General features: G+C 40.8%; 3 protein-coding genes across 6 annotated transcripts; 2 read left to right on the top strand and 1 right to left on the bottom strand.

Moving 5' to 3' along the window:
* The first annotated feature begins 8,337 nt into the window (after window positions 1-8,337).
* On the top strand, window positions 8,338-10,445 carry adi1 (acireductone dioxygenase 1). Its single transcript, XM_026354100.1, has 4 exons — window positions 8,338-8,519; window positions 8,805-8,924; window positions 9,154-9,333; window positions 9,777-10,445. The coding sequence occupies exons 1-4, from the start codon at window positions 8,397-8,399 to the stop codon at window positions 9,891-9,893; spliced, it is 540 nt and encodes a 179-aa protein (XP_026209885.1). The 5' UTR covers window positions 8,338-8,396; the 3' UTR covers window positions 9,894-10,445.
* A 1,012-nt stretch (window positions 10,446-11,457) lies between these two features.
* Window positions 11,458-42,026, bottom strand: trappc12 (trafficking protein particle complex 12). 3 transcript variants are annotated; one of them, XM_026354095.1, is made up of 12 exons: window positions 41,971-42,026; window positions 40,223-41,528; window positions 38,034-38,150; window positions 23,429-23,542; window positions 21,460-21,598; window positions 19,078-19,190; window positions 18,687-18,759; window positions 17,459-17,532; window positions 15,550-15,648; window positions 14,690-14,793; window positions 13,100-13,187; window positions 12,490-12,732 (listed from the first exon to the last, which is right to left on the bottom strand). In XM_026354095.1, exons 2-12 carry the CDS (start codon window positions 41,522-41,524, stop codon window positions 12,490-12,492), a joined length of 2,466 nt encoding a protein of 821 aa, XP_026209880.1. In that variant the 5' UTR covers window positions 41,525-41,528; window positions 41,971-42,026. The 3 variants fall into 3 exon arrangements, with proteins under 3 accessions (XP_026209882.1, XP_026209880.1, XP_026209879.1); XM_026354094.1 differs by having other exon boundaries at window positions 40,223-41,531; window positions 41,971-42,011; XM_026354097.1 differs by lacking the exon at window positions 41,971-42,026 and having other exon boundaries at window positions 11,458-12,732; window positions 40,223-41,524.
* Window positions 41,556-86,562, top strand: eipr1 (EARP complex and GARP complex interacting protein 1). 2 transcript variants are annotated; one of them, XM_026354099.1, is made up of 10 exons: window positions 41,556-41,653; window positions 42,273-42,351; window positions 42,584-42,667; window positions 50,428-50,560; window positions 52,570-52,726; window positions 60,970-61,069; window positions 68,036-68,172; window positions 80,107-80,274; window positions 83,217-83,384; window positions 86,096-86,562. In XM_026354099.1, exons 2-10 carry the CDS (start codon window positions 42,310-42,312, stop codon window positions 86,268-86,270), a joined length of 1,164 nt encoding a protein of 387 aa, XP_026209884.1. In that variant the 5' UTR covers window positions 41,556-41,653; window positions 42,273-42,309; the 3' UTR covers window positions 86,271-86,562. The 2 variants fall into 2 exon arrangements, with proteins under 2 accessions (XP_026209884.1, XP_026209883.1); XM_026354098.1 differs by lacking the exon at window positions 41,556-41,653 and having other exon boundaries at window positions 42,190-42,351.
* The last annotated feature ends 30,841 nt before the right edge of the window (window positions 86,563-117,403 follow it).

Genomic DNA, 117,403 nt, shown 5'->3' with positions numbered 1-117,403 from the left:
CTTTTGCTGTTCATGTAAACGCTGGTCACTGTTAAAGCTTAGTGGTGATTAAGAATTTAGACCCAAGAGGAATCCTTAGTGGAAAAGATGATTTATGTGAAACCTTATTGTGTGCTGTATTCCCAAGCCTTGCTGAAATGCATTAATGTACAAATAAAGACTAAACTTGATGGTGGACTGTGACTCACTTTGCCCTGTTTGTTGTCTGTCTTGTACTTTGCTGAACCTTGTGTGCTATAAACATGTATATTAGATATATTGCATCTAATTGTTTTAATTAGAAAATGTATAATTCTATTTTTTATTTATTATTATTCCTTATATATTTCTAGTCATGTTGCAAAATTGTATTCAGATTTTGCTGATATCAAAGTCAAGTTAGAGACTCGTATTTATGGACTTTTAGAGATATATCACTGTAATTCATCACTGATAGAAAACCTACTTGCCATGGTTACAAGAAATATGTTACTTCAGGTTCTTTATTCATGATTACAAGTACACACACACACACACACACATACAGTACACATGCACACAGCCTACGGTGCCATCTGTGTATTAGTGCTGTATGAGGAGTGGTGTCAGTAATGTAGGTCTGTCCATCTATTTAAGGCTGATTAATTAGAGCACTTTGAATAAGGCCAGAGAAAAGGAGAAAGAGAGCGAGAGAGAGAGACTATCATCATGAATACTTAATCTATGTGCCAGTTCCAAGGCCACCCCCAGGGACTGTGGTTTATTGGGCCAGATGACACAATCTGTTTGTCTGTAAAAAAATATATATACAGCTAGGTTTACATTAATCTCTGAACTCATTTGAAACTAACTTTTCCAGCTGAATTCACTCTGTGAAAGACGGTTCTAGTTAAAACTAATGCATGGTATATGCTGTTTACTGTTTCCACTGTCTTCATCCTGAGGCAGAATAAAGTCTAGAAAACAGGATGAAGTTAGTGGAGGTTATATTGTAAGTCATAAAATACCATGAAGTGAACTCTCAACTGATGCTTACGAGCTGTATCAGCTCTTGTTCCAAGAGGAGTGTGCTTCCACTAGAATTATGAATTTTGATCTTTGTGTTTCTTTGGGGGGAAAGTTTGTGATGGATGTTTACTCAGCTGTGTTTTCCTTTCTTAAGCCTCCCATGAGAGGCTTCTTGACAAGCTCCACTGAGTCCCTCTGGCACATCCCTATGACGTTATAGTGAAGTTCTATTGTCATAAATATGGACGGGCTGAATGCAAACCAAAATCTGCTGCAGGTTCATTTGTGGTTATGGCAACATGCATGTTCTTCCCCTGAAACCATTGTCTTTATAATGTTTTTTAAAGTTTGGTGCAGTGTATATATAAATACATATAATAAGACATTTTTCTTTATTCTCTAGTGTTTAAGTAATACATTTTACTGGAATATATGTAGATGGAGTAGGGTGTGGCTTGTTTTCATGTCTGTTGCTAGGTTTCACATGCTGCTGTACCTCTACATGAGTGGAGCCGCTGCTGCTGATGTGACTGATTTTGTGATGATGTCATGTGAGAGCATTAAAGCATTGTCTTTAAAAGCAGTGTTCACATTTTCCAAAACAATAAGTTATGGAAATTAAATGTGTATTTTCTATTATCGCTGTAGAGAGGAGGAAATATTGCGTGCTAATAAGAATGTATAGAGCGAGTGATATGTTTAGGGCCTGTTGTTAGCCCTACATCAGAATGATATTGTTGAGGCACCTGGTTCTAGTGCTCTTTATGAGATGATATTAAAAAGAAAGACCAGGCGTGGCTGACACCTTGTTTATAATAACTATATTGCAGAATTCACACGCACACACACAAACACACACACACACACACACTAGACTGTCCCACAGTGTAGTGGTCTAATGAAACAAAGATTGAACTAACCTACAGTATATGTCAAGTGTCTCTTCTGGAGTAACCTGGGCACCACTCACCACCTGGCCAATACCATCCCTACAGTGAAGCATGGTGGTGGCAGCATCAAGCTGTGGGGATGTTTTACAGAGACAGGACCTGGGAGACTAGTAAGGACTGAGGGAAAGATGAGTGCAGCAATGTACAGAGACGTCCTTGACAACAGTACAACGGCCCTAAGAACACAGCCAAGATAACAAAAAAGTGGCAAGTGTATGTGAACACGTCATGTTTGATTTGCTTTATGTTGTTAATATGTCTGAATCCACTGTGGAATCTTCCTTCTCCAGCAAACAGGAGAATGGATCAATGTGAAGGAGGTGTTAAATCAGTTCATTTCATTTCTATTATGCTGCTCAAAGGCAGATTTTGTCACTTCTCTCAAATGTTGCAACCCTAGTTGGTAACTCAGGCTTTCTGTTAAACATTTGTGGTCTCAGAGTTTAGATCCTTCCTCTTTTAAACTCATATTGCCCAATTTACAACTTAGACTTTCGGTTTTGATTCAGCTCTTCATGATGATTATCCTAGGTGACAAAGCTTATTCACAAGTCAGAAAGAATGTGCAACTCTATTAACACTATTAACAACAACAAAACACAGGGCTGCGATGAAGTCACATCACTCCAATCTTCAGATCTCTGTACTGGCTTCCTGTAGCTGACTGCATCAGGTTCAAAGCTGTGCCTCCTGCCTAGAGAGTGGTCAACTCAACAGCACCTGCCAACCTAACCTCTTGCATCCAGGTCTACAATCCCTCCCACTAGCTGCACTCTGACAACAAACAGGCGTCTGTTGGTCCCTTCACCACACAGCAAAAGCTCCCAAGCAAAACAGAACTGAACTTCCTATGCTCTTAAACCTAAACTAAAAAAATCTCAAAGTCTCATCTTACACTTACAAACAAGTGTAAGACGAACTGTTTTTGTAAATAAAAAGGTTAATTTATGCTGTTCTAACGCTGACAGCAGTTATTCCTGCCATGAGGGAACTCACTGAACTAGTCGTAGGGGGACGTGTTCATATTCTTTTCACGAAACCAGTACAGAACACCACTTGGCTTTTCACCAGGAACTTCTTGACCTGGTCTGAGCAGGTGGGTGGCTGCACTACGCTGCCTGACAGACCACAGTACAGCAAGTCTGCCGAACACCGTGGTCCTTTAGTTCAATATTCATGTTGCGTCACCAATATTTGAAACAGGAACGGGGAGAATCAAAAGGGTTATATGCCAAATGAAAATGCCACAACAAAATCACGCCGCGTCATAAGGACTCTTTATCTTCCCACTGAAATGCTGATGGCCTTTTGTGCCTGCTGTGACCATTAACACAATGTCCACATTTCAACTGGCCCACTGCTGGGACACCCAGCAAATAATTGCATTTAGCCCAATGCTGCTCATTTAACTGTAGCCTAATGTCCTCGCTCGCTCAGTGATGATCAAACATACACATTAATGTAACTGTCCATCAGCAGCTCCCTCTGCCTCTCTCTCTCTCTCCCTGTTAGGTGCCGTTCTCTTTGTGCTTTTGCTGTTGTGTGTTGGACTGTGTGGGTGTGTGCGTGTGCGTAGGTGCCTGCTGGCTTTTGTATTGTCTACATGTGTGTGTTGTTGTGCTGTGTGGGTGCTAGCTGTTTGTATGCACCGCATGTGTGAAGAGAGGAGGACGAAAAGGAGCTGCTGAATCTCAGCAGAATCTAACACACACACACACACACACACACACACACACACACACACACACACACACACGGCAACACAAGCATGCAAGAATATAAAGTGGAAGGCATCAGGATTCAAGGTTGTATCACAGGCTGTACAACAAAGAGCCGTGCATGCTGTGAGCTCCTAATCGTTATTATTCTCTCTCAAATCCCATTATTAATATTCTTATTATTGATCGTGAATCCATCTGCCTGCAGTTTTCAGTAACGTTTTCATTTAGATGGTGTCCACAGATGCTGAAGGCTAACTGGATCCATTACACTATATCATCTGATCGCAGTTGATTGCTTGACACCCTGTAATGGGTGGATTACTAATCAGGTCCACTGGGCTCGCGAGGTCAGAGACCAAAACCACCATCAAATACACACGAAATAGTTCTAAATACAAATCTTTTCACAATTGTCTTTTTTTCCATTTTTGCTAATGAAGTCACGTTAAACTTTTTGCAAACTGCCACAGTAGAAAGAAAAAGATGTCTCGCTGTCATCCGAGTTGCACGCTCCGGCTTCCCCTGCAGTTGGATTTGCCTTGCATGTTTGTTTGATGAGCATCGCCAGTGTTTCTTTGCACATTTTTCTTCCAGTATGATATTAAAACTACATTGTTTCGTGTCCACTTAGGGGCAGCGGCACAAGCTGTCAATACAACATTGATGCAGCAGCTATATTATCACATCCCACAGTTGTTTTCCCATTCAGCACACACGGAGTGCCATCAGCATTCATCTGGAGGTATGTGTCTCTGACTGATCACTGTTGGTCCAACATTTATTGCATTGTGACATCCACCCCTTGGAATACCAAGTGTGCTGCGGTATCTAATGTTTACTAGTCTTTTCAGGTTTGGCCCATGAGAAGCCACAGATTGTGATGAAAGCAGATGTTTTCACAGCTAAATCTTTCCTAACACACCTGCCGCGGACCCTGAGTGCTGCAGCTTGTAGGAAATGGGTTAGCAGCTGGCCAGAAATGGAGAGAAATGGAGGCTCTTGAATCAAATCCAGGAGCATTAGCATATTGACATCCTTCATGTTGGAGCCATTTAGACCTCAGGTATTATATGAACCCATCACAAACGGCCAGTCTCACTGGTTACTCTGTGGTTTCACTATTAAATTACTGCCAGGTTTTTTTTTTTTCTTATTTTCTTTGTCAAAGCAACTGAAGACAGAGTGAACGAGAGATGGCCATAGACAGAGGCAGAATAGAATACTAGCACCAGGATGAAGAGGAGGAGAACATCAGGAGGTGCGGATTACACAAGATCACCACAAACATGATGGTGAAGACTCGAGAGGGAGCGAAGCTATTTTAAACCTGGGCTAGAGCTCAGAGAAAGAAGCAATGTGGGCTGATATGTTGGCCACCACAGCAAACGCTGCGTGTTCGTGTGTGTGTGTGTCTGTGTGTGTGTGTGTGTGTGTGTGTGTGTGTGTGTGTGTGTGTGCGCAAAGTGTGCGTGTCCCTCCCTGCAGATACCTGGCAGATAGCGGACTGGGACTTTAAAGACAGATTACATAATGTGGACTGGGGCTTTTATCACAGAGAAGCGCCTCCAAATTTGTGTCCTGGTCAAATCCTTCCCAAAAATCCTGACTGTTGTTTCAGGGTTTTGCAGAAACTGTGCAGAGCTCAACAGTTCCTGATATTTCCTACATATATATATATATATATATATATATATGTGTGTGTGTGTGTGTGTGTGTGTGTCTGTGATGTCTTGAAGGATGAAGCATCTAATGAAATTGTCTTCTGCAGGGAGGTGAATATGGAAACAGCTCATAGACAAAACTGTTTATCTTTGTTGATGGGTACCAATTTGTTGCATTACAATATATCATTAATTGTTATTTATTATCATTAATTATGCACATATTATCAGTTTTAGGAATTATGAATATGTTAGGAGACAAATGCTCATTTACAAAGAAGTGCCAGGTTACCTCTTTACAAGTTGAACTAATATGTCTAAGTACTCCACTAAGAATTCCTCCAGTCTGGCTCAAAACTGAAGTATAAAAAAAACAGATGTTGGAGGCTGCACAACTGTAAAACAGCTTCTTTTCTTTTCTTTTAAAAAGAGCAAATATGTACATTCATGCTGTCAACTGTAAACCACTTTATGTACAGTCAGGTGGTTAAGCCATAATAATACATCAGAATTTATTAGTTAATTACTTTATCTGTATCTGAGGAGTAAATAGTGAGTACAACTGTCATATACATGTAGCAAAGATATCTTACATTTAAGTTTTGAATAGTCAAATTTCCTTTTAACATGTCTAAAAAGACAATATAGATAGAAATATAAAGGTATTTACAGACACTGTTCTAACATAAAATGGTTAGATTAACAATAAGTAATTGCATTTTAGATATAAAAAATAACATTTAAACAAGTGACTAATGTGTCATAATTCTAATTCACGATATCCACCTCTGTATTCTGACCAGCAAGAATTACTGTTTAAGATGTCTACAATTACATTTTCACTAGTCACATCAAAGACGTCAGTCTAATAACTAAATTAATTGAAGATATTGAATTAACTAATTCAATATCTTGAATTTGTTTTCCCAGTCAAGCCAATGAACAATTGTGACTAGTCCAAATAAAATGACAGATATGTTTAATAGGAGAAACTATTACCAAACATCTTTTCATCTTTCAATGATGATATTTTTTGACAATAGCCGACCATGAACAGCTGACTTACTGTTCCCATATGCTGGAGGATGTATGGAACATATTACCACACATCATCAAAAGAGGTCATGATTTGAAGTCAGTTGAAGGCCGTGTCATATTACATATTCTGGGTCATTTCTTTGATGTCAGGGAGTTTGAAATGCTGCGCCTACAGGGAAGCTGTCAGAACATCTCTGACTGGACTGAGAAAAAAAGAGTAAGCTGTGTGAGGGTGTGGAAATTCAGTTAAAGTCATCCTCTCCAGCAGCAACATGTCCTCCTTCATAAATGATCACGTTGTTCATCAGACACGATCACAGGAGTGTGTGTCGGGTCGTGTGTTTGACTTCACTGGTCCGTTCTGTGCCCACTTTTCACACAGGGATCTGTTCACGTCTGTAAACCAGTGAGTAGTGCCAGCTGCTATGACACATCCACACGGTGTCCGGTCCTGCCGAGGTGTTGGAGTTCACCTTGACATAAAGGGCAGAGAGCCTCTGTGGGTTGTTTCGCACAACAAGCTGCATTTTCCGACCAGAACATAATACTGCGTGTGAGAGTTCACTTTTGTTCGCTTGATTAAAGGAGTCGAGGTGGAGCACCGGGGAGCCGGCTCTCTAATCCTGCTTGATGAAACTGCCTCCAGATGAAGTCAGCAGGTGTGGGGTCTGTCTAATGGTGACGTGTGGCGCCCTCTGGTGGCTGCGCTGCATTTACAGCCTGACAATACTTGATCAAAGCTACAGTAAAGTGGTGATACCAACAATGCACAACAGTACCAACAGTGACCTATTGTTAGAGTTTAGCCTGTGTGCTGCAGTAGATCCCTGCTGGCTGTGTCCACAGAGAGTGGGTTCAGCCTCAGCAGCAAGTATCACTGGAACTCAGAGAGATGGAGACAGTCAGTTAACAGAGGATATAAGCAGCAGTGCTGAGGCTGATGGAAACAAACTATAACTGGGATTGTATTTGCTCAGTGTGAATAAACACTATATGAAGCACTCGGTAGAGTTGACACAGTGGCAGATCTCCTGCAGCTTCAGTTAATAAGGTACAGAGCTGGAGCGGATCCCAGTCGTCTCAGGGTGAAAGTGGTGTACAGGCTGCAGCTCAGTGTGGGTCTCAGATCTCAAACCCTCATAAACATCTATATGCAGAGGTATGTATCCTATTAGAGCTCTTTAATTAGCATTAAATGCATCTCCTAACATGTCATCATGTCTGTGTTCTTCTCTAATATACAGTATCCATTGTTGTATAACAGGAAAATAAATCAGGAACATAAATATGATGAAAATAAACATGACGTCTGCACTGACCTTAAAACCAGCACACTGAAGACCAGCCATCATCAATAAGTCAAGTCAGCACTGCAATAATACAACAGACACTTCCGCTGTCATTATCTAACACAGTATTTATAGTAGTATTAGAGTATTTCTACTAGTAGTTGAGAAGTAGTAGCCTAATAAATAATGATTGATCCTTAAAAGCTGTGCATTGGTAGTTCCTGAATGTGACCACCGGGGGGCAGTATTCATTGAAGACTCTCAGCACTTCACTGACTCCATCCGAGAGTGGATCACACATAAAGTAGAACAACACTTCAGAAACGACACCATGATCACAGAAAAATGTTCATGAGAGGGAAGAGTGAATGCTAAAATAACTGTCAATATTATTACAGCGTTTCACCTTTTTCCTTCTTTGTTTCAGGACGTATTGCAAATCTATCTAAAAAAAAAAAAGCCTTTAATTCTCCTCTTCTAAATGATTATGACGTAAAATGAGGTGTTAAAGAATGCAGAACACATTTCATTATTATATTATTACCCAAGAGAAAAGATCACTCTTTATTTTATTTGAAGAAAAAAAAAGAAAGACTTGCTGAACATAGTTATAAACCTTTAGTTGAAGCTCTACCACAAGGAGCTGGTTGTCATCTGACCAGCGTCCGTGAAGGCAACACGCGTCATCGTTGTTTACCGGAAGTGTGAGTTGGTGTGCTCAGTGCAGGAGAACAGCTGAGCAGCGTCGGGATGGGAATAACAGCCTGGTACATGGACAGCTCTGATGAGGACCAGAGGACACCTCACAGGCTGAACCCGAACCAGCCCGTGTCCCTGGACCAGCTAAAGAAGCTCGGGGTGTTTTACTGGAAGGTAACGTTAACGTCCCAGCTGCTGTCAGACTGAGAACAAACACGAACTCTGACTTGATCTGCTTGAACTCTTGGTTTATGAGGGATCTGTGTTCACTTTATTCACCCACACAGCCTCTGTAAGACCAGACTGAAGTTAGATAACACGATCACCCTCAGCAGGGACTAACATGTGGACATTTTATTTTGAAATACATGTAGAAGGTATAAGACTGTATGTACAGGACAAAGTGGTTTTTGTAGCCGTTGCTTTCCACAGATGAAGTTATTGGATGTGTTTCTGCAGCTGAATGCTGATATCTATGAGACAGACCCGGAGCTGGAACAGATCCGCAGAGAACAAGGCTACTCCTACATGGACATTATCACTATTCACAAGGACACACTGCCCAACTACGAGGAGAAGGTAACCAGAGGCCCTAAATGAGCCGTGTCCTCCAACAAATGATCACTTCTGAGATTTTGCAGCTTCATTAGAAAAACATGCCTCAAAGTGTTGAACGTGAAGTGAAGTGTCCTCACACATTAGGAGACTTTATGAACTATGGAGCATTACTGTGATCTCATGACCTCTGTATGACTGTGGTCTGCAGTCACTGGCCTCGCTGTCTAAATGTGTCTCACTGTCCTCTTAGCTGAAGATGTTCTTTGAGGAGCACCTGCACCTGGACGATGAGATCCGCTACATCCTGGACGGACAGGCCTACTTTGACGTCCGGGACAAGGACGACCGATGGATCAGAATTGCTATGAGCAAAGGAGACCTGATCACCCTGCCGGCGGGCATCTACCACCGCTTCACCCTGGATGAGACCGTATGTCTGACTGCATCTGCTAAACAACTTTAAATGATTATTATTATTATTATTATTAACAAATATAACAATTGTAAGACCAGTTCAGGGGGTAAAGTAAGCAATGAAAGCTGAGGTTTCAACCAGTTGTGCTGCAGCTGTGAAGGTTGCTTTGAACTGAAGTGATGCCTGAGGATCAACTGGTCCACTGCTGTAGAAAAGTGTATTTGCACAAGACTAGAACAAATACCAGGAGCTCAAACTGACAAAGCAGGAGCACATGTGCGTTGTCAAATAGTATTTATTTCACTGAACAAATATAATGTAACTGTGTGTTAAAAGAATGCACAGACAACGCTGTGTGTGGCAGCTGTGGGACATGTTGTCACTGCTGCTGCTGTTCTGACTCCACAGTAGTGAAGTCACAGTCCGTTATCCGACCTTTACGCCGCTTGTGTCCACAGAACTACACTAAAGCCATGAGGCTGTTCGTTGGGGAGCCCGTGTGGAAGGCGTACAACCGCCCAGCCGATGACTTCGACATCCGTCAGAAGTACGTCACCTCTCTGCAGGGATGCTGAGAACGAGCCGCATCGCACACGTTTGAGCTGCAGAGCGTGGGTCGTGTCTGGCCAATAAGAGCAGGTTTGAAAGTCACCAAGGATGATAAAAGATGACTGATCGTGATCAGGTCACGCACAGAGTTAAATGCTGTTGCATATAAGATGGTGTCAGTAGCAGTAATGTCCACCAATACTCCACTACGAATCAGAGGAAAATCTTTTCACTTTGTTGCCATTGACAACTACAGTTAGCACTAGACAGACTCAGTATAAAGTAGTTATGATGAGCTCCACCTCTTGCATTTACACTAAAATGCTGCTTATACATCTGTCAGAACACTTTCCACTTCTACGTTTGATACATTAATATCATGTGCTGTTATTACCCACCACTGGACAACCTTTAGTGCCTTATTACCTCCACTTCTTCACTACGTTCGGTCTCTTCAAAGTGAAATGAGTGTAAAGTGTAGGGCAGTATTTTCTTTTGTCTTTTGTAGCGATGACGTGTGAAGGTGATGTTCCCTGATAGTGTGTATGTTGGTCAACTGACAATAAAACTGCTGCTAATTCTGATGTGTGTGTGTCTTCATACACTTTAAATATCTGTGACATTTTCATTTAAACCTAGAAGAGAACAGAAAGTTTGAGGATATAGAAACATGAGAATTTCTGCCATGTGACACGATTAAGGAATGTTTCTGATTCAAGATTCAAGAATTAAGTCTTGATAATATCTGATGTCAGAGCCACTGGTCTGTAGTCAGACTACGTGGGGTCTTTTTCAATAGAACCAGGCACGACTTTTTCCACCCAAGAGGAACTCTCTCCAGGTGCAGAATGAGGTTGAAGATGTGTTGGAGAACACCACATCACTGGGGAACACAGGCTTTCAGCAGCCTGGCCCTGCAGCCTTTGTAGGGTGAAGCCTGTTCCGCTCTCTCCTCACCTGATCTGCTGAGATGAACATCATGTGAGTGGTGGCTGAGTCGTGTGGGGGAGGTGTTGACGAGCCTGTAGTGAAGTACAGGCTCTGCCTGCAATGGAGATCTGACTTTCTCAGAGGGGGGAGGGCAGCGGAGCTGTAGGCATCTTTAACATTGGTATAGAACAGGTTCAGTGTGTTCTCCCCCCAGGGAACAGTGCTGAAAACATCTAAACACTGGATTCTGGAAAACCGTCCTGCAGACTCAGCACTGTTCCTACATCACAAATCCAACTAGAGCAAATTAGCGGCACCGACCGCGCTAACTCGTCTGTAGAAAAGCTCAGAGCTCCTCGAGTTGTATCCAGTGAAGCTCACGTTCAGATCACACCAGACTCAAAGCTGGTTCACCGGTTCTAAATATTGCCGTGTGTCAGGAATCCAGCAGAGAACAGCTGATTAAGTAGCACTGTGACAGAAGTGTCATTTCACAGGGAATCACTGAACAAAGAAAACCACATCACAAGAAGATACTGGAACATTGTCAGGTCATGCTGGGATAACACAGACCGTGACTTTATGATGTCATCAAAGCAAAAGGGGTTATAATAAAAAAACAAAAGCATTAAAGTTCAACAAATACAAAATACAAGTATCATCATTAGTGGTCTGATTCAGACACATGATTCAGAAGAACAGTTTTATTTCAGGTAAAACAATATGCCTTGTTTAATATACATAAATATGATCAACACAATATGTAAACTGTGATAACTGATTAATCATCTAAACCAAGACAAATCAATAAAAGATTTTCCAAGGCAAATATTGTTCTATAATCATTTCAAGAAACATCTGCCTACTCTGATATGTACAGTTTTCAATTTGTAATATTACCCATGATTTAGTTTTCACTTTGAAGACACAATTCAATGCAATCTGAAGGGCTTCTATATTCTCTCTGCACGAGTTAATAAACCTGGCAGTGGAAATGGAGTATGAGTGGTCTTTGACTGTTAATCCAGTATTACAGGTGTCTGCTGAGGAAGAAGTGCTGACAGGACCTCGGTGGACATTTATTAGTCTTTAAGCTCACTGCCAGCTAAGGATAATGCCCGTGTCAAGCATCACATTATTATGAGCCTGCAAGTCCCTTAAAATCACTGCTGCTGCAGCGCATTGAACACGCGCGTGGCCAGCTCTCGTTTTCAGATTCCAAATAACAAGTCCGATGACTCCTCTGTGGTGGACTGGACTTTCTTAAATAAAAATAATCAGGATTAAAATAACAGTTTGACAATTTGGGAAAGATGTTTGTTAGCGTTCTTACTTGGAGTCAGATGAGTGTAGAGTGTTTACTTCTTTAAAGGTGCTGGTGGACAAAGCGACAGTGTTTTCAATCTTCCCATCTGACTCAACAAGAAAGCTCATTTTCTCAAAATGTTCCCAAAACTGTTCTTTTAATCTGTAAAATAAAATGAACATCATCTCCTGCACACACAGGAGTTTTACAGGTAATGATCCTCACAATGTGAGGATCATTACTGGGTCACCCTCCAGAGGGACTGAAGCAACCCCCCACAGACAGGCATGAAAGGATGTGTGCTCTAAGGGGCAAATGGAGAAGGAAGTAGTGGTGTGTGTGTGTGTACGTGTGTGTGTCCTCTCCCAGTCGAGCCTCCTCCACTCTCAGACTAGTTTGAGGCACTGTGTGTTGAAGCTGTCCCCCTCCCGGCAGGCCACGGCCTCCAGCAGAGCCTGCTTCTTCTGGGTGCTGCGGGACGACTCCAGCTCGTACATAGTGGTCAGGTTGAAGAGGACACTCTCATGGAGGTAGAGCGCGGGGTCCTGCTGCACCAGACCCTCTAGCTGGCCCAGGGACTCCTTCAAGCGGCCCAGGTACAGCAGGCACACTGCTGCATTGTTGTTAGCCTGGGAACGTACGGAAGGAGGGAGGAACAGACAAGGACATCACACAGCATCAAATGATGCTGAACGCACTGTTGTATCCGGCAGAGTACCAAACCATGTCACACAACTGTCTGGATGAATCTGTTTTACTGAATAATAAAACTAGATGAACAATCACTTCAAGGCTTTTTATGATGGCACCTACTAATCCTTTAAACTACAATACTTTGTTTATTGTTTATTTTCAATCAGCTTCAATCCCTGAAATTAGATTTAAAAAAAGAATTCTGATATATTTTGATTTGTAACCCCTGAACTGGGAATACTTATCATATCCCCAGATTCTTGCCAATACAAAATGACAGCGTAGTGGTTGTGTTGTACTTACAACAGGGTTTTTTGGGTCAATTTTTAACACTTCAATGAAAGATGCATGTGCTTCAGCATAGTTGTTCTGGCTGAGGTAGACGAACGCCCTGGAACACACACACACACACGTCATATACAAACAGTAGCGATGACAGTAATAGGTGAATATGTTCAGGTCTTACACAGCAGGAAACAATGGAACACATATAAAACAAGGTATAATATCTCATAAATAATATTGAACACTTATAACTTAGGATTTTGCTGTTGCCATGGTGTACCAACATAATTAGTTATCAAAACATGTAAGAAGATATGTTCCTTTCTAGCTACTGATATTCTTCTCATGATGTCTGTGTAATATTTCAGGGTGAGTGTGGGTGTCCTCCCCACAGTCTCTCCAGATACCAGGGGAAGGGTGAGTGTTACTGTAGCAACCAAAAGCATGCATATTAATAAAACAGCTACATCAGAATGACAATGTTTCATATGATTTAATAATTATGTGAGGTTTTGAATCTTTCCAAGGCAGTGACTATTAGCCCAAACTATATTTTTACTCACACTGACATTTTCAGCCTCACATGTGGCTGAATGGAAATGATGATAGACATAATTCAAATGTGCTTGTGGTTAAAGACGTTTTTCCTTCTCTCCTCTCGCAAAAGCAGATTCAAATTGAAAATATTTGCATCTGAATGAATCAAGTTCATGGTTTGATTTAGCAGTCAGACCTTTGGTTGCTTTATTTCTAACTAGATGATGAAACAGAACAAAAACAAATACAATCTGAAACTTGACATGAATATCCCTGAGCTGGTTCTGTTATTTATCAACTTATGAAGCTGTGGTGACTCAGGTACGGATGGTCTGCGTGTCCTCGCTCTGGCTTAGAGGTAGAAATAAAAGCTACAGGGCGAACTAAAGATGAATGACTTGTACGACTTCTGGGTCAAGTGAGGAGAGAGAAACCATTAAACATGGGAAGACCTTCACACAGACTCTTACTTTCTGCACTGCACTAATCGACCACTAGATGGCACTCAACAATGCACAACTGGGTTCCAAGCATAGACTGTATATAACTAAATGCTGATATGGTTGATGATATAAATGTATCCAGGAGTAGACAAATGACATAGTGGGGGCTGTAAAGGTTCATTTAAGTGACTGATTTAATTAGGTCTGTTTTATTATTCTGGTGATTTTTGTTGTTCACGAGTGTTGCCTCTTTCTGCATTTAGTTGTTTTTAAAATAAAACTACCGGTATTAAACTGAATAAACAACAACTAAATGCTACAAATAACGACTACATGACTACATTATATCAGTCATCTGCCATGAAGTGAGCTCAGTGTGAGTGAGATGGGTTCTGCCACCTGTGCTTTGCCTCATACTCTACGTCTCCTCAGGCCAGAGCCATCGAGGTGTGACCCCCCTATGCTAAAATCTCATAACAGGAGGAAACACAGACCTGCGAAAAGCTCTAAAGGAAGCCCCGCATCCCTAGGGCAAGAATGATCCTGAACAGCAGTAAGACACACACACACACACACACACACACACACACACTGTATGGAAGTGCCAAGTGCACGACACCCACGTTACCTGTTCATCAGCACGCATATGGTGTGACTGGGCTGGCTCCCTTTCATCTGGCAGGCTTTCTCCACATCCTGGAAGTACCTCTCTGCTGTTTTAACATCTCCAATCTGGCCAAGAACAAAGCAGCGGCAACACATTAACCACTCGCGGTGTGTACTAATGTGTGTGTCTTATTGTGAAAGGGTTGAATGCAAATGAATTCGATTCGCTTTCGTGATCTCCCAGGGACAACGGACCCATTGCATCATCAAAGAACACACGCAGGAGCATTACAAAAGAGAATAATGATGACTAAATAAATACATCTCTGATACTACGAGACAGTGGAGTAGCAAAGAGAGATTTTCTTCAGTCAGGCTTCCAGAATTGAACTCTTCATTTTCTGCATGGACAATATTAAAAGCACCCTGGTGAGTTTTCAGCCTCATACATTTTTTTTTTAATAAAAAATTGTTATGTACATGTATAACATGTGCAATGCATGTAACATACAGTTCTGGCTGTGGTTTCACAATGTCCACTGATCTACAGGGGGTTTAAATGTAGGAAATCTAGATGAACCAGAAAACAGGAAACAAACAAAAAAAAGTTTTATGAGGATAAAATAAGCATTCACCACATTCGACGAACCCTAAGGGTATTTTGGTGACAAACACAGTATTTACTTTAGATTTGACTACACTTCCAATATTTACTTTTCATGTTTAGAACGAAGAAACTCCACAGAGTGTCTTTAAGTGACCAGCAGTTAGAACTGAAGCTGAAGACCGGGCTTGGTAGAAACGAATCGACTGTCAGTCCCAGCTGTGTCTGTGACCAGAGAACCAGTGTCTTCTAATGAATTTATGTGGTAATGTGCAGACCTGCAAGAAGATGCGTCCGATCCCACTGAGCAGCTGAACACTCTGCTGGGGTTCATACTGTATGATGGAGTGATAGGTCTCCACGGCCACAACGTAGTCCTGAAAGAGAGAGAGTGAGAAAGAAAGATAGAGATTAAAGAGAGGAAAGTGGAGAACGGAGGGCGATGGAAGTAAAGACAGAAGTTAGTAGTGAGTGAGTTAGTAAATAGTAGGAGGCACAGACAGGTGGAGGGCAAGCAAGGTAAAGAAGAGTGAAGGGAGAGAGGGGGCATTAATCAAGCATATGGAGTATTAGCGGGGCGAGGTGACCCTCTTCCCACCTCTAGTCTGCACTGCTACACATCGTTCACATGGTGACTGGACTGCTGAGCAGGGCAATAGAGAGAGGTCAGAGAGGTGCGCGCGTGTGTGTGTGTGTGTGTAGAGGCAGGGTGTGCACCGGGCACGAAGCCTTTGGAATTTTCTCTATTTTTTCATAAACAGGACCTAAAACAGGATTAAATTCTTCAGCATGTCCTTAAATTTGATGAAGGGAACTCAATCAAGTTAGTGACTAAAATCATTACACTTCTTTATTCATGGACTAAGGACAATCTTATTGTTTGTGTGGCAAAGGTATGTGAACATCCAGTATTATTCATTCATTTGAAGGGGAAATTAGATTCGGGTGTTTCAGTCATGGGTTGATGATCAGGTGGGGGCTCACGCTCATAACTGATCTTAACAGCACAGGTTTGTGGAAGTCAGTCATGGTTTAAACACATGAGATTTCTGAAGACCTTAGAAGAAGAGTTGCTGATGCTCACCAAGATGGAAAGGCTGTCAGGAAGACATGTACAACACCACTGTTACCCTCCCCACAGGAGTGGCGGACCTCCCACACCAATACACACAAAGTGCAAGTGTGTAATTGTCCGGGAGGTCACAGGGAACCCCATGATAATATCCAGGAACTAAAGGCCTCTCTTGCAGTGATCAATATCAATGTTCATGAGTCCTCCACCGTGCCCAATGTTGAACACTATGTTGTGTGTGGCAGAGTTGCAAGGAAGCCACTACTCTCCAGAAAACACATTGCTGATCATCTACAGTTGGCTGAAAGCCATATGGTTAAGGTAGAAGGCTACTGGAATGACATTCTGTGGACAGAAGAGACCATGGCTTGAATGGCAGTATCATGATTCGAGACCAGGACAGGTTGCCATCATAGATGGAGCTATGAATTCTGACTTTTACAAGAACAAAAAAATAATTCTAATTATATATATATATATATATATATATATATATATATATATATATATATATATATATATATATATATATATATATATATATATATTAATCATAATAATTGTCCATAATACATAAATACAGAGAGTCTAATTCTTATTTAATTTATTAATATTTATTTTTTACTAAATGTACAAATTTGGGAGTTTTGTACACTAGAATGGAAAATGAACTGAAGCGTTTGAAAAAACGTGTAGTTCACCGGTAGATGGCACTGTGGTTCTCTCTACAGTGTGATCAAACATCTACGTCCCATCCTCTCTCTCCTCTCCTCTCTCATTCTCACTCGCTCTCTCTGTCGCTCTCTCTCTCACTGACCAAGAATCCAATTAGTGGTCAGTCTGGGGGGATTTCACTGTGAATCCTCCACCAGCCTGGCATCAGAGATCTCTGAGACGCTCACACACACACACACACACACACACACACACACACACACACACACACACACACACACACACACACACACACACACACACACACACACACACACACACACACACAGAAACTCTCCCTCAAGCAGACACACATCCGGGCAGACTCAGACACGCACACAAGGGCACATCCACACAACACACTGTGACACATAAACCAGCTGACAAACTCTCGCACACACCTTCATCAGCAGCAGACAGTTGGCCATGGAGTACATGACCCGGCTCAGGCGAGACCTCCAAAGCTTAAGAGATGCTAAAAACAGGGAGAGAAGACAGACAGAGACACAGGTTTATTTCTTTAAGGGTGATTTCCTATTTTTTATCCATTTTTGGGTGTCCCTCTAACGCACCCTCATTCCCTCCAGCCCCACCACCCTCCCCAGTTCTAACCAACACTGTAATTCCTCCATGCCTCTCATTACACCTCCCCTCTCCCTCTCCCCCTCCCACCCTTCCACACCAGGGTTTATTTTAAGGCGAGGTGGTGAGGAAGACACTGCGGCACACTCTGCTTTTCCTGTGTGCCCTGTGGAAGCGCTTGTGTGCAGGCCTATTAGTATTCATCGCTGCACTCATGTGTGTCTGTTCATGTGTGTGTGCGCGTTGGGGAGAAGAGCTAATCACTCAGTAGGGGTCTGATGTGTGAAGGCAAGGCCCTGCGTTATTGACTCGACTGTTGACTGTCTGCGTGGGCAGGGAGAGGAGAGACAGAGGGCACAGCTATTACACTGCTTTTAGAAAGGGGGAGAAACTTGCAGAGCTGGAGCACCCTCACACATACATTGGTACGTCCGTCACCCGGCTGTATTTTTCCAGCTATAAGCAAGAGCCTTGGTGTATTTGGCTCAACCTCACCAACCCTGATTTTGCTGATTAAATGGCTTCTAATTGTTTACAAAATTTACATAAAGCCATTTGGAAAAGTTGCTAAATTAGAGGTCACAGGACTGAGTTCACTTACATCAGGCTGTATGGGGGTGTGTCTACCTAAACCTGAATTTCAGATGAAGGTGCCTGGCAATTTCCCTAGCACAACTTGCACCAATGTGAGTGGATTGGAGAGGATTGATCTGTATTGATCTGCTTGGCGTGAAGGGTCTGGCGAGACCATTTAATATTCAGTACAAGTACCATAGCAGTGAGGTACTAAACATTTTTAGAGCACCGCATTGGTGTGTTTGTGTGCTCCAGAATGTGTGTATGTGTGGCCGAGGTATGCTGCAGTCCTGCGCCAGGTGTGCCTCTGCCTCAGTGCTTGTGTGTGTGAGTGTGTGTGTGTATTGCCCACCGGGGCCCATGACCTCACTCTCCAACCACAGTGTGATGCAGTCTGGGAGTGAGGCCAGGTCTGTGTGTGTGTGTGTCTCTGTGTGGGTCTGTGTCTGTGTGTGTGTGTGTATGGCATACCTTGCCTGTTCTCCTGTGTTAGGGTGATCATGCTGCCATCCTCAGCCAAGCCCTTCTCTAAGTTCTCCAAAATCTGTTTAAAGAGGGGGAGGGGGTGTGTTCAAACTTCAGAGAGGAGAGATGCTTTACCGGGAGTACTAAAGGTTTGTTAGTGTGTGTGTGTGTGTGTGTGTGTGTGTGCGCGTGTGTGCGTGTGTTAGAATCTGCATATTCAATAACTCTAAAATCCAGCCATATTTGGTTGTTTACACAGGTGGGCTTAAGGATTTGTATGGCTAATGTGCTTTTGTGTGGATGTGTGGTTTTATTGTGTGGATGCTACAGAGTATACACGTCTTTACGTTTATCCAGAGGCTCTGCTTGATATGTGTGTGTGTGTGCGCATACTAACGGAAAGGCAGACGGTTTTCAGACTGTGCAGGCGGTCCAGAGCCTCCTGGGGCTTGGACAGGTACTGAGGAAGCTCGGCATGCAGCAGCCGCATGGAGAACGGCACCATGGATCCTGGACAGGATGGAGGGAGGACAAGAAGAAAGCAGGAGATGTGTGAGGGAAGAAACAGGGTGGGATGAGGACATATCAGGAGAGAGAAAGAGAGAGAGAGAGAGGAAAAAAAAGGAGAGAGGAGAGGCGGAGAGAGACAGAAAGACACAGAGCGCGAGATGAGAATATAAACCCATCCACCCACACACAGACTGCACACAGCCCTGGAGGCAGGAACCTACAGATGGCATTGAGCTACGTATGGCTGCTTATTAAACCCTCTCATCTCTCTCTGTGTGTGCTGCACAGCTCCATCACTCATCTCTCTGTCTCATGCCTCTGTCTCTCTCTGCTTCTACATCATTCACACTGTCTCACAGTGACTCACACATACACGCTCACATGCACACACAGATCCCTGAGGAAGAGCCTATATTCAGGTGAGTCCCTGTGCTTTCATCAGGGTCTCTTTGATATTGTCATCAGATCTGAAACCCAGCTAGCTGGTCCATCTTTGGGTGATGCTTCTGCCAGGCTACATATCTCTACTTCTATCTCTCTTATCTATCTGCTTGTTTTCTATCTAACCCATCTATTGCACAGAATACATACTTTTCTCTATTTACCCCAGTGACCATATTACTGCCCTCTGTTACATCATTTTATCTTCATGCTGACTGGACAGTCCTCTCACCAGGCCTTAATCTTTATTTAGTTTCTCTTGGGTGTCAGCAAGTTTCATCAGCTTAAAATTAAGACTTTTTATGGTACTTTATAGTGTCCATTAGAGTTAAGCATTGGATAAACTGAGAAGCCAAACAACCCATGATCCACAACATTACACAGACATCAGTAGCTACATCTACAGTAAACACACGCTGTGACCAGACCAGAGGTTTTGTGAGTTTCTGGAGCAAAAGCAGCTGATCTGAACTGAACTGCCTCCATCAGTGGATTTACTTACTGTGACTCAAGCACACACAGGAAACTGTCATATTAGCTATGTAGCACCACCCAATTGTAGATAATCCTCCTCTGCTGGCGTTCAAAGGCAGTAATAAAGGTGTTGATGGTACACATAGTATATTTCTTGACTGTGTTCAACAACTAGCTATTAGCATTCCTAGCATATGACCAGCTTAGCGGGTAAAAATCAGGGTAAAACAAAGTTTAAATGTAAGGGATTTAGCATTCTCTTTGTTTAAAAGTGCAGGTTCCAAACTAAAAACAAAAATCGTTGCTGCAAATGATTGACGGGCATGGAAATTTGGTAAATCTGTTATGGTTTTGAGGGGAAACAATAAAAACTGATCTTCATTTATAGATCTGTACGTGAAACATTTTTAAATTCATAAATGGATTCAACTTTTCATTTGGCAAACAAATGAATAACTGACAAACATTGATTGTTTCTTGAGTGCTCAGTCGATCCTAATTCTTGGGAGAGCAACACGTAGGCAACCGTCTCTTAAGGTGGTCAAAGAGTGCAATCATGGGTAACAGGTAGTCGATACAAGCGCTTGGTCGCAGAGATGTTCGACTTCTGATGCTAGGCTACACAACTCATGCCAATTTGTCTCTGAGCACCCAGCAGTGCACAAAGAGTTTAATATTGAGCAATGGAAAGTCAATCGGTGTTCTCTTAAGAAGACTGTGCAGTGCAGCTTCAAGTTGGGTTTGTTTTGTACAAGTGTGTGCGTGCATGAAACTGTGCCTCTACTACTGCCTTCACTGTGGTAGCCCGAGGGGCGAAGTAGATCCCAAGTAATGGGAATACATTAGAGAGCAATTCATGCAGCGTAAAAAGAGGAAAAACAAAACCAAAGAACTGCTGGAGACAAGTGGAGTTGTTGGAGCCTCTCGACGATACAGTCTAATATCAAGCTCCTGGCAGAAACTTTCCTTTGAATATTTAATAGGACAGTGGTGGTATGCTTGTGTATCCTAAAAAACGTGGGTAAAATGCAAAATCCTTTCAGAGAGCAGGCTAATAACATATTCAAAACTCACAGATAAGAGTTTCAGAGCAGCTTTTCAGCACTATCATGAATATGACTATTCAACCTTCAGTCGCCTCTCCAAGAGAAAGAACAGCTTTTTTCACATGTGAATTTAAAAAGAGATATCAAACAATGCACAACTTTACAACACAATAGTTTGCATAAAAAGATTTGTGATCAATACTGAAAATGTGCCTCCTACACAAAGGTCAATAATGACCGAAAAGGACGCATGATGGCATGGTTTTATACGAGTGTGTGTGTGTGTGTGTGTGTGTGCGTGCATATACCTCTCCTCCCAGGGTAAACAGTTGGGTAGTACTCATAGTAGAGGTCTGGTTGATCCAGGTTGCCAAAGGGTTCAAACTCCAGCTCAGCATTTTGGAAGAGGTTTAGCTTGGTGAGAAGGGCCAGACGCACAAACCAGAGCTGGAACACACACAAACAAATCTCTCTGTGTTTGCAAAATGTATAAAACATTTATGAGGTTCTGGTCACAGCTGCACTACCCTCTGGCAATCCATAGACTCTATGTGTATACACTATGCATGTGTGTTTGTATGTGTTTAGACTTTAAGGTAAACAATAAAAAGATAATTTCCAAATTATTAGCACTAAGATAAAAAATCTGCAATTATTGTGCTATGAGCTTATTATGTAATAACAGGTTACAAATATGTAATAAGATTTTGCAGTGATAGCATTTATATAATTGTTTTCTCATTTATAAAATGTCTAGTCTTGCTATTTCTGACTGTTAGTAGTACATAACTTTTTGAGCCCCACTGAGGTATATAACTCTCTGAATCTGGACACTGGACAAGAGGCATATAATACAGTGAATACAGTGTACTATATACTGTAGTTATTACACAGTCATTTAGGCCCTTATTTCTTTATCTGGCAACATTTTCTTTATTACAAAGAGAAGAGGAATATCTATATGTACTGTGCATCTAATCTATAAACATAAATTCCCACTCAGTGAAAGTTCTGTATAATAGAACAGTGACCACAACAGTGGGTAGTAAAAGGTAACTTTGCCCAACAGACATGATTTAGCTAAGATGGATATACAGTACTGTTGACTTGATGGCTACAGTTCTGCCAAGTGACTGAAGAGAGAAAAGAACTAATTATTGATTGCATTAATGCTTAATAAAAAGATCAGACATAAGACATTCAAAACCTGGACTTTAAAGTGACAACATGATGAGTAAGGACATGAAAAACACCAATACATAGTAATAACCAACAACATGGCCCCTTTATACAATGTATTCATACAGTGGCAAGAATAAGTATGTGAACCTTTTGGGATTTCATGGTTTTCTAATTTGTCATAAAATGTGATCTGATCCTTCATCTAAGTCAATTGTATTAACAAATACAATGTGCCTAAAATAATAACACAAAAGAAATTATGATCTTTCTTGTCTTTATTGAGAACAACCATAAAAATCTCACAGTGCGAGTGGATAAGGTATGAGAACCCTTGAAATAATGACCTCAAAAAAGCTAATTGAGTCAGGTGTGAGCATAACTTAGGAAAGTTATTTAAAGGGTGTGGACTAGAGCTGTTTCGACTGACCAAAAACACTCTTAACTTTTTGAGTTTGCTCTGCACAAGACAATTATGCTTATGTGAACCATATCTCTGACACTCCACATCAGTATTGGCAAAATGTTTTGTGGACTTATTAAACTATATTGAACTATGTACGTCAGCTGAAACTCTGTAGAAGGTGGGTGATGCAACAGAACTATGACCCAAAACACACAACAGAACGGATTCAGAAAAACAAAACTCACATTTTATGACAAATTAATGCAGAAAACCATAAAATTCCAAAAGGTTCACATACATTTAATTGCCACTGTATATCTGTAGTACAAATAACAAAAAACACATCTGAAAATATGTTGGACTGTCCTTTCTTATACTAAAGATAGTTATGTTGGAAACATATTGTGCAAGTGTATAATGGGAGCCAACTGATTCATGAATACACTGAAACATCACACAAGACAGAGAATGCTAATAGCAGCCTATAGACCAGCCCTTAAACTCAGCAGACCAATCCATAAACAGGTTTGTTCAGAGGTAGCTGGATCAGTCCTGCAGGACTGCTTCAGACTGCATGTTCCTATGTGCACTGCACTGAATACACTTATTTATGATAAACACACTTCCTAAACCATCTCCTCAAGGGCAAACCTGACAATGGATAGATGAAGAGAAAGTCACCGGCATCCTACCTGCAGTGAGTCAGTGGTGTGGGAGGTTGGCTGACCAGCCTTTCCATATCCCTGGCCGTGGGCTGTTAGCAGCCGGCCCGTCAGATCTACTGCAGCCCGCCAATTCTTGCTGCTCTACAAGTGAGAAGAGATACAACATATGTGAAACACAGATCATGACTAATTGCTTTTTGTCTCCATTGTTCTTGCATTGCAAGATCACAACCAAAAGGTAAAATTAAATGAATAAATAAATAAAAATCAGACCATAACCTGAGCTCCCATTTTCAGGAGCTTTTTATTGTATCACACAGTCCTCAACAGCAGATTTAGTTTAGTCAGTTGCAATGTAAATGTCGATAATAGTTACACAAGTCTGAACATCTTTGGCCTTTGTCCAAAATCACAACATTTACCATCCATCATTTTATATGAGTGTCTAAATTCCCTAAATGGAAGGGAAAAATTAATGTCTGGTGCATGTGAACTACGTTCTGTTAACAATCCCGCTTTGCAATGTCATTTTATAGGTGGACAGACTACAGTGGTAACTTACCAGTGCATTTGATGATGAGGCACATTGATGGTTCATAATCAATCAACTGACAAGGTAAATGTTTAAGCAAACATAAGACCACAATTTTAAGAAGTGCTGAGAAGAATATTCCCTTTTCTTCCCCTATAAAATACATGCAGGTGATAAAATATAGGACAAACCCTGAAGCTTGAGGGTTTGTCCTATAAGCCCTTGAGCTTTATAGTATAGTCAGGGGATCGTGTGGCCATATTATGCTGTAGGGGACATTTGCTGGCATGTTTTGGGTACACTTGTCCACTTAAAGTGAAGGGGCACTGCAAATCAAGACAAAGTTCTGGGTGATCACCTGTACCATGGTGAAATAATTCTTAATGGGGGGTGTCCAGGCAATGACCCATCTATAAGGCAAAGTTTGTTCTGGTGACACGCGGTAGATGATGAGAGAAAATCTTTTCTTCTCAAAAACCATTTGACTTTGCAGCATTCCCAATTTTCTAATTACACACAATAAAATTTCAGGTCTTTTTAACATTAAAACAGGTCAAACATATCAAACTACCCTATTCCCTAATGGAAAAACAACGGTGGAAAAGTAATTTGAAAAAACAGCAGTTTTCTCAGTTGAGAAAATCTGGTCTTTAAAAAAAAAAAAAAGGAAGAACATTTTAATGGTCTTGGAATGACTGACTTTACATTTAAGGCAGCTGAGATGCAAATAATGGCAGATCTTATATGACAGTGTCAACAACAAGCTGGTGCTAATTTTACAACAGAAAATTCATTACATACTGTAGGAAGGCAGGTGGGTGTTTACACCATTGTGTAGTGGTGGACAAAGTGCTCTCTCTCTCTCTCTCTCTCTCACACACACACGCACACACACACACACAGCACAGATATTAGCAGCATCTGCTTCCACAGGAGGTGGTACAATAGGTAAGAGAGGGACAGAGGTGGGAGGGGGGTGTAGAGTCAACCCAACCCCATCAACACACATGACAAGGTCGGCTCGCTGATTGGGTCCTAAGTGCTGTGCCATTCATCACAGCCAGGGAGCTAATTAGGAGAGAGAGGGAGAGAGAAAGAGAGAAGGCTATTTTCTTTCTAGTCATCTTTATCTCAATACTCATCACCCTTTCCTCTTCTTTTATGTGGTATCTGTCCTCTCTTGTCTATCCATCCCCACTCCTTTCTTCCTCCTCTTCTCCTTCTCTTTTTTCTTCTGCCATACTTTCCTCTCCCTGCATCTCGACACTTCCTCTTCTCTTTCCCTCCATCTTCTCCCTCTGATTCTCCTTTCTCCCTCTCTTCTCTTTCCACCCTCCTTACGTCCTCCTCTATTGTTTCTTCCTCATCAATCCCCTCCTCTCCTTTCCTCTCCCGCTCTGTGCCAGTAGCTGCGTTGCCTCTGAATCTTCATTAGGGGGGGAAATGAAGCTGAAAACGAGGAGGCAGCCTGGATGGCCAAAAGCAGCTGCAGTCACTCACACACACACATATTCTACAGTATGTTACAGTACACCACTGCCCTGCCACAAGGCATAGGAGGACAGGTGTGAGAGTGTGTTTTTCCAGGTCTTTGTGAGAGATTGAGATGCAGAGTACGTGGGGAGATGAGAACTACCAGCAATGGTGTACAGTAGCTGCATTACTGTGCACACATGCACACAAATACACAGTGTTGAGATAGGCCACAAAGGGATAAGCAGTTCCAACAGAGGATAAGCAGGATAGGGATGGAAGAAATCTGCAGTAAAAGAGTGCACAAGTTAAAGTTGGACATAGTGAAAGAAAGAAAAAAGGAAGTGGGAACTCTGAGCCAAAAGAGTTGGACAAGTAGACAAAGGCGTACTGTGGTAGCAGAGTGGAGATCAGGAGATGAGGAGAAGAGAGCTGAAGGCCAAGGAAACTGCGGAGAGGCACTGCAAGAAGCCACAGTGATAATAAGCCTACAAAGCTCTAGAAGTGAACTTCGGCCCAGGCTTTACGTAACAATGCAGCACTGCTGCTACGCCTCTCTTTCTGGTCTAACATTATTTTACACCAGGCTTTAATTTTCTGTCTTGAGCCAAATCAATGCAAACTAAAGATTACAGGCATAAATTAGTACAGGAGCAATGATTTGAGCAGACAGCAGGCAGTGATGTGATGACCATCTGTGAGCAGAGGGTCAGGGGGTCCATCTTTATTAAAAAAGGTACAGTGATTGTGACTGCTCTTGGGTAAGATAATAACAGATGTCTCTGCTCAATTGTCATCTTAAACCAAAGGTCTGACCCTGCTGATGAAAAAGTGGAAGAACAATCACAGGCTGGACTGTATTTAAGATGCTAATTTAATATTTAGGGTGTAAAGGGTCTTGTCTACCAGCTGTCAGCATAAAATTCACATTTCTTTTCAATTTCTAATCACATTTTCCACAAGCCCGCTATAACCTGTTTTAGCCACGACCTGTGCACTGGCCACCAGCTTTTCAAATACAGCCACACAGTGGGGTGTAAACCACGTTGATCTGTGCCGAGGTAGTCCATCTTGATGACAGGGTAACTGTCAACTTTCTCAATAATCACACACTTTAAATAAAAGCACAGCTTCCCTATCTTGGAACAGAGATTCTTCCTCCCTCTTTCTTTTAGTCTTGTACGTGATGTGTGTCATTCCATCTCTATCTCTAATTACAGCACGCTCACAAAAAGTAAACCTGCAGTGCATAACAGAAAAAATATTTTAAATCAACTGTGAGTAATTAAAGTACAAGCATTAACTGTAAATATATTCATAAGTAATTTTCAGGCTTCTGCTAGAGACACGAGCAGGTCCAGCAGAATTAAACCCAGCACTTAGAGATAGTAAAACAGAGAAAAGAGTCACTTATGAACATGATGGACACATCCACACTCCAGCTAGAATCAGGCAGCTGTAGCTGGCATATGGTGAATTGAAATATGGGGTTCTGTCACACTTGTCAGGATTGGCAGGTGGAAGCACAGATTTAAATAAAAGAGCAGAGTCTTGGGCTTCAGCTGATTCATGGTGATTGCCAATTTGAAGAAGAAAAAAAAATAAATCAGAATTTGTTTCTCCGAAACAAAATGAAAATACAATGTAAAAGAACCAAACATTGGAGAGATGAAGCACTAGCCACAGCTAAATGCAAAGTATGGCTGACATACACAAAGGTTTTGGATATAGCAAAATTTCAACCTGTTGTTTGCACTAGATGTAACCAGAATCACCAAAGATAAGAGAAGACCTTTGCAACCTTTGCATCACTGTAGATGTTGAGTTATTTCACTGGCTAGGAAAAAACTTTGACAGGCTACAGGGGTCATCAAAGTAATGAGCATTATATTGGTGGACATTATAGCAACTTGAAACTTGAAACCTTAAATGCTGACCACATGGTGGCGCCATGGGAAAGGTCGGAGGACCAGGTAAGTCAGCAGGTACTATCCTCTGGTGACCATAAATGCCTAGACTAAATATCATGCCAATCCATGTGACAGTTGTTGACATTTCAGTGTAAACCAAACTGGTGAGCGTACAGTAAGCATTGCTAGAGTGTTGCTGCTGAATGGGCTAAAAAGTTCAGCTGAATTTAACATACAGGTGCTCTATGATAGCCTGCAGTGAATCCCATAATGCATACAAACCATGCTGTCACTCTCCAGGGTTGAATGATTTCAATTAACACAAAATGGGTGGTGGGAGGTGGGGAAAAAATAGAAAAACAATAGGCTCATGGTGATTAATAATTTAGCTCAGCTCAAATGACTCCGCAATAAGGCATAATCAGATACCCCCCAAATCAAATGAGGAGATATTACTGCAGTGATTTATTGCTGGCAATATTAAATGAGGAATTGACTACAGGCACTGTGGTGAAATAACTGTTCTGGCATTGTTGGTATGTCTCCACAGTGATAGGATGGAAGGACCATTTTCTTTTGTTCACTGTTGCATATTTTTGAGGGCGGGTTGTACACCTGCCTTTGTTCCTGACAGAACAAAGACAGCATGCAAAAAGGAGAAAGACAGGAAAGGAGGAAAAAAATTAAGGGAGAAATTGGGTGGCAAAGCTGTATTCAAGACAGTTCCAAAATAAAGTACTGAAAATTAAAGTATCCCTGAGGTAGGTCAAACTTTTCTGTGAGAGGAAAAATGAACACCTTCAACTTTAAAAGAGACACCTATGAGATATATATTTTAATGGATATTTACCTACTGTATCACCTACTGAGCAAACACCTTAAGTATGTTCAACACTAGACAAAACGACTTTAGTGACTTCAATTTACAAGTCTGACTTCAGCAGTGTTGCTTAACACAGCCTCCTACAAACTTACACCCAGCCAGACAAACGTGTGCAAGAAAAACATGCACACACTACACTCTCTCTCTACCTCTCTCTCTCTCTCACACACACACACACACACACACACAAACACACACAAACACACACACAATTAGTCTCGTTGTGAGTTTAAAAGGGGTGAGGCTTCTTAATTGTGTTGAAGATCTTAAGTTCAATGCGCTTTTCCTTTGGTGAGTTAAAAAAAAAAAAACCCTGTATAACAAAGCTTGATGAACAAATGAACGCCCACTTGTTCTCTTCCAAGACCAGAAGCCTCCAGGCAAATCATACTTAAAAAGGCTTCCTCACACCAGCTTTGGTTAACACAAGGAGCTACCGTGCTACTTCAATTAAATCCCAGCGTTTTGGATTACACAGAGGGTTGATGGGGAAAAAAACCTTTACAAAAAGTGAATGCCAGTTTTTGCAACGCCGGCTAACTTTACTTTGATGCCTCTGTAGTTGGTCTACAGACACTTCAACCAGGGGATAGAATATTGCCCTCAAGCTGGAAGATGGCCTGCTTCACTACTGCACTGATATTAACTTCACACAGCAGCCATTTTCTCTCCCACAGGAAATCGCTGGACTCTTCAAACAGTACCATCGAGAGACGTCGAGACACAAACTGACATAATATATTATGTGAAGTCATTGTGCTAGCTCATGGGTTGTAAGAGAACTCCACATAACACTCCCTAAGATGGTTCAACATAGCATCCAAGTTTTAAGTGATTCTCCTCTGGGTAAAATCAACCACTGATTGACTAGCTACTGGACTCGCTGGCTGTCAACAATCATAGCGTGTCCCATTTCCCTTTTGATCGTGCTGAAGACCACATATAAGAGATGGTAAGTTTCAAGCCTGATTTACAACCAGGGACTACCAAAGTACAGCACAAACCCACAGTTTGCACAGTGCGGAATGAATTAAACTGATTGAACTGAGAAGGAAACTGCTCTGCTGCAATTTCTATCATTTATGGCGACATTGTACAAACAAAGTATTTTCTCACCTTTAGGGACACAGTAAAATGTGAGCTACCAGAAGATGTGTTGTCAAAAATATCTTACTGCAGAAGTGTTTATACTTGTTTAGAATATCAACTTATTACGTTAGTCACTTTGACATTTCCCTTTGCTTTATCTTTCCGGCTCATAAAATCAGATTTCAGTTTAACACAGTATCTATTGCAACATCAGTAGGTCGCTCAGTCAATCACCTTGGTTCCGACTGAAATACAGCAACCACCTACTGCGAGGGCAGCTGTGAAAATTTGTAGACATTCATGGTACCAAGATGACGAAGTCAAGTAACTTTGCTCATGCCAGCACTTTAACTCTTTTGGTCTCCAACAGCTAGGAAGCTAGCTACTACACTACCTTGGCTGTAGAGTTGTAGACTGTTATCAGTCAGCTGAAGTAGTTATGTCACATCTGTGCTGGCCATCACTGCATAAGCATCAGCAACTCAATGCAATCACCCATCACACTACTCTTTCATTCTTTTTGGAAAAAGAGAAGCATGTCCCTGGGAATTTCTTTCCATATTCCAACTACCATACAACCAATTACAAGTTGAAACCATTGTGATTTTGAAAGCTAGAGGAAGCTAGCTCCATGGTACAATTCACAAATCCATAGCTTAAAGCAGACATCACATAACCTGCAAACAAGGTAGTGCTCCACTAATTTAGATTAATCTTGCCTAGCCTGGAAAGAATAAAAGAAAGAATAAAAAAGCCTTCCAAATAAGAACAACCCCAGGTTTCCTTTCAGCACTGTAGCCAGGCTGACAAAGAGTCATAACTCTGTTGAGCATAGTATCCCCTTAACTCAAACTTAAATCAACAACGATTTCATGAATTTCTGTTAGAGAAAAAACTGATCAGATCCTCCCTGCATATGGCACGGATGGTCTCGTATGCACAATAGCTCTAGATTTATTTGTAAGACCACACCCGTACTTAGACTGCTTCCTCCCCGTAGATAATTCTGAATTAATTTCAGTAATTTATTTATCTAAACCGTCAACATGTGTCTTAGAACCCATCCCGACTAGACTGCTTCTAGATGTGTTACCTTTGATCAGCACGTCCATATTAGAACAGCTCAATCTATCTTTACAAACAGGATACATACCACAGGCTTTTAAGGTTGCTGTAATCAAACCTCTGCTCAAAAAGCCTCATTTGGACTCATGGGTTTTAGCAAATTATAGACCAATAACCTGCCCTTTATCTCTAAAATTTTTGAAAAGATTTCTAAGTTTCTAAGCAATTATGTAACCACCTGCACAGGAATAACTTGAATGAAAATTTCTAGTCAGGATTTAGAGTACATCATAGTACAGAATTGCACTGGTAAGGGTCACTAACGATGTTCTGGCATCAGACAATGTACTTCTCTCTATACTAATTTTGTTAGATCTTAGTGCTGCATTCAACACTGTAGATCGCAACATTCTATTACACAGACTGGAACATGTCATTGGGGTTAAAGAAACAGCACTGGGCTGGTTTAAATCATATCTATCAGATAGATTCCAGTTTGTACATGTTAATGATGAATCTTCCATGCACACAAAAGTTAGTTACGGAGTTCCACAGGGTTCTGTGCTTGGACCGATTTTTTTCACTCTATGTATGTCCCTCTTAGGCAATATTATTAGGAAATTTTCTATGCGGATGAAATCCATCTATATTTATCTAAGAAAGCAGAAGAAACTAATCAATGAATCAAACTTCAAGCATGCTTAAAAGACATTAAGGCCTGGTTGTCCTCCAATTTCCTTCTCCTAAATTCAGAGACACTATGTCTAATCTCATTATTACCCTGGATGACTTAGTATTGGCCTCAAGTAACACTATGAGAAATCTCAGAGTTCTCTTTAACCAGGATATCTCCTTTACTTCATATATAAAAGAAATCTCAAGAACTGTTACTTCCAGATTGGACTATTGTAATTTACTACAGATAGGATAATATTTGACTAGTTTTATTTTATTGTTTTTTTTTTCTAGATGAACACTTAAATCTAACTTTTGACAGGTCTGCAGCTACGCAGCTGCACACAGCAAACTGTGATGCACTGTGATATTCATTCTGACACACGTCGATCATTGCATAACAGCATTACGGGTTTCCCATGCTGAGCCCTGTCCACCACAACATTAAATCACCAGGTAGTTTAAATGTTTTGGCTGATTGGTGTATGTACAATTATGGTAGAAATATTTTGAGTACAATTATGTTGAATAACACAAATAATGAAACAAATAACAAAATAAAATAATAATTAACTGCAATTATTCTTTTTACTGGCAGACTAGCCAACTATACCCCACCTGCACTTTTACAACAGGTCTGATATAGCTGCAGCCAACATAAATAAAGCAAGGTGAGAACAACTACCACTATGGTTTAAACATGCCCTTCAGCACTATAAAAGCTGACGGTGCATTACCCAGACCTCAGCTTGCGTGTAACTGGTGGTGGAAATGACAGCTATGTAAAAAGGTTATGATAATGACACGTAAAGGTTACAGCAATGATATCAAAGTGTGATGCAGCAGCTGGGTGGTTGCAATGATTATGGAGGTGTGTCTGTCTGACCCAGCCAAGGCGGGCTTTCTCTTTTTTTGCACTCACACACAGACACACATGCTGGCCTCAGGCCCAGACGGCTTCACACTGTGGGAGAAAAGAGAAGTTAGATTCTCTGGTGAGTAGTACAGAGGGAAGGGAGAGAGATAGAGATGAAGGAGAAGGAGGAAAAGAGGGAGAGAGGACGAGAGAAGGCGGGGGATTGCTAATGAGAGAGACAGATGAGGCCAGCCCAAGGTGGTGCTGAGCCAGAGATTAGCCCACTGCTGACCACACTACAGCAGGGACAGGAAAGGAGACAGAGGTCACTGGGAAGACAAAAGAAGAAGTGGAGGGCTCTAAAGAAGCCAACATCTCAGACAGTTTATCTGAAGCGATTTCACTGGACAAAATTGAAACTAAGTGCATCTCTGTGTGTGAATCCCAATGGGATTTTTTTAAGCAACAGAGTTTTACATGTCACAGTAGGAAAAGTGCAGGTGTAAATAAATCCAGCCCTTTGAGAGGCTGTTTCTCTTGGGGCAGAGCAGAATAGATTAATTAAGAGTCTTATGCTATGACTGGGTTGATTTCCAAATGTTGCATATTGTAGACTGATTTAGTCTTATATTGTCTGTGGTCTGAACCATGTGGTAAATATATACAATTAGCAAAATCGCAACCACATACTATGTTAAACATCATACTTCCAATACCAGGATGACTGCAGCTGTGCAGAAAAACCACCTTAGTAGCTATATACTGGGATCTCTCCCAACACTTCTGTGCTCTACCTGCTGTAAGGCTTCAAATTGTCTTGTTCTGTGCTAAAGGGCATTTAGTCAAACTAGACATGTTAGGATAAACCTTTTGATGCTGCATGTAGAAGAGTGCTAAAGTTTGAAAAGTTACATTTTTTTAAATATTTAGCATGTCAACATCTCACTCTTCTGCACTGTGTTTTCTCTGAATTTTCTTACAGTACTACTTACAGTGGATATTTCTACAAATCCTTCTGAGCAGTGTGTTGTGGTGCAACAATATGTGAAGTCTAACTCTACACGAAGATTCATCAGGGAGTGTTTAATAGAAGCTCTAGTACAGTGATGAGTGAGTGATATCCACATTCATTAGTGAAGGGAAATGCAAGACACATGAAGAGTTAAAGAAAGAGAGAGAGGAAGTGTTGGAAGTGTATTCAGTGTGCATGAGTGTGTATATACAGTATGCATGAACAGAGGGAGTATGTGCGGTGGCAGTGGGTGAAGTCACACTCTGGCTCTGCAGCATGACTCATTCTGCCAGCACATAACAGAGCTTTACAACACACACACACACACACACACACACACACACTTTTGTATGGCAGTCAGTGCGAAGACACTCATTGACATAATGCATTCACTAGTCCCCTACTGTCGAGTAGGCCATGTTAATCTACTCCGAATCAATTTTAAATTTATCACATGAACTGCCTTACCCTAACTCGAACGATCACAACTAACTGCCTCACCCTAAACTAAACCCTAATTAAAATCGATTATAACCCTAACCTTAAAACCTAGTCTTAACCCGAAATTGCTCTTTAAACACCCTACTCATTGCGATGACCAGTTAAAATGTCCACATGCACATACTTGTGCTAAGTGTGTAATATAATGGATCAGCTGACAAAAATCAAGCTTCAGTAGGCTACACTTTTAATGCCCACCAGCTTACTGATATTTCCACTTTCCAGCATGTGTAGGAGTAACTGTGTGGATGTGTGTGTTTTCTGCTTGTGCACATCCTCTCATTTTCTCAATTTCAACCTCTCCTCCCAGCTCAGTGAGCTACATCACGGTCGACACCTTTGATCTATGAGTTTGTTTGATCTTAGAAGTTTGGAAATGTCATAATTTATTGGTGAGTAAATCATTTGAATGCGGGGTACATGGTACTAGATGGAAAAGGCAGATGGCGCCTGATCCATTCATCAGTGGGAGTGACTTAGTCAATGATTATTATGTCAGCACAGCCGTCACATGGGGGCCGCTCTGATCAAGACCAAACTCCTTATTAGGAAGCAGAGTTTGTTGGCTCCATGGCAGGTTGTGTAGTGATTAAAGATGTTTTCCATCAGCTGGAGGCCCTAGGTTCAAGTCTCTGTGTTAGCAGTGATCTACCTTATTAACGTGTTGTTGAACAAGGAGAAGCAAGAGAGCTGCTCTTTAGCTTGGTCTGACCACTGGACTCCTTGTGAAAAAGAGGCAGGTGTAAAGGGAGATTCCTTTAAAGCATTATATGTATTAGAGTATATGTTAGTATATGACAGTTTGTCCATGTCTGTGGCATTGGGACAGTCAGAGATTTGTCCTATAAGGAGTTTTCATTGCCTTGGTGTTGTGCTTCCGGTGATTGTCATCTGTTCCCTCAGTTCTTAACAGTCACCTTGTTCTTGCCCAGTCAGTGCAACTGGACTTCCTTCTTGTTATGCCTCTTCAGTCTTCTTCAGTCTACCACCATTTGGTCTGCTACCAATTCAACATGCAGAATCAGTTGAAAAGCCGCTGACAATGGTCTGACCAGTGCCACCAAAATCAGGCTGACAGGTACTGACTGATACCCTAACATTAATGTGTCACAATCCTTAGCCAAATGATAAAGCCTACCTGATGTTCGCTAGACAGTGCTTGGAGTTCGACCCTAAAACTTTAATTATTATCTCATCAGAATTGCTTTTTAATGCTGTTGGAGTCTTTTAAATGTAGTTTAACACACACAATCCAGCTTTATTTTGCAGGATTAGGGAAAAAACTTAATTTTAAATGCAACGATCAATGAAGGATTTGATTTGTTTTTCTCTGCCATATATAACAGCCAATAATAGAGAATATTATTTGGCCATAAGACAAGCAAATTTAAGACAGCGCTGCAGGCACCATGAAACTGTAAATGGCAAATTCCCTATTAACATTTCGACTAGACAGTCTACTGATGAATTGAGAAAAACAAAATATTAAACAAGTTGTTATTTGCAGTCCTACTTAGAACCCCTTTCTGGTTATTCTGCATTACAGTAGAAAACATATTCCAAACTTGTTTCATCCCTTCATTCATGACTCATAATACTAAAGTGAAAAACAAGTTTTGGTGAGAATGTTGAAGAACAAAAGAGGAATAATGCCTTATATGACCTAATGGTATTTAGTGATGAATTATAAGTAAAAATATAGATAAGCATATAGTAAACAGAAAAACACAGAAGTGAAAACCAAACCAAATGTTTTTACCTGGAGGAAAAAAAAAACAGCAGGTTGCAGTTGCCAAGTAGAGGACCGTTGGGCAAATGTCAAGCAACTTTGAAAAGCAAATCGCATTGCAGTTTCATATTTAGTTTGACTGCCAAAGATCAGTGATGAAATAAACAGTCATTAAATGAAATAATGGATTCAGTAGGGAAAGCAGGTAGAGTAGCAATAAGTTTCCTTGCATGTGATGTTTGTGTCATTAGGTTTATTAGTAACTGACTCCCAATGAAATGTCAGGATAATTTGCTAGAAATAAATAACTTGTAATTGTGATTCAAATGTTATTAGCATTAATTTCCTCTTCATAATATAACTAAATATATAACCAAAATACATGTCTGTGTGTGTGTGTGTGTATGTGCTTAGAGCCAGGTGAAGCCTTTGCCCGCCTCAGTTTCTCTCACTCAACACTGGTTTCTGTTTCCTTCTTTGCTTGTCATTCCTTGACATCTCTCCTGTAGGCCTATGTTACTTTTCTGGCTTACTATCTCTCTCCTTTCTTGTGCCTCTTGCTCCAGGGAACCACCCACACCAATTGGCAGACGGTGTATGACCCTCTTAAACAAACAAACACAAACACAAACACAAACACACACACGCACACACACACACACACGCACACGCACGCACTCACTAACTCATCTACACCATATATTGTATAGTTAGCTGCAAAGCTGAAAGTACCATCTTGTGTGTGCATGTATACACCAAGTCCAGAAGGCCCTTGAAATTTTCACAGCAGTCCCATGCATAATACATGGGCGCAGCAGGAGAAAAGAACTTGTGAGCCTAGTGAATCTCTACCTCTCCATCTCTCCTCTTTCCGCTGTCTCCATCACGCTGTCTGCTGCTGCTACTGCTACTACTGCTGCTGCGCATATGTTTTAAATAACAACTGTCTCTCAGGGTCATTTGTGGGTCAGAAATTATGATGGAGGCAAAGCATGAGGGCTGCAGAGATGGATAGATAGCAGGCAACAGGGAAAGGGAACGGAATGGCACTGCACGGTCACAAAGAAAGACTTTTTGGCCCTGATTCCAAAAGATCCCAAATAGCAAGTAGCATATTGTGCAAGCTTGAAAATTGTGTTTTGTTTGTGGACATTTTACAGGTGATCTCCTAAGAAAATTAACAGCGTAAATGAATGACATTACATTCACAAGAATTAAAACGGTTCAGTACAACAGGTAGAAATGCTTTATACAAAGATCATTCCTGTAACTCACAGGAAACCTGGCCTTATTCAGTGCGTCCTAGGTGTGCAGAAAGCAGAATTGGCACATCACATCAGGGGCATCACGCGCACACAAATGTACACATCCTCTCTTGCATTGTAAAAAAAACATTGCTTAATTTTATAAGAGATGCAGGCAAAACCTCCAAAAATCGGTTCCCCTTTAACTCATTTGTGTGTTGGTTCTTGCATGAGGTTGGTTCTTGAATTAGGGACTCTTCAAGTACCCCTAGCTCACCCAAAACCTCATTAAATAGATTGTATATTTGTATTTTTTCCTAATAATTACAAATATATTAGCACCAGTGGCAAACACATGTTTGGGGCACATTTGCACATAATTTCTCCTTTGCATCCTACTCCCCCAAAATAACACCAGCCTCCCGTGTGAAAGGCACCTGCCTTTCAACAGTACCCACTTCAGACACAATCACAGCCCCCGCAAAACAGTTTCAGATTTCTTTATAAATCACATTGTGTGATTTTGCATTTTCTTCTTCCTGTATTTTGTGCACTTGGGCAAAACACATCACATTGTACATTTATGAATGCAAACGAGCAAAATCCACAATATGCACCATTTGGCTTATTTCATAAACCCATTGCGCACCCTTAGTAGCCAGCTTGTGCTATTTTTTGCGGGTGTTATCAAGTTTACACAAGATTTAGTACACCAAATCTTTAGTACATTGGGGCTTTTATATTTGGCAGAAGAACAAATATTATATAAATAGAAAGGAGATCAATGATTTGCTGTGTTTGGTGAACTAAAGCATAACTACCCACTAGTTATAGTGGAATCACTGACTTTACATGCTAACTGTCTGAGAGTCAGACAAGCTGAAGAAATCCAAGCTGTGGTAACCTAGCAAAGAATGTTTCATTTATCTAGTGAAAATGAGGTACTATTACTCCGCTTAGTGGTCAGATTGTCTGCCACGGTAACAGAAAAAGTAAATACAGGAAGAAGGTAAAGTTTTGTACGGTACGGTTCGGTAAGCATTCTTACCAGGAGGACCGCACCAGAGTTCGTTCAGTGATTCCGATCAAGACCACCTCTCTTAGGGGGTATTGGTGTGTTGTTTTGGTGCGCACTCGAGTGCGATTACTGTGTTCACACCATATTAATCGAACTAAAGGCTGTAGGTGTGAAAGCACACCTAAAGTCCTGCATTGGATGCCTATAAACAGTTTCACAGGTACACAAAAAAACACTTGCTTGTGCTGGGTACTGATAAAAGTCACTGAAAAGCAAAGTAAAAAACATCAGGATTTGTTCTGGTTTTGCTCTTCATGTTGTACCAGTCCAGGTAAAGAAACGTTTGTAGCCGTTTATATATTTGCACACCTTGTGCAGAGCTATGAAGAAATGGGATTCATTACAGCAATAGATCAAAAAACTATTTCATCAACAGCAATTTCCAAGTTAAAAAATTAACTGTCATGAAAAGACAAAAGAAAAAGTATCAAAGGTAAAATAATGACTCTGCTGCAACATTAAAATTCACCATTTGCCTTTTCTCTCGTTTTTATGTCAGGTGTTCACATCAATGAATAATGTTCTGAAACTCAAAGTGAAAATTTACAAATTAGTCATGCACAAAAAGTACAGTGAGTGACTTACGATAAGCTGTTTAAGACCTGTGAAGGACTGCTCCACAGAGTTGGCAGTGAGGACCTGGCGCTTCATGGCTGCCTGCTCTCCCAGAAAACGAAGCATTAGGTCTTTCACAGCGTCACCCTGCATGAAAACATACATATATTCAAGAGCAGGAAAAACAAAACAACAAAACTATAAGAATTATATAACAAGAAAAGGACTTGAGAACTGACATGCTCATGTTAAACAGTTAAGACTTTACACTCATGTAAATACTTTACACTCATGTAAATACATAGACATACTACTATCTAGGATGCTATATAGTTGCACTCAAAATGATTTAACCCCAATTGGAAATTAGGTGTGTTGGTAAAATATACAAACAGCTTTTTGAAATGAACAAATCAAATAAAACAAATGAAAAAGCTCAACACAACTACTGTTTCAAGTGTTTAATGCTGTTTGTGGGGAGGCTGACTGTCAATGACAATGATCCCAAAAAGCTGGTGTCTATGGCGGCTATGAATCATGTGTGTAGCAGGTAATATCATCAAAAGATTGCTCTACTAAGCCATGTAGTCACTTGCCATGGATGGGTTGTCTCATTTTGAGACTGCAGTATTCATTAAAAGTTGCATTATGTGCTGAAATTGAAGGAACCACATGAAGCTTTAGTTGTGTTGAGCTATTTAAATAGTTTGTGTTTGATTTGTTCATTGCAAGATGTTGAAAGTTTGCAAATTTTGCAATATACCTAATATACTGTGGGGGTTGAGTAATAAGTGCAACTGTATCTTGATAGTTCCACTGTACATAGTACATTTCACATTATGGTGTTAGCATTGGCTAGTCTATACTTTGGCAAGAGATGGATGTGGCAATAGCATTTGCATAACTGATAAACCATTTCAGGTGCAGCTGCTGGCACAGAATAAAATAGAAACAACCACAATCACTGTAACCTCATCACTATAACATTGATTAGCTTCAAATAATGCAATAAATGTCACAAACGCCCAGTAGCTGATTTATGCTGTTTCCTGTTAAATCCAAATCTCTCCATTCCTCCACGTCTCCTGTATTCCTCCTTGCAAATCAAGATGTTTGATCATCGTGCTTCTGGCTGTGCAGCTAGCCCTGCAAGATCCTCTTAAGCAAATGCAGAGCGTTCTCTCATTCTCACGCGTCCAAATTCCTAATTATACTGTAAATTAATTCAACAAATGAAAAATTATAAAACTGAAAACTGTATTCCATTTTCCGATTGTTCACTTTTTATATAAAAAATCTAACTGATACGCATTACATGGACCAAAACTATTGTTATGATTTGAAAATCTTTGATTCATATTCATTAATTCAAGCAGGCGTTCAAACACATTCTGTGGGAATAATCAACACAATCGAGCTGGGAGGTGGATGCACACCATTATATTTACCTGAATAAATAGAATAATTGTTTTTTTATATATGACTTGTTATTACAGATAAATATTGCTGTTGAACGAATTCAGATAATCTTTGAGAAAAAAAAAAACATTGTTATGGCCACTGAGGAGCATGGGAGAGTGTATGGATTGTTCAAATTAGTCAATTGAATCAAGATCATTGTGGAGCTTTGATTTTCTGTATAAAATGTCAGCAAAAGTGGGAAAAAATTGAAAACGATGAGAAAAAGATTAACAAGCAACAAATCAGATAATTTATCTGGTTTATTATTATATAATTAATAATATTCCCAGGTTCCAGCTTGTCATTTGTGATAAGCTACTTTTCTGTATTTTCTGTAGTACTTTACTACATATTTTCAGTACTGAAAATATAAACTTTCTACAGCCCTAACACCACCAAAATAAAAACTATTTCTGTTTCAAACCTCAATTTGGCATAGATTGTAAGTAACATTCACACTACCCTTTATTCTCCATCACCCACAGTGCAACTTAAGGATTTTTTTTTAGACTGATTTGCATGGTCTGTCTGTAAATGTCTTTCAAACGTTTTTAAAGTTCCTTCCAGAGTAACAGAGAAATGTTAACAACTACACTGTAGTACTATTACCTATGATAAGTAAAGTGAACTTTAAGTTTGAAAGTGATGAAATGGTCCTTAAAACATTGTGCATAAGCAGAATTTTTATGTGGGTTTTTCTAAAGACACTTGTTGTATAATATATATATAGTGTTTTACTGTCCAAGTTTATACCCTACCTGCAAGTTGTCAAACTTGAGTCCAGGCATGGTGAGTCTGCTGGTCTCTACATAGGCTAGGCTGTACTGCTGGGTGGCCACAGAGATCAAGACTTTCCTGGTTTCCTCAGAAGGCAACCAAGCATCATGACGCCTGTCCACCTCACTGAGGCTCAGTGCTGTCGCAAATGGGTCGTCGCTGCCTGAGAACACAGCCTGCAGCTGGTTGAAGAGCTGCGGCTGAGTGACTGGGGCTTGAGTTGGAGCTGGGGCTGTTTGGGATAATGGAGGTTGGGGCTTTGTGGTGGATTCCGCGGGGGCAAAGACAGAGCTAGGGGTGGGAGCACCAGAGTCCAAAGGCCCACCAGGGGTGGAGATGGAGGAGGGAGTGGAAGATAGTTGGCGTTCAGGGACAGGGGCTATGGCTGTAGGGCTTGAGCCAGGAGGAATCTCTGCATTGGGGTTGGAAACAGAGATGAAGGAGGAGGGGACAGTAAAGGAATCAAAGAAGTCAGAGGCTGGATTAGTCTGTCCATTGTCGGTGAAGAATTTACTGAGGCTGGGACTGGGCTGGCACACGAGGGGAGCCGGGATCTTGCTAGGGGTCACTGCATCATTGCTCGCCCCGCCGCTCGCCATGCTAAAGCTGGGGGACTTTATGAGGGTGGGCTGGAACCCGTCAGGCACCAGAGACTTCGGCTGGATGCCCTGACTGAATATGGTGCATACTGGGATGGGCTCGTCTTTTGGACTTGTCCCTTTGGCTACCTGAGGTGCTGGTTCCTCGGTTTTAAGCTCAGATGGACTCTGTGCGTCACCTTGCGGTGAAACACAGGTTGTGACTTGCTCTTGTGTGTCTGCTAGCTTCTTTGTTTCCTCTTCTACTTTCTCCTCAGAACTGTCTTTCTCCTGTTCTCCCACTGAAACTGTAATCTCAGTTGTATTCTGTCCAATTTCACTTTGTTCCTCTTTGTGTCCTGAAGTGTCTCCGGCTTTCTCCTCCTCCCCTCCATCCAGAAATGAGTCGATGGGAGCGACATCATCCTCCTCACTGTTATTGGGTGAATCTGAAATCATGACGCTCTCCATCATCTGGTCATTGAGCTTGTCTAGTAGGCTCTCTGAGGGTGTGCTGCTGCTGTCCTCCTGAGGGGTGGCAAACTCTCTACCCAGGTCGATGCTGTCTTCCTGGTGCAGAACGCTGGTGTGACTCTGATTGGACGTTGGCTCCAGAGGGTCTAGAGCCGGAGCTTCCTTGTTTACATCCTCTGCTGCAATGTCCAAGGTGACTGGCCGCTGTGCAGGAGCCTCCTCACCGTTCATCTTACTGCTTTTGACATTAAAAATACACCAAAAAACGACATCACATTTTGATTAACCGTTGTACAACATCACTTCCTGTCACTGCAAACAAATGCTATTTTGTCGAACGATCGTATCGTCAGCAGTGATGTAAGTTGAAGTAAAGTGATTGTTTTGTCCTGTATTCATGCTTATAATCCTTTCACGAAAGAGACGTTATCCGAGATAGCGGGCGTTTTCTGTTTGCTCATAGGTATCTCGCTACTGCTATATTAGCCGATGGGCTATCGTTAAGCTAACTTAGCTAAGTAGGTGGTTGCAGATATTAAAAAAACATACATTATTAACACCTGTCCACGCGTCAAAATGCACTAAACATGCAAGTGCTTTCCGCACACATACGTAATTACAGTCAAATAAACGAACAAATTAAAAAAAGGGACAAAAATACGAGTATGTTGTGTTACCTTACTGCAGAGTGACAGATGGAATCCTAGTGGGCATGCGCTAATTCACGCGGAAGCTACATGTACGGTGTTCCAGAGCGGCCAAATCCCATTCCGCCGTGTTTTATGGTATTCTTAACGTCTTTTACGCAATTTTATTAGCCTACACAACGCTGGAGTTCTGCCGTTACGTATTGCATTCTCACGCTTGTTATTTCAGTTTTTTTAAATCGCGGAAGTGAGGCTGTTTTGCTGTATATTGCACAGTACATAGCACATACAGCTAAATAGTTTTCAACGTTAAATAACCTTTTTTTTTTAAGGAAATAAAAACCGCTTACTCCTCTGGCAGACTGAAAGATGGAGGACGACGCTCCTGTTATTTATGGTCTCGAATTTCAGGTCTGTATTGACGTTACTGCTACACTGTCACGTCATTCATTCACTTCACTATTTCCCAGACTGACAACAAACGTTGGCTGTTCTAGTCTGTTCTGCTACTCCGTGTGCCTGTGGCACGCTGCTGCATACTTTGCTGGTCTCATAGAGAAATACTTAGTGAATAACTTCATTAATTAATTCGGTTATTCCAGTTCTCTTGTGCTCTAGCTATGTTTGTGTATCTGCTTTACAGGCACGAGCACTTACTGCACAGACAGCTGAGACTGATGCCATTCGTTTCCTTGTGGGCACACAGTCACTGAAATTTGACAACCAAGTAAGTACAAAATACAGTTCCTAACACACATCTCACTGGATAAAAAGCTATAGCTTTCTTTATGAGGAGGCAGGCATCCACCAGTCTTTTCATAGTTGTAGATTGTGTGCTTCACCTTTACTTCTTAGGAAATAAGTGACGCTGCATCTGCTCAGCGATTATAAAAATGGACAGGTTATGTGGAACCAAATTTACATCAAGAGTCCTTTCATAAACTGGTAGAAACCATTACCATTATATAACTGTTTGATGTGTAAATAATGAATGAACTCATTGAGCTCGATGAACTGTTTGAATGAATTGAACAGTAGTTTAAAAAGTAAAATATTGCTTTCACCATGTTGAGAATAGTTTTGTGATTTGCTTCTAACTATTTCCGAGATCAGAATCCGTCAAGTAAAAAGATGGCTCAGACATGTCCTCTCTGGCATGAACATTTTTAATCAACTGCAGGTGATTTATTGTTATATAAAATGAAATATGGACTGAGATTAATTTCAGTAATTGAGGAAAGATTAAATGGAGACAGTTTTGGAAATATATGTTTAAATGTTAAAAGCATGACCACATAACCTCCTGCAAATTAATTTAAAATTTCAAATAAAGGTCAAAGATGATCTAATTTATGTGTCTGAAAGACAGCATGAACATGAAGTTTACTGACAAGTTGAAGTGGAGGGCCCACTTTAACTTGAAGAGTGGAGAAGAACACTTAATTTTACTTAAGACATCAACCTAAGACCTGATGAAAAGCTTTGATTTTGATCTGAAGATTTTTTTTTTGTGCTCAGCTTGAAGTTTTCTTCAAGGCAGTCAGAGTTGCACTGCAGAAAAGTTTGGGTATAGTTGATAAGGTGTTGTCATAGTGATATACATTAGGTCTTAGTCCTACAATATTAGGAGTTACAACTTAATTGGGCTTTAATTAGATATATATATAGTCAAGATAGTTAATCTTACCTGTGGAGATTCTGCTATACCTATATAATGTTTGGACATGAAAAATAATATTTATGCTAAATACAAATTCCACTTCCTCAAGTGTCTTGATTAATTGTGGTCATAAAACCAGCCCACATACCACTTTGAAGCACTATTAGGATTAATGCATTATGTGTGGGTAAAAGATACAACTATATATATATATATATATATATATATATATATATTTCAACTCGCTGATTAAGACGAGCACCACCAAATGGATGCCAACAACCCCTACTGACACCCTGACATTGGTCTCACCTTTTAGACAGATGCTGATCCATAACAACTCAGATAATTGCAAAGTAGAGTCTTTTTTTTGTTACCACTCTCTCCCACTGTGTTTTGTGTCTACCGGCACACTGTTGACATAAAAATACCACAAAAACTCTTAATAAAACGTATTAGTGGCTTCCATCCTGTAAGAATTTTCTTTTTTTCACCATTAATTGAATAGAGTCTCAGGAGAAAAGTCATGTTGGGATTTGGGAACTTGTGATGGACATTTTTTTTTATCTTTTCTGGCATTTTGTTAGACAAACAATTCAAGAATACAGGTGGTCATTTTTGTATTTTTTGGGAATGTCTACAAATCCCATAAAACTATTAAAAACACAGACATAATTGCTGATTGTATCTCTAATTTATTGTTTAGTCTACGTGTGCTGATTATGTAATACAGAATCTCATACAGTGACATTTCCTACAGCCCAAGGTGGTGTGCACAGATTTCTTCTTTTGTACAATCAAAAGTCAAGAAACCAAAAATGTTTTATATACGTGTCCACTAATGGTACCACTAATAGCTTTGGGAGAATTGTTATCAATTATGTCACTTGATAATCAATATCATCGATATAAACTAATTGTTTCAGCAGTAACTGCACTTACAGTAAGATAGCGCCATCCAAATGAATAGATAGATCTGCTGCATGGGAATCCATGCTGTGTGTCCATCTATAGTTCCTCTGCAATAGTCTGTGTGCATGTCTGGATGTCAGCGAGGGTTGTGTGTGTGGAGGAGAAGGAGTGAAAGAGTGCGCATGCATGCATGCACATCTTGCAGGGGTCATTACAGAGACAGATGACAGAAACAGTTGGCTCTAAACAGGGGGAGAAATAATTAGCTCTGTGAGAGGAAGACAGAGAGAGTTAGAGAGAGAGATTTTTGCCTTCAAAAAAAACCCCAAGCCTATTTTCTGGCAGAATTCAGGCAGTGTGAAAATGGTCTGGCATTGAATGCAGACGTAGTTCAATCCAAGTCTTGTGTAGCGGGTTTAATACAGAGCTTGTTGGGAATGGTGACAATGCATCTCAGTCGATCTGTGTGATTTCTTATTACACACTGTCAGTAGCTTAATATTCTCCTAACACTTTCCCCCACTCTGGCATGAGCACAGAGCTGAAACGCAAGAAAAACAAAGAGGTGAATTCTTAATTGTCATGTTAATCTAATTGAAAGTGCTTATTGCTCATTTATTCAGTGGTTTGTTTGCTTTAAGGCCACTATAAACTATTTTAAGCCACCTCATTTGAAGTAGTGAGAGAAATGTGGTGAAATCTTTGGTCAGCAATCCAGAATAGTAGTATTAGCCTGAACTTTGAATTGCGATTCACCAAACCAACTTTTGGTGTCTTGTATTCTCATCCTGACACAGATTTAAGCTAGAATTAGGTCATGTCAATCAATAGGTTACACAGCTTTTTAGAATTGTGACTGTGTTGCACTAAGGCAATGTACTTTTAACACAACTATGAGGCTACATCTACCCTAAGGTGGATCAATGTGCACATTCCTTTTGGCCAAGGTCCAGATTAAAACAGCAGTTTTCTCTCTGAGAGTCCAAAGTGGCCTCTGGAGTGGGAAAATCTGAGAATGCTGGCTCGGCGTAGTAAGAGGAAAACACAGTAGAAACACTGTTATATTGGTGATCAAGCACATGGTACAGTAGTTGCATGGCATTTCATTCTTAAATGCTATAATCCAAATCCTTAAATGCTATTGTCCATCCAGACAGAAGAACGCAGATTTGTTTTGTTTGTTGTAATCATAAAATAACTGTGCTGTGATGAGATTTTTTCAAATGAATATGTCAATTTTCAGTCATATGAATCAATAAAGTAAGTCATCTATTAACAGAAGGTGAGGTAGTGGTTGCATTGATGGAGGAAGGAACAAGCAAGCAAGACTGACAAACTGCAGACCTAAGTTTGAGTCCAGAGTCTTGTGTGAGGTTGGGTTTAGGCAAGAAAAGGCAGATGGCCGCCCACCCTGAGCCTGGTTCTGCTGGAGGTTTCTTCTGGAGTTTTTTCCTCTCCACTGTCACCTAGTGCTGCTCAAGTGGGGTTGTTGGATTTTCTATCTTTGTTATATTTTGTAAGGTCTTAAACCTTGAAAGCCTTGAGATGACATCTGTTGTGGCGCTATACAAATAAAATTGAATTGAGTGTAATTTAGTTGGATATAAATGTTATTTTTTGAAGCCAAAGTTGTCTCAGCTTGCTCTGTGATGGAGCCCTAACATTAAACGGTGGCTAAAATTCTTGTTTGCTTGTTATGAACAATAGGTGAAGCAGAAATGGAAATGGAATACCATTTCTTTTTTGCTCCTTTACTATTTAATTGCAGAAAGGAGCTGAAAACTCCATCAGAGGGCAAGTGATAGCCATGAACCGGATTTGTAAAGGCACTCAGTGTTTCTGTGCACTTGCATGAAGTGTGTTTTGGGGCTAAGGCCAATTCATAGTAGCTGTTTGCAGGCAGGCAGGCACGCACGCACACACACACTCTGGTCACAGTAAAATGGAGATACATACACATTCCTCATGCTCAGTACAAAACATGATGGCAACTCTAGATGGCAGTAACAGTGAGACAAAGTTGTATGTTGTGGAGAAATCAGAAAATACAACAGCATGTGTAACTGCTTCACAACAACAGTGCCGGTGGTTGAAATAAATATTACATACCTTCAACGTATGAAACGAGCAGCTTCCATTTCTGGCACATGTGCAGTCAGTGCAGTAGGGCTGTGCATGGTCTGTCAATGATACAAATGTTTGGGCTGTGCATGCCAATCCATAGAGTCCATCCTGACTGGGGTGGTGGCAAAATGTACATGTATTTACATAGATGCAGATGTGGAAAGTGTGAATTCCCAGTATTCTCTGATGAAGATGAGATAATAAGAATTCAGGGAACTCAGAGTAAAATCAGCTCCTGTATTGTTTTTCCCAAAGTAGTTTCTGTTGTTGCCATGGTCACACTCCATGCCACAGTGGCAGGGGGAAATAGTTAAGCCATCATGACCTGTTTTTTCATGAGAGTGGCAGCTGCCCTTCCTACCTTTTCTGCTGTTGGCCACCATGTTTACACAGAAGATGGTGGAGGCGGCAGCAGCAACCTCTCACTGTTTTGTGAGCAAGACAATACTGATCGTCTTTGTAACTTTCTGAAAAAGACAACTGGACAGTCCCACCTGCAAATCAATTGGCTAGGGCATGAGGTCTAACAGTAGTCAGCTTTTGAACATCTTTTTCTAACTCTTTTTTCTTACCTTCATAAATGTACTTCCTCTACTTCGTGTGTAGAGCTGAGATCAACATGAGTTCCTTCAAGAAGAGACTGTCCCAGAGTTTTTATCTTCTAGGTCACATACTGTGCAGTGAGCCTACATTTGAATCATGGGTTCCGCCAGTACAGTGCTTTTTATTGGTGAAACACATTGTCTTTTCCCCTCGGCAGAACTTTGCTAGCCAACATTGGCTCAGTTCGTTTTAGTGAACTTGCAATATGAAAAATGTTTTTTCGATTGGCATTTCAGCCCTGATAGCTTCTGCTGTATCCATAAGCCTGCTGGCCTCTCCACCTCCCATTAAGCATAATGCAGGGTGGAAATGTCTCTCTTAACTCGCTGAGCACCTCTCAAATCCCTCAGAGACCAATAGCTGCAATGACAGATCGGAGGGAGCGTCGGCATGGCATTTAAGGCTGCTAACGAGATAAAGCGCCCAAGCTTGGCACCTCTCACCCGCTCGCTACTCCTCCGCCCTGCTTACTGTCATCTGTGCGGCTAAAGAGCTTTAGTGGAGAGGTCCCTGAAGTGGGGGCCACGAGCCAGCTTGGCTTTATCCCTCCCTTACCCTGTCTTCTCATTCTCCCTCCTCTCCTCCTCCTTTCCTTGATTCCTCCCACCATCGCCACATAATTAAAAGCTCTGGGCCGGGTGCCCACATGTCTGAAGGCTATGAGTCACTCCCCAGGCTGGGAAGAATGAGGGATAAATCACCTGGGGGAGGAGAGCTGGAACTTCTCTCTCCTCTTACACCTGGGTTCATTCGGGGGGACCATATTACTAGCCCCTCCAATTACCCTGTCCCGCCGGCCTGAATTTATTTGTACCGCTTCCCCACCACCATAAAATTATAACTTTGCGTAATAATTTTTTGCTCGATGCAGTCCAACCCAAGGTTAATAGCTGCCTAGCTGACTTTGAGGAGGCTGAAGGATGCTGCCGCTCCGATGCTCTTTTCCTCCTTCTCCTCACACCCCCTCCTTTCATCCTCTTGTTCAGCCTGTAAAAGTAGTAGAGGCAAGGGAAGTGCAACTGCCTAGGGGGAGTTATTGTCCAGTGCAACCCCATTAACAGTCCCCAAAGGTGCTGTAAGTGTCTCTCTTATGGGAGAAACCGCCATTAATTGTCTGATCAAACCTTGACACCCTCACTGTTTTACTGCATTGTGGGCCCTGAACTGCATTTAACTGAGGGCCTTCATAGAATAGATTTCCATCTAATGAAAAGAGGTTGGTAAGTAGGAGTTTCTATTAACTTCTTATGGATAAAAGTTTAGCTTGTTTTTTGAACTTGCATGATGTAAAGTTTGCAGCTGTTAATTGTATTTTCAAGAGCAGCCACAATTTCAAGGAAAAATGGAGCCTAGCATAAGAATTAGTAGTTAAGGATCCTATAGTGGTTCAGCTGTAAATGTTAAAAACCTCATCAAAACCAGCAGTAATCAAGCTGTGGTGTACAGTGTATTAGTGACTCTAGTCCTGATGACTTTTGGTACTTTACGGGGTGGCTGTGGCTCAATTGGTAGAGCAGTTGTCTGCCAATCATAGGATTGGTGGTTTGATTCCTGGCTGCCATGTCAAGTGCCAAAGTGCCCTTGGGCAAGATTCTGAACCCCAAGTTTCCCCCGGTGAGTCAGATCAGCGGTGTGTGAGTGTGTATGTGCTTGTGTGTGCGAATGGGTGAATGAGATGCAGTGTAAAGCGCTTTGAGTACCAGTTAGGTAGAAAAGCGCTATATAAGTGCAGAACGTTTAACATTTACTAATACCAAAACAAAACTGTTTTTTTTTTTGTTTTTTTTTTGCATTAGTAAAAGGTCCGTATGAGTTTCAGCAAGCGTTTAAATTTTGCTGAGATGAATGTTTTTGAGTTTTAACTTTTTAGTGTTGCACACAAATTTTAGTCTGTTCTATTAAAGCACCGGGTATTGATACTAGTATTCTTGTGCATCCCAAATGGTGCTGGTGCTTGAAAGAAACAATCCTACCTCAAAGTAATTTGCCTATAAGTATTTTTCAATGCGACAGCAGCATGACTTTTTCCAAGTTAGCACTCATTTGCAGAATAGCTTGGCTCACTTGTAGTGGAAATAAATAGAAGCCAAATAATAAATACCTAAGGTACTGTGTTGTGCTCATAGAGCTTTTCTGAATTACATTTAAAGGACAACAATTTTGATATTGAGAATTGTCCTGGGTTAACATCAATTTTAAAATGTATCTTAAAGAAATTGTTTAATATTTGGGGATATAAGCTTTTTCATTGACACATAGCTAACTATTTCCCTCTGCATCCAGTCTTAATGCTAAGCTAGGTTAATTGCCTCCGAGCTCCATCTTATTCACAGTCATCCACTATGCACCATCAGGAACACCGTGTTCTCCACTGAGACATAACATCAAAGCTTGTAAAGCATTTGCACAACATGTTTTCTGCACTTTGACTATTGTTTTTTCCCACCTACAGCACATTAACATGACAGTGAAGACAGCATTTAGGTTATCCAGTAGATAATAGATTTTGCCCCTGAATGGTCCATTAGGACTGCTAAGAATACTGAAAGAAAGTCTTGTCTGTATTGTTGCTATCCCACACATGAGTGTACTGTACTTGACTAATAGGTTACAGACTGTGCTGATCACAACTAGATGTGTGAAATTAAAATATGCTTAGGTATAGCTAAATTGACATCTGCTGCCAAATGACTGTTGACAAGAAATGTATTTTTAAACAACACAATGGAAGGCCTTTCACTGAAAAGCTCTCTTGGGTAATGCACCCAGTCCTCTGCCCCTTTTAGCAGGGCCATTTGTCTAAAAAACATGGAATGAGCTTTTATTGATTTCCTTTTTGATGTACTTTTTCCTTTGACTTCCCCAACATGTCATATGCAGAACTCCCATGAATTCAACATGACTTTAAAAGTGTCTTAATCGTCGCTTGAAAGGCCAAATCAAGATGAAAAGTCTTCAGCTGTATGAAGTTGATGGGGAGGGGGGATGCCTGCTTTGAAATTTCATTTACTGTCATATTAAAAGTGGAACCTTCTCCTTTTTCGGGGAAATCAGAGGAATGAGTGGAGCTTTGAACTACAGCTTGTGTGAGCAGGGAGGTGCACGCAGTGTTTTTTTTTTTTTTTTTTTTTTAAACTCTCGCTTCATCCTCAACACATCTCTTCTCTGTGTCTCTGCTTTTCTTCCAGATCCACATCATTGACTTTGATGATGAGAATAACATCATTAATAAGAATGTCCTTCTGCACCAAGCTGGGGAGATATGGCACATTGGCGCCAGTCCTGCAGATAAGGCTGTGCTTACCACCTGCTATAACAAAAGTGAGTCCCACTGTTTCCTTCTGTCTCTGGCTCCATTCACTGCCTCTTTATTCATCATGTTTCTCTCTCGTTTTTCCTTCTGTTCTTATTTCCTTTCCTCTTTTATGCATGTACTTCATCTTCTTTGTCATTATCCTCTGCATGTCTTCTATGTAATGCATTTTAATTAAGAATGATAACATGTAATTGGACTTTAACAGGTGATCAATAACAGTCAGTAGCAGCTGTGTTGGAACTCATGTTCAGACTCTGATAAAATCAATACTAATGTGTGGACATGATGACCCACATGAGGCATAATAGCAGGAGCTGCAAAGTTGCTGTTTAGCAGGAAAAACCATATGCACATCATGTACAAGGTTTTCAACTAATTGTACAAATCCACACATTATTTATAATTGGAAGTAAAGTTTTGCAGGCTTTAAAGTAGTGAGTGTTACAAAAGAATAATACAAGGCAGGGAAACCAGTTAGGTTTTTTTCATTAATCTCTGTTCAGAAAATTTTGTGACTTATCTTTGGATTTTCTTGTGGCCTTAAACTTTGCTTTCCAATTCTTACTCGTGAGGGGGGATTTGCATTTTTTGCTATATCCTCTGTATTTCTGCACATGAAAAGTGGATTGTGATGCCTTCACCTGTGCTCTGTGGAGCATGTTGGTGATGTCACTGTTACTTTGGGTCTTTCTTCACAGTTCACAACCCTTTCACTAGCGTGTTTCGTGTATTTTGCTCAGTACACCAGTGGTTTAATTCTTTTGCAGTACATATAACATGGCGTAACAGATTTATCACCATACCCCCATTTGTGAATATATTTAAATTTCCAGTTCTAATCTTGCATGTATAATAAAAAACAGAGCCAGTCTGATACTTCTCAAGATGGCTACTGGTGTCAATTTGTAAGAGTTTAAACATTCTCTGTATGCATTCATCTGTTAGCTATAACCCTTGCAGAGGTTCTGGAGCCAATATTCACTGACATTGGATGAGAGGCTGGATGCATCCAGAACGGCCTGCTAGCCTGTCAGAGACATGACACAAAGAGACTAAAAACCATTCACACTCACATTCACACATACAGATGGTTATAAGCAAACTCAAAGAATTTATTCTCAGTTATTCAGCTTCATCACGACTGTGTGACAGTGACCTGACAACAAATTAAAAAAAAAGCCCAAGGATGTCATCAGAGGCAAATATAGGTAAATTCTGATTGGTGCACATCAATATGTCAATATGCAGTTTTTTCCCCACGGATTTCCACCCCCTTCAGTGAGAAAGGTACAGCTGTTAAAAATCAAACATTAATAACTACCATGTACCCCATCACTCATTTTGTTTTAGGACCATTAAATGAATTGTTTAATTTGAATATTAAAGAATAGTGTTGTTGTGCTCTGTGATGAATAAATCCTCTTCCTTTTGCTCAGTCTTTTTTCCTTCTGTCTCTCACTCTCTGTCAGCTGAGCTCTACATGCTTGAATGCATTCATATAGCGATTCCATACCACCTCCCATCAGAATATGTGAACAAGAAAAGCCTTTTGTTCAATATGATTGCTTGCCCACTTACTCCAAGTGCAAGGTCGTCTAAAACCACTCAAGAGCCTGTGGACTGGCGCCACGTTGCTTTTTAATTTGACAAATAGGCCCAACGCCAGTGTTTCATAGCCCAAGTCTGCCCACACACTGTCAATATCTACACCAAAAAGAAATTAGGCTCTTTTGCTTTTGCTGTTTTCTCTCTCTCTCTCTCTCTCTGATTGGTAATGCCCTCCAGCTTCAAACTTTTAGTCCAATTACTGTATCAATTCTACATTTACTCCACTGGTTCCAATTAGCAGCTTGTGCTCTGGTGTGGAAGTGGCAAAAAAAACTTATTTCTGACATCACTGCATTAGCCTGTCCAGCACAACTATAAAAAGATGTGTACAGACACAGATACACATTTGTGCACTGTACACTTACAATCTGTGAATGACATTTGTGTATATGTTGTTACCTTCCAGCCAGTGACAGCAGGGTGGTGTCCTGTGCGGCAGTTTGGAGGATGCCCTCAGACTGGGAGACAGGGAGCCATGAGTCACCTGATGACTCCGCCCACAACCCCCAAGCCCTAGAGCTGCTCTGTCGGCTTGACGACAGCACCCATGGCAACGCTGCTTGGTAGGTGTTGCTGGGCATCGTAGCATTTGGGCAAACAACTGTAGCAACTATTGTACAAGACATTTTATCAAAATTCTTCTGATGTATAGTTTTACAGCATGTGTATTTGTAGGAATTAATATTGTTCCCCAGTATGTAATTTTTAACTTCAAAGTTGGAGTCAAACTACTAACAGCTGTTTCAACACCTTGAAAAGAATGATTATACTTAAGTGAAATCATTGTAGTGATTCATATAAATATGCCTTAATTATTATCATTGACATGATTTATGTTAATATTATAATTGGTTGTTCTAAAGATTTGGCAATTTGTGCCAAATTAAAATACAAAGATAATATATGAAAAATAACTTGGTGAACTTAAGGTACACTGTTTTCTGGAAATATAAACTGGTTTTCATCAGTGGTATAAATCATTATCTCACACATGAAAAAATTAAGTAGGCATTGGTTTGAAATTGTAGTTTAAAAAAAAGTTAGATTTAGTTTGTTCAACTATACTACTAACTACTAAATAGATTTGGTAAAATGTGAATCTATTCTTTAAAACGGTTACACTTTTAGACATGGTACATCTCATTTCCTGCAATTAGAAATTCTAACACTAAGGGACAGATGGACATGTTGTATGCTTACTGAAAGAAAATATTCTACACTCTCACACACCATAGGGCTCTCCTCTCCTCTCCTCTCCTCTCCTCTCCTCTCCTCTCCTCTCCTCTCCTCTCCTCTCCTCTCCTCTCCTCTCCTCTCCTCTCGGCTCAGACTATTGACTGGCCCACATTTCATATGGCCCAATCCTTTTGTCTAACATTCTGGGCTTCTGTGCACAATGGCTCACCATAACCCACCGCCTAAGAGAATGAAAATCAATGGTCATTCCTTTTTAAGTCCACTAATCATCAGATGCCTCATGATTGCTATCATTTTTTGAGGTGCCATTTGTTGAGTTAGCATGATGCATGCTGTAGCAAGTGTCTGCCGAGGAGAGATAAAGACGAAGAACAAGTGAAAAAGACGGAGAGAGAAGGATCGAGAGCTTGTAGAGAAGAGCAAGAGAGAGGAGAAAAAAAGATTTTGTGCAAGAATTTGTGCAACTTGGTGTGTGTTTTTGTGCTTGTGTGTGTGTAAGCAGGAGAGCTTTGTGCACCCATGTACATGTGCTGTATGTGTGTGTCACAGGGCAGGTCAAGCAAGGCTGCTAGATAAAGATTGATGGCTCTGGGCTCCACCATCTTAACACCCTGAGAGTTGTAACCCTCACAAGGGCATCACTTTATGTGTGTGTGTGGGTGTGCATGCATCTGCGTGCGTATGTGTGTGTGTGTGTGTGTGCGTTTGTGCGTGGTGGGAGTGTACATTGGGTGCTGTGAAGCCTCTAGCCGATGCTGTGCACTATTGGCTTCCTTAGATGGATGGCTTTGGTCTGCTGCCCACCTCCTCCATCTCTCTATGCCACACACACACAAACGCACACACACGCTCACTTATCCCTACTGACTCCGATAAAACTAGCAGCTTGCACCAGACTGTGTATGTGTGCATGTTTGTGTGTGCAAGCAGACAAAGAGCAAAGAGATTGGAGTTTGTATTCTTACGAGGCTTTTGTGTGTTTCACGGGCGTGTGTGTTTATTCACCTGCTTGTGTGTGTTTGCGCCCACTGTAGCGTGTCTGCCCATGTGCAGCCCGCATCCTTCATGTGTGTGTTTTCCGGTTGCTGGTGTCCCTCCACTCTCACTAACAATAGCACTTTCTGCTTCCTCCAAATCCCCTCATTGTTTGGGTGGGCAAACATTTCAGCCTCTGACCTGTCGTGAAGCGTGCTCTGAATGGTAATATCTGCAAAATACACCCCAATAAAGGAGACTAAACAAAGGCAAAGGGAAAAATCATGTTTTTTGGTGCTTATGTGTGAACCTTATTTTTTCCCCCTCTTCTTCTCGCACTTGGTTTCGATTGGGAGCCATGCCAGTTGAGCGAATCGATTCCCGTGGAGCCATTTCAGCCAATCACGGCCCTAGGAGGGAACAGTAAAGCGCAAAAGGCAACAAGGTTGATTTTCTAAAGTGGGGTGTGACAGGAGGGGGTGGGTGGTGTTTGTGGGTGTGATTGTGTGTGTTTGTGCACGAATGTAATCACGTGTACTATTTGTGATCATTTCAAGTGAATGGCTTTTAGTGTTTTTAGGCTATCCACTCACAAGAATAGCTGTATACATTTGGATAAATGATATATTTAGTTGATTTTTAAAGTTAAAAGAAAAAAATATAACCACAGCAGCAAACATATTTTTCAGGCAAACTTTTCCTCAACTGTTAATGCACTGTTACCTTGTATTTCATGAACTTAAAACCTACTACATTGAGAAACTGAAAGGTGGAGCAACACTCATATGACTGCAAAGGACTTTCAGGAAGGTTTGACTCACAGTGTACAATGTACAGTATTGAAGTACAAATACGATCTAGATGGAGTCAGATAGAAACCTTACCTTCAACATCTTGACAGAATTATCTTACTAACTCCAAGTGAGGCATCCTGGAATGAATGGAAAGTGGAAAAATTGGTTATGTTTCCTGGGGGTTAGGATTAGGGTTGTACATTTTTGTTTATATATCAATGGCCTCATCCTTCTTATAGTGCTAATGTGCCTGGTCATGTGAGTAGTTATGTATGTGAATGCGCAATCCAATTTCTTAGTGATCATTAAAAGTGATTTTCATTGTGAGGGTCCCCCTGTCCCAATCAATTGTACCACAGTAGTGTGTAATCGGACTTGTGTGTGTGTGTGTGTGTGTGTGTGTGACCACATTTGCAACCACATTAAACCCAGGCATTGCACTGTTTGCAGGATCTGTTTCTGATGCATTAGATCATTGGGTTGGATTTAGTCTTTAACATTTGCAAGTCACTGCAAAGAAAAGACTGACCGTTTTATTTCTTTTTTTTTTTCTGTATTTTCAACAGTTCCCAAACAGAGACTCAATGAAACAATGAATTGCGTCTACTCACCATAATGTCTGTCAATCTACAACCTGATTTACAGTAGTTTGTTTGTCTCTGCCATAGATGTCATTGTTTTTTTTTTTCTTTTTTTTTTGTTATTTCTCTGATGAGCTGAATGATTAGTGTTTAACTATATTTTAAGCTGAATAAACCCGTTAAAACCTCATTTCATTAAAAATGAAAAATGCACTGTGCACATACTGTACATTTTAATAACTCATGAAATATTTATGCTTTTAGAGGGATAAAAACAATTTTGAGTGGTAGTCTGAAAATGTAGCTATAACAGGAAAATGAGATAAGTAGCTGGGATAAAATAGGCCACACTGTAATATCAGCCAGTCTTCTTACTTTGACTGACTTCCTTCAAATAATGAAGGTTGCAATTCAAAATGATGAAGCTGATGAGCTTTAAATGTTAACATTCTATCTAAATGATGAGACACAATCAACAAAATAGGTTTTTCCAGAGTCCACCACTAAGTGCACGTGCAGTCGTAGAAACACATGATGTTTCTTATTGATCACAGCACATTAACCAGGCAACAAAAGTTTAGTTTGAGCCATTATTTAATTAGGGCTATTAGCCACAGTCGATGACATGATGTGCTTCTCCACTTTAACAGCAAAGATGCCAATCATTGCTAATGTTTTTGATGTTTGCTAATATAAAAGGAGCAAAGAGTGTTTAACATTTTGTTAGTGGTAGATCTTATAAAGGGGTACTCTGTCACGTAAGTATGTGACACAAAGGAAAAGAAACTATCTCTGATTAGTTAGAAGGGGGCGTCTCGCTTAAAAACCTTTACAAGGGAATATCTCTGCACTACTACAGGTGAGTCTGTATCACAAGAGGCTTGGACAGCATCTCAAAAAAATATTTAGAAACCATTACATAGTGGAAAACAGAATTTCACACATCACGAGAACACCAGACAGAGTAGGAGTGTGTGTGCACAGTTGTCTTTTGCAGTTGCACACACTTGGTTTGACCTTCAGGTAAAGTGGGTTCTAGTAACCAGGCTAAACTGTCTCTGATCCTGTGATAACTTGTGTTACCCCGTCTAACTTTGTTATAGTGGTGTAAAATATTGATACAGTTGATATCATGATATTGTGTTGTGTAATACGGTATTGATTCTCAAAAACACAGCATCAATTTTAAATGAATAATTTACATGATTCATGTCAGACAGTGATGCATTTTGTGTTGTGTTAAACCCCAGATTGCTGCATGACGGTGTTGTGTATGTTTAAAAAATTTGGTAGTGTGGTGTTTTTTATCTATGACATTCTTTTAAATTAGTAGAAAACGTTCAGAAGAAAATTCAAAATATTGCCTTGCTTACAGCATGATATGTATCATATGACCACAATAAACGGGCCTATTCTGTTATTGCAATGTTGCCACAATACCTGATCTCTGCAATTACTGTGAGCACATTATAACCATTACAGTTTATGGCCAAAATATGTCAGTAAGATTCACATTGTATTATATACAGATAATCATTTCACCCCAACCACAACTACAGCTAGGTCAGATGCAACTTCACAAAAAAGTGCTCATTTTAAACAACTAAAAGAAAAAAAAAAGTCCTTAGTGTCCTTGTATCTTTGGTAAAATATCATCCAGGAAGGAGGGAAAAACATGGACGTACACATGCTGTGTTTTTCTGAGCTCTTGGCTTTATATATGAGGAGGGGATTAAATTCGTATGAATGCAAAGCACAGCAGAGCGGGGGAACAATCTGATGAGCCGGAGACACAGAGAGACAAAAGTAGAGAGCGAGAAAGAGAAGTGCATCTGTGTCCCTGACTTGGATATATGGGGCAGTAAAACGTCCACAGCTCTCTCTGACAGTATTTACATACCATTCCAGTAGCCAGTGTGCCAGCTTGTTGCAGAGCTCAAGGTCAAATGCACATAACTTATTTTCTTTAATATGAGAGGAAGGCAATACTGTCTCTGCCTCTCTTTCTCCTTGCTGCTATTGCATGAATTAATTGATGCTATAGGGAAAGCATACAGTGTGTAAATCCCAGAGTGGTAAGTATATTTTAATTGGTCCTATGGTGTGCTGATTTGTGTGTTTGAGAACGCGTGTGTGTGTGTGTGTGGTTTCTGACATGCTGCTGTCTCTAGCTATAGTCTAAACATAAGCTTGTGTGTGCACTCATACAGTATTAGTATGTATTATAGTGCTGTATATAGAATATACAGTATATTGTCACTGTGGTGAATGAAAAGGGCTCAAATCAGTTTGTTTAGAGCCAACTGTCTAAAGAGCCAAGTGGCTCTTTAGACAGTAAAAGTTGCTGAACATTGCTCTATGGAGAAAAGTAGATCCAGACCAAAGCCGTGGTAAATAAAAAGGACATTGCATGTGTGCCAGTCATTCATGTGACAGGCGAAATCAGACTCACAAACCAGGGAGAACTGTCTGAATTTCTCATGTTCTTTTATTTATTTATTTATTTATTTATATTTGAACAGGACCTGAGAATACACTCTATATCACTAAGTGCTCCATATTTTACTTCATATTAACAATTGAAAGGTGGGGTCCCTTGCTTCACGTGGTTGTGGGGCTATACTTCCCAGGCCCTAATTACATCTATCCATAACTCTGCTAACATGGATATGGTCATGCAAGTATTGTGTTAAGTTCGACTTCTAAATCTAATTGATGCAAATGACAAAAACAAGTGTGTGCAGCGGGTTTATGTGTGTCTGTACAGTCCATGCCCATGACTTCCTGCTCCTCAGGAGGGCAGTAAAAGCTGTCCCTCAGCAGCAATGAATTTCCAGCTCTCATGAACACTGCTTCTTTGCTCTTCCTCTGCTCCCTCCCTCCTCCCTCTCTCTACACCACTCTACCTTTCTAATAGGACTGTGCATAGTTTAAAGTTGGATTAAATCCAAAAGCAAACTTCAACTCCGTCTTCCCTCCCTTCGTCTGTCATTTCCTTTATCTCTCGCTAACACTCCTTCTGTAACACACACTCTCTCGAGCACTGGCATTGTTACTGCTGCTTCAAATTGACAAATTAGTCCAAGACAATGGAGTTGTCTCATTGAAGAACTGTTTAAATAAATTGCATCATTCTGTAAACTTCTACTGACAGCAGCTTTAGAGTTGTAACCGGCTCTGACATCCAAACCTTCAGCCAGTCCATTTATGCACCTATCTGACACTTTACAGTCTTTACCCCAGATTATATTAAAGGATGTTTTTTTTCCTATACTATTAAAGCCACAATAGATAAAAACCTTAACAAGCATATTTACAAACCAAGTATATGTTTGGCTTATTGTTGGGTCTCTGGCTTCACTGACATATTGTTTTATAGTCGATTTAGTAATTTCGCTCTCAGGCTCAGAGTTAAAAGCATTGCTTTCTCACTTGGGTTGTGTCCTCCTTCTCATACCATGTAGTTGTTCCTCTGCCTACATTTAGCTGCTAAACCTATCCCAACTCAAAAGAACAAACAACAAAAGCATACAAGTGATCCAATCAACACCAAGGGAATTATAAAGCAAAAGTTTGGGCTCTGGCGTGTCAGGTCTGGTTAGGTCCCTGCGGCTTGCACACAGAATACATACTTTTAAGTAGAGCAAAGTGGAGAATCACATCTCCAAGAACCATGCAGCGAGGAATCAATACTCTGCAGAAAGTAGTATGCAGGGAGGAATCAAAGCTAAATATGCAGTAAAAGCTACCACTTTTTTAGCACCAGTGAGGCAACCCTGGATCCCACTGCTGTGTATGAACACTAGATTGACAGAATTGGGCTGCTGGATTTGCCAATAAATAGTGAGCTATAAATAAATAGTATATTGTCACTTTCCTGGCCCATTAATGATCCTGCAGCATAATTAGTGTAAATGAAACCTGCCCAATAGGCAATGTGACACTACTGTTTTTAAAGACTTTATTATGCTGGTACTGTAGAGTGAACCCAGTTTTGTCTTTAGGGCTGCATTAATTCTTCATGACGTAGATTCAACAAGTCCTCCTGTCCTCCAACTCCTGTTCCAGTACATCCCAAAGGTGCATTTGAGTTTAATAAAGTCATCGTGTTCAGGAAACTAGTTTGAGATTCTAGCTTTGTGATATGGTGTGTTATCCAGTTGGAAGTAGCAATAGGAAAATGGGTACACTGTGGTTACCAAGGTATAGACATTGTTACTAACAATACTCAGGTGGGCTGTACCATTCAAACAATGCTCAGTTTGGTAGTAAGGGAAAAAAGAAGAAAATCCTCTACAGCTCCACAAACCACTCAGAAAAGGCAGGATGGATCCACGCTTTTATGTTGCTTACAACAAATTCTGACACTACCATCTGGATGTCACAGCAGAAATCCAGACTCATCAGACCAGTCTTCTATTGAGGCCATGCAAATTGTAGCTTCAATTTCCTGTTTTTAACTGACAAGAGTGGCACCCAGTGTGGTCTTCTGTAGCCCATACAAGTGGTTATTTGAATAACTCTTGCCTTGCCATCAACTTGAACAAGTCGGGCCATTCTCTTCTGACCTCTGGCAAAACCAAGGCATTTTTCTCTCTTTCTCTCTTTCTGGGCAAACATAGTTGTTTGTAGAGCTGCACTCATCTGGCACCAATAGCCACGACACATTCAAAGTGACTTGATGCTCAGTTTGAACTTGAGTTGGCGGTATGCGTTTAGCTGGTTAGATATTTGCTTTAGATGTTGTGTTACCAGGTAAACATATTGTCATATATTATAGAGTGACTGGTGAGTGTATATTTTAGTCATACGAACAATTAAACATTTTGACAAGTACACTGACAAGAAAAAGTATGTGATGGAATTTTCTACATTAATTTGTTATACAATTTGATCTGTTCTAGTCAAGAGTAATAACATATAATATATAATATAATATAATGTGCCAAAAATAATAACACAAAACATTATGTCTTTACTGCGAACAACTATAAAACCTCACAGTGCTATTAAAAAAAGTATATGGATCCTTTAAACAATGACCTCCAAAAAGCTGATCACATGACATCCATGCAGCAAGAATGCTTTAAAAAAATGCATGTAAATGTTCTAAATATGAAATCTAACCCAACAAACTCTGTCTCCACTTGTTTACAGCTCTGTGGATCATTGTATGTTTGACCAACATCATTTTTCTAATTGATTGCAACTTTATGGTTTTGTGTGTGTGTGTGTGTGTGTGTGTGTGTGTGTTTACAGTGTGCTGTGGGAGCCCATGGGGGATGGAAAGCGTGTGATTTCATTGGCTGATAACCATGCACTACTCTGGGACCTGCAGGAGAGCTCTACACAAGCCACGGTAAGATACACACACACATACACAACCCAACTGTAAACCACAGTACACAGACACACACACCATATCAAACAAAAGCTAACTCATTATTTGATAACCACCATATCGTTTTTGGTGTTATCAGACACGCCACGTACTCTCTCTGCAACAACAGCAGTGTCCACTTTTCATTTTATCTCACACAGTCACACACCTATGCACACATAAACACAAATACACAGTACGTGGCCTCTCCCACTGTGATACTAAATGGTCTTGTTTAATGAGTAAGAGAAAAATCATTCAGTGTATCTATTCACTGAAGTAGTTCTGCTGGTGTTATACACTGGACTTCACATTAAAAACACCACATAAAAGTGTATGTGCTCCTGGAACATTATATTTGGATGTAATTCTTGAATATGTCATTCTTAAACCAAGGGCGTTAATTTACTGCTGGTACTCATTACCACTACAACACCTTTCCCTGTGGACCCATGACTTTTTTTTATTGTACATTCTTTATCAAAGGAACCATGGACTGAAATTGGTTCCTGTATGGTAATACTAATAATAGTTTGAACATAGCAGCAGATGAGTTGAGTGAACAGACATTTCTCGTTTATTTAAGCTAAGAGCAAAAATGTGTTGCTGGCTTTACATGACCATCCCCCCAAATCACATTAGAATGGATATACAGTAAATACACTAGAGGTGTAACAGTACTAAACCCAACCAAGACTGTGAAACAAACATCCATGGTCTTGGTCACATCCCAACTCTCTCAGTTCTAGGAGTCTCTCTCATATTAATCAAGTTGGCAAATGTGATACAGAATCCCAAAAATCTGATATTTCCTCTGTTTTCATTGTAAGGCGAGAGTAATACTGTGTTACTTTCATAACACATACCCCATTATTCATGGGAAAGTGCAGAAATGTCAGCTTTGTTTAGTTTACAATGTCCATCAGTCAGACAACTGCCTTCCAGTATCCACATAGGGGTACTGCACCAAGCAGGGTTACTCCGTTAACCAGGTAGCTTCTGGGGTCAGAGATTTGGGGAAGCATGTCAGATTCCACCAAATAAAGCTGGGGAATCATTTCTCTATGGACTTGACTTTGTGCACAAGGTTACTGATATGTCGAAACAGGAAACGGACAACATTGATACTGGCAACAAAGTTATCAGACAGACAAACTTTTCTTTACATTAATTGTTCTGGTCTGTCTTATACTTGGGCTGCAGAAATGCACTATAATGGCTTTTAATAGACTAAAAATAAATGTATGACCAGGTGACTCATTTGTGTGTAAGTACATTTGGTCAGTGTGTTTGTAGTTGTGTCCTTTCTGATGCTCTAATAGTAAAAGGTGAAGAGCCTCTTCACTGCAAATTCCCTGTCTCCAACCCGCCGGCTTTGCAATTAAAATGTCCATTATGTATTTAAAGACTCGAGATAATGGTGTGCTGGTGTGCTGGTATGCTGTAATAGAGTGGTGTGTGTGTGTGAGTCTGTGTGTGTCTGTGTTGTTCCATTAGAAGCCATGAGCGATGAAGAATATAGATAGGTCATTAGTAATTCATGCGTTCGTTGAGGGATTCACATAAAGGGCAGCCAGGTCACACCTAATAGATACAAGTGTGTGTGTATGCATGTGTGTTCATTTGAACTCGGTAATCTGACCTTTTGAAAAGTCTCTAGTCACAGTTTGGATAAATGCATGCACGTACCAGTCTCACTCTTCTTTAGCCCCTGACCCTGTCGTTGTCTTGACTGGCAATTTGCACAATTGATTATTGATAAATATTTATTCATATTCACAGCAATTAAGGTTTAAATCAAAAGGAAAAGTTATCTTTTAGGTTATTTAATGATGTCTCATCTTTAAATAAAATGCAGCCATTCAGTTATTCAACAGATGGAGCTGTTTGTAGTGTATATATTGCTGTATTTAGGAAAAATATGCACTGAAAAATATCGCAGTTTGAAGGTTTGTCATGATACTGGATGATTTTCATTTCTATCAGAAAAAAACACTCACTCATATTCAAGGTAATTTCCGAATCCTCACAGACGTCTTTATAATTATAACTTCAGTCTGTTTCTCTGGGATTACAGTTGTTTCTCCACAAAAAGAGAGATGGCAACATGAAATGACACTGTTATTCAAAAGAAAAAGACCAAACCGACCCCACAGAGTTTGAAATAGTCAGTATTTACTGTTGTACAGGAATTCCTGGAAGTTAGGACTGTGACTCGAATGTACAAGAAGTGCAGGCAGGAGCTTGTCTTACTCCAGCATTTGTTCCCCTCATTTCAAGCATGGCACAGTTTTCAACTCTTCAAAGCTTGAAAATGTGGCTATTAATTCATCACAAACAATCTGTGGTTGATTGACATTTAATTATCAAATTATCATCAGCAAAGCTAACATTTGCCTGGCTTGGTTGGTATTAATTTAATTGGTGGACTGTTTGCCAGAAGTAAGTTGCCTACTCCTGCATGTGGGCAGAGTGCACCTTTTCTGTGATTGTGTGGCATAGAGCCTTTATAGGATAGGTGTTTCGTTGTCCCTCAAGCTGAAAGATTTGTGTGGATGTGGTGTCACCTGGATTTGTGCCACATGCCATATCTTTGACTTGCGCTTATATGCCTATAACTTTGCTGCTTCTAAAATCTACTCAAATCTACTGACATGCTAAACTTGGCAGTGCTGCTAGAAACATAGCTAACTGCACAAATTGTCTCCATCCGGTGAAAAGTTTTAACCAGAAATAAAGGTGTGTATTTTGATTCAACAGCATGACAGCATGAATGTGAGGGGCACATACACAAACAATAATGAATTTATACTGTACATTCCTTGTGTATGTGCTCTTATGATCAGTTCATTGCATGTGTGAGTCTGTAGGTGTGTGTGCGTTTGTCCCCTGTGCAGTGACCCCAGAGTGACGTGGAGCAGGACCTGTGTGGTGTGTGGGTTGTTGATCCTATCCTTTGGTACAGACACTGGACAACACAGTTATTAAATCCTCTATCGAGGGAGAAGGAGAGAGGTAGTCATGAAGAGAATATAATGAGAACGGGAAGATGGACGGAGGACAGAAAGACCGGGAGGGATGAAGGGCCCTGCTGATTGGAAAGATGGAGATTAGGAGAGAGATAAAGGAGAGATATGGATAAGGAAAGAAAGTGGGCTTGATGAGGAGAAAAAGAATGGAAAAAGAGGAGAAAGTGCTTGGCAGCCAAGACAAATTCCTCCAGTGCTGATGAGAATGCTAATCTTCTTCCCTCCCGCCTCCCTGCTTTCATCCCACTCTCCTCTCTTCCGTTCCCTCTATCTGTCGGAGGGTGATGTGTTCATCTCAAGCCGTGTCCAGCTGCAGCGTGGATGTGTGTATGTCTCTCTCTCTCTATCTCTCTCTCTCTCTCTCTCTCTCTCTCTCTCTCTCTCTCTCGAGGACCTGGCCTAGTTTGTTTGTGTGTTTGTGTGAGTGTTTAGTGTGGGTGTTTGCATGAGTGTGTGTATGCATGTAAAAGAGAGGATCATGTGTACCAGTGTGCATTGTTTGACTGAAGATTTCTGTGTGTGTGTGTGTGTGTGTGTGTGTGTGTGTGTGTGTGTGTGTGTGTGTGTGAGTGTGTGTGTGTGAGACTGCAAGTGCATGGCTCATCAATTAGAATCGCTAGTGGAACATCTCTGCTGGCTCACAGCGCACCCACACACCCTGTCCTGCACATCTGCTAACACACACGCACATACACAGTCTCTCTTCCAGAGTCTGGAGAAAGTTTAAATGCATGGCGATTTGACAGATAGCTTTGCATTAGTGCCGCTTGTGTCCTAAATGAATGCGTCCCCTAGTGTTGTGTGTACTGCCTTGTTAGGGCCCCTAATTTGGTTAGTGCTCTAATAAAGCTGGGAACCTGGGAGGCACGAAGCTCAGGCTTTGCTGTTATACCACTGGCATAGCCGCAGATATAGAGACTCCTACTCTAGGCTTCCCACTGATCATGGACCTCACTGAGCTTCTGTTCTGTGTATTGAAAGAAAGGAGACTTAATGAATTCTCACTATTTGTGATAGTTCACAGGCCATCTTCAATTTTTCCAAATAAGTCTCTTTGCAGGATAAGACTAGACTGTGTTAGACAGCTTATTACCTTCTTGTTTGAATATGCTTTGCAATATATTGAATTAGTCTTTTCCACAGAAGCTCAGTTAAAATGGAAATCAACTTCATCTGACATGACAAAAATATTTAAAACATTTAGCTGAATGTATAAAAATATTTTTTTATGTAAATAAATATTTTTATCTCTTGGTATATAATATTTAATATTTTTATTTCCAAATGCTTTTCTTTCCTCTTGGTTTAAATTACTTGGTGTACGCATAATGTAACTAATCAAATGTGATTTGGGATGACAGCTGTGCTGATTTGATTGTAACTGGTAGCAGAAATACAATTATAATGACGAAGACAGTATTTATGGTGAATGTTCATTAATATTAATTAGTGCATCTCTAAAATTACACATTTGGGTTTGACTGCATCTGCTATTGTTGTACACTGTACAAGATAAGGTAAGATAATGTAAGATCAAGATAAGATAAGATAAGATAAGCTTTTAATGATCCCCAAGTGATAAATTCACTAGTTTCAGCAACATGATGACAAGCAAGGAAAAGACCATTCAAACAAGGAATCAATAAAAAATACTAGTATATAACAATAATAGTATAGTATATGTTACAAATATGTATGTACAGTGGCAAGAAAAAGTATGTGACCCTTTCATGGTTTTTTAACCCTTGTCTATAAGTTTTGATAATAAAACATTTCAGTTGAATTAGCTTCAAAAGTCTGCTCATAGCAGAAAACAAATTCAAAGGGTCAGTGCTCTCAAGACTTCATCATCATGTCGTAAGTGTCAACATTTTCTCTTGAGTGTATGCTCTAACCCAACAGTAATAATCTTTGACCGTTAAAAATCTTGTAAATGGCCACTTTAATAAATCAAGAACAAAGAATGATCTAGTTTATGGAGGCACTTAGATATAATCATAAACATTCATGGAAAAGTTGTGGAATTTTACATCAAAGCCACAGAGGAAGTCTTGCTTCTGTTCTTGTCTGATTGTATCTGTCCCCTTTCTTCTGCCACGTATCTTCAGCTCTCTTCTTTCTCTTCTTTTGCCTCCTTCGTTCTCCCTCCTTTTATTTTTTACTGTTTTTTTTCTCTCTCGACCTTCGTGCCTCCCTCTCTCTTGCTCTGCTGGCCTCTCTGTCTTTCTCTCTCTCTCTCTCTCTCTCTCTCTCTCTCTCTCTCCCCCTCTGTCCGCTCTAGCTGAAATAATGAGAGTGTACCAGGGAGCTGTGCAGTGACGGGGCGATCGATGATCCCCGCTCCAACAGGCAGAGGAGGGAGAGAGAGAAATGGGAGAAGGAGAAAGATGAGGATAAAAACCTGCAGAGAGAAGAGGAGCAGTGTATTTCTACTTCTTACAATTGTTAGCATCATAGTTTAATAGAAATATTTCCACAACCGGTCTGATAAATGAACCGGCTTCCATATTTAAAATAGCCTGATGAAGTGATTTATAATTCAAAGTCCCTGAAGTGTTATGACTTTGATTAATTTCACCTTTATTGTTATACTCTGAAAAATACATAGCAGATTTGATAAATATCCAGTGACAAGCATGTCGTCCTGTTTGAAAAGCCTTAAATGTTGCAGTTTAACCTGACTGCCTTTCAGCTAAACTGCTCTAATCTTTGTATCCTGTGACATTTTGTCAGTTGTTTTTCTGTTCAAATTCTGAAGATATTACAATACATTTAAAAGAGTTTCAGGCAGCCTGAATGGGGTGGTTTGATTCAGCTTGTAGCACTTCTTAGGCTTAAACACTCTGAGGGCTCGTCTTCGAATGCTGATCCATAAGGCGGATTGTATTGCATTGCACTTGCATTTTTTCTTCAGTTTAATTTTTATGGCCTGATGTTACTTTATCATGCACTCTCATCACAGCATACCTTCAAGGTACAATGATAATACAGGTAATTTACAGCTATAGGTCATTTAAAGGTATAGCAGTTGATAATCTGAATGTCTAAGTTGATTACACAATTGCCCATTCAGAGCCCGTTTTGTTCACTTGATATATTATATGATAATATCTACTCTCCTTAGCTCCAGTTTGCTCTCTTCTAACGGCTGAGAAAAATATCTGACTCTGTGTTCAGCTAGCTTAGCTTCAAAACCTCGGAATTGCTTCCTACACCTTAGATTTCTTCAGTGATTCATACACTAGGCCCGTCTGTCTGCCCATCGAAACCTCTTTCAATGAACAGGATGTCATCTTCCTACATACTGTAGCCAGCTCACTACCTTAAAGGAAAGTGGCAGCAGGAAAATGGCAAGAACTGTGAGTTGAGACTGGCACAGGTGTAAAGGTAGTTCATTCTAATTAATACAATTATTGGCTACTGTTGATTAGCTAGTCGCTGTTGCTGTTTGGCACAGGACAAGGCTCAATGGCCTGCTGCTGAAAAATAGCTTGATAAGAGCAAAAACAACCAAGAGAGGAACTGAACAGGAACTGAATAGTTATCTGTAGGTTTGATCATTTGATCTACTGGTAACATAAAACATATTGATGAGTGCAGCTTTAAATAAGAAATGCATCTGAAAGATAAGAGACAATCAAAATTACTTTTTGAACTAGACATTATTAGCAAGTAACAATGTATAGCAATCATGTTTCAGCATGGTGTAATACTGTAGTTGGTGTGACCAAAACATTACTACATAGTCATACTGAATGATTGCAATCTGGAATTTGGCCTGCAGAGAAAATGACTTCTAATAATGTCTTATTATTCTGATTGAATGCATGGTACCGGCTGAATCCATCGCAGATATTCGGATTAAATTCACATCCCTGCTTACAAATGTTAATAACGATTTTACTGTGCTCTGCAGGCGTCCAGCACTGCCTCTCTGGAGGGCAAAGGTCAGCTCAAGTTCACTTCGGGCAAGTGGAGCCCCCACCACAACTGCAGCCAGCTTGCCACGGCAAATGACACAGCCATACGAGGCTGGGACCTTCGCACTATGAGGTGAGCTCTGCTTGCTGGGGCTGATGGGAAAATTCAGTATTCCAGTACATTCTGCACATACTGAATATAGTTTTTCAAATGTGTGGCTTTTGTGCAAATCTTGATATTGATACCTGTAATGGCCACATTTAAGACAGAGGCAGAGTGTTTTTTTGTTTTGTTTTTTTAAAGGTTTCTCTTCTCATCTTTCACTGTATTGATCATTTTTCTGGTTATTTGAAGAAGTAAAGATTCCTCAACAGATAAAACCACATCTGCACAATAATACCGTGCCTGCCATTAAGTCACTGATAGGAAGAAGAATTTAAAAGCAGGGCATGGAGGACTGAAAGTTCAAAAACAGCAACCTAATGCATGTTGTCTGTGACATTATGCTTTGCCACTCATTATTAAGGCATGTTATAAACATTTAAAACAAGTTTCTACATGCACCTGACTTGAAACCTGTCAAAAGTTATCCAACATTTAGATCTGACAGAAGTAAGTCATACTAGAGTCATGTATGGTCAACTGTCAGAACTTAACTTTATTTCATTGTGACCGTATACATCATTACAAGATACAGTATTTTAGCTCTGTATATGAATCCAGTTTTACTGTTCATGCTAAATGAAAATCTTACAAATGAGTTTTGCCACAACTTTCCCCCTCCCCTCTGTCATATTGAGTTGGTTATTTCATATTTAGCCTTTCATATTTATAGGGCTGGGTATTAAAATTCAATGCGTTGTGGTACTGAACACATTTTTAGGTACTGGTTAAGTGTATAAGTGCATTGCATTTACAAAAGAAAAAAATCTTTATCTTGTAATTAATACTGAAAATCTCAAAAAGTCTTGTCTTCTGAATTTGCCTGAGAATCATTTGGTTTTTAATTATTATTTCACTATTGAAGTACTTTATTTCAGTGAGATTTGTCTGTTCCAAAATCTAGGTGAAAAACAAGGCAGAATGCAGTTACAATCCACACAAACTCAAATCTGCCACTGGTGACCCACTACAGGATGCACAAAAAACTAACCTTGCCTGACCACCTTAAATTTCAAGATTTCAGGGTGTTGATTATATATGCTAATTGATTATAATGCTAACATATCACAAACAGGTTTTAACAGTATAAAACAAGCAAGTTAAGTGAATCTGTCTTGGAGCACTTGTATGACATTGGTTCCTATCTGAAATGCAGGGAAGGCAGTGATAACACTGGGCTGACACATTTTGTTTTCAGTCATGTGATTGTTCATGAATGTATTGAAGTATCTGCCTCCCTAACTGTTCTTGCTTGGCATGTAGCATATGTACAATCACACATTAACCTTGTAACTGCAGGCTATCAGCAATCCACCTTAGATCCTCTTTGTCTGTGTGTGTGTGTGTGTGTGTGTGTGTGTGTGTGTGTGTGTGTGTGTGTGTGTGTGTGTGTGTGTGTGTGTGTGCGTGTGTGTGCACTGCATTTGTTCTCTATGGTCCTGAGATACGTGATGAGTGTGTTCAGTAAGTGTGTGTGTGTGTGTGTGTGTGTGTGTGGGCTGTGCTAGAGGAATAATATTCACCTTGCGATTGATCGGCATGATAACAGCAAAGTGGCGAAGAGACTGAGAGGGGTGGCGGGTGAAGGAGAGGGAGACGGAGATCGGGGGAATATATTTACAAGATGTGTATCACAGCCTGAGATAAGATAAGTTGAATCATTGATATCACTCCTGTCAGCCCCATAACAAATTAAAGAGTTCCTGCATGCTCTGTTTTGGCCATTCTCCTCCTGCTGTGCTATTTTGAAAAATGCAACAGTGCTGATTTGGCCGTTGGCATAAAGGGAAGGAGGTGGAAGCAGCACAGGGCTTGTTAGCAGAGACCACAGTTTCATCTCTAATATGACAGTGTAGTGGAAACACATCGTTATTATCTGAAGGGACACCTGCAGCCAGTAGAGGGAGCACCATGCTGTTACACGATACAAAAATATCAAAATTATCTAATATACAGTGACTGAGTTTCCTCCTTTTGTTTCTCTTTGCTTTAAGTAATTTGAAGAAGTACGATTGAACAAAAATTGTTGCAGCTTTTCAGTGAAGCTACATGATGTTTCTAGATGTCTTGGGCATCATTTTCAAAATATATCTACAAAGTTCCACCATTTGACATATTTGGAAACTTGGATCTCCTCTAGAATTGAAAAATGAAGTGCTGTGAGTTTTTACGTGCACACTGTAACTGGTCCATCAGTGGATTCATTTTAATTTAGCTTTAGTGTAATTGAGCTCAAATATCTACATCCACAGGTGCTTTAAATCTTGACTGCGCTAAATAAAATACTCCATTCCTAGTAAAAGTACTGCATCACATTTTTATGTACAATGGTTTCTGTTTTTCTATTTGTTGTTATTTTCTTCTGCTGTTCTGCTGCTGTAGTCATTTGCTCAATTAATCTCTGTGGCATCTTTTACTCATTCAATCCAAAATGCAGACAGGAACCAAGGGCACACTGTGTGAGTGTATGTGCTTTTGTGTGAGTCTATGCACAAGTGCGAAATGGTTACGAGTGGAAAGCTTGCAAGTGTGAATGAGCAGTGAGTCATGTTTGCGCGTGTGTTTGAGTTTGACTGCATGCTCGCCTGTTTGCTCTTTGCTATGTGTACCTTTCTGCTTGTGTGTGTGTGTTTGTGTGTGTGTGCTGTTGTGTGCAAATGCCTGTAGATAGATGCAGCCTTCTTATGCTTTTGTGTGCGTGTGTGTGTGTGGGTCCAGTTGGTGTGGCAGCTGTGTGATGGCAGCCTCTCGGCATGCTCCACTGCCTCCTCAGTCGACCTCTGAGCTGTCCCCTCAAACACACACACACACACACACACACACACACCAAACCCCCTCCTCTCCTCTCCTCCCCAAGCAGCAGTCCTGGGGCTCGTCACCCACTCTGCCAACCCAAACTGTCCTGCTCTGAAATAAGGACAGGAAGAACAGCCCAGCAGTAGCAGCCGCTTCTAGTTAGTTATCTAACACCCTGGAGAGGAGCATGGTATCTACAGCACCCCGTCTCTCAGACACACAGTGCTTTAGAATAAAATAATACAAAGATAACACTGTTTATAAAACATATATGGATCCTGTTCTAGTTTGTACTGATGTAATATGCAGCTTTATGTAAATTATAGAATACTCATCTTGGATATTGGGGACAGAAAGTGGTGTTTAATGGAAAATCCTGACACATTTTCACTTCTTCTCGGCCTGTCGTTTTCAGTGTACCTTTGCTTTTGCATTATTCAGAGACTAATCCCTGCTGTTGTGATTTTTAGGCAAGGTCTTTTTCATTAATATGCTTTTGAAAGGTCACCTTTTACTTATGCCATAGGTTAATCAGAAAATGCTTGTGCTGGTTTGTTCCAGTTTTACTGCTCTCTATACAGCAGACTTAATATAGAGGAGATCAATACGTTGGGAAGAATAATTGCTTGTTGGGTTTGCTGTTTCATTTGGACTTAGAAATGATTAGTTGAATTCATAAACAATACAACACACACTGGCTCAGGATCTTTTGGTGGCTCGCTCAGGTTAGCTGATGGAGCTCTTGTACTTTACCACTACCTTTTCACTGGTCACCTACTGGGGTTGTCAGTTAACTGACCATTGTGCGCGCCCCAAGTCTTTTATTGGTGGTTACATGTGATTTTGTGATATTTTAGTATCTGGCCACTTTATCTACAAACATTGATGGTACAATGGCTTTTTAACATCAATGTTGTGTGTTTAACTGAAAACAATAATAACAGACTGATGCTTTGAGCTGCTCTTTGACGTTTTAGTGCAAATGATTTGAGGTTCACAGCCCGCAGAGTTTTGTATTTCAAATTGAGTGCAGCATTAAATTCTTTGAGAGCATAGAGTATGTTTTACAGTTTTATAGTTTATAATTAAGTTCAATCAGTGACAAATCAGAAGAGGAGGAGAAAAGAGTACAGGAGAGAGCTCAGTGAGGTCTCCTGCAGACTAACCTATAGCAGCATAACTAAGAGATGGTCCACAATCACCTGAGCCATCTCTAACTAGCTTTATAAAAACTACATTTAAGTCTGGTCTTAAATGTGGAGAGAGTGTCTGCCTCCCAAAGTTGAACTCGTAGTGAGTTTGGTAGCTAAAGGCTCTGCCTCCCATTCTACATTTTGGAAACTCTAGGAACCACAAGTAAACCTGCAGTCTGATAACGGAGAGTTCTGCAGGGAAAATATGGAACTATGAGGTTTTTAAGATATGATTCTACTGACTACTACTGGAGCTGGTCATACTCCTGATCTTTTCAGTGTGTTGGTGTCTGCTGCTGCTGGAGACTGACATTTCTCTTGGTGCTCTCGATAACAGACACACTGAGCAGTCCAACTGTGCATTTTCTAATAGTCAGTATGTGCTCATTCAGACATAAAGTCGACACATACAGATGCTGTTAGAATAATGGAAAAGATTGCATGTCTGACTTTTGAGTCCCTTTACATAAGTAAGCAAGTCATGTCCATCTGTCCACTGGCACAAGGTAGGCCCAGACCAGACCAGGCAGAGCACTCTTTGCAGGTTGCAAAAAGTGAGGCACATTGCACTTCTTTTCTTTTCTTTCTTTCCTTTTTTTGTAGTTGTTGGAACCTGCATGATTTAAAAAAAAAAAAAAAAAAGCTTTCTTGGTCTTTTTATTAATATGCAACCACTGAATCGCTGTCCTTACCCTAACTGCTGAACTGAAGACTACTAAACATCTTTACACATTTATATATAAGTTCATCTTCATAAAAAATGAACAAGCAGGGGACAATTGCTCTGGCGCAGACTGAATGTGATAAGCTGTTCTTAAATGTGATGGACACAGAGAGATGGAGATCTGTGTGGGAAGCAGGAGCTTTCGCCTGGATCTTCAAGGCTTATTTTGGGATGAGTTGGGGACAATATGACAATGTGCTGTCAATTAACAGGCCTGTCGAGCATCTGATTGGACAGTGTTGAAAAAGTTGAGTTTATTCCCTCTGAGTTGACATTCTTTCAACTGGAGGCATGCAGGGCTCTTCTGCAAAAAGTGTAAGGTGCATAGAGGCAGGGTAGGCGGAAGGAGGTCTTACCTAAGGACCCCCACTGGAGGTAGGGATTCAAACCCCAGTCTCCCGCATGGAGGGTGGTGCTACTACCACTGCACGATCTAACCACTACACTATCCAGCCAAATTAGTGTCTTAAATCCATGGGGCATTTTGGATGCAACAAATTCTTTGAAAAACTCTATAAGAAAGTGACTTTTTACCAGAGAACCATGCAGCTCACATATAGTGATCACAGAGCTGAAGACGCACTTATAGTCTGTATGTGAGTGTAAATTTGTATTATAGTAACAGCTCTGACAGTAAATGTTTTTGTTGAGAAATGCTGAAAAAAATTGTGTCTTGTTAGTTTGTGTCGAACCAACTGTGTGTCATTCCTGGCACACTGGTCTGCTTTGAGCCTTTGAATAATATTTGGCTAGCTAACAGGCATGTAATACTAGCTACTAGGCATACAGCTCACCCTCTCCCCGTAGGTGTGTGTGTGTGTGTGTGTGTGTCTGTTGGTGTGTCTGTGTGTGTGCCCAAACGTGTGTGTAGGTGTACTGCATGTGCATGTGTATGTGTGTGATGCCATTGGGAATATACTTACACGACATCTCCTCTTGGACTGTCAGTCCAAAGGGGAATTCAGGGGAGATTCAGTTTTGAGGGGCTAGACACTTGCATGCCACATGCACACACACACACACACAAACAAACACACACACACACACACACACACACACTGAGCTGTGTAATAGCTGTCAGGCCTGCGGCAATACCATGCACTGCGGGGTGCATACTGAAAAGCAGTGCAGTGCTGCAGTGAAGCATGGACTCTCGCTACACCTCCCCTGTGGTGTGCGTTTGTGCATGTGTGTGTGTATGAGTGAGTGAGAGAGCATCTGACACAGAAGGGGAGAGAGAGTGAGAGAGAGGGGGAGCACAATGAACAGATATGGAAAGAAAGAGAGCGTAAAAGAAAGGAAAATGATTGATAGTGGTGCTATTTGCTCCTTCACAGTCGAGGTTAAAAGCCAGCTGTCTGTTGGTACTAAGACAAGAAATAGAATAGCATCAGAACTCCTCTTTCAGACAGACAATGTTGGCTCCTGCTCACACTTTATGCCACCTGACCAACAACAGCCTTTTCATTCCACCTGTTCAACAGATTTGGTAGTGCCTCGGTGTCATAATGATAAGGTACCCAAGGTAAACTATTATTCAGAAGCCTATTCCATCATATTTTATTCACATATTCAAATATAACACCATTATGCAAAAAGTGTTGCCTATTAGGAGTATTGTATTTCACATTCAAATGTGAACCATTATGCAAAATATGTCAACTGTTTTTGAAATACTGGTATTCCATATGCCACTGTTGATTCGAGAGTGACCTTTTGAACTCTGCTACTGTCAAATTGATCAACTGTAACCTTTTCATGTGTTCCAAGACCCTCCTCCCCTTCGATAGATGTGAACCAGACATTATGCTGGAACTCTCATAATGGCGCATTCATGACCTTACGCAGACACTGAAATTAAAGAATAAAAATGAACAAGAACACCTTTACATTTATACCAGCTCACCGCCCTTCTTACTCCCCGTCAAGCTCTCTATTCTCACACAGCACACATGCAATTTACAGTGGTAATGGTGGCAAATTTACCACTTGATATTTGTAATAATCTTCATTCCAGTTAGTTTTTTTTCCCAAGCTAAAAAAGCTAGAAAACTACAGATTTTTTTGAGTTTTTGATGTGTCCGTCTTTTTAATTGATAACACTGTAAAATGGTAGCACCATCTTGTGTAACATTAGCTGCAGTAGCTGGGAAATCGCAAACTTTCCCAAAACCAACATAGCGTTAGCAACATCGCGGCCTGACCAATGGGGTGAAAAAGGAGAGAGACAAAACAGAAATGCCTGAAAAATTAAAACAAAAAGCATTTGTGGCTCGTGTGACAACGTCCTATTAACTTTCGCTTCTTGTCTAATCTCTCGGCCCTGATTCCAAACAGTGTATGTGCTATGATTTCTTTCACCTACAACCCGACAAAGTAAGGTATTAAATTAATGAATGGCATGAATGACAGCTACACTAGCCTACTTTCAGCACTAAGCCAGTTAACCACACACTCTAACATATTATTGCTTTCTTTACAGTGTTTTGTTTTGGATATGCCAAAACAAGATGTGATATAGTAGCATGACCATTCACATATACTGAATTTAGGCATTTAATTATAAAATGAAATAGAGAGGGTGCATAATTATTTTTTTACTAGTTTTCACTTAGTTGTTATGCTATTTCTCCTCTCTTCATGCTGAACGTCTCCCCAATCATTCATGTTGCTTGATGTAATGATCCCTTACTTTTATGCATGGGCAGGCTCTCTCTCTCCCCTCTCCCCCCCCCCCTCCCTCCACCTGCCTGCTACTCTCCCTCCCATCTTTCTTTCTCTGCCAGCTCCATCTCAAAGCCAGGCTTTAATTTTGATCAGCGATGAAATGATTGCTCTCCTCTTTCGATTTTTCTTTTCTCCACCTCCCTCCCCACAGCAGTTGTCATAGAAACAGAGACGTGTGTGTGTGCTTGTGTGTTTGTGCGTGCGTGTGTGCTTGTGTGTGTGTGTGTGCGTGTTTGTGCGTGTGCGTGTGTGTGTGTGTGTGTGAGAGAGAGAGAGAGAGAGAGAGAATAAGTTTGTGTATGATTGTGAGCGTCTGTGTTCCAGTCGATCTCCTCAGCAGAGAGATTTATCACCCCCAGACTAAGCCAGGAGGGTGTGTATGTGTTTGTGCATATGCTTGTCTGGTACCTCTTGTGGCTTCCCTCTTACACACCTATATCTTCTTCTGAATTTACACACAGAACAGTATTTGAGGGAATGTGTATTCCCAGTTTTAGGTTTTTATCTATGTGCACCTAACAGAGTGTTTAATAGGTCCCCTGTCTCCTCATCAGCCTCCCATCATACACCCTCATGCTGTCAGCCTATCTGGCTGGATGACTTTAGATTGAGTATGTTTGGTGGCTTAGCCCGGCCACGGCTCTAATCCTCAGAACTCATACAAACACAAACACACACTCACATACATATAAAAAGTCCCAGGTCTCTCCACTATTAGCCTGGGCCAAGGGAGTGTGTGTGTGTGTGTGTGTGTAGAGGGGACTGCTCAGATACACCAGAAAGGGAAAGAGCGAAGCTAACCCAATTTCCTGCTCCATTTCTTTTTCACGCGACAGGCGCGCCCCATTCCACAGCGGGCCGGGTTGTACACCAGCCACCCTACAGCCCGGGGTCACGCCTTTTACCTCAGAGTCACACTCGGTAGAGGGAGGGAGTACTGTAAATAAATCATGTGCGCTGCTCAAAATTACTCACAAATTGCTATTTTGAGTGAAACTGAAGTTCACCAAAAGTTGCAAGTCAACTCAGATTAGAACTCTGCTGATTGATCAGTGCATTTTTCAGACATTTTCGATTCACTGTAGGTATTTATCCTTATCAGTATCACCCCAACCTTAATTACATTTATAACCCATAAATGAATGAATACATATATTGCATAGTATCTTATTTTATTCTGCAATAAATGTCATACTTAAAATTGTTCTGTAGTCAAACTAACCAAACAGAAATTCCTGAGTTCAGATATGATACAAAACTGACAAAACGTGATAATTCATTTATATAAAACAGTTAATAATTAAGTAAAGCCTCTCATTGCCTACAGTAGCCTAATACAAACAGCGATACAAAAATATAGTAATCACCAGGGTTAGCGTTACCCTAAGCTTCTGCTTCTCATGTATTATATAAATTTGATTTGACTATCCCATAAAGTAGTACAAGGACACCGCTTGTGATGTACTGCATTACAGAGTACAGTACAGGAGAGGCAAAAGCTGGAGCTTGATTGAGGTTTGATATCATTTTACAGAATGTGAATCCAGCATCTGAATCCTTTCAAATCCTTATTAAATGTATTTGTATTCAGCCTTCAAATTTTCAATGAAGTTTAAGAAAACTAAAAGACTGGATTAAGAAGTTCAATTGCATTCTAAATTGTTTTATATTTATTATGCATAATATTATATGTATCAACATTTTCTTGAAGTACAAGTCATCACCTTGTTGGTCTTGTTGAATTACAGCAACATGCTGGTCACTACACATAGAGTGGTAGTAAACAGTGGCACTCATAAATTAACTTTGGCCAAACACAGACATGACTCGATTTAATTAGGAACTTATCATTAATTATCTACAGGTAATATAATGTAAGATGCCCCAGTGACATTTGTTGTAATATGTAATATAGTTCCATCAAATAATGTGAATTTTAAAGAAATGTTTTGCATATTGCTTATTTAAAAAACAATAAGTTCAGACATTATGATTAGTATTAACCTGTATCCAGGCAATCGCCTATCATTGTATTTGTTATAATATATAATATATAGTATAAACATTGAATATCTGACATTTACTATCTTGCTGCCATATCATCCAGCCACTTAGGAAACCTCTCAGCAATACATTTTCATATGCAGAATGATCTGACATCAATTCTACAATAACTTTAGAGCATAACTGCCATAGGGATATTAGAGAACTTGTCAAATGGCAAAAAAAAAAACTTTATCTAGGACACTGTTCTCATATTATTTTATAGTTTTATATCAGCCAAGTATAGCTCTTGTGCTCTTGTTGTGCATTTTTAAGTGCATGGAACTTGTAGGAGAAGCTGTGGCTCTGGTAAAGCAGGTCATCCTCTAATCTGTGGGTTGGTGTTTTGATGTTGAAGTGTCCTTGAACAAGACAGGTAAACTGAGGTTACCCCAACACCTGAAAATGTTGCAGCTACACACTCATCAATATGTCCTGGATTTGGCCATTTGGATCAATAAAGTAGTAATAAAATAAATACAAAAATGTATTAAGACAGGATTAACGCCCTTAAAAGAACATCCTCACTCTGTTTTTTTTTTTTTCTTAGTGTCTTTGTGGACGGTCCAGTATGAACATGTTTAAACACACAGAAACACACACACTCACTTAGAGAGTCACACATAGTCCCCGAGTTGTCTTGACCTAATTGAAGCCCAGCGGTCTGCCCCAGGTCATTTTCTTATACCTCCCTTATTTTAATGAGATTTTTAATTAGCATGTTAATTGCCTAACGTGATCAGCAGGGTGACTAGCTTGCTGGCTAGCTGCTGTTGGCATCAAGCTGGGCCATAACACTGAGGCTTTCCACTCTGCTGAACAAAGCCGTGCCAAACTAAGCCTTGCTAGGCAAGCCTGGAGAGGAAATGGTGTTGAAAAAAACTAGTAGTGATTTTCTACACACCCATGTTGCATTTATGGAGGAGGTAGATCTCTCCATCTAATTAATTACCACTTTATTCAAATGGGTTGCCATTCTCTGACCCCCAGCTGATTCACTGCTTTCTTCTATTATATATATATATATATATTAAACCAAATATCTATGCTTTTACATACAAAAATGGCAGAGCAACACACAAAACAGCCAGCATTACATTAACTTGTAGCTGCATTCATTGATTTTTGACCACTTGGGATTAAAAACATTTGACAAATTATTGCTTTGTAAAGTCATCAAATGTTTTAGAAAACACTTGTTTAGTTACCCATCCAATTTTTGAGTACATAAAATGTTTAATTGTTGTTATGGCACGGCAAACCAGTTTCCTAAAAATTAGATTTCTATACAAATGAAATAGCAGATTGCTTTTTCCATAAACATAAATATTTATTTTTTATGATCTGCAACATCCACTTTTCTTTTCTGTCTAAATTTATCATTTTTGACTACAGTGTTATTGAAGTTTTTTATGGTTGGATTTAGGCGCTCAAAGCACTTGATTAAGGTCAATCCACCCACCAGATTATTCTAAAAGCCCTGTCTTTGAACAGTTGCCGTCAGAAACGGGAGTTCTTCTTTCCATTTCTCAGGAGGAGAAACAAACAGCGCTCGCGTGCCTGAAGGTGCAGCTGTATTGTTGTCCAGGCCCAAACTCTTATGATGCACACTAGCCTGATTGTGTTGTGATGAAGAAACAAAGGGAAAGATGTGAAGTTTAAATTAAGTAAGATGTAAAGTCGTTGTGAAGTTGTCAGCCATTAACATACCTGAATCTAGCTCTTGAAACTGTGGCACTATGTAAGAAAATGTGAAGTTCAAAAGAGAAGGCAAATGGTAAATAGTCACGACATATATATATATATATATATATATATATATATATATATATATATATATATATATATATACATGTATAATTTTTGTTTTGGTATGTATTTAAGGAGAGAACATTGGTGAGTTGAGGAGAAGGTAAAGGTGGCTGGAGAGATGGAAAGAGACACAGTGCTCACAGCGTCTCTCTTCCTCTGTCATGTCATTGTGTTAACTTCGCTCTAGCAGGAACTCAAGGCTGTGTGCTTATGAGGCTTGCCTTTATAATTTACCACTGCCGGTGTCGGCTCCTTTATTGAGCCTGGCCTTCACTGACAACACAGACACAGAGGAGGCTTTGATTTAGCCTGGGAATGTTCTCACTTGTGTGGACCCTGTAAATCATTCTCTCTCTCTTTCTCCTATTGTTGTTGTGTCATATCCCCTACTCTCTCTCTATCTCTCCCTCTCTTCCCTACTCCTCTTATCATTTCTCTTCCCACTGCTCCCTCTCATTCTTATCCCTCCATCCTAATTATTTTCTCTCTACCTCTCCTCTCATTTTTCTTCCACTCCACACCTCTTGTCTTCTTAATCACCTCTCTCTCTCTCTCTCTCTCTCTCTCTCTCTGCCTCCATTTTTCCCCCTCGCTCTTTCTCTTTTCCAGTCAGATCTACTGTATCGAGAACGCCCATGGCTTGCTGGTACGTGACCTGGACTTCAACCCCAACCGTCAGTACTACCTGGCCAGCTGTGGAGACGACTGCAAGGTCAAGTTCTGGGATGTCCGCAATGTCCAGGAACCTGTCAAGACACTGGAGGAGCATTCGCACTGGTGGGTGAATTTGTGAGGGGGTGCCAGAGAGGGTCAGAGAAGGGGTGGGAAATGGAAATAGGTACTGTCCTTGAACCAGAGGCTCAAGAGTTCAAGAGCCTGTGTCCACAAGCATCTGGCCTGCTGAAGCATCTCTGAGTGTTACACTGAATCTGCTCTCATTCTGATAAAAGTGCTGCTTCAGAGGCACTTACTCTTTGGTCAGGATGTTTTTTTTTTGTACATAGATTTCTCTGTGAAATATTATATGAATAGTCATGAAGATAGTTCTAATTTTTCTTGTCCAAGTGTCCAATACACTGTATTACCTGTGATATACTACTACCCTACCTGCCAGCAGTGCACAGATACTCAACTTCTAAGCAACTAATACCCTCACATGGCAGGTATTTGTAATACTATGGCGAAAATATGTGGTGAGACAGGAATAGCAGTACTAGCAGCAGCTCAATGTTATTAATTAGTAGTGTAATGGTTTTAAAACTGAGATCAAGAGACCATGATCTTCCTACCCACAGCCAGCCTATTGGAGACATTCCACCTCTGTCCCAATGGAGTATCCTACATATTAATGCTCCCTAAAACCCCTACATTTGAGACAGTATCCCAGAAATATGAAGGACCCCATGCCTTTAGGTGTGAGCTTTATGCTCAGAAAGTAACTTGTCCTGAACAGCATTAGCAGGCTATCAGCTGCTTATCCAGTGCACGGTGTGAACCAAACAGAGATCACCAAATTAAAAACAACAGTTAAAAAGTAATATATTTGATGTAATCAAGATTAGCACTTTGAGCACCTAATGCCAGGTAATGCAGCCTATTTAATATGTAAATTTGACATACGCTGGTCAGTCACCACTCTTTTTATACAGTTATATACAGAGACAGGTCACCAATAATAACTAGTTAGCTGTAGTAGCAGTGCTTAACATAACTTTCCTTATACTTAGCTACGTGTTGATTATATATAAAGGTGGTGGGGAAAGGGTGAAAGGCCATTAACAATAGTAGAAGAAGTCAGGTTATTAGTTGCATTTGAAGCAGGACCTTTTTCTGACCTGAGAAAAAGTGGTCTTCAAAATGGTACAACCTTCATTGTTGAAAAATCTATAAATTTAAACTAAAAACTCAAACAGGAGAAACATTACCAAAACCAGGTGAGATGTATTTTGTCTCTTTCCTGAATTTGATTTGTGAGAAAGTCATTTTCAGCTTTTAATAGATGTGCATGTTTCATATACAACATATTTCTATTGCATTATGAACCAGAATTCTCTTATGTAGCATTAGAGGATAATTCCAGCTTGTTCAGGAAAACACTAATGATAAACATTATGATAACTCCTTTGCTCCATTGTTGATTGGTTTCTAGTTTTGTTAATGGCTTTATGTCCTAACTAATGAAATGTCCTGACTGCTGCTGGTGCAATAAAAGGTAGTACTACACTGATTACTAATTAAAAAGGCAGCTTCTTATTCTGTCAGTAAGGACTGAGTCACTGTGCATCGAACGCAGCCCAGTCCTGCTCTGGGTTGTCTTCTGTGAAGCTTCAGGCAGTGCTAGGAGCTGAACATACTGTACTGCAGAAAGGTGTGTGTGTGTGTGTCTGTGTGTGTTTGTGTATGAGTGTGCGCACTCGTGTGCACGTACATGTGCATGGGAGACACACTCTCTCTCCTGTGTGAGTTGAATAGATGATTAGTGTGTCTGCAAGCCTAACTGGGCTACTGCTGCAGCACACAATCCTCACCTGATAAAGGCAGAAACACACACACACACACACACACACACACACAAGGGTATATACACAAGCATATGAACACACACTAGAGTGACTGTTATCTCCAAGAGTAAGATAGACTGGGCAAACATATCCATAACTATAGATAGCTGCAGATGGGATCTCTTCAGATAGTAGATAGGTGTGTGTGGTTGTGTATGTGTGTGCCACGGTCTAATCTGTGATTTTGTGAGGACTCTCGCTTTATCTGTATGTGTGACTGCATGCATTTGTGTGTATTCAAGCATTCCTACAATGCATATGTACGTTTATATCTGTCCTTATCTTTTGTGTGATGCATATATGTGTGGGTGCTTCCCTTAGAGTGTGCGTGTGTGTGTGTGTGTGTGTGTGTGTGTGTGTGTGTGTGTGTGTGTGTTGTATGTGCTCATTTTTCAGAGCGCAGCCAGGATATGGCCTCAGGGCTGCTGGGGGTATTAGGGACTATTTTTTAGCAGGGAAGCGGATTAGGAGAGCGCAGGGAATGGCGTGGCTGAGGCTGATTTTCTGTCAACAGCCTCAGTTATCCCTCAATCCCTCCCTGTGAGGGAACTGGGACCACACTCTGAGCTGTGCCCCCGGCTCGCACAGGGAGAGGGAGAGACACACCGACAAACACAAAGAGAGGAAATAAGAGGTGAAAGAGGATGCAAAAGAGCAAGAGAGGGAGCCAGTGTTGACAGACAGGGAAATAAAAAAAGGGCAAAATGGACAGAGGAAGAGAGAGAATTTTTCTGGAGAAAAAGTGAAACTGAGTGACAAATCACACCGGGAAGAGGGAGTTTATGATAATGATCATCAACTCATGAGAACTAAGCTCAAATGAATGCTGCAAGGTACCAAATCCCCATTATTGACATCTGAACACACACACCCAGAGAGACATATTTTGCTGTGAATCCCACTGTGCGAGCGCTGCATTTTCTGCATGATTTGAGTGGGCATGAGTGTGTGAAAGACAGATAGACGCAGGCGGTTTCTGTGCACACGCGCGCCTCTGTTTGTGTGTGTGATTTGTACAAGAGTCGTATGTGTGTCATATACGTATGCGTGTGTTGTTGGGGTTTTTTTTATACACTCACTGTAGTTAATATAACTTCCTCACATTGCTGCACTGTTTAATTATGAATGCATGTCTGGCATTGCGTGTTTTTATCTCAGGGTGTGGAGTGTTCGATACAACCACAGCCACGACCAGCTGGTGTTGACAGCCAGCAGTGACAGCCGCCTCATCCTCTCCAATATGGTGTCCATCTCCTCTGAGCCATTCGGACACTTGGTGGACGACGAGGAGCTCAGTGAGGGGGAAGACAACCACCAGGATGACAAGTAGGACTTAAAAATTAAAAAATGAAATGCTTTACAGGCTAAATCGAAAAATAGGTACGTCAGTGAAAGACTGGTGGAGTCCAAACTCAACACTCTCAACACAATGAATATTTTTGAGCAATTGAAAACCTAAAGAATCTCTGTCATAATCCTTGTCAGTTGGCGCTTTAGGCTCTTCTTCTGTGGTAATCAAACTGCCCAATTGTGTGATGCATTGTTGACAGAATAATAATCAATTTCACAAATCTCTGCACATAAGGGCGTAAAAGTAAACACAATGGGGTTTTGTTTGTTGATGAATGGTGAATAAGCCAAGAAATAAGCCAACTGAACACGCATGATGCAGCATGTTACACCTAGTGTAACAGCGTGGCCCACCGATGTGACTTCAATAGATTTCACGCAACATTGCAGTTCTCTGGCACATACAAGTTAGCTAAATCGCTTTCTTATTTCAGAGAGTTTAAAGTTATTAGAGGCAGTTCAGTGTTGATTTGTGTCTCTTTTGTTTTGTTAATAACCAAAACACTAAAGAAATCTTTGGTCTTAAATGTTTAGAGATGATCAGACAGACTTCAGATAGAAAAAACTTTTGCAGTTTCCCTTGAGTCTGGATAATACCATATGTCCTGCTAGTGGCTGCTAGTGGCTGCTATACCATGATGTTGATTAAAACCAACAATGAAGAACGTGTTGGGTGGAAAAATACAATACACAGAATTGTTGATTGATCGTTTTACCTCAAGACAGTTAATGTCCTGATGACATTTCTTATGGTCTTATTGGTCTCTCTATTAGCATTTTTGCAGTGCTAATAGGAGCCTAATAAGTGATGTACAAAACCATGCTGCATATGTTGAACTGTTAACATTAATAGAAGTCCTACAAAGATTAAAGCTGACTGCACCTTGTCAATTCACATGCTTTGACACTCTAAAAGTGGAGCGTTTCTGTGTAGCATTAAGAGTTGATTTGAAAAATTGCAGGGATATCAGCTGTAATGGTTACCATTCAGTGCTTTCCAAATCTGCCACCGTCCTCCATCCATTATGGTCCCATTCCCCCTCTCATCCATAACTACCAGCTCTTACGCTCAATGACTGACTCTCATCTACAATTATCAACTCTTCTTTCTAATAACCAGCACTCAGCTTTAGTTTTAACCCTTCCACTATAGTCATTGACCCCTCTTATATGTTCAGTATGTGTCCACTCAACATTACCTGGACAACCACGTTCGGAAGTGCTCCACTGTTTGGGATACTTTTTGGCTTAATATTGTTGCTTTTAAAATTCAACAATTCCATCAGATTTAACCATGATTAGTTTTGGGGAGCCCAAGCAAAGCAGGCTTAGAGTTGTGTTTTTCAAAGGGTTATAAAAAAAAGACAAGCAAAAGTGTCTTAGTAAGATGTTATTTTAACACAACACAAGCCTTTATCGTAACATCAGTACTTACTGGCCAAGATTCTACAACTTATGGGGAACATACCAAAATATGTTTCATCTTTTGGTGTGCTGGCACTACGTCTTGTACATCCTTCTTTACAAAGGTGATCTGGTGGTCTGTTTTTGCTTAAGCTGGTTAAGAGAGGTCCTGATTTGGAGCATGGAGTTTGTTAAGAGTTGTTAAGCTATCCAGTGATAACACCTAACAACCTCTCAGTCCCTTTGGCTAACTAAGGGAGAGTCCAGTATTTAGTAGTATAAGTGCTCAGACATAGGTAGGCAATCTGTACGAACAGAGCTTAACAGTGTTATTTTAAGCTCCATCTCAGACACTGCAGCAGCTATTGTTTTTGTGAAATAGTAATTGTGTAAAACAAATCCAAATACAAGTACAATACTGTTTTCCCTAAGGACTCTTTACAACAGTCCATTTTCATTAGCAATTACGTTAGATCATAATTCTAACATTTTATTTATCATCACACTTCTGTTTTGTATGCAGACACAGTGAATAAACACTGTCAGTAATCTTTAGTCCTCAGCCGGTACTGAAGCCTGTAGTGAGCAACTTTAACTAGTCTGGTTTACTTGAGGTTATCTAGCTTCAGTGAGAGTGTCATTGTCTGTCCCGAATAACTGGTACCTCTCTGTTGGCTATCTGGCAGTGAGTGTGAAGTATGTATTTGGGATGAAATGTTAATAACTACGGGTAAACTTGTTTATAGGGCATCAAAAGGTGACCTGTAACATAACTCAAACATCCAACCTGTTAGGGGTCATGGGGGTGCTTGAGGAAATCCCAGCTGTCATTGGTGGAGAGGCAGGGGACACCCTGGACAAGTCACCAGTCTATAACTGGGCTGACATACAGAGACAGACAAACATTTACTCAGTGGTTCAATTTAGAGTCACCAGTGAACCTAACTGCATGTCTTTGGACTGTGGGAGAAGCTGCAGTGCCTGGAGAAAGTCCACACAGATATGGGGAGACCTAGAAGAGAACAGACACATACAACGTCTGGAACAGCAAAAGAGTTTGATGGATTTATAAAACTACATAGATGAGCCATAATACATGTATGTACACACATATACTGTATGTTCTGGTGTTCATTGCCAGCATTAATGCCATGGCCCATTGATGGATGTCACTTTATGATGATTATGATGATTACCATCATCAAATGATTAATATTATTATTATCATTATTATTATTATATACTCCCACAACTCACCTCTCTGTGTTGTTTATGTAATTCAGGAGTAAGGAACCACTAAAGGACAGTGTGGTGTCCACCTACGAGGAACACGAGGACAGTGTTTACGCAGCAGAGTGGTCATCAGCTGACCCTTGGCTTTTTGCTTCACTCAGCTATGATGGACGCCTCGTCATCAACAGAGTTCCCCGCGCTCTCAAATACCGCATCCTGCTCTGAGAGGGAGGGGAGGTGACCTTTGTGCGTGTGTGTGTATGAGTGTTTGTGTATGTGTGCGTGTGTGCGTGTGTGCGTGTGTGTGTGTGTGTGTTTGTGGAGTAAGAGTCTAGAAGAAGGCACGACAACACTGCACGTTCTTTGCTATCTGCAATGCAAATTCTGTATGAAGGCAGCAATGACAAAGACGTTTGTGCTTGTCAGTTTGTGATGTAAATACACTAGAACACATGTTCCACTAATATCTGTAAACAGGAATCTGTGCTAAATATCCCAAATAAAGAACAAAAAACTATCTTGGCTAATTATTGTGTATTTCTTAAATGTTAGCTGAGAATGTAACAACAGACACTGTCAGCTGTCCAGTGTCACTCCTGGCAAGTCAGTAACCCAGGAGAGAAGCTACATATCTCTGCATGTTCATTTGGATGAATTATTTTGCCTTTTTAAATTTTTCTACTTCTCTTTTTTTTTTTTTTAATTTTTTTTTTACGTCATCCATTGTGTGCCATTGTCTAGACACAGCGTAATACATAGTTTGCTTTTCACTTTCCGGCAGAGGTGCTTCTTCTTCAGAACTAGTTTTTCTTCCATTAGTAGTTTGGTGCTCCACTTGACATTGTATTTTTTAGAACCCTACTTAAGAACAAATTTAAGAAAGAACTTCACCATGTGCATGTTATGGGCTTTCTTGTTCTTTCAAATACCAGTGTCAGGAGTAATGTGTTCTTTTGTAGCTGCAGTGTTGGTATCAAGTTTTCTCTGTCACAGCAATTGTAACAAACTGTTCACCAGTGCATCTGTTGATTATTTTTTCATTGCTTAGGATAGATAGAACATGCTGGTAAATGGAAATGCAGCTTTAACTCTTCTTTTAACTCTATTTTTTTTCCTCTAATGTGAATATCTTTAGCTGTTACGGTAGGTGCTGCTTCTCTTTAATGATGATAATTGATGTTTCTTTGTCCTCACAAGCTGTTTGATAACTTTATTTGCAAGTTGGTTCTGGACAGGTTGCACAATTTCATCCCAGGCCATCAAACAGTTTGTACATGTTTTGCCGTCTCATACCGAAACTAAAGGTACCCTTTGGCGCCGTGGGAACAACAATGCTTGATGTCATGGGAATGATGGTGTCATGAAAAGAATCATGACTGCTTACAGTTTTGGACGTCACGTGTTGCAGTAATTTCAGGAAAAACAAGTTGCAGTTGTTTTTAGTACACTGTTTTTTTAGTAAAAAAACAAAGACCCTCGCAATGCACACAGACACGACGGCACACATGGAAAATGCTCACAGTGACGTAGGCCACACGAGTTGCCTGCTGCGAAGGCATAATTTCAAAGCAGAAGTATGAATCAAGCTTTAATACAGCACATTATTGCTCTAGGCATCCAAAATTGACAATATTTGCAGGCTGAGAAAAATGGGAATTTGAGCAGATTAAAGTCTATAATATATCCAGAGGTTCTTTTTTTTTTAAATGTTCAGTGCAGTTTTCCAAAGTATTTTCTTCCAGTTTCTAGTTGAGTTCAACCAATGGTCAAAACCCAGACAGTCCTTCATTAGAGGGTCATGAATCAGTGAATGTCTGGTATCTATGATCAATAAAAAGCTTTTAATAAATCACAACTGAACAAAATGGTTATTGATTGATTTGTTGATTATTTGACTGTTAGGGTGATTTTACTCTACAATACAGTGTTAAAGACCAGAGCTGGAAAAGACAAGACTGATAGTGTGCCTAAAAATGCTGTTTTCAATCTACTGTATTCAGAATGCCAAGTGCAGTGCGTGTTTTTTTTTTAAACCCTTTATGATTTTGTTTTCATGTAGCCTTTATAGGCATTATAGACTACATTGACCAGATGGAATAACAAAATAGCTACCTACTTTCTGAGGGTTTTTCTGCTTTCATCCTCGCATCCTGTTTTCTTCTTGTCGTTTTTTTCTTCTCCTGTGTACCTCAATCATCTTCTGTCTCTTCTTGTCCGTATGCCCACTACCTCCCTCCCCCTCTCGCTCCATACAGCGTGTGTTGAGGCTGGTCGATAGTGACAGTCCGAGCCTTTGTTATGGCAGACACCATTGACAGGCCTTTTAATTGCAGCCTGACTCTATGGATCACAAATTCACACGCTAACACACACACACATTCGCGCACCGGAGCCAAGGGAGGGGCACAGGCACTTCATTAGCTATGCCAGTCAGGGCAAGCAGTGCTGTGGATGAATACAGAGTATATTCGGCTATCTAATCAAAGAAACTGCTCACACACACACACACACACAAAGAGGCACACACGCATAGGGCCCTTGTTACCCTGCAGTCAATTATTGAGAGGAGCGATCAGGCTGGAGATACAGAGGGATGGTGAGCACTGAAAAGGTAATCGCCGAATCTCGCCCCATCTGGAAACTTGTGATGCTTGTCACAGATGCAAACATGCACCAGTCATTGTCATGTTTGCACTGTTTCTGGGCACCAGGGTGTGAAGAGATGTCACGGCACATGTGCCAGGGTCTTCTGAGTATACGTTTATGACCTATACGATATGCAAATATATGTATAAATATCATAGACAGTTGATAATAAACAGCAGATACAGCAGGTATTTGCCCATCTCACAGAAAATATCCAGTAGCTGATATAAATGCAGCTTTTTGACTAACCATTTAATCCAGCCGAATATTTGCATTAGAATCAATGAAGGCACATGTTGGGTGTTCTTGGAAGGCTTGACTGAGACTAATAACACTATGTATGATGTACTAATTGCAGATGCAGACTTTTGGATAGATACGAGAAGAATTTCACTTTGATGCGTTGGAAACATGGGAAAGAAAGCACTTGTTATACTGACAATGACTACTCTTTTTTGAAACCCAAATGTCTTCAGTTTACAGTATAAACAAATTAACAATTCATTTATTGTTAATTAACAAATTAACAAACTGGCAATATTTGTCTCAAAAAACAAGTCCAAATTCACATTCACAAACAGGCACCTAACAATTTCCCACCGATGCACCTACACCGATTAAGCCAGAAAGGAGCCATCAAGCCACTAAACACCAGAGGAGCTGGGTTATATAGGCATTTGTGGATGAGTTTACACTATAAAATTATCCAGTTGGTAGGAAACATTATGACCACCTTTCCTGAATATGCTGTTGGATGGTCCCTGTAGTTTCACGTACCAACATGTAATAAATCTACCAGATCTAAGTCCTGTCAGTTACAAATTGCAGGATCACACTTGTTCCATCACACAACCTGTCAAATGAAGGCTTTCTGCCTCCTCTGAATGGTGACTTGTGATCTGTAAGTGGTCACAAAAGTTTGGCTCATGGTTGGACATTTGCTACACAAGATACCCTTGAGGTGCTCATGAGGGGTTTGTGGTCACAAATACAAATAATTTGCTCCTTTCTTGAAGTACTCAAACATCTACAGCAACCAAACGTTGCTGCGTCATAAGAAATCCAGGGTGGCAGGTCACATGACTGGAGGAGCCATATGTGGCCAGCGGGCCAGGCTTCCTCAGGTCACGAAACTGTTGACCTGGAATAAGAGATGACAGTGTTGCTGTAGCTGCCTGCAGCTTCACACGAGTTAGTGCACTCTTGCAAGTGCCTTCCCAAGAGGCTGGGAAATACAAAGCAAAACAGAAACGTATTACTGGGCAGTAGTTTTTCACTATGTGGATGCACTATGGAGGCCTTCGTATCTCATGTTCTAGACTAAAATCAACTTTATGAGGAAAACTCTACAGAGACGTATAAATTTCATGGGTTCAGAGATCAGTAGGTACGACCATCAATATTGTATCTCTCTGTAAATGCCACTGATGCTGCCGGTTGTTTAAAATATTTCTTTATTTCTCTATCACCAAACATGAGACATATGTCTTACAGAAGAAATGCAGTGCACTTTGATAATATAAAGTGTTTGTGGAACGTCTTGAAAAGCAGTAATTGTACCTGAGGGTCACCCGGGTGTCGTTCTCAAAGGGTGGAGGCGGAATTGGATTCAGCTGCTGCGGAAATGAAATAAAAAAATTAGATTTCATTTAATTATTTATTCATGTCGGAGATGCAATATGGAGCCACCTGGGGTGTTTGTCTGTGTGTTTGTGTGTGTGTGTGTGTGTGCATGAGTGTGTGAGTGCTGGTTTCAGGTGATTATTACCTCAGAGAGTTTGACTCATTTGCATGGAAGAGAATTTATATGACCCCTTGAAATAAAAATTATGCACAAACACGTTTCTCTCTGAAGAAGAGGAGAAAGACAAAGGAAAGAAAGAGTGACTGATGGCAGGAGAAAGGGGGACGTTAGAGGTCTGTAGAAGGCACCCATGGGAGAGGAGACAGTGACATGAGCAAGGAGGTATTTTGAGGAGTACGTGTGTGTGTGCGAGGAGGAAAAAGGGAAGCCTGGCCAGGCGTGCGTGTGGTCCTCGAGGGGGATGATCATGCAGGTCCAGCTTTTTTTTTTGCATGTATCTTTCAGTGCACATGTTCAAAACATGCTGGTCACTTTACAGCGAATGACTCGTGAGCTGGAAGGTAATCAGGACTCAATCACTTTGTTAAAGCAGGACGTTGCCAACGTGTGCCAGAGGACTGGTCTAACTATTCTACCCTTTCTACAAGATTTGCAGTGCAAAAATCCTGTGGAGGATTATAAAAAACAAACCATTTGAAATGTGCAGAATGGATTTATTGTACAGGAGAGTCAGCCTGGCGAACAATCTGTTAATGTTAACCCACTTGCACTCACTCCTTGTTAGTGAATTTCTCAGGCTCTTAGCTTCATTGTGGTGGAACCCCCGATGAAACGCGGCTCCATAACTTCTGATGTTAGCTTGGAGCAGGCAAGAGTAGCTACTTAACACTGATATCAACCCTCTAGTCTGGGAAAAGTTCCTGTGTGCTGTGTGTTACTCGTTTACCATCTAATCGCTTCCGGAGAACATAAACTTCTTTGGAAAGGGACGCACGAACGATTAAGTCATCGCTGAAATTACAGGAGGGGGTCTGAATTTGGGGTATGCTTAAAGAAGCAGTATTATCAAATGTCTACAAAAGCCACATTAAAAGTCAAACAGACTCCCCACCACCTCCTTTATACTCACCACTATGCTATTAGAGAGGCTCATTTGTGAAGTTGTTGCCTTGGTGTTTGAGTTCATTCAGCTTTGTCTGGCTGACCGACCTTCCTTTCTTCTGGGGTGAAAGGGACCACAATGGGAAGAGGTGCTGTCGTGATGCGGCATGCCCCAAGCTCCTTTCTTCCACCTTATTGTTCTTCAATTACCGAACAAGCACGCAGGGTGGATCCAGCATTATTTATGGGTCCTTGCCACCACAACGTGCACATAATTACCTCTCAAAAGCTGTAATTGCGCTCATTTCTCATGTCCACTGTTGGACATCCACTCCCGTGCCCTTGCTGCGTCTCCATGGAGATTGAGAGCCGCTGAAGGACATCACAGGTCTTAGGTCGCACACTTGATTGTGGTAGGTGTTTGTGTATGTGCACTGACTGGACAATAGGATTTGGACTGAGCAGATTGTACAGTAGATACCATAAGATGTCACAACAGTGGTATAAGGCTGATAGTATTGATAACTCTCTGTAGATCTGATTAAACTACTGTCTTTTGTGTCACTTATTATTCAGTCATCTCATTAGTTCAACATTAGGCTTTTTTCTACCTGAACCAAATAAAAACCCAAGTGGCATCATCTTCCCACTCCAGTTTGTGACTTCAGTTTTCGGATGTGAGGCTGATTGACTAATGATTGAAGTGGCTGGTGAGTTCGTCACCAGCGTCCCAGCAATACAGAGTGACAGTTTGTATGTGTTTGATCAATGGTGCATAGCCCAGGGACAGAGCGGGAGCAGGGGGCTGTGGCAACTCTCAAACCTCTTTGTCAATCAAAAGGCCCACGAACGGCGCCCCGTGAAATCCATTAAAACCAATTTAGCCACAGCCGTGCGGCTTTGAGCTCCACGAACGTGCAGCCCATGGTGAATTAATGATGGATTTTCAAAACTTTGGTGGTTTGAGTTGATTGCAGAGTATTATTTCTAGAACCTGGCTTGTCATTCATTATTAGGTGGTGAAAGGGGCCCTCAGTGAGAGGACTATTCATTGCACATTCTATCCAGCTCAATCTCATATGAAAAGCATTGTATTTTAAGGTTTTTTTTTCCCCCTGGCTCTTTCAAATTGTTCCTGTTTTGCTACAGTTGTTGAGGGACGCGGCTGATTGGCAGTTGCATGAAGGACTGATTGTCCTATGGTTTTTTCCCCCTATGGTTCTTTTGCCTCTAAAGGATGGATACACCTGAGTTTTTGGACTGTAATCAAACCTTATGAATTTAATAATAATAAAAAAACGGACAAAAACAAAGCAACTTTTACCTCACTCAGAACTCTGACCACTATTTTAAAAGTAGAGGTTGTTATGGATCTCTGGACTCTGATCCAACCAGTGGCATGTGCTGTACATACTTGTACATTCAGTTCCACTTGCCTCAAGAGCGGCAACCATACAAGTGGGCATTACCCAACTTGATCATTCATATGATTAGAAATCAGTCTTGGATATTGGGAACTGAGGATTTAGGGCTTTTGATCCTAAATACAGGTCCAAAAGTATATATATTATTAGTATATTTCAGTAGTGATACCATTTTGGATGTGATTGCTATGTCAATGGATTTGAAATGAAACGATCCATTAAAGTGTGGACTGTCAGCTTTAATTTAAGGTTAGGTGGAGTAATTACCATTATTATTCATAGCCCTCTAAGTGTGCCAAATCTTTTGCAGTCAAGTTGGGAAACCTTAGACATCACTAGATGCTACGTTTCCTACATGGTGATGCTCGGTTAGGCCTTCAAAGCAGCTACATTCAGTTCCTGTTTGCTTTTGGGCTGCTTTGCCTTCAGCAAGCTGAATTAAGGTCACATGATTGATTTTAAGCAGTCATTGAGTGCAAGGGATGTGACAGTTTAATTTCTGATTATGCTAGCTTGTCCAATATTGAGCCCCTACAGTTGGAGGACTATGAAAAAAGGGTTGCCTACATTGATGCAGTATTGAAACAAAAATTAAACCTGACAGTCAACACTTTAGGCACATGTTGATTGTTTCAAATAAACTCCATACTAGTGATATGCAGAACCGAAATAATGAAAAGTGGGTCACAGTTCTGAATTTATGTTCCTCCTCATTTTCTGGTTTGTTCATGGTTGTACATATAAAACGTTTTAGGAGTGTCCAGAAAAAGTCTCCGACAGAGACGTGAGACTTTGCCTGATTTTTTCCACATACTATTACCTATTGTATGTTTGTCATTGTTTTATATGGACACCCATCATCTCAACAGTGAAGATACATCTGAAAAGATGAAAGCCCACAATATGACATCTTTAAGTTGGTACGGTGAGTGTTATTTTAATGTTACTTGTAAAATGTTCTCCTTGATCTGTTTCTGGTTAATACTAATTTCTCACTGCTAATGTGCATGCAGTTTTATCCTGAGCATTATGTTGCAATACCTACTTTAAGATCAGACAGTGGCACTGACCCTCCTCTTCTTCTGTGGTGGGAGATGAGCAGTGATAAATACATAAACACATGCATAATCTGATAATCTGATCTGAATGTATGTTGTTTTTTCCATGTTAGACATTTCTACTACATGTATAGCCATGTAACGTGTGTGCAAGGCTACAGGAGTGTGTGTGTGTTATGCAGTGGCTTTGTCATCCCCTGACCCGTGGCTGTTCTACTGTCTGGCTGCACTCTCTCTCTCTCTCTCTCCCCCTAGCTCGCTCGCTCACATCAGACATGTCATCTGCCATGGAGTGCTTGAACACACTCATGGGAACTGCCTGACCCAGATCTGTCTTCTTCTCTGCCCAGTTGACCACACATACGAACACACACACACTCAGGCCCAGATGCACTTGACATTTGGGTCACTGACAAGACATCAGGTGAGGACAGAGGAACCCAGGTGACAAGGAGAAGCAGTGAACCTTTGCTGTGATTGTGGCCCTTTGAGCCCAAGAAGTCTCTCTCTCTCACACTAACACACACACACACACACACACACACACACACTTTATGCTGTGTTTGCCTGTCAAGCAAACAGCAATAACAGTGCCCATTTCTTTTCTCTGAAAGCCACTGAAGGTCTCACTATTCAGATGCTGGTCTTCCAGTGCTTTCTTCACAGTGCTCGACTCAAATGTGTGCTGTGTGATATCAGTGGCACTCAATACACCCACAGGAAATCATATGAATGCAGTGATGATCTCCAATAGAAATTTCAAAATTTGACTTGTCAGACCACTGGTGGCAGCGTTTCTGGATCTCGTTTATGTATGTTTTTTCTTTTTCTTTGAAACATGTTCCCCATAGTTACTGCCAGTGGTTTTCAGAGCCCACGCAGGGACTTCTATTACAGAACTATGTCAGTGTTTAATGCAGTGCCAAATAAGGGTCCAAAGATATTTATGTTTTACTCAGCATCCCAACGTTTTTGGAAACAGGGTTGTAATTCCTTCAAATCCGGTAGTAAACTGCTTCAGTTTTCACTGGAGTGAAGATGGCTACTATTAGCTCTCGCCTGGCTGGACTACATCAGATGATATTTGCAACTTTCCTCAACTTATCCATGTAGTGTAGCCGTGTGCATGTTGTATCCATTGTTTCTGTTTGCAGGTGTAGATGAGACTACACAAGGCAAGGCATAAACTGTTTTTAGATAGGTACTGTATGTGATAAATCTCTCTGTCCAAAGGTACAATGTACAGTGCTTTGCCCCCTTTCAAAATGCTGTATTTATATTTTGCATACATTGCATAATGTCACTCCAGATGTAACGACATATACACCTTCCAAAAGTTAGGCTTCAGTCCGCAGAATATTTACCCAAAGGTTTTGGGGATGATCAAGATGTTTTTTAACAAATGTGAGATGAACTTTTGTGTTCTATTTGGTCAGTGGTTTTAACTGAACTCTCCCATGGATCCCATTTTTCTTACCGTCAAATCATGAATATTGATCTTAACTGAGGCAAGTGAGACCTGCAGTTTTTTGAGTTACTCTTGGTTCTTTTATGACCTCTTGGATGAGTCGACGTTGTGCCGGCCACTCCTAGGAAAGTTCACCTGTTCCAAGTTCTCTCAGTTTGTGCATAAAGACTCTTATTGTGGTTTGCTGGAGTCCTTAAGCCTCAGAATATCTTTGTAGCCATTTTCAGACTGATACAAATTCTTGAATTTCTTTGAAAAACGAACATATAATGAGATAACACTGGCAATAAAATGTAAGGTTTTGGATACTTACTACCCCAGGTGAGGGTGTTCATTTGTACACATCCACCACAGGATTCTTATGATCAGATCTAAAGCTTGTAGATAATAGGTCTATAACATTTGTAAGTGAATGTAAACAGTACACAATATCTGTCTAAGCAGCAGATAGTGTGACCGTAATATGCTAATTGTAAAGACTGTGTTACAATGACAGCAGAAATTAAGCACTGGATCAAGGCAACTGGAAGTGCTAATGCTCACTAATTTCTAGATTTCGGGATTCACTGTTACAGCACTATATGGTTTTATTTAATAATTATTTAACAGGAAGTGACAGAGGGGTCCTAAAAGATTAGCTGACTAATCCTAATTTTTAGAAATAATTAACAGCATTGACAAAATGCGACAGACAGACAGAGATGATGAGTCAACAGAGTCATCCAAAGAAGACAGAAAAAAGCTGTGTATCATCTGCATAGCGATGATAGGAAAAACTGTGTAAGCAGATGATAGAACCCAGGAATGTGGTATAGACAGAAAACAGAAGAGGGCTGGGAACAGAGCCCTGGAGCACTCCAGTGGAGCAAGGGATACTTGCCCCTGCCAAGACACCTTGAAGGCTAACCCACTTAAGTTGGACCGGAGCCAGCTGAGAGCTGTAGCAGAGATGCTCATCTCAGAATGCGCAGACAAGAGGGTCTGGTGGTTTACAGTGTCAAAGGCTGCAGACAGATCAGGCAGGATCAGAATGGTGAGGCCTGGGTTATGGCTTTAGCAGTCCACAGGGACTCCGCAATGGCGAGGAGGGCTTTTTCTGTACAATGTACAGCCACAAGTAGATCATCCAGGTCTAGACACTACAGTACATGTGTAGATTGTACTGTTATTTATTACCTATTGTGTGTGATTACTTGAGACTACAGTACAGTGTATGAGGGCACTAACGGACATTTCTTGTTTCAATACATATGTTTCCAAACACTAAACTACAACATCATGTTATAAAGATGAATGTAATGTTTTTTAAATAACCTGATTTTTTTATGACGTGACAACATAAAGTAATATGTCAATAAAGTTTGACACATGAGCAGGAGATGGGTCACAAACTACCATTGACTCTAGGGTCAATGGGCAAAATATATGTAAATGTCTATTTCCTGTTTGTTTTCATATGTTCAGCACACATATGTCGATACTGGCCTTTATATCTCCCCCCATACATACAAAACACTGTATCCTTGGTTTTCTCAACAATGAATTAGTATTACCTTCTGGCAGAAGCCACTTTGAGCTTCATTCATAGCTGTTACAATCTACTCTCTGAGGTGTTTGCTCCTTTATCTGCTTGGGCCTCTGTATTTCTGTTTATGTGTGTGTGTGTGTGTGTGTGTGTATCTGCCTGCTCGCTATAATAAGCCTCGCTCTCTGTCTCCCTCCCGCCTCCCAGTTCCACTTTCTGAGCGATGCGGGTGGAGGAGGAAGTGACCTATATAGGCTGCATCTCTCTCTCTCTCTCTCTCTCTCTCTCTCTCTCTCTCTCTCTCTCTCTCTCTCTCTCTCATCTGCTTCAGCTTCCTGCATTTCAAGGATGTGTGGTATACATGTGTGTATGAGTGAGAGAGAGAGAGAAAGAGAGGGAGAGAGTGCAGTGGAAGGCGAGTATGAATTATTCAGCAGATGCCTCAACCCGACCGCCTTCAATAAAACCATCCCTCTTAATGAGTCTTAATGACAGCCACGGCGTGGAGACAATCAAAGGGTGCATGTGCACGCGTGTGTGCAAGTAGTGCGTGGGTGGGTAGGAAGAGGGAACATTGGTGCTAGGTTGCCAGTGTGTGCTTGAATAATCATGTGCGTGTATTGCTGTGAACGTACCTGCCACGCGCTCTCGTGTGTGCGCCTGTGCAGGTACAGAGCTGAGCGCTGCCTTTGCCCCGGGCTCTGTCAAGGTTGCCCTGGGTAATACTACCTGAGACTTTGAAAAGAACATGAAAGCTGACTTCTCAGCAGGGGAGGTGAGAGGAGAAGCTTGCTGGGGTGGAGCAGCTGAGGAGAGGAGCAGCATCATTCCCTCCCATTGACTCTTTGGGCTTGTTTGTGGGTTTGAACTCTGAAATGACTTTATCCTTCCTCTTCCTCCTTTTAGTCTTCATAGTGTGTCTATTTGACCGCTTTATCATGATGACTAGAGTATCCTCCTTGATTTATTGTTTACCTCTAGTTTCTGGATTTCACAGCTGATATCAGCTAAGGCTTCTTCCAGTTGTGTTAAATGAACATTTGCAGTGTGACAGTTGAGAATAGACGGATGGAAATGGAGGATTTCAATCTGACAAAAGTTTGAGTCTCTTTTGTTAAACATTTTAGAAGTGTGGACGATTCAACTCATGTCTCATTTATTACACTTGTATAACTGCAAATCTAATAAATGATACAATATGTTTAGTTAGGTAGATAGCTGAAAGCTGTAGCTTATTAACTAACTGTGCACTAAAGCACCAGCTCAGAACCAGCACCTCGTTTGTATAGGTCGAAGTCGAAGGGCATCAGTCCAAGTCGCTGTCAGGAAGCAGTTATGTGAGGAAGACTGGTCCAGTGTTCCTGTGGATGTTGTGCAGGTGTAATCCACAACTACAAGAGGTGCTTGCTTGAGGTTATTGCAGCCAAAGGTAGTTCAACCAGTTACAAAGTACAAAGTTGCACTGTTTCACTTACTTTTCCCACAATCACAAACACATAAAAGCTCATGACTGTTTTATGAACTTATAGTCTTTGTTGATATTTCTGTCTTTGGTAAAGATCAGATAACCTTTTGTGACCAATTTAAGCAGAAGACACAAAATTCAAATAGTTCAGGTACATTTTTATGCCACTGTACATAATAATTATTAATTTCCTCTGTGTTTCTAGCATAATCTGCAAACAGGTAAGCTGTCCAGCACCCGCCCTCTCCACATTAGAGGAATTCAATTAACAGAGTGAACAGTCCTTTTAAGAACATCTGGTATGGAAATAATTTCTTCCAGGTAAAGTAAGTAGAGAAGGAGACTGACGTGAAATCAACTTCATCTCAAACTTATTTTCACCCGAATTATCACTTCAGCCCTCTGGCCCTGTGTTTTGTGTCTCTCAGACCATCGACTGGGGACAGTGCCATGCTGACTGTTGTGTTCCACAAATCCACAGATGACCCTGTCAACACTAGCACAGCAGCAGATGTAGGGGCCACGTCTGGCATGGCGGTGTCACTGCCCAAACAGCTGTGCCAGCAGAGGTGGGTAGCCCCGCTGGCAATGACGGATGGCCTGGACAAGTTTAGCCACCCTCACCAGCCCACACAACTTCTGGACTCAGGAACTTTACAACAAGGCTGATGTATATGGATAAATGACACAAATGTTTCCTCTCAACTAATTTAAAGATGTCTGTTTAAATGTTTTTTTCTTGTTTGAGCAGAACATTTGAAAGTTGACTGTAAATATTTTATAGTCTATATGGCTTTGAGTAAGTATAATGTGTTTTAACCATAGAATTCCTTTTGAGTGACAAGGATTTATCTAGTGTTCAGTTTTGCTACTTAACAGCTAATTTGAAAGTATAACTTTCACCTTTTTAACAACCTCCTCCAAAATGGTTGCAATTGAGATGCACCTTGTGCTTACAATCATCATTAAGTGCGCAGTCCAGGAAACATTTTAACAACAGGTGCAACTCAAAGTACAAATCACCTGTTTCCTTTTGTAACTTATTGCACACAGGAAGTTATTATTTAATGTCCATAGTGTATATTGAAAGGCTCCTCCTGAAAATCCAGTAGGACCTGGTAACATTTATGGAAAAGCTGTAAACCACTACCAGGTTATGTATTTTTTATTACCTTACATATACTTATAACTTACTCATAACAGCATATCTTTATAAATAATACCCTTTACCTATCATCCTATTTCCATATTTCCCCCAGTTCCACCTAATGCTTTACTCTGTATAGTTCTTTTTAATTATTTATTGAGTTATTATATTTTCCCTTTTCTCTACATGCATATTAATTGTGCTTGCTTGTGTTCACTGCTGTATAGCCTACATATCCCAGGAATTCATAGTAGTGCTAGCATGAAAGAGCATAACTGTATCCCCCATAACTGTATTTGTCAATTTCTGCTTCCAAACCACAGATAGAGATCTTAATCCATGTGTTAATATTGGACTATTTTAAATAGGAAAAATCTAAATCAGATTTTTTTGGTTTGCAGTTCTGGAAATAGCACAACCTCTCAAACTAGTGAGGGGACTTTGGGACCTGACAGCTTAATAAAATGATTATTCCAATCTGGTTAATACTGGAAATTGGAAGTGCAAAGGGCTGCCGAGGTTTCCACTACAACAGTTCTCTGTGGGCAGAAAGCAGGAAGCATTGTTTCTACAGTACATGCGGTGTGTCAACAAGATGCAAATGGACCCAAAATGGAGGTCAGATGTATTTTTGTGGATCTGTAATAGAGAATGGAGTCAATACACATCTTTCATTTATCCGGTGATAGATGCAGCCTCAAAGGAGGCCCATTTGAAAAAAATCTCATTCAGCCATTCGCCATCTCTTCTATGCAAATGTCTACTATGCAAATTGCATCGTCATAGCAGCACCGTGGCAATTAGGCAACGGGCAGCGATGGTTGTGTTTCTGAAAGCTTATTGCACATACAGTTCCCTGACCAGCCCCAGAGACCCTACAGCCTTGTAGGTAATATATGACATGAGTCAAAGGAGAGTGCGGGAAATTCCCTCTTTATATGTGGATGAATATTTTGTATGCACGGCACCCAAAAGCCTGTTTCAGTCTTCAAAGCGTCCCTACAACAGTTGCTACCGTTGCTGTCGTTGTTGCTGTTGTGGGCCTTGTTGCTGTTATTATTGGTGTTGATGCCGTTGTTGTTATTTCTGCTGTTGTTGACTATTGTCGCTGCTCTGACCTGTTCCTCACTGCATTAACAAAAATTACTGTTCAGCTTTGCCCCTATGTGATTACCTTTCTTTTTGGTTTGCCAGATTCTCCACCTGTGTGGCTCCAAGTAAGCGAGAGATCTTTACTGTACGTGTTCTGAAGCGGTGTTTATTCCCCTCCTGACAATAAAGATTGGCTGTAAGGGTAGATTTTTTATTCTGGCAGCTATAGTTCAATCATCAACACTGTCAAAAAGTTGTAACCTGGCTCCAAATGTGAAATGATTTAGTGCAAAACTCGTATATAGAGAAGCTATTGATCTACAGCACTAAAGGAGCCCATCTTAAAAATTCATAGGGCTAATAAACACACATAAACCTTACCTGGCAACCTTTTGTTAACAACACACTCAATGTGGCTAATGGCCAGTGATTTAGAGAATCTCATAGTCATTTATGACTTTGCTTATTAAAAGCCGGACTTGGATATAAATTATCTGTCGGCATTCATACATTTGTAGCGCATGCTGAGCTGGAAGCAGCATTGAAATTTACTGTATCTTGATGTCAGCAAGTGTGTTCCATACCTGGCAACCTGGACTATCCCTTGCTTTTAGAGCTGGTGAAGACCACGATAAGCTTTCCTAGCAGGCTGTGTCTGAGGTAGTGGCAATCTCATCTGGGCTGGAAATAAGTTTCATCTTCCACTATGAGGGAATAAATAGAAATATCAGAATTCGCCACAGCCCACAGCTCTTCCTATTGCACGAGATGATATCTCCTTCTATACACTGTATTCCCATGCTGTAGAGTTCCATTAGGCTGCTAAAATGACTTGTTCTCCTGCTGCAATAGGTGGCGTCCATTTGCAGATTATCATCAACCAGGCTCTAACCTCTGTTTCCCACACTTCCACACTCTCTCTCTCTCAGACACACACATGCACACGTTCCGTCCAGGCCAATAATGATGTGCTATGTTCGGATGTTACAGGAGTTTCTTTAGATGACCAGATGGCTGCAGAGAAGCAGCCTAATGGTCCAAACACCCTGGTGTCCATTAAATACACAGGAACTAGCCACGGTCTGTATCACAGTAATGACCTATATATACTGCTGCTACTCCTGTTGCTGTCTGTAATTGGAGTCGTCGCTGAGCAGCACACACATTCATGGTCATGAAGACTTCTAACACGCACACACACCAGGCAACACTGCAGGTCGCCATTAACACTCATCATTTGTCCTTGTCTTGATTAATCATATGCACTCTAGCTATACCTTCCTTTAAATCCATACTGTGGCTTTTTCTGCTACTCTGCAGCACCAAGGGACTCACTGCAGCCTTAACTACAACCACTGCAGGGCTTTTAATTCAATTGTCTAATTGTCCCAATCTCATGACCTCAGCATTGACTTGCAACTCATTACAAGTGAGACAAGGCTTCTATTCCAGAGAGTCATTGTGTGCCATACAAATAACACTGCCTACAGCATATACTGAATATGATATTCTGGGCATGGTGTCATTGCTGTGCAGATTATGGGATCATATGGAGCACGTTAAAACATGGAACTCTTTTCATCTTAGACAGCATTTTAACTGTATCACTATCACCTCTTTTAGTGTCCTCATAGTCTCTGTTCTCTCCTCCTCTAGTATGAACTGGGTCACATATACAGTATCTAAACCTGACCGAAGCCCGGTGCTGTGGTTCTTTTGTCTTTTTTGAGCTTGACTGAAGTGTTTTAAACCCTAACTAAGCCCGAACATGAGTACATTTCTGTCGAAACCCAACCCAAGCACTCAGGCACTGATAGATCGAGTTGTTGGACTGTCGGGTTCGGCTCAGGTATTCACCCTCTACCTCATAGTAGAGGTGGAAATTTTGACTTTAAATTATACCATATTATTTTATGATAATGATAGAAACAATTTCAAAAAGGAACCATTCTCATTCAACACCTGGTAAACAGAGCTGTGAATTGGTATCATGACTTTAGCTCAACAAAATATCACCACCTGCGTCATTTTGTTCCCATGCTTCTTTTACCATGGAGAGAATCACTGGCCAATGGGGATAGAAGGAGTTTGTTACCAATGTCACAGCATCTGCAATGATTTCATCCTCATATTTACGTTTCATGTCTGATTTGTTGGTGCACTGTTTCCAAACCATGGAGGAAACTCTGTTATTTTTTGGAATGAACTCTTCCCCAGACTCTTCCAAGGTGCATGCTCTGCCTTCCTTTACTTATTTTGTCTGTAGGAATGCAAGAGACGTAGATGTTGTGGTGTGTAAACACATCATCACTCGACTATATCATTAATACTGCAATGTCATAGATTCTAAGCCCTACCCTATCCGATTGTCTTACCTCTTTGTCCATTTACCAACAGATAGCTCATTCCTCTCCTCTTCACCCTCCAGGCTTAACAATTCCGATGGGACCGACGTTGCCTGTCTGTTTCTGGCCTCCCAGCCAGTCGTCTACAAAGGAGACCAGTGGGTTAATGCGGTCAGGCGCGCTCAGCCCTTTTTCGACGAGGCTGCCATCTGTGCACTCTCAACAGAGAGGAATCATACTGTAGACGTGCATCGTTCACCTGAATATGAATGAAGCCTATTCAGAGCGAGTCTCGCATCATGCCGATGAGTCATGACTCATGATGAGGCTGATGGAGGAGAAAGCCAATGGTGGAGAATGCAAGCAAACACACACACACACACACACACACACACACATAGAGCTGGTGTAGATTGAATATGGTCTTTTGCATATTAACAAACACATAAACACACACGCGCACACACACACACACATAAATCTAATGCTGTTGTCTGTTGCACTCACTGCGGGCCACTGCAGTAGGTAGTGCAGGGTGGGGTAGGATTTGGGATTTAATTGTTTTACGTGAGAGTGACAGGAATGGAAGAAGGTGCACCCCACACCCTCCAATCCCACCAGCACAGCACAGAGAGCCTGTGGTACTGAGCGAGACAGTCTATTATAGGGACTGGGGAGGACCCTGAGGTACACATATGGGAGGAAGATAACACATAGTGGTGGCAGTGGAGGGCTGCGCAGGCTGCCGGCAAGAGTATGTGCATGATGATGGGTGTTGATTCTCTAAGTGTGTGTGTGTGTGTAAGTGCTTGGAGGTGTTAATCCTGTGGTAATCAATGACGCTGTGCTGTGCTGTGCTGAGGATGGTGGAAGCGGTGCGTTTCATGTGCATATTTGTGTGTTTGTAACCCTCTCGCTCACTATCTGCCTGCCTCGCTCTCCCTCCCTGTCCACTCTGTGGTGGAAGGGAACAATAAGAGAGGTGTGGGAGTAGCAAGGTGAGTCTCAGATATGAAATTAAGTATGTGTTATTACTACTGGGACAGGACTCGGAGGCTGCGGGCTGCTGGCAGCCTGTCGGCGGCCCACGCTCGCTATTTTGGCTTGAGATAAAATAAAATAGCATGTGTACACCACTGCATTGTTTAAATATTTGTGTAAATAGATTGTGAAGAAGTTAAGAAAGAGCTCTGAAGTTCTTCTTGTTCTAGAGAAAATACCTGTTTACACTATAAATTGATTCTGAAATGTCTAGTAGTGTGTGGATGCAAGGTTTTTGAATGGCTTACATTGATCTTTAGTCATTTAGGAGGTTTTTCTGCTAATACAAGGCCACTTTCTTCAACCCTCTCAGCATAAGACGGCTCGTCTGGGATCCTTACCCAGTCCTCATCAACAGCATCTTTCATTACAACCTGACAGATAGAAGGAAAACTAACTGGAGCTCAGCAATTCTAGAGACAAGATGTCAGACAAAAGGTTTGCTCCAAATGAGAACGCACCAGGCCATATAGAATAGGTGCACCTCGATCGATTATCACATAATGATGGCCATAATGAGCCTTAATCAACATTCTCTTAACATCCTCCAGCACTAATGCATCCAGCCCCACCCGCCATTGCGCGCAGTTGATCAATTACAGAACCATTACGCTGAATGTCTTGCACAGCTCCCAGCAGCTCCAAACATGCGATGCAGTCCACTTCTGGGCTCGTCGGTGGCCGCAGCAAATGAACTTAGTGAACAATCTGAGGATCAATCCCATCACTTAGCCAATTAGACAATAGGGAGACAGACGCCCATTACCGTTAGAACCAATCGATAGACGGAGCCAGGGGCTGGGGCGGGCTGTCTGGTCCCGTGGAGCTGCTGGGGGTTTGTGTGCAGCTAATGGAAGGCAAACGTGGGCGGGGCCAGGTGGGTATTTTGATAGATAGCTCAGACAGGATGCTACAGGCAAGGCTGGGGGGGATGTTGACGCCGACAGCTGGGATGTTGTAAACATGACAGGGAGAGAGGTGGAGGGTTGGACAGACGGACCAGGATCAATGACAGACTGTAGCCAAGTCACCAGTTGATTTTCCTCTCAGCACTTTGACAGTCCTGCTTTCACACTTTGGACAGTTTAAGTGGCTGATTCGGTGCTGATCGACAAGATGGACCAAATTCACTGTGCGGCCATTGACTCAATATTTCTGTTTTTCCTCCCTGCTGAATATCATTTAGAAGCTGTTGTCTCTGAATTTGCATCATAAAGCACTTTATGACTCGTGTTTGTCAGTGGTCCCATTAGTGTAAAACACTGACAGCTGCTGAAATAACAGGGCCAAAAAATGCATTACGGAATAAACAATATGTTTCAGAGAAACTGTCCAAGTAGCTGCTAAAACGCATGTGATTACATACATTCAAAATGATTTCAGTGACAATAAGTTGTCCCGTCTTGGCTTGATTGACGAGGCCCATTGTATATGAGCGGCTATGTTGTTTTTCTATAGAAGCCGTCGTAACCAATGCTTTGCGAGAGCTGTGTGAAAAGTGCTACTTCGGCTGTAGCTACGGCGCTCATAGACACTCAGTCGGGATGAATGGGAGATTAATGTAAGCTGTCAGCCATCTAAATCTCTCACTTCACTAAAATAAACATTTTGGCCTCAGCGTCGGCTGCTCGCTGGGTTTGTGCAGGAGAAAGAAATGAATAGATGTCCTAACTCCTCGCCCTCCGTGTAGTTTCTCTCACTTCTCCAGGTAAATTGCTGCTGTATTGACTCAGTCAAAAAAAAAAAAAAGAAATCTGTGGATGCTGGTGGTTATTACGTGTTTAGTCTTCATAGCACTGAATAATCTTAAACTGTGTGTTCCATGCTGTAGGTAACCGCTTGTTGTTGGAGTGGATCTATTATACAGCAGAGTGAGGGTCTTTCTGTCTCCATTTTTAGCCGTGGGGCATGATGCCCTCAGGGGCCAGATATCCACTTGGGATTACTGCTGATATCTTCTCTGTGTCTCGGTTTCTCGCTGCCACCGTATGACACCCATTCTGCCCACTTTTATCCTTCATGCTCTAAACTTGCAATCTACCTGGAGAGTGATTGGCCAAATACTTGTGTGTGTCTGTGTGTGTGTGTGTGTGTGTATATATATGTGGACTAAATGCAAGGTGTATCTCTCCTCAGTCTACTGTAGATTATAATAATCATGTTACTTCACGACCTTTCCTGTACCTTTTAGATATTCTTTACTGACTGCTGTTGCAACTGGACTGCCACATGGGGAGTCCAGTGGGCTCAACAAACAATGGGGACTGTACATTACCCTCAGTGATCCATTTTAACTGGAATACAAACAATACAGCAGCAAAGGTGAACACACATATTGCATTAAAAAGACAGTATGCACATAGTGTTGGACACAGAAGCAGCCAGTCTGTTGGCAGTGGTTGACTGGTCCATGGGAGGTAATCACAGAGTCATAGATGACATACAGAGAGCTGTTAGAGAGCTAAATAAGTTGAATAACAGACTCCGGGGTTGGGGTTAGAACCAGAAGCTGGATTTTCCTTGCTCCATATGTTGCCTTGTTTTGCATTACACACTGTGGCGAACTGTAAATCTGGATGTGTTTTGTGTCATTTCCTTGTATTCCTGGCGTTCGGGGTGAATAGACTTGAAGTGTAAAAATACACTTTGGGTTATGATTACAGGCTTGTAGAGCGAGTGAAATGTGAGCCCACATGGGGATTGATTTGAATAGGAGCATATCTGTTGGGGGAGATGCGGGAGACACATATGACTAACACATGGCTGAAATGCTTTAGTTATAGACATAGCTTTAGACACACAAGAGGCTTATATTTGTGCAAATCTCCTTTGTAGGGTTTTCTGGTACAGACTTAAAATTGAAATTTTGTCAGAAGGTGACTCTGACTGGCATCTGAGCTTTACATCCACTAAACCACTACAGTGGAAGAGAGTGCGTGTATAGAAATGCATGTACAGATGTCATGAATACCAAACATGCTGTTGTCACACCAGCTCTGTACCTCATCCACCTCCTGGTGCTGATGGTGACTTAGAATTGTGTCTTTCAGTCAAGGTCAGTACATCTAAGACAGAATCACACATAGTGTGGATTAGGTCCAGTGCATCTGTGTGACAGTGTGGTCAATATTATATGTATCCAGGCTGTATTTTCTTATGTATGCATGGTTCTAATCACATTACGCAGCCAGTTTTGAATGATGCAATGTCCTTCATTAAACACTGCAATTAAATATTCTACATTGAATCCACTGCTGCTTACTTACTGTTTGTGCAATAATTACATCATCATCTTCAGTGGATTTAAAGAATAATTTTCCACCATGATCTTACACCTAGTATTCTATGGAAGGTTTTAAATGTCTACAAATTAAAACAAGTCATATTTGAAAGTAGAGTAAAATACAAAATGCACAGTGTTATTTCGATCCGATTTTTATATATAATGTGTCATGAATAAATGTAAATCATATGTAAAATTACAAATATGAACCCATTGAATTGTTTGTCTCTGGAACCTGAATATTATATTGACTTGAAAATTAAGCACAACACCGGCAAGAAAGGGAAGTCTTGCATGTGTCGTCCAGCAGAGGGAAGCATGGAGACGCAAAAACCAAACCCATATCGTTTCTGTGCGTTTTTTGTTTTTATGAAGGCGAGAGCGGGAAGCGTAGGACTGCTCACATTAGCTTAGATTAGCTTCTGCCTTATGCTGTTCGCTGTGGGCCAGTTAGCTGGAGGAAGTCTAATGTGAAGCGTTTGTTGACGTGACATTAGGAAGTTCAAGAGTTGTGTATCAACGTGCTGCAACCTGCTGCTCATGCAGATAATAAAAAAAATGAGTGCGTGATAATAAAACAAGCTATAGAGTCAAATTGTAAATTGAATTTAAAAATATAAAAAATTACATATTATTCTATATTATATATATTTGTGCAACACAACTGTTCTCAACTGACCAGACTGTTCTTTTTAATAAATGATTTGTTGATGATAAACTTTACATATTGTAACATATCGAGGCTGCTTGACAGCAAATCCTCGAGCTGCTTTTTCTTGCCGTTAAGGGCAGGACTGATGTGCAGCAGGTTGTATAAACAAGGTTGTACAAACAGAGAAGTCACGGCTGAGTTTTTGGAAAGTGTTGACAACTAATTAGTGGTCCCAGTTGCCCAAAATCTTTCCAGTATCATCTTCTTTCTGTAAACCCCAAAGTGGCAGCACTAAGTTAGTTGTTAAAAACTGATGTGTGTGTTTTTTTTAATTTTTTTACAGCAAAACAAAGATCAAAATGTCTATATAAACTTCTCGAGGCTCTGTATATGTAGTGATATTTATGTAAAAATGTTGTAGTCGGTAAAAGTGGAAGAGAACAGGTGACTTTATGCATGTTATGTCAAGTACACATACTCAGCAGCTACATTAAAGTAGCTGTTTTAAAATAATTAATGTTCCATTAACCCAATCCGATATTAAATTTGAAAAATAATTGGTTCAGACTGGTTCAAAGCCTAAAAGTAATAATTATGAAAAAGTTCATCCGGTTCTGGGTTTATTGATTTGTACAGTGAGTACTGAAATAATCATCTACACCCTTTTTCAGTGTAAAAAAATTGTCCCTGACTTCCACAGACAATGACAATCAGTCCATCTCTGAGCTTCAGTCTCGAAGTGAATCCACTTTGCACACAAACACACATACTGGTTTGCCCGCATGTGTGAGGACAGCTTCGTCCAAAAAGAAATGCATCCAGTTGGTTCAGACCCTGAGAGAATGGGAAGAAGGAGAGAGACTTCTGTGTTAACTCATACATCCAACAAGGGAGCACTGTCTATGCTTTGAGCTCTGCTGCTGACGTTTTGCTGTTTGCATAGTGAGTCTGCTGTATTGAGGAAAAACAATAGAAGGCAGGGGGTTTTAGGCTGAGATGGTCGTGGGCGGTCCTGAGACTCAAAAAGGTGTAATTTCAGGTGTGATTTTTGAAAGGATTATTAAAGACTGCCTTCCATGAAACAGGAAACTGTTAAAAAGAAACAAAAAAAACAATCAAGTCAGAGTTCAACTTAATCAAATACATTTTTCGCTTTGACAGCTGCATACATCTAATCCCCTTTTTTGTCTGTCCAGGAAAATATTTTATATACTGGTAGGTGTTTATGTATTTTGTAATTGACCATACTTTATTTATTTATATGACAGTGAACTTGTGTCCTCTTCAGCACATGCTTTTTTTACATGTAGATGCTGCCGATCCAGATGGAGTTCAGAAATCTCAGCATTCAAGGTAAAACTCAAATCATGAAGACAAATTGGTCACGCTGGGCACTCGTGATGCTGCAGCTGATTACCTTTCCACCACACCCCTTGCCCAGCCATTTCTCCCCTTTAAAGTAGCACCGCGCTCCTCCTCTTTCTCATTTCAGCTGCAGAGGGGAGGGGCAGTCGGGCCGAGGAAGGTGGGGAAACCGTCCATCAGAAGCGGGCCGAGTCAGGACACAGCCCATAAGGAGCAACACGGAGCCCCACAAGTTATTACCCCTGCTACCCAGGCCTATTTTGTCTTCATCAATTCTTAAACTCATAAGACTCCCTCCCTCTCTCCTTTTCCAAATTGTACCATCTATCAAGCCCGCTGCTACTCTTGCTACCTCTCCCATCTCCCTGTCTGTTCTTCTCTTGCTCTGTGGTTTTCTCACTCTCACTGCAGAACGAGGCGGTGTGGCGGCGGAACGTCAAATTATCCTGTGGCATGAGAGGATAAGCTCTTTTTTTTTACAGGTGGTAATGACTAGAGCAACCCTTTCACATTCCCCTTTCAGTCTCTTCCTTCCTTCCTTCCTTCCTTCCTTCCTTCCTTCCTTCCTTCCTTCCTTCCTTCCTTCCTATACTGTCCTCATCTCTTCCCTTTATAGCCTTCTTTCTCATCTCCCTAAATCTCTTCTTCCCTTGATCCAACTCTCCATCTTACTTTATCTTCCTCCTTCCACTTCATCATCTTGCGATCCCTCCTCTTCTCCTCTTCTGCTCTTCTCTTCTCTCTCCAGCCTGTCTGTGTTTTATCTTTTCCGTCTCGCTGCTGGTTTCTCATTGTGGTGGACCGGCTGGTCTTCTTTTCTTCCTCTCTCCCTCTTTGCCTCTCTTTCTCTCCATCTCTCTAATTATGTGCAGAGACAAAGGCGTTTGATTCTCCCTCCTCCCACTCGGAGCTGTCAGGCCTGGTGTAGGAGAGAGTTAATTTCACACTTACTGCATGCTTTAATTAAAAAGGGGTGAGGGTGGGGGAGGGAAAAAAGAAACAAGGAAGGATACATGCACTGCGCCACACGTCATACAAAGGGTGGACTTGAGTGTGCGCTGACAGTTGCAAACATGCATCATGTTTGTGGCGTACGCCTACAAGTTCGTATGCACACTCCTGAGCCAGGTATGTGTGTTTTTATATTTTTAGCTGTGTAGGTGTGTGCCTCAACACGTGCACAGTTCACGTCTTTGCTGCTCAGGTGGATGACACACGTACTGTCTCTTCTCCCACAACAGCAAACATCAGGCTGTATTTATAGCCAGGAGCTTTAATGAGGAATCAATAGGATTGTAATGGCTTGTTAGGGGTCTACAGCCCCCCCTTTTATGCACACACACACACACACCCACACACACACACGTACGCTGGCACCTCTGCTTAGATCCTCTACATCTGGAGTGTGATTCACACACACACACACACACATACATACATGCAAACACACAACATTTCACACATACTTGAGCACGTGCAAAGACAAACAGCACACGCACGCTCGTGAGTACGGAAATCACGGAAATGCGCGCCCGCTTGCAGCATCCCCGCTCTTCCCCCACCCGTACAATTACTCTCACCACAACAGCACATGATAACCTTTGTTGAGCTATTGAGATATGGATGATAGTAGTTACACCCACCATTGTCAAATCGGGTAATTTATCATCCTCATCCAGTGTTTGAAGCAGCGAGGCAGTGATCTGAGCAAGACATGCACTATCTCACATATCCCTCACTGCTGGCCGATCATTAAAATTCTTTGGCGATATGATATACTATATTACAAACAACACGGTCACACGATTCCTTAGTTTCTCAAATCAGCGTTGCATTATTTATGTCTCCCCACCTACAGAAGATAGTGTTATGGTTTTGTGATTGAAAAACAATCTTGTAGCTGTAGTGGAGTTGGTTGTGCATGCATAATGAAGACTTGTGTGTGTGTGTGTTTATATGTGAAGACCTGTGGATGCATTCCTACCTGTAACATTACATAACTTCCTGCATGAGGTATTCATATGAGGTCAATACACTGTGTGTGTTTGTGTGTCGGTGAGTATATGACGTACATGCCTTCCACAAGATTTTATGTGGTAGTATGTGAATAGTGCCCTAGTATAAGTTTGTGATGGACTCTGTGCATGAGCTTTGTGTGAAACTCTGCATCCTCAGAGTTGCTGTGTTCATCATGCAAATCAAACTTAGTGTAGGCAGTGAGTAGCATATCTATGAAATGTTAACTAGTGCTGTATGTTAACCCTGGAATTGGAGCACATACTGGAGAAGAAGAATTTATAATGTGCATCTTCATTCGAGAAGCCATACCAGAGTGCAGAGTGCAGCACTAGAAGGCACGCAGACATATGCCGAGGATCCAGCTCAACCAGCGTGATTTCATTTCTTTGCCCACTTGGCTAATTCTTATTCCAAAATCAACAAGACATTTCACTGCAGTAGGGTCAGCTGAGTGTCCCAAGGAATTATAATCATGTTGGACAGTTCTTAATACAACATCCAGTGCCAGCTTCTACTGCCAACGTAGAAAAGAATAGAATTACATTTAATGAGAACGAGTAACTATGTTACAAGTAAGTATGGAACTGGTTGCTGGATTATAATGGAGTGTGTCCCACTCAGTCTTTATTCACTTTTAATGAATAAATCTGGTCATATTCTATATTTTCATTAACAACAAATGCATGGTTGATTTTGGTCGATCAAATTGAGCTCTTTTTCTTACCTTCAAATATTGCCTCTGATTAAGCCTGATACTGTTTAATCCCCTCCATACTCGTCCAAAAACAAAATATTCATTAGTGAAATAAAGCTGCAGTTGAAGATAGCCTCCAACAAATATGCTAAGCTATATTTCCCCATCTGAGTTCTGTTCTCCAGAGAAATCCAGGGCCAAAAACAAACATATAGAAAAATAATTAACCCCACAAACACTGTCTCTAAGTGTTTAAATTAGTATTTTTCTGATGTAATCTGGGGATTTGCAGAATTAGACGACTGGATAGGTAGCTGCCTACAGGGGCCTGAGACCTTCAAGAACCCTAAGTTCACCTCACTGTGTGTCAGTTTTGTTATGTATATATGTTTGCTTTTCTATTTTATTGAATTTATTATAATAGTTATTGTAATGAATAATTAGTTGTAAGAATATATTGGTCAGTTAATTAGTAAAAAGATTACTTTGCAGTTTCAAGCTGTGTACTACTAAACGACTTGGCAAAATAATCATTCATCACCTCAGTCCAGTAATCATTTCACATTAAATTACATACATAAATACCACCAACACCTGTCTCATGATTAGAGAGAGATTGGCCTTCTTTGAATGTCCATTGCGGTTTTTAATAAAGTTTATATGCCAGACAAATGCTTCCATTCCCTAGGATACAAAAGGGTTAATTCACTCATACGGTGCACAATGCACAGAAAACAGGAAAGACAGGGATTAGTGGGATGAACTAGGAGGTTAGTTCTGCCATGGTAACAGAGTTGGTGAACTTGGACTCCTGAGCGTTTGTCAGCTTTATTACCAGTTAATGAAAAGTTTCTGATAAAGTTAAATGAGCTTTCCGTGCACTCATTGGTAGTTCTGGAACAACATGTAAATGAACTGCAGTGTAAACAGTTGCAGTGCATAATGCAGAGGCGTGTGGTGCAGAGATGGCGGTGCTGAGGCACACTGAGGTCAGATTCATCACGTACAATTGGTTAGATTGGGTCTCCTTGTTATTTTCATGAGGGGTGTTCCAGCATAACGCATCATTAATAAATGCACTGCTGAAGAGATCTGCGTCACACATGGACAGCAGCTGCAGCACTACGCCCCCATGCCTTACCTATAGCACAAACCAGGCAGCCGGCAGATATTAGAATAAGCTCAGGGAGAGGCGTGCTGATTCCAATTAGCAGTCTGTTGTTTCACACTGTGGCCGATGGAGCTTGTTATTCCTAGCGTGGAGAGAGTCTGAGGAGCGCTGCTCTGCGACTCCCACAGTGCAATCAACCTCTATGACTCTTTCGTACCCACCAAGCACTGATTGCTACATTCATCCAGCACCGTTCTCACTCTGTGAGGTTCTGCAGAGGTACATTTGTTAAGAACTGTCTTGGAAACCTGTGGAATGAGATAGAGAATGGCCTGACTCGATGGTTGATGTTGTGGCGTCGCTGAGAGCTATAAGTAGCTACAATGGACCCGGCAGAGAAAGGGTTAGATCCAGGAAAAGGAAACAATCACATTTTCTCAGTGCAATCATAATTTAGGGTATGAGTACTAATGCTGCATTATAGGCAGTAATTATATTCCTTGATTAAAAACTAGGGGATTACAATGGAGGATTCAATTGCAGGCTGATGACGCCGACTCTTTGTTTAGTGCTCTTACTGCTCCATGCATCAAGGGACTCAGAGAACGATCCAGGTGCTGCAGCTAAAATGGCTTGATTGTGTGCTTGTCAAATAATTGTGTTTGGGTGTCTGATTGTTCTTCAGAGGGAATTATTTTTACTCTAGTTCCATGAGGCATTTCTATCTGGTATGTACACTGTGTGTGAGAGATGGTTAACATTTGTCAGTTTGCTTTGCGCTGTCACAAATGAATTAATCTCAAGATGAGTGTAGGTCAAAATTACAGATATCTTTCAGTATGTCAACAGCACATCAGGCAGTGGCATGAGGGTACGATAAAAAATACTAGTAGGAATCACATCAAGTAATGCCCAGGTATATTCAATATAAGAGAGTATTAAAGGAATAGTTTTCTATGAAAACCTAAACATTCACATTAAATCTGAAACCTGAGCAACAGGGGTGGATCTAAAAGGGGGTAAGGGAAGGTCCCCCCAGCACCACCTTTTTGGTTAACTTGTCTTAACAAACAGCTGGAGATTGTGTTTGTTAGACACTTATAATAAAAAAGAACAGATAATGTTGAATAAACACAGAGATTAGATTCCCTTTTAAATACATCTCTGTCTTTTTTTTTCTACTATTATAAATATGCAGCAGATTTTTAATAGGTTTGATATTATATGATTTTTAATAGGGAAAAATCATAAAATCCTTTGAAGCACCAATAAGCAAGACATACTTTTGCTATTTGGCTTTAAACTTGTCGTTGAGTTTAAACATTCTGTCATTACTTGAGAAAGACTGTTTTATTTGTGGTTAGCTCACACATTACAGCAGACAGAACTCACTATTTCTTTGCCAGTGTTGTGGTGTGAGCAGAGCTAGTTGTTGTATTTCAGTTTCAGTTGAGTTACGCGGTGCGGGACCTGATGGAGCCATGCTGGCTGTTTTCACTTGCTTTCAGTTTGCATGTGAAGCCACATTAACCTAACAAACTTAGACTTTCCAGTGGTCTTCTCCTCTAACTCTCTTACTAAAAAACATATTTGCAAAAATGTTTCCCAGTTCCTTTAATCAATGGAAGAATTAGTTCTAACACATTTGGACGAGGTTCACTCTGTGCCTTCCTCTCCCCTGACTGGCTGAGTGGCTTTGTATTGGGGGACGGAAAATTTGACTGTCACATCACTGCTGGACAGAAATGATCTGTTGGGCAGCTGGAAAGAAAGTGACGAAGGGAGAATGGATGGATAAGGAATGTAAGTAGGCTAGCATAGATGGATGAAGGGGTTGAATAGACTGAGGGAAATAACAAGGGAGGGATGAAATAATGGATGGGGCAGGGCGAAAGGGCCAAAGGCATAAAGGGAGGAATAAATGCACTGATTGATTGAGGAAGGCAAATGGATGGATGGGTGGCTAGGGAAATGGTGAAGGAGGAGATGTTGATAGGACGGACAGGTGGTAAACAGCATCAGTGAAGTATTTAAGGGAGGGTTGACAGATACTGTAGGTACAGTATATAGTTCAGGGGTAAAGGAGCGACAGGCTGAGGTCTTCTACAGGCTGCTGACAGTGGAGACTGACAAATAATGTATTTAAGTGTTATTGTCAACATGACTGATCTATATATATGCTGGTGAAAATAGGTATAGCTAAGTATTTATATCTATATCAAGACAAAACTTGACATAGAGACAACCCAATAACAGTAAACTGATGTGGTGAAATTCAGCACTCTAAAAATTCCAGTAGGTAATTTCAGGTCTAAGCCATGCTAGCACTGTGGCTTTGTGGATGACAATGTTGATTGGTTCCTGGTTCCAATATGTATTTTGACTGTATTGACATGAAAATTAATCACTTGTGGTCACCAGAGAATTAAGCCTCAAGGTTTAAACATGCTTCCTGCAGAGGATTATACACAGACTCCTGTCACTGACATGGCAAAAATCAATGGGTTTATACTAACAAGCCTTCCAACCTGAACAACCTTATGGGTCATTTGTCCATAAAACGTATACATATACAGATATACATGTACAGGAGAATTTGTTGGAAGAGTGAGCACTCCCACTGCAGCAGGGTTGTGTTTTAAATTACACTCCTTTGGGGCCAGGCTTCAAAAAGTCAAAAATGCCGGATTACTGTGCAAGCATAGTTATTTGGCTGGGTTAGGCACTGAATAGACATGGTTAGGTTTTACTAAAAACACAGTGTGAATCACATCATGTAATGAATATTATTACATTACACTTTTTTTTTCCAATCAACATGTCATGGCATGATTATATACAGAGAAGGTGACACTATGTTTTACCTAAGCACAGAATTGTATTTCTCTTACATAAATGACAGTAATGTCAGAGTAAAAAAAAACGAGATCTTGCAGTTTGCCTCCTACATCACCTGTGTTTTTTATATTGTTAACATTAAAACCAGAGATACCGACAGTGTTTTCACTGGTGACACTGGCATTGCTTAGGTTTTTTCTGCTCATGCCCGACATATCATGTGCACCAAAATAGAGCAAGATAATGAATGGATGAATTTAAAAAGAAAGAGAGAGAAAGTCCTAGATGGAAGAGATGTCCAGAGGCTTAATGCACCCTGAATGCTGTGGGACATTACTGATGCGAACGGGTCGCTCCAAATCGCTCCTCTCGGGACCATGGGAGCGTTGCACCCCTGGTACACCCCATGGCTCATTGAAAGGGGTCAGGGGCAAGGTGCTCTGCTCCATTTAGCAGCCTACTCATGATGGATGAAAGGAGGGAGGGAGCGACGGATGGGAAGGAAGAGTGGTGCCATGCTGAGCGCATGGGGAACAGGCTGCCACAAGGGACCTCTCCTTAGTGCTGTGAATGGTGGTAATGGGCGGTAATGGGAACACACACAGGTGGAGTCAAAGGTGAATGCAGGGTGTTAGGTCAGCGTTTCTGTATGCTTTTTGGCTCTGTGTTGATGCACTACCTGTGAAGGCATTGTGTTAAGGCAAATAGGATAAGAGCTCAAGATTACAGAAAGTGGTCTAAACCTTTGAAGTAATAAATAGATTTGGGTGTTTATTAGTAAAGAGTAAAAAGTGTTAGAGTGTCAAATAAATTAAAAGATAATGTAGAACCAAATATGAATCAACTACATGTGGGCTCATAAGTAACTTTCAAATATTATATAGAATTTCAGAGCTGTACTGTGAGCTGTGGACTCCAGTAAGGTTACTAATCTAATTATGTTATGTAATGACATAATTCAGTTATGATACTACTTCTAAAAGAACTTAGTAATTTGAATTACATTAATTACAAACACAGCTTTTAGATTTTAAGACTGGTAGGAAAAACTGAATACACTAAAAAGACTTGAAATCCACCAGAAGCAAATGAGAAGCATGATGTCTCTCCAATAGAGTGGAGGAGTCATCCGTGCTGATGACATGGACCAGAATGGGACACGGCTGGTCACTGTAACTGGACAGATTCAAAGCTGGAGAGGACAAAAAGACTGTCCTGCCATAGGACTTCTAAGACTTTCTCAGCTTAAAAGCACCTGTCAATTCAGAGCTGTTATGTTCCTCCCATGAACCCACTCACTTGGTTTTCTACTGTATCTCACCTCTCTAATTGTATATTATCATTACTATTACCCAATCGATCTATTCTGTAATTTCATACTATATTCTCAATTTCTTCTGTTGCTGTTTTTAACTTCCAATGTCAATTTTGCTCATGTGACACATGAATTTCGCCCTCAGGGCATCAGTAGTGTTATCTTATCTCATCTTAAAACCCTG

Source organism: Anabas testudineus, chromosome 12, assembly GCF_900324465.2.
Source record: "Anabas testudineus chromosome 12, fAnaTes1.2, whole genome shotgun sequence".
Lineage (NCBI taxonomy): Eukaryota > Metazoa > Chordata > Actinopteri > Anabantiformes > Anabantidae > Anabas > Anabas testudineus.
This window is presented reverse-complemented; position numbering and strand designations above follow the sequence as displayed.

Coding starts and splice junctions, on each gene's coding strand:
- adi1 (XM_026354100.1), top strand. CDS start 8,397: ATGGGAATAACAGCCTGGTACATGGACAGCTCTGATGAGGACCAGAGG. Junction 8,925..9,153: donor TGCCCAACTACGAGGAGAAG/GTAACCAGAGGC, acceptor CTGTCCTCTTAG/CTGAAGATGTTCTTTGAGGA. Junction 9,334..9,776: donor GCTTCACCCTGGATGAGACC/GTATGTCTGACT, acceptor TTGTGTCCACAG/AACTACACTAAAGCCATGAG.
- trappc12 (XM_026354095.1), bottom strand. CDS start 41,524: ATGAACGGTGAGGAGGCTCCTGCACAGCGGCCAGTCACCTTGGACATT. Junction 14,794..15,549: donor TCGGACGCATCTTCTTGCAG/GTCTGCACATTA, acceptor GTTCTTGGCCAG/ATTGGAGATGTTAAAACAGC. Junction 12,733..13,099: donor TTGACCCAAAAAACCCTGTT/GTAAGTACAACA, acceptor GTACGTTCCCAG/GCTAACAACAATGCAGCAGT.
- eipr1 (XM_026354099.1), top strand. CDS start 42,310: ATGGAGGACGACGCTCCTGTTATTTATGGTCTCGAATTTCAG. Junction 68,173..80,106: donor TGGGACCTTCGCACTATGAG/GTGAGCTCTGCT, acceptor TCTCTTTTCCAG/TCAGATCTACTGTATCGAGA. Junction 80,275..83,216: donor CTGGAGGAGCATTCGCACTG/GTGGGTGAATTT, acceptor TTTTTATCTCAG/GGTGTGGAGTGTTCGATACA.